Below are 143681 nucleotides of genomic sequence, written 5' to 3'. Positions count from 1 at the left end.
AGGGTTTCTAGTTGCATCTGGGGCGGACAGATGTGCAAATTCGCTCTACGGCCCCGTAGCGCCACCATGTGGTTCTGACATGCAACTCCAACAATGGAATGCTTTAGACGCGCCACCTACCACCCCCTTTCATTTAAAAAAAAATGATAATTGAAAACACATTGAGACTTCGGAAACTTTCCACTGAGGGATAACCGCTTGTTCTTGCCAAGCCGATAGTTTTCAATTATTTCAGCTGCGTTTGGAGGACAACATTGACGACGTGGACCTTTTCCACTGACTGTTTCGCCCTCTACAGTCAAATTGTAGTAACTCCAGTGGACAAACATTGTTGGTTTGGACACAGGTAGGCGGGCCTACGGCTAAACGAAGACCACAAATTAGCCATCAATACAATCAATATATAATATGCCTATTTATTATATATTGTATTGATGGCTAATTTGTGGTCTTCGTTTAGCCGTAGGCCTAGTTCGAGCGCTAGCTGAGCTTACTTTGGAAATGCAATGTCTGGTTGGATATCTAACAATAAATAAACAAGCTCAAAACGAATTGAGGTAGTCAATCCTGCTGAGTATAATACAAAGCAGGATCAATTAGTTAGCCAGCTAATTTGAATAAAATAAACTGAAATACTTTATTATTTTTATTTATTTATCCGTTATTTTACCAGGTAAGTTGACTGAGAACATGTTCTCATTTGCAGCAACGACCTGGGGAATAGTTACAGGGGAGAGGAGGGGGATGAATGAGCCAATTGTAAACTTAACTTAACGTTATTCATTTTCTGGTTCATTAAGAAAATAAATTGTTTCAGATTTAGGCAAGTTATCCGGGTAACTAATTGAGCCTACTTTGTAGTATACCCCTCAGGGATTGCTATTTTACATTTCAATAATATTTGTTAATATAAATGTAGGACATAGGCCTTACTTGAGTCATTTTCCAGGCCTCCTGTCCTGTTCATTCCAATCAAGGCATTACAAATACATTTGTCCTTTAGCACAGTGTTTCTTAACCCAAGTCCTTGAGTACCCCCAACAGCACACATTTTTGTTGTTGCCCCTGACAAACTCAACTGAATGAACTTGTTGGGGATTAATGCTAGTTGACAAGTTGAATCAGGTCAGTTTGTCTGGGGCTAGAAGAAAATGTGTACTGTGGGGGTACTCTAGGACTGGAGTTGATTTAGCAGACACTTATCCAGAGCGACTTGGTGAGTGCATACATTTTTGTGTACATCACCTGGTCAAGGCGTCATCACATGGGAATCCGTGCCTTCCAAGTCGACATTGAAGGCAGCGTTCTGACCTATTTCCTCTCTGCATCTTTCTCAGGCACCGCCGGCAGCTGTACGTTGGACGGTCAATACTACAACGACAGAGATGTCTGGAAACCCGAGCCATGCCAGATCTGCGTGTGCGACAGCGGCACGGTCATGTGCGACGAAGTTATCTGCGAGGACACATCCGACTGCCCCAATCCAGTGATCCCCCACGATGAATGCTGCCCCATCTGCCCCGACGACGGTACGCCGATTTCCTCCCGACGCAACGTTCACGGAGTTTACGTTACAGGCGCAGGCGCTTCCAGAGTCAGTTTTGAAAAGTTTTTCGAGGCCTCAGAGGGACTATGTGCTTTTACTTTTAAGGGGTTGGACAGCATTTTATGGATGGCCAACGAGGAATAAACTTGGATTTACCTTTATTCCAAACACACCAGTCACTTTTTTGTCCTTTTCCTCCGAAATGTGATGGGATACTCAGTGCTCCAGGCACATATTATGCGCATGACCAGTCTGGTGCCACAGCCACCTCCTAACTACCTTTGGCCTTCCTTTCAACTTTGAACTAGTCTTAAATTGGGCATTTTGTGTACATTTTCATTAGCCATAGTTCAGAGATTGTAGGCCCCTATTAGTTCTAAATCTAATAGCATAGGCCTTATGTACAATTTGAATACTCCCTACAAATATTTAAGTTGTTTACTGTTCAGACTATTTCAGATATTTCACATTTTAATCTAATTGTTTTTTTGTTTGTTGCTACCATAGGCTTCCAGGAGCCAAAGGTTGAGGTAAATATGATATTATCCTTATTGTTATTATCTATTAGATAAAACTTATAATTAGATTTGATATTATTGTTAACGTTTAAAGTGTACTTTACATGTATTATTTATTGTTGATTCATTATAAACACATCATTGCAACAAAACTATTTGATCTTGACTGCAAAACTAGTAAGGCCATAGGACAATAAGAACCACATCCTCATTTACAATCATAACCTAATGCTACTATTTTCCCATCAAATAGGGACCCCAGGGTGATCGTGGAGCCAAGGGAGAGCCAGTACGTTCCACTTCCTTATTCCTAGCATGCTTTGTATTCACTTCCTGGGGGGCCAAAACCTAACAAACATGAGATGCATGCAAAACTTCAAGTCACAGTCTTTCACCAATCCTCCTTTGACAGAGGTGTGTGGACGTTTTAAAGTTTGCACCTGTATCCCAAGTTAGGATTTGACCCTTGTGTTCTGGTGCATTTTTGTACTTGTGGTGCCTTTTGTCTCCGTCTTCAACGACAGGCCTAGCATCTTGCATATATCACTCATAATGACTGTTGTGTTATCTTGTAATACACATAGCAGAGTTTTGGCCTATAAGATATTAGCCATTAGTAGATTCTGCTTTTATATTGGTAATGTCTGACATGAGGTCAGATTATTATCGAAGGCAATGGATAGACATGTACATCCAGAGTCTTTGGAGTTTACTGGTGGAGCTAATAATTTAAATCTCAATTCATATTCTTCAATTGGTATAGATGCTATACTTACTCCAAAACCCAAACTGTCTCGATACCCATTTGGTGACTAGCATTTTGAGATATGTGCGGATTTGCAGCATATGCAGATATATTGCACATTTATTGAAATAGAACTACCATTTCTTAACTTGAATAGTTCTACTACATTTCAAATTCATTTGAAGAATAATGTAGTTCTCACAATATCCGGGACAGTGACCGATTGGCCCTAACCGAATACTTTTAAGTGGGTACAGTGTAGTGTTACAATCTTTCTGACTCAAGTGACTTGGGATTGTCTTATAACTGAGACAGTTGGATGGATGGATGGACAGACTGGTAGATACTTATAGAGTTGGATGAACAAAGAGAGAGATTGATGTATGGAAGGACAGATAGATAGCTAGACTAATGTACAAGTAATCTGAAGGTATCACAGATTTTACCCATTAATTTGCTCCTAATATACTAGGGGCCCTTATTCCTTGAGTTCACCCCAAACCCAAGCCTATGTTAGCTTTTCCCCTTGTCACTCTTCACTGATGCCTTATCCCCCATAGTTAACGATGAAGTCCTTTTCCATATTCACTGACTACTACTATGTCTCTGTGATAGTTCATCACTAACCAGCTTCTCTCTCTCGTCTCTACTGCAGGGACCTGCTGGTTTCCCCGGCAACGATGGTATTCCCGGCCAGCCCGGCCTTCCTGGACCCCCAGGCCCCCCTGGACCCCCTGGCCTCGGCGGAGTAAGTAGCTCAGGCCAAGATGGACGTTTAGCCCACTTAGTAATGACCCAGGGGTCAGCTTTTTGACCCAGGTGGAAAGGTTAAAAGGTTATGCGTTAGACAGAGGAAACTGATCAGAGATTAGGGGCAGCTTCTGTTTGGGGTTAGTAACTTAGATTTAAAGAAATGGGAGAAAGTGGCTAACTCTGACAGCTGGTAGGAGAACACAGCAACACCCTCTTATGATGTCACTTATCTTAACTTCACTGATCTCCATGTAGTCTGGACAGGCTCCAAATACAGTTAGCGCAGTAAATACAACAGAAACTATTGTCTATTCAGAATGATAAACCTCCAGAAAGAGTACAGGCAAGAGCACGGGAGGTGTAATGTTAAGCTATCCTGGTTAGAGTGCAGTGCAGTCTGTATTTCAGCACCAGGGCAGGTGGACAGCGCCCAGCCAGGAGTGGACAGGGAGGTCATGCCAAACACAGCACTGTAGATAACATAGGGAACGCCAGAGAGGTAGTCACCCTGTAGATATGTAATGGATATGAACAGATCTCTCATTGATATGGGCAGGCCTAGTGCCTTGCATTCTCTAGACGTGTTAGGCCCATCCATATACTGTATGTCGAGATCACAGCACTGTTCTCCTGATTTCCAATACTGACTGACTGTAACACATCTCTCCCTTGTGTCTCCCCTACAGAACTTCTCCCCTCAGATGTCTGGTGGTTTTGATGAGAAGAGCGGTGGTGGCATGTCCATGCCCGGCCCCATGGTACGGATATACAACTACACAGAGCCTGTTGGCCCAGTAGTATCACTCACTCATGGAATCTGTTTGATGTATAGGCACTACCAAAAACTATGGCCATGAGACACTTTTGCTCAGCAGAAGTCCCACAAATTGACCTCTGTGGTACTCCACAGGTCACAGCAAATACTATCCCTTAAAAAACAAGATATTTTCATGTCTTATGCACCTCCATATTCCATAAATAGCTAATGTACATGTTTGAGATATCTGCATAATATTTGACTCATAATATCCCTGTTACCACTGTTTAGATGCATTGAAAAGTGACTGATACCACTATTCAAATATCACTCTTCCTGGTATGACTTTTGGGCATTAGAATGTATACTTTGGGAGGACTTTAACCCTCGCCCACCCACCCTTTGGTTGATCCTTTGGTCAGTTGGCTCCTTCTCAAAGATGTATTCTAATAGGAAGACTGATGTGATTGGTCAATAATTGACTGATTGTTTCTCTTCCTTTTGATTGACAGGGCCCCATGGGTCCCCGTGGTCCCCCAGGACCTCCTGGCTCAAGTGTAAGTATCCCTTCCCTTTGTGTTCTAGCTGTTTAAGTGACATTTGTCATGTAGGGGAAGAGACCTCGGGTCAACGGTCAAAAAGAGGTCAGTTTATGACCCTAGCTGAATTGCATGATGCGAGTGGAAGTCACTCTCGAGTTGTTTAATTGTAGGTGTGTTTTTTAAAGCATATATGGCTGTATGTAAACTTAGTTTAATTTGATAGGTTCCTGACCATTTCTATTTAGTATCTGTTTAGTTCTTGTCATTTGATTTCAGTTTTAGTGTCTGTCATTGGCTTTACTTTTAGACTTATTTGTATTGCTTTTTTGTTACGTTTTTTTGTTGTTACATTCAGTTTCAGTCTTCGATAACTATAATGATCGTGGGAATGTTTTACCCACAGGACACATTCTCCCATATGCTCATAGCCCATTGACAACAGAACTAAACAATATTGTTTTTTGGATGGATGAACGTCATAGTCTGACATTGTCTCTTTGTCTCCCCCTACAGGGACCTCAGGGTTTCACTGGCCCCCCTGGTGAGCCTGGTGAGGCTGGTTCTTCTGTGAGTATCTCGTTCCGGAATCTTCCACAAAATGATACACCACCATCTCAATATCACCTCAGTATCTGAATCCCTCACAAACACGCACTTTGAGCTAAATTCTACACCATATTCTGCAGGGCAATACAAAAAATACAAAAAATAAATCAATATACAATAGCTACACGTAAAAAAAAAACTTCCAAACAATGTCCAGAATACTAAGCCACCCCATTACCTGCTGCCTCGCCCTCGCCTGATGCTTGGAATGGACTCCACTAAGGTCACAGGGTCGCCAATGTTTGTTAATGTAGCCCCCCCACACACACACACAACACAGATGCACACGCACACACATCACCATCTTCCAATAGTATTTTGTCTGTCCTACCTATTAATTATAGTTTCTAGATTAATGACAAATGATCCTAGATTATTTCCATTACTGACTAATTGTAATGATATTTCTCATATCAAGATATCTCACACACGCACACGCACACACACAGCCTTCTCACCCAGTGGTTTATTTCTTACAGGGTCCCATGGGTCCCCGTGGTCCTGCCGGTCCCCCTGGCAAGAACGGAGATGATGTAAGTCACCAAGATATCCATCATTAAAATCGACCTTTAAACATCTATGTCCCAGGACAATTTCTGGGTAAGATATTCATAAGGGGGATGGATTTGGAGCATCATTTATTCCTCACCTTGTCTCCTCCTCTCCTTCCTTCCCTCCTTCCTCATCCAGGGTGAGTCTGGCAAGCCTGGTCGCCCCGGTGAGCGTGGCGCTTCCGGCCCACAGGTGAGTCGCAATGTCATTCTAATGTCACCTTATGTCATTCCATACTCCATCCATACACTCACTCTAGAACGTTAGTTTCAAGAGCAATAGCACCTAATGGTCAGACACCATGAGACATCTCATATACTTGAAGGGATGTTAAACCATCATAACACGCTTTCTTTTTTTCTCTCTCTTTCTTTCCCTCCAGGGAGCTCGTGGATTCCCCGGAACCCCCGGCCTTCCCGGCATCAAGGGACACAGAGTGAGTAACCACACCCCCAAACTGTCCTGGTAAAAGTTGCTCTCCAGAACAGATCCAGGATCAGGTAAACGTCCCCATGTCTAAACTTAATCATGAAGGGGGTGCACTTTAAACAGATCTTGGATCAGTGTCTGGTGGCAACATCAGCCTATACTTCCCAAATAGCAGCAATACAATCTGCCCTATTTTCCTCTCCTCTAATCTTGTCCTCTCTCCCTCCCTCTCTCTCCCTCTCTACTTCCTTCTCTAGGGATTCAGCGGTCTCGATGGAGCTAAGGGAGAGTCTGGCCCTGCTGGACCCAAGGTGAGACTCCTTCTCCTCCACCTCTCCTACGGATGTTGAAATCACACACCACCCCACTTTCCCCTCTCTCGTCCCCCACTCACTGACCTGTCTGTGTCTGTTTGTCCTTCCTCAGGGAGAGGGTGGTGCATCCGGTGAGAACGGAGCCGCTGGAGCCATGGTGAGTCCCACCCTCCATTTTGTCAGCAGACCTACAAAATAATATGAGTGTAGAGAGAGGATCACTAGCATTTGTAGCCTTCTGCAGCAGTAGCAATGTGAATTACTTACCGTGCCAATATCTCTCCCTCTCTTTTAGGGACCCCGTGGTCTGCCTGGCGAGAGAGGCCGTGCTGGTCCCAACGGAGCTGCTGTAAGTCAACGCCCCCTGTAACCAGTTGTGGAAAAAGTAAAAGTATCCAATTGTCATACTGGAGGGAAAGTAAAAATACCTAAATAGTAGTACTTTATAGTATTTTTACTTAAGTACTTTACACCACCCCCTGTAACAATAAACAAGGGGTGCAATATCATCATCACAACATAGTCCTATTGACAGAGACCCTGTTCCCGTAGTTCAAAGGTCATCACATTTCCCAAGTCATTTTGTATGTCAGTCCAGGGCTAACTTGTTGGAAACAACCATTCTTACTCTCAATCTACAAAATGCCTCAAACTGATTTACCTGAATGTCCTATATTGTTGAACATACGCCTTGTACAGCCTTGCATACTGGCCTCAGTAGGAAGCCATATTTTATATGTTCTAAAAAATTCAGTATGTCAGTTCATTCGATTTTACAGTGTCATGTTGGATTCTGACATTGAAGGGTCAGCCATTTTGTTTGTTTACAATTGATGTTTACAGTTCAGCCATATTGGAATTTGACCCTGAAGGGTGGTAGCTGGTTGCATCTGACCCAGTTGTGCCTCTCTCTCTCTCTCTCTCTCTTTGTATCTTTCTCTCCTGCAGGGTGCTCGTGGTAACGATGGTGCTGCTGGTGCTGCTGGTCCTCCTGTAAGTACTAATGTCAGCTCTCTATTCACACATACACAACCATCAACAGAAACATATTGGTACACAAGCCATATTCATGATTTAGACTGTAACTCAATCCTCTCTCTCTCTTGTTTTCTTGTATTTTAGGGCCCCACTGGCCCCGCTGGTGCCCCCGGTTTCCCCGGTGGCCCCGGAGCCAAGGTAAGATGTCAACTTGCACCTAATCCGTGTTCACACACCTGTATACCTTCTACCTTCTGTCCTCTATCCTCCACCCTCTACCCTCACCTCTAGTTCTTTCCCAGGGGGCCGTATTTGGAGAGGTAGATGAGATAAAACATACAGTACATCCATTCTAGCACAAAAGAAAACACAAAAACAACAATGGCAATAGTAATCTACATATTGATGGGTTTCCAAGATATAGTGGTATCCATTTGCACAACGCATGAAACCGTGTGTAGTTGGCTGCCAGTTGAAAGTATATCCAGCTTCACTATTGTGATTGTGCCATGCCATGTGACCTTGTGACTTTCAGAGGTCACATTGATTTATATGTGGATATGATTCTATTGAATGGCAGCATAGAACTACCATAGGGAAGTACTAGGGAGTAGGGTAGTATAGTACACTAGTACTTGACTTGGTAGCAGTAGTACTACTTGAGTAGTACTTGTGCAGGGTAGTACTAGTACAATACTAGTTCCATGTTCTTTCTGTTCTTGCCCTGACCATATCTATCTTCACCCCAACAGGGAGAGGTTGGTGCCCAGGGAGCTCGTGGTGGTGAGGGACCCCAGGGATCCCGTGGAGAGGCTGGTAACCCAGGACCCGCTGGCCCTGCTGGCCTTGCTGTGAGTTTCACCCTCAGAAACCTCTAGTGAAATAAACCTCTGGACTGTGTGGGAGACTTGAAGTTACATTTGTTATCCTTGTGAGAGACGTTCCCCTCTAACCCATTGGTTTGTGTCTCTTGTAGGGAAACAACGGTGCTGACGGAAACCCCGGTACCAAGGGTGCCCCTGTAAGTAGACACCTCACCTCACTCCTCAGTGAACTAGCCATTTTAGTTGTCATTGATTTGTCTTGGTATTTGTTAGAGTTCAACTTTGGAAATAACCAAGATTGTTGTCACTGACTGGTCTCTCAGTGATGATGAATCCAGGAAGTATATTGATTGTCTCTCTGCTGCCTCCTTTAGGGTTCTGCTGGTATTGCTGGCGCTCCTGGCTTCCCTGGACCCCGTGGACCCCCCGGACCCCAGGGAGCTGGTGGAGCTCCCGGACCCAAGGGTAACACTGTAAGTCCAGCTCCCTCTGACTTCTATCACTAAATATTGTAAATATATATAATGATATCTTATCTAAAGTTGCTGTTGTAACTTGGTCAGAATACATAGACCATTGAGTGTTTCTATAACGATGATAATGATGTTTGTTATTTCTTCAACCTAGGGTGAGGTTGGTGCTAATGGAGCCAAGGGAGAGGCTGGTGCTAAGGGAGAGTCTGTAAGTACACCTTTTGACTTACTCAAATATGATCCACCAAGTCACCCATACCATGTACACTGTACACACATACTCTGTCAGCAGCCTGTATGTGTCTGATCCACATCTCAGCACAATGCCTTGCCACCCTCAATTTCTCTGACCTCCATCTTGTTTCTCCATTACCCAGGGCCCCGCTGGAGTCCAGGGACCCGCCGGCCCTGCTGGTGAGGAAGGCAAGAGAGGGTCCCGTGGTGAGCCCGGTGCTGCTGGTGCCCGTGGAGCCCCCGGCGAGCGCGTAAGTAACCCAGATGGTCACACACTGTCCCCTCTTCATCATGCTGTTCTCCTGTTCTTTACATGTAGGAATCCCCCTTCTCTTACACTTAGGACAGCCAGTTTCACTGTCCTCTTACCCCTTACTGTTAGGACAGCCAGTTTCACTGTCCTCTTACCCCTTACTCTTAGGACAGCCAGTTTCACTGTCCTCCTACCCCTTACTCTTAGGACAGCCAGTTTCACTGTCCTCTTACCCCTTACACTTAGGACAGCCAGTTTCACTGTCCTCTTACACCACATGTCCTCCAATCTTTTAGTTTTAGATTACCCTCCCCCTGCCTCAATAAACTGTTTAGTCTTTTTATAGTCATTTTTTAGTCTTTTCATACATTGCTTACTTCCTCACAGTACAGCTAGCGTTGGCACACGCATTCACAATGATGATATCTCCATGACTATTCCATCACATAAATAATCACATTTTGACTTGTGAGTGCTTAGCTCGTTGGAACCAATATCTAGCTAACAACCTCTCTGGTTCCCAGTCAGCTAAATGTAACTGTCGCCCTCTCCCTGATGTTTCACCACATTTGGCCACCAGAGGGCTGTGACTGCTGAGCAGTAATGTAGTGTTACTGAATGGTTGTGTTATGGTGCTGAGGTAGCAGTAATGTTCTGGTACTGACTGAGTGACGGTGTTGAGGTATTGACCTGTGTTGTGTTTGTCGCCCCCTACAGGGTGGCCCTGGCAGCCGCGGTTTCCCTGGTTCTGATGGAGCTGCTGGCCCCAAGGTGACTACACACACACACACCTGGAACAGACACACATCCACACCTGCAACACCCACCCACTTGTTCAAATGTATATACTACAGTGCACCACCAAATGTTGCTACATGCTATGGTCACTAGCTAAGTACAGCAAACTCATCTCTCCATCTCTCTCTCTCCCTCCATCACAGGGTGGTCCTGGTGAGCGTGGTGGCGCCGGAGTTGCTGGAGCTAAGGGTAACACTGGTGAGCCTGGCCGCAACGGCGAGCCTGGTATGCCTGGATCCAAGGTGAGTTAGACAGGGGATCGGTCTCAGATCACAGGACCTTTGTTATACTCAACAACTAATAGATACTAGATTAATGAAACTCATATATTCATGTTAATATGGCATATGATATGTTATGTACCTGACCTTTGCCCTCTCACCTTTGCCCCCCCCCCCATCTCTAGGGTATGACTGGTAGCCCTGGCAGCCCTGGTCCCGATGGCAAGACTGGCCCCTCTGTAAGTTCCTCAGCTACAGATTCACCTGACCCTCACGACACCAATTCAACGACACTGAAAGACACTGATAAAGACAAAGACCTATGGCTACTTAGGTAGCCCGATATCACTCTGGTCACTGACTCTCTACCCTCTCCTGTGACAGGGTGCCGGTGGTCAAGATGGTCGCCCCGGACCTCCCGGCCCCGTTGGAGCCAGAGGCCAGCCCGGAGTCATGGGATTCCCCGGACCTAAGGGAGCCGCTGTGAGTAACCCTCTCTCGCGCTGCTCTCACTCGGGCACAATATTTTACGGGCTAATTTGAGAAATTAGATCTGAAATTGCTAGGAAACAATGTATCAGTGGAGGCTGCTGAGGGGGAGGAAGGCTCGTAACAATGGGTGGAATTGAGTCAATGGAATGGTATCAAACATATGGATTCCATGTGGTTGATACCATTCCATTGACTCCATTCCAGCCATTACTATGAGCCGTTCTCACCTCAGCAGCCTTCACTGCAATGTCTGATTTAGTTGTCCATAGCCTAAAACCCGGGTGTCAGTATACAGTATTGCTCTCTGATGGGAAATGAGCTAATGGGTATTTGTTTTTGTCCTGTAGGGTGAGGGTGGCAAGCCTGGTGAGAGAGGAGTCATGGGACCCGGTGGCGCTGTTGGCGCTCCCGGCAAAGATGGTGATGTTGGTGCTCCTGGTGCCCCCGGTGTTGCCGTAAGTTCACTTCCAGCATCCCACATTGCTTCACACACAGTGCTTCATTCTTCAGCGTTGCCTGCACTGTGTCACACTTGCACACAAGAAAACACACTATCACTAATACAAGCCAGCATGGAATCTCCTAGGAGACTGCAAAACCACTCAGTTTGTTTTTGCTTACATTATATGGGGGTAACTCCATCCACTACCAAGGTGTAGCACCCACCATTAAGCCGGTCACACTGATTTTCCTAACCGACTCTCCTCCTCCTTCTTCTCCTCCTCATAGGGACCTTCTGGAGAGCGAGGCGAGCAGGGAGCCGGTGGCCCCCCTGGATTCCAGGTACAGCACTGAACTGTTGGATATTATCAGCATCTGACCAATCACAGATCTCCACCTACTTCAGGACCTCTGGCCCTGGCCTCACCTGTCTCTCACTTGTCTCTTTGTATAACAGGGACTTTCAGGACCCCAAGGTGCTATTGGTGAGACTGGCAAGCCCGGAGAGCAGGTAAGAATACTACAGGAGTACAGCATCTTTGGTGTCACTCACTTCCCCATGCCTTGTCCTTGGTACTCATCACTACATGAAACTTGACTTTCTGACAAGATTTGTGACTTGACAATGCTAATCTCAAATCTCTAATTGTGATCTCTAATATCCTCTCTCTCTCTCTCTCTCTCTCTCCTATCTAGGGTCTGCCCGGTGAGGGTGGTGCCCCTGGTTCCGCTGGATCTAGAGTGAGTATCACAGAATAATAATGACATCACTTCCTGGGTGGTAGACTGCTACAGCTACACTGTAGCCTAGCAGCCTAGCCAAACAAGACAACGGCTAACAGCTAAAGCAGCAACAGACTAGCACCCAGCCGACCCAGGCTAAAGACATTAGCATTGACATCGATAACCTCCTTCATCTTATATACATGTGATGTACCGGAACCAAAGCTGATGCCCTCTCTTCTCTCCATACCCCAGGGTGACAGAGGCTTCCCCGGTGAGCGTGGTGCCCCCGGCCCATCTGGACCCTCTGGTGCCCGTGGCTCTCCTGGCTCTGCTGGTAACGATGGTGCTAAGGGAGAGGCTGGTGCCGCAGGAGCCCCCGGTGGCCAGGGACCCCCTGGCCTGCAAGGAATGCCCGGAGAGCGTGGTGCTGGTGGTCTGCCAGGCCTGAAGGGAGACAGAGTGAGTACCGGTGCTGCCCTTCACTTGTCATCCGCCATGCCTTCATGTTCATCAGTAGGCCTTGACTTCATACTTCTGTGGCACTCGGTGGCATACCCTCCATCCACCCAACGTTCCACTTGCATTACAGTGGACTTGACTGAGTCCATTCGTCTCTGTATCTGCATAACCCACAGCTTACAATACTAACTCAGCTACTCTTGTGTTTGACAGGGTGACCAAGGAGTCAAGGGTGCTGATGGCGCCGGTGGTAAGGATGGCGTCCGTGGTATGACTGGCCCCATCGGACCAAACGGCCCTGCTGGCTCTCCTGGTGATAAGGGAGAGACTGGCGCTCCTGGAGCTGTTGGACCTTCTGGTGCCCGTGGTGCACCTGTGAGTACCTCAGGCCCACCCTGTCACCATCTCACCACAGACATGACACAAAGACCTAAAAACATAGCTCCACATGCATCCCTACCACGGGCATCGCTCTATGGGAGTTAGTCTTGAAGTTTCGAATAGGGACCACGTTGCCACAATGCACGAAGCAAAGTAGAAAACGGTGACGGAATGTACCGAGCACCAAAGCGAGCAATAAAGAATGAAACCGAAGTAGAAATAAAGGCGTATAGAAGAATGAACTTACCCACACTCAAGTGATGCTAGTCCCTGACCTGTAACACACTCCTGACCTGACTAACCCTAACCTTCTCTCCCAGGGTGAGCGCGGTGAGTCTGGTGCCCCCGGACCCGCCGGATTCGCTGGGCCTCCTGTAAGTACACACACCTCTTTTACCTGTCCTCATTTCACACCGAAATCACTTCTCAATCCACACAGAAAACACTTCTCAATCCACACAGAAAACACTTCTCAATCCACGCAGAAAACACTTCTCAATCCACACAGAAAACACTTCTCAATCCACACAGAAAACACTTCTCAATCCACACAGAAAACACTTCTCAATCCACACAGAAAACACTTCTCAATCCACACAGAAAACACTTCTCAATCCACACAGAAAACACTTCTCAATCCACACAGAAAACACTTCTCAATCCACGCAGAAAACACTTCTCAATCCACACAGAAAACACTTCTCAATCCACACAGAAAACACTTCTCAATCCACACAGAAAACACTTCTCAATCCACACAGAAAACACTTCTCAATCCACGCAGAAATCACTTCTCAATCCACGCAGAAAACACTTCTCAATCCACACAGAAATCACTTCTCAATCCACACAGAAAACATTTGTCAATTCACTCAGAAATCCGTTGCCAGTTCAAACAGACATCGGTTGTCAATCAAGATGATGGCTCGTAACACCTTGCACACTATGACAAATCTAAATTCGCTGGCATTAAACGAGACAGGCTTATCTTATCATAGCATCCAGTCTAGACGGGACCTCCACACTAATCTGCTCTACATTCACTCAATCACTTCTTCTTCTCTCGCCTCCTTCAGGGTGGTGATGGTCAGCCTGGTGCTAAGGGAGAGGCTGGAGATAACGGTGCCAAGGGTGACGGTGGTGCCCAAGGACCCGCTGGACCTACTGGAGCCCCTGGACCTCAGGTATAACACGTTGGACTGACCACTGGCTACCCACCCTGACCCATCTTAAATGGTTCTCTGTAGCTCAGTTGGTAGAGCACGGCAGTTGCAACGCCAGGATAGTGGGTTTGATTCCCGGGACCACCCACATGTAAAATGTATGCACCCGTGACTGTCAGTCACTTTAGATAAAAGCATCTGCTAAATGGCATATATTATTACGTAGTTCTTTATTGATACGCATTAAAGTCATTCAAATGAATTCCACTATCATAGCCCTACAGCGGTGCTCTCAGTGACTTCAGCTGGAGGGCTTTTATATTGGTCTACCCGGTAAGACCACAGTATCACAGAGGTGTTTGTATTGCTCTTGCTTACTGACTGAAGCACTGCTGTATCCACACAGGGTCCCGCTGGGAACACCGGAGCTAAGGGCGCCCGTGGTGCTGCTGGTCCCCCTGTAAGTAGCTTTGTATCTTATCCTCCCAACATCTCTCATCTGTCTGACTGTACAAGGTAGCATTTGCAAAGTAGAATCATCAGCTTCCCACTCTGATACGCTAGGTTGACCAGTGCCTCTCTTTTCTCTCCTTAGGGTGCCACTGGTTTCCCCGGTGCCGCTGGTAGAGTTGGACCTCCCGGCCCATCGGTAAGTACTTCTTTCTCTACCACCATTCCATTCGAACTATGTCCATCCTCCATCAATATACCAGTCAAAACCCCGGATCTGGCCATAGGTTCCAGATTTAACCATAGGCTAACACTAAGCAAGCAAGCAGCTCGATTATAGCTTAAGACTGCAATCCCACAACACAACGGCACATCTATCAATACAACATGTTATTGTGCAACCAACCCAAGACACAACGGCATTGCCTGATGCCCAAACAAGCATCTAGCTAGGCGTTAGCTCAGCATTTGGTTGATCCCAATACTGTCATCGATAACAGCCATTGATACAGGTTTATTCGGTCAACTTCAGCCTCGTCTCACACTCAACCATCCTCTTTCTTTCAGGGCAACAGCGGACCCCCCGGACCCCCAGGCCCTGGTGGAAAGGAAGGACAGAAGGGTAACCGTGGTGAGACTGGCCCCGCCGGTCGTCCTGGTGAGCTTGGAGCTGCCGGACCCCCTGGTGCCCAGGGAGAGAAGGGACAGCCTGGTGGAGATGGTCCCAATGTAAGTACCCTTTTTTGGGGGGGCTGTCACTGTCATCCTAACAGAGTAACACTCTGACAAGAGAGAACAATACAAATACTCTGTTTGGAGTGCACCTGTAACACACGCAGCTGGAGTTGAGATCTGACGCTTTAGAAAAGGGACACCTCAATGACCCATTCTCTCTTTCTCTCCTACAGGGACCCTCTGGAACTCCCGGACCTCAGGGTATCGGTGGACAGCGTGGTATTGTTGGTCTGCCCGGACAGAGAGGCGAGCGCGGTTTCCCCGGCCTCGCCGGACAACTGGTCAGTGCCTCAAGAGTGCTATAATGCTAGAACTTCGCGTTAAAGGGCGTTAGGCTTTTGCAGAGGAGACAACGTTCACACTGGATATCCCTCGTTTTCAATGAGGCAGAGTGGCTATCTGGTGTATAAGCCTGCCGCGATGATGCTAAAGGCCCTCTGTGCTATCTCTGCCAAGATGGAACGCGTGCAACGCTCTTGCAGTAGCTTATTCATAGAGTACAGTTGTCATTGCGCTACTTCAGTAGTGGTACTCCGGTGTTATGGTTGAGGTCCAACCCTGTTCTCTTGTTTCCTGCTTTAGGGAGAGCCTGGCAAACAGGGACCTGGTGGCCCCTCTGGTGAGCGTGGACCCCCTGGACCCATGGGGCCCCCTGGACTGGCTGGCGCACCTGGTGAGCCTGGTCGTGAGGGAACTCCTGGTAACGAGGGATCTTCTGGTCGCGATGGTGCTGCTGGACCCAAGGTGAGAGCTCTGCTCGTACACTGTCCTCAAGACAGAGTCAATCCCTTCACTTTGGGAACCAGCCTGTTGGCATATTGTAAGACAATCTACACTGGGCACCATTACACGACTACTTGCATGGCTGAAATAGGCATCACATACTGTAAAGTATTGGGATTATGTCAGGAGTTTGATCTTCTCTTGGCCCGTCTCTGTTCCCCTCTGTCTTGCCTATAGGGAGAGCGTGGTGAGTCTGGTGTTGCCGGTGCTTCCGGTGCCCCCGGGCCCCCTGGTGCCCCTGGATCCGTCGGCCCTGCTGGAAAGTCTGGTGACCGTGGAGAGTCTGTAAGTGTCCAGATCCTCAGCCATTACTCCCTTAGACTGGCGAGGAATACATAACTGGGAGCAATTCAGACTTGATGATGTTCAGAGAGCTTACTGTATGTCGAAAGCGGTTGTTGCCTCAAAATGGCCGCCCGTCGCAGAGTAACTCGTTTTAAGGCTCTAGAAGGGGTTGATGTCTTAGTTTGTAGTCCTGTTAGAATACAGCATATACTGGAGCTCCTAGTAGTTGAGCTACATAGTCTTTATGACATGCCATCGAGTTGGGTTTATCAACTGAATTGATTGTCATAATCTCTTTCTCTCTCTTTCCCTTTCTCTCTTCTTCAGGGTCCTGCTGGCCCCGCTGGTATTGCTGGCCCTGCTGGTCCCCGTGGCCCATCTGTACGTATATGCTCCATCACAGATTCATAAAACCATCGAGATGAATACAATGTTTGCTCTTCCACTCTGAGTCTGAGGAAAGGGTATACTGAACACACCTGTCCTATTCCCACCCAGGGACCCGCTGGAGCTCGTGGAGACAAGGGAGAGGCTGGCGAGGCTGGAGAGCGAGGCATGAAGGGACACAGAGGATTCACTGGCATGCAGGGACCCCCTGGCCCCTCTGTGAGTACCCCTACTGATTACAAATCAACAATAATAACAACACACAAGTGACTCCAGCAGAATCAAGGGAAATGGGTCGCTACACACAAGGAAGAGATAACACAAAACCTAGCAAGTGGGAAAAATCAACCTTCTCCCTGTAATATTGTCGTTTGATGCAACAGGCACCTAAATCTGTTGCTTCTGCCCATAGGGACAATCTGGAGAGTCAGGACCTGCTGGAGCCTCTGGCCCCGCTGGACCTAGAGTGAGTATGACCCACACTATGACAACCGTCACACAACTATCAGCACAGCAACGTTATGACTGTGGATCACTTCTCTGGTGACAACATGATGTGGATAGTCTACACTGTCGTATTAAGCTATGGCTCTCTCTACACTAGGGACCTTCTGGATCAGCTGGTGCCGCCGGTAAGGATGGTATGAGCGGTCTGCCCGGCCCCATCGGACCTCCCGGACCCCGTGGTCGCTCTGGAGAGATGGGACCCTCCGTAAGTCACTTCAACCACTTCAAAATCAAAATATTTTTCTCCTTGTACTCCTCTTATTCTTCATCACATCCTAACTTGGTTGGCCTTTGCTTCCTCCACATATAGGGACCCCCTGGCCCTCCCGGTCCCCCTGGCCCCCCCGGACCTCCCGGCGGTGGATTCGACATGGGCTTCATTGCTCAGCCCTCTCAGGAGAAGGCCCCCGATCCCTTCCGTCACTTCCGCGCCGACGACGCCAACGTGATGCGCGACCGCGACCTGGAGGTAGACACCACCCTCAAGAGCCTGAGCCAGCAGATTGAGAACATCCGCTCTCCCGAGGGCACCAAGAAGAACCCCGCCCGCACCTGCAGAGACCTGAAGATGTGCCACCCCGACTGGAAGAGCGGTGAGTTGGAGAGTCATAACCCCTCGCTAGACTACGGTTGCTCGCTTCTCATTAGTCAAGAAATTGCTTGGGCTTTGAGGAAAGCATGGAGCTGTATTGGTTCGGACAAGTTTTGGCGTAGTGTGTAAAGACCTCTTCAGTAGACACAAGCTCTTTTAGTTTCTGTTGAGTCCTGCTGTCTGTGGAGTCTCAAAACGACCACAATCACAGTAGATGTTCTTGACGCGATCCACTCTCTTCTCCATGCAGGCGAGTACTGGATCGACCCCGACCAGGGCTGCACCCAGGACGCCATCAAGGTTTACTGCAACATGGAGACCGGCGAGACCTGCGTCTACCCCACCGAGGCTGATATCCCCAAGAAGAGCTGGTACACCAGCAAGAACATCAAGGAGAAGAAGCACGTCTGGTTCGGCGAGGCAATGACCGATGGCTTCCAGGTGAGAACCTCGGCATGACAACCTGGGCCGTTGGGAAAAGAGGACCCTAATTGCACCATTCTCTCGGATGACGAGTCCTTGATGCTAACTTTTATCTCGTTCTCCTTTCCCTCACAGTTTGAGTATGGCAGTGAGGGCTCCAACGCTAAGGATGTTAACATCCAGCTGACCTTCCTGCGCCTTATGGCCACCGAGGCCAGCCAGAACATCACATACCACTGCAAGAACAGCATCGCCTACATGGACCAGCAGTCCGGCAACCTGAAGAAGTCCCTGCTTCTCCAGGGCTCCAACGAGATCGAGATCAGAGCCGAGGGCAACAGCCGCTTCACATACAGCGTCACCGAGGACGGCTGCACGGTGAGTCCTCCTTCCGCCTGTTACCTACTCTCTGCTGTATCTTAGGCTGTGTCCGCTCAGGAACTTCTCTCAAAATAATCCTTCCTCTCAGGGATGGTTGGAGAGAGAAATCTCGCCTCTAAAAGAGGTAGTTGGTGTAAGACCGTGGGCATGAGCAGCAGTCGTCTTGGAAAGGGCTTTTGGGATTGTGGTGTTAATGTAGGACAAGGGTCACTGGTTGGAAGCAGATGAGGGTTTGATGTGAGGGGCTTTGTGATCTGGGATGATATTCTTCCATCACTTGGTATAAAGGGCTTTTTCCAGGAGCCGTCTTTTGAAAGGGGGAAGGGAGGGAATGATTTTAAATGGATTGGGAAATGCAACTATGGATTCTGATTGTGCCTTTTTCCTCTTCTTTCTCATCACAGTCGCACACCGGTGCATGGGGCAAGACAGTCATCGACTACAAGACAACGAAAACATCCCGTCTGCCTATTATTGACATCGCTCCTATGGACGTTGGTGCACCCAATCAGGAATTTGGCATTGAAGTTGGCCCAGTCTGCTTCTTGTAAAAAAGAAATCTGGACTTGAAATGGTTTGTGTGTGTGTGTGTATGTTTTTTTTTTTCTAGCAGTCATCCCTCTCAACCCTTTTCTATGCATTTTTTTTTTAAACCCTAGAGTTTCATTTGGCCGTTCAAAAATGGTCCACTTGCTTAAAACTGCACTTCTGAAGACAGTGGTTGTGTGTTCATCAAGCTTTTTTGAGACCACTATTACCACCACCATCAACACCGAGGACACTTTAGAAGACTCAATGGTTTTACTGGCAAAAAGAAAATAATATATACTTGTAAAGTGTAAAATCGCCCCCCTGGAGTTTGACAGAAAAAAAAACATCCCAGATACAGGTGACTTTTTTTACCACTGCGGAAGGACAATGAAAAAGAAAACCAAATGCTTTGTACCACTTTCAGGTGATGTCAAATAAATCTTAAAAATGACAGTGAAGTGTCTTGTTGTTGTACCCACCTGGAGAAGCAGTTGTTCCTTCTGAAGTCACACGAAAGCCGCATTAGAGACATGGGTTCAACTTCTTTTTGAATCTTATGGCTACCTCAAAAAATAAATCCACGTTACCCAGTGTTAGTGAAGCCCAGGTTAGATTTTACACGGCAGAAGTATGGTTGAAAGCAACAACTGCAAAAGGTGCTATTCTTCAAGAGGTCCTGACAATGGAGGGTGATCAAAATTGTGCTACTATGTTGTCATTCTTGCTTGCAGGACCTTCGGTGCTAAATTAGCAGATTATCTTGATGTCAGTCATAACAGATGTGTTTCAAGTCTTGGCTAAGATCTCTGCAACAGAGGCATAGCAAGAGGTATACTGTAGTTAGGATGCACACGGTCCTGTCTAGTGTAGAATGAGCAGGTGGATTTGTTGTCGTTTGTTTTTAACATCTTTTGACACTTTTTGGTTGTTGTTTTGTTTCGTTTTGAAATCCCCCCTTTTGTTGTCCAAGTGCTTCTAGCAGTACCCCTCTTTCACCCCCCCATTGTTTTAGTTTTTTTGTTTTGTTTTCTTATTTTATGCGAAGGGTTTTGGAAAAAAAATTGAACACATGAAAAAATGGAAATATCAAATTATGAAAGAAGCAGACACACCGTTGGGGGATTAAAACAAGAGGATCTGTACCTATTTTGTATATGTATAAAAATTTGAGATGTTTTTAATTATTTTGGATGCTGAAATAAAGCATGTTAAGTGGTCTACCTTATGTTTGTCAGACATGATCTTGACTATTCCCTGACTGCCCAATGGACTTGAATGAGGCACAGCTTGCACCTGTTACAGTTGTTTTGACTGAAAGGAAGATTAAAGAAAATCTCAGAAATGTTTCCCTCTGAAAATGATATGCTCCTCAGAACCAGGTAACATTTAAGGTGGAACCGTGTCCAAGTAAACAATTAGGCTAAAGTAAAAACACGTGGTGGCCATTGTTAGTGTTAAAGACGGTTCAATAGTACAAACACAGCACAGAAGATGGATACTTCAATACTCTACCTTTACAACATAGGCAAATGGTGTAATCGTTTGTTCAAACTTAAATCCGCTCAGGGCAAAATCCAGTTTGAAGATGAATATCCAAGACATTTGACCTCAGTCCCCCACGCTGTTTGTCTCCTTTCGAAGGGGGTTCATTGAAATAGATGTTCCATTCTGTTCTGTCAAGTATATCCAACCGTGATAACCATCCACATAACCTCCCTTGGAGACAACACCTCTGTATGCAGTGGTTACAGTTTACGCATTGATGTTTACGCATCCGTCGGCAAAAGCAAAAACCGCGTCACGATTGAAATCCAATTTGTTTCAAGCATAGTTGATCTGAAATAGAAGGGAAAAAATACAAGAGGATAACCATCCGTAAGACATTCTCTCTGATGAACATTCAGTTGTGGAGACCCAGCACCATAGTCTAACCATCTCTGCCTTTCAGAGGCACACCATTCATCTGGGCTCTACTCTACCAGTTAGCCCTGGGTTGGCTTTACAAAGGGACCGATTGTCCACCCTGTTGTGTCAGCAGGCAGCAGCATAGTTGGCGGCTACCCCCAAATTCCGGAGTACTATAAGGGTTTTATTAGTAAATTCCAACTTTTGGACTTACATTTCTCGGATATGCAACATTAATACTAAACACAAATAACAGCTTTTTTGACTAAATAATATAGTTCGGGTAGGCTAGTCTGTTTTGGTTTTCCTGCTTGTACTCAATTTCGTAGACGGAGTGGTGGCCTGGGGATGGGGCACGTAAATATTTTGAGAGAGGGTGAAGATTCATGAAGGAATATTGTGAAATTGGATAATTCATTCCGTAAATGAATGACCTTGTAATTTCGCTCTAGAAGGATCTTTATAACAATGTTATAATCATTGTTCAATAAAAGATCATTAGGTTATTTTTCTCCGATATTGTTGATATTACCTATACCCTGTCTCAATCTGGACTTAATGTCAAGAAAAGTGTGACAACAATGCAGGTACGCAGGCACAAGCACACACATAGCAACACACACGTTTGTTTTACTATCCTTGTGGGGACCAAATAATTGATTCCCATTTAAAAATCCTATTTTTTCTAACCCCTAACTGTAACCAAAACCCCTACACCTAACCCTAACCCTAACTATAACATCTAACCCTAAACCTAACCCCTAACTGTAACCCAAACCCCTACACCTAACCCTAACCCTAACTATAACATCTAACCCTACACCTAACCCTAACCCTAACTATAACATCTAACCCTAAACCTAAGCCCTAACTGTAATTTTAACCCTAACTCTAATACCTAACCTTACCTAACTATAAACTTAATGGTAACCCTAACCCTAAATCTAACCCGTAAGTCTAAAATAGCCTTTTCCATGGGGAGACTGGTGAAATGTCCCCAAATCACTGTGAGGATTTCTGGTCCCCATCACGGGCACATGCACACGCACAAACACACACACACAGATCGTTAAAGCCACATTCTGTATGTAACGCCATTCCCAAACTGAGAATGGCGTTGCGTACCCCGACGCAATGCCGTCGGGGGTGCGCTAAATAAAAATGTGATTCACATAAAAACAAATAAAAATACAAATCTTCATATTTTCAAACAGTCCATTTATATTTTCCAATTGGGGCTATACTGTACACTTGGGTGAGGTTTTTCTTCTCTCACCTGAGTAGCCTCGTTTCTCGTTTCACTGCCCGAAAGAAAATGAAACCATCTAGCGTTCAGCGAAATAACAACACAACGTCAAATACAGGTAGCCTAGTCAAATAATGAACATCCAATCACATTAACCGTTACTCTCTCGTTGGAATTCCACTAACGGTCCGTATGTAGACAAACTGTAGCTGCTGCTAAAGTTGGTATCTGTACTGATGGCCCAAAAGCAAAGACAGGGAGACGTAGTGGAGTGGTAACGTGTGCAAGCAGTTTCTCCCGACGCCACTTGGGTACACTGCAGCATCCACCGAGAGGCTCTTGCAGCCAAGGGAATGCCTGACAGCTTGAAAGACGTTTTGGGCACTACAGTGAAAATGGTTTAACTTTGTTAAAGCAAGGCCCCTGAACTCTCCTGTATTTTCTGCACTGTGCAATTATATGGGCAGCGACCATGTGATGCTTTAGAATATACAGAAGTGCTGGGTTGTTCGTGAACCCGGCTCGCATATCAGAAGAGCCAAATCTATTTATAAAAATATGTAAAAATTAAGATATGAATAATCAAAAGATTTAAATTAATATAATTAACTAATTCAAAGAACTAAAAAATAAATTAAATAATATAGGCCTAAATGCTCAAGCACACATTCGTTCTGACTGTCTGCTCAGACTAACAGCCTCACCTGTTGTTCCTGTCAATCAGGCACGCAGTGTCAACCAATGAACCAAAGATGTGTGAGGGAGGGCCGAGCCAACTCACTCACAGTCACACACTTTGCAGCTGAGGAGAGAGAGGAAGGACAGCTGTGGAAACAACAGCTGGAAAATGAGTTGGAAGCACAGCAGCATTTGGATGCATTTTAACAATGTAGACAATGTTAGAGCACAGTGTAGAATTTGCCAAAACAAGATCTCATATGAAGCCGGTTCTACGCACAACCTACACCGGCATATGCGAACTGTGCACTCAACTGTAGCGGAGCTTCGAGAAAGTAGGCCTACTCCGTGACCCACAGCATAGACCAGTTTATACCAAAGTTCATGTCTGTAGCAAAACAAGGCCAAATTGATATTGCATTGGCTTAAATGATTGCCACTGATTTCCAGCCATTTTCGATCGTGGAGGACAGAGGTTTTAGAAATTATAGCAATAGTCTAAATCCAATGTACACATTTCCAAGCAGGAAAACCCTTTCAAAATCACTTATTCCACAACTGTATGAGAGCACACAGGCTTCAGCGTGGGAAAGAGTCGAAAAAGCTACTGCAGTTTGCCTTACCACTGACTGCTGGACATCAAAGGTAACCACTTCTTACATGTCGGTTACATGTCACTTCATTGAAGAATTTTCGATGTCTAGCTGTCTTCTGGACTGCTTTGAGTTCTGGACTGCTTTTGAGCAAGTAGATGGAAAAGTGGTCTGTTGTATTAGCGACAATGCAGCTATATACATGATATATGTATATGAGCAGTAGATGAGAATGTAGTATCAGTAGACAAAACATGAACCTGAACTAATAAGTTACTGTTCTCTCTTTTCAGCTACGTGACAGCCTCAAAAATGATACTCCTGCTTAAGGGTCTGCAGCGAATCACAGCCAGCCGCCAGAGAGAAGCAAATGTAACCACAGGACATGTGACAGAGTTGATGGACACCGTATGTTCATCAATGGACAGAAAGTTCCACAGAATGGAATATAATCACGTGCTATCAGAAACCGCTGCACTTGACCCCGGGTTTAAGAAGTTAGCCTTCAGTGATGCCAGAGTGGTTGATGAGGCTCTTCAAATAATAACCTCAGCAGTAGGGAGGGACAGCCCCAGTAGTCAGCTGGCTCAGGCACCAGGGCAACAGGAAGAAGAGGAATCAGATGGAGCAGAAGCACCAGCAGTAGTGCCACAAACGTCTGCTGTTTGGATGCTGTTTGACGAGAGAGTAACTGTGATAGTAGATGCTCGGCCCTCACTAGCATGAAAACTAAATACAGGCACAGACTGTGTGTGGAAAATTATTTAAGACTGAGACGCTCTCCAATACAACCCAATATTCCTGAGTTACAGTATGTGCATCCTTTCAAGCACACCCTTCTCATTAACCTGTGGTGAGTTATTCACAATTTTCAATTAACAAATAAGGTTTTATATGTAAGATGGTTAAATAAAGAGCTAAATAATGTATTATTATAATATTATTATTTGTGCCCTGGTCCTATAAGAGCTCTTTGTCACCTCCCACAAGCCGGGTTGTGACAAAAACTCACACTCATTCTTATGTTGAAGAAATATATCGTAGTGGCAGGTTTACAATGATGGCAAAAACAACATTTGAGAGTGCGCTGACCCTGGTGCTAGAGGGGTTACGCAGCTGGACGTTGAATGTTTGAAGGGGTAGGGGCATATGAAAAGTTTGGGAACAACTGCCCTGAGGCAATAGAAAGCAAAGCTACAGGAATAGAAAGAATGGAGACTTCTAGTCTTGGGAGGGACTTAAATTGGGGAAAGATTAACTTCATGCAAAAGTCTCTGCGATATCACAGCGCAATTTACCAATATAACTTCCAGACCCTACTGGATAGGCTGTTGATACCTAGCACTACCGGGCACCACTTGACGAGCCACACTGGACAATGCTAGCGTGGCTTGGCAAAGCATCGCTGCTTGTGGATCACAGCCGTGAGATTAAACGTATTGAAATGAAACAGGCAGGGAGCCTCGAACTCTCGACCTACTAAACCCGAAGTCCAGCGCGCTGTCGACTGTGCCCCAAAAAGCATGCTCAAGTGTCAGCGTCGATATCTGCGCGTATAAACCCAGGGTCATTACAGTATTTTGGCGTGATGCCTGACAAAATGTGCACCACCACCGCCCGCAGTCGGTATTGAGTCCTTTTGGCTGTCTGTCACATGCATCACATGTTGCCTGGGGAGGCTCCAGTCGTTCACCACAGCGAGTCTCCAGACAGAGAGAGACAACAGCCAGCACAAATGTGGGTCATTACTGCGGTGTGTGTGTCTGTGCAGCCACATGACCACAGGCAGGGGAGGCGTTGCCATGGAGACTCCACCACAGTGTGTGTGTGTGTGTGTGTGTGTGTGTGTGTGTGTGTGTGTGTGTGTGGGCCGGGCCGGGCCGCACTCGAGTTGAGAGATTCAAGGCCTCAGCTGCAATGAATCTCCCTGAGAACTGGTGCCTGCTGTGAGCCAACCTGCTGCAGGTACAGTGGTCTGGACCCTACATCATTTGGTTCTGGTGGCACTTGGCTGCAGCATGCTGCTTGTAACACCACCAGAGGTGTGGCTTTGAATCCTGAATGGGGCCACATATACAGAATATGTTTGATAAAACAACTTGCTTTGCAGCTAATACTAATTGTATTATACAATGTGGATGTGGATATTCGAGGATGTTACATATAAAGAATTTAAGCCCATCAATATTAATAATAATGTGCATTTTCTCACAGACTCACACTGTAGGAACACAGTTCTCTTTTGTTATCCAAGCTGGAGAAGAGTAGGGATGTGTGGTTTGTTGCTCTGCCATCTGCTGGCTACATATGGTCAGTAGAAATACATCTTTACATTTGAGTAGGTTGAAAATAACAATATTTCCACTACCTGTATTTACTGTTACCACTAGTCCTATTATCAATAGGTAGGAATGATACAATTCATCTTTAATATGTTCATGGTATATAGTGAATGTGCTGATATGTAGGGATATATAGGGTTCTGTCAAGGCAACATCTCTTACCATCCCGCCTCTTCTCTCTGCAGTAAGTCTGCAGTGTTGAGTCATTGGTTTAGACAGCTGAGGCTGCATCCCAAATGTCACACTATCCCCTAAATAGTGCACTTCTTTTGCCAGAGCCCTATGGGCCATGTTCAAAAATAGTGTGCTATGTCGGGAATAGGGTGCCATTTGAGACTTTCCTCTGCTGTGTTGACCCATGGTTAACCCCAAAGGATGATCATTCTGCCACTGCACATTAGAACCTGGTGGTAGAGGGAAATTATCTCTCTCCGTGGAGACTAGACAGATGGAATCCCACTATAAACTGTAAGGTAAAAAAAAAATGTAAACACACATATTTTAGAACATGGTTTTCTCACCATGTCCTCTGTGCCCATCAGGTCTGTTATTGGAGTGTTTTACATGCCCAAGGACCATTGTGGTGACACTGACAGGAGGAACCACCTAACCTTAACCGAACAGTAAGAAAGGCAAGGGCAACACGTATAAGAGGCTAGGGAAAGACTGAACATGAAGACGGTGTTTGTTCTTTAAATAAACAACACAAAAGGAATACAAAATAATTACACTTTTGCAATGCTTTTATAATTCAGTATACAGCCTATGGCATTCTTTCTATAGAGGGCGAGTGAGCAAATCACATGGGTATGAGCCTATAAAAAGATGCCTATAATTTAATATCTTAAAAAAGATCTTTAACATGCCACTTTCCACCTGCGGTGCCCAGAGAATGGTGGCAAAGTGTCTCTAAGTGCAAAAATGATGACTCTATCAATTTACAAAACATAAAACAACGGCATCCCTCATAGAATACACGTTTCCCTCTAATCCTGCATGTTATTGTCATGTTCAGTGGGATAGGCCTGCATTTTAAGAGATGGCTTGGTTTATCCCCTATTTGTCATTTTTACCAGGTTAGTCTCATTGAGATAAAAATCTATTTTTTTCCAAGAGAGACCTTCATTTATATACATTTCTACCATGTATATTCAGCTTTCAAGTCCATATGTGCAACTAGCCTAGTAGTAGCCTACACACTTTGGATAAAATACGCTATCTAGAACCCAAAAGGGTTTCCCCAGAGGATTCTACATGGGACCCAAAAGAGTTCTACCTCGAAGCAAAAAGTGCTGGTAATTAACAAAGTCCTGCACCCTGATGTGGTCAGTGGTATAGGCTACTATAAGACATCTTTATGTCAAGAGGTCATTTGTTTGTAGAACCACTGAACAAAAATACAAACTGAGCAAAAATATAAACGCAACACGTAAAGTGTTGGTTCCATGTTTCATGAGCTGAAATAAAAGATCCCAGAAATGTTTCTGTTTGTACAAAAAAGCTTATTTCTCTAAAATGTTGTGCACAAATTTGTTTACGTCCCTGTTAGTGAGCATTTATCCTTTGCCAAGATAATCCATCCACCTGACAGGTGTGGTATATCAAGAAGCTGATTAAACTGCATGATCATTATGCAGGTGCACCTTGTGCTGGGGACAATAAAAGGCCACTCTAGAATGTGCAGTTTCTTCACACAACAAAATGCCACAGATGTATCAAGTTTTGAGAGAGCGTGCAATTGGCATGCTGAATGTCCACCAGAGCTGTTGCTAGATAATTTAAGGTTAATTTCTCTATCAAAAGCCGCCTACTACATAATTATTGACAATTTGGCAGTATGTCCAACCGTCCTCACAACCGCAGATGACATGTAACCAAGCCAGCCCAGGACCTCCATATCTGGCTTCTTTACATGCGGGATCGTCTGAGACTAGCCACACGGACAGCGGATGAAACTGAGGAGTATTTCTGTCTGTAAATAAAGCACTTTTGTGTGGAAAAAAAACGAATTCTGATTGTCTGGGCCGAGCTCCCCAGTGGGTGGGCCTATGCCTTCCCAGGCCCACCCATGGCTGGCTCCTGCCCAGTCATGAGAAATCCATAGATTAGGGCTTAATTAAATTATTTCAGTTGACTGATTCAAATCGTTGAAATTGTTGGATGTTGCATTCATATTTTTGTTCAGTATACATCGATAAAGGAAATGTAAACACATTTAGACAACATCTGTTTAATGTAATGAAAAGGCACTATAACGCCTGTAGCCTATCCGATAAACTCGACAAGGATCTCATCTAGATTAGGCCTTCTTAAACCCCCTAAACCCATAAACGATAAAGAGATTTTTTGTTGTTGTAATCTATGAATAACTGTATTAGGCTCAAGAGAAATCCTATTTGTCACTGCATTTAAAGAGCAACTGAGCCGTGGCAAATGGTGTTTGCATGGAAGTGGGACATTCTGCAAAGGATTGTTCCAATTTTTACCACAAACCAAGAACAGAAACTCGTCACAATGATCAGCATCGCGATAAACGATCTAACAAAACCTCATTGGGTTTGGATAATCCTATGATGAAGTGTCAAAAGGAAAGTGGTGTCATTTGGAGGTTCCACTGGCGGTTGTTACACTGCTGTGCACTGTACACACAGACAAATAGTAAACCAGGCCTAGCATACCACCCGGTCCAAATAGTTAATCGTGTCTTTGGAAGATGTTGTGATTGCTTTTGAATCGTGAGCATTAACCATTGTTCTTCTTGTGTCTTCACAGATTTAACTCACGAGGTCGCTGCCGACTCTCACATTTTTGTTCCATTCCAAGGAACAGCCTAACAATGTAACAACCACTACCACCTCGATATATATATTTTACTGTTAATTATATTTCATTTTTTAATTGTGTGTGTAACATTTCATTGGGCTATACTTTGACTTAATTTATTTCAGATCGAGCTATATGAAAGTGTAACAGCTTTCGGTCTAATGGTTTTGGGCTATAAGGGGCTATACACGCAAATACAATGTCATTTGTAATTATTTGGGTGCTGAAATTAGTAATTTGTATAAAAACTTAATTTTATGTGACGTTTAATCGGCTATAAACCCATAGGTCTAGCAGCCGGTTCAGTGGGATAATAAATCATCTATAGGCCTGTTCGATTATCGGTCCGAATGCCCTACGAGAGGCATGTCTTTTGCAAGATAAATTAGGGGGGAATCTTCAAGTCTATTTTGTTTTGCTCTACATCAAGGGTTAAAGTTGCCTGTGATGCCATATGCTGTTGGTGGTGAGGAGGGGGAGGTTAGAGAGAGAGAGAGAGAGAGAGAGGGGGGGAGAACGAGCAAAGGCATCAGTTCGCTACGCTCGCAAGGGAATCAGAAGCGAAAACAGAACGTGGACACAATGGATTCTATAATAAACGGATTGTAAACTTGAACGAAACACTGTGAGCAAGGTACGGTAACCAAACCTAGTAAAGATGTAATGACATTACATGTTTTTGCTTTTATCTTGCTCTTGTAGAGAAAATAACTGCTATTCCAACTGCAGAAGATGCAGGAAGCGATGTACAGGCATCATGCAAGCGAGGTGTTCGAGGCCCTTAATTTCCGCAGGGTCCTAATGTTTTTGACAACACGGCGTTTTGACGGACCGACATAGGGTATTGCCGGGGATGTTTAATGAAAGTGTATTCCACAATAAATGTCCTGTATATACATAGTTTGTTGAGCAGTGCTAGCGTTTATAGCGAACAGACTAAACTATAGCGCTCCGTAATCCTAACTGACTGTCTGCCTGGTAGTCTATTAGTCACAACAAAAACCTATCATAACATGACATGTGTTTATTTTAGATGCTCCGTTGCACATCAGACACACGTTGCTACATTTTACAGACTACCTATTTGGAACGTGTCGTTTCCTGATACAATGTATCGTACGATTGTTGGACTGTAGCTGAGAAAATGTCTATTTTGTGTCAAAAATTGCGGAATGGTCTATACGCTGAGAAGATGAGTCACTGACAAAATACCGTGCTCCATGACTAAAGAATTTAGGGTAGATTGTGTTCGTGTTTTGTAGAGGATGTCGTTTGTGCTGTCAATGCATAGGCTGTTGCAATAGCTTATTCCATTCATTGAAATAGCACTGATCAAATGCGGATATATGGATTCTCTGTCCGATTTCAATTAGGCCCAATGTTGGATAGATTCTCATCAAAGGCATTAGGTATATGATATTTAAATCCAACTGACATCATACATGACATGTAGACTACATCCGTTTGCATACAATAGGCCTATGTGTAGTGGTAGCAGGATACTGTGCTTTCTTTGTAAATACAATTAGAACGTCCATGGGATAAGGGGTCGCCATGGTAATATACGATAACAGGAAACTGGACCAATACAGTGCTGCTGATTTGAAGAATAAAGGCATTGTGCCAGGTATTTGCATAATTATGGTCCAGCCTGGTATGTTGTACGTGATTTTAAACAACATTTAGGCATATTTAGTCTATTACATGGTCTGTGCGGCAGGGTAGACTAGTGGTTAGAGCGTTGAACTAATAACCGATAGTTTGCAAGATTGAATCCCCGAGCTGACAAGGTAAAAATCTGTCGTTCTGCCCCTGAACAAGGCAGTTAACCCACTGTTCCTAGACCATTATTGAAAATAAGAATTTGTTCTTAACTGACTTGCCTAGTTAAATAAATACAAATATATACAAAAGTATCTGGACATCCTTTCAAATGAGTGGATTTGGCTATTTCAGCGACACCTGTTGGTGAAATGTGTATAAAATTGAGCAAACAACCATTGGCAGATAAATGGCCTTTACTGAAGAGCTCAGTGACTTTCAACATGGCAGTGTGATAGGATGCCACCTTTACAACAAGTCAGTTGGTCAAATTTCTGCCCTGCTAGAGCTGTCCCCGGTCAACTGTAGGTCCTGTTATTGTGAAGTGTCTAGGAGCAACATTGGCTCAGCTGTAAAGTGGTAGGCCACACAAGCCCACAGAACAGGACTGCAGAGTGCAAAAGCGTGTAAAAATCGCCTGTCCTTTGTTGCAACACTCACTACCGAGTTTCAAACTGCCTCTGGAAGCAATGCAAACAATCTTAACGCTACAACACACAATTTACATTCTAAACAATTCTGTGTTTCCAACTTTATGGCAACAGTTTGGGGAAGGCCCTTTCCAATTGCAGCATGACAATGCCCCTGTGCACAAAGTGAGGTCCGTAGAGAAACGGTTTGTCAGGATCGCTGTGTTAAAACTTGACTGGCCTGAACAGAGCCCTGACCTCAACTCCATATAACACATTTGGGATGAATTGGAACGCCGACTGTGAGACAAGCCTAATCGCCCAACGTCAGTGCCCGACCTCACTAATGCTCTTGTGGCTGAATGGAAGCAAGTGCCCACAGCAAAGTTCCAACATCTTGTGGAAAGCCTTCCCAGAAGAGTGTTTTATCAGCAAACAACGAGCAGGTGTCTAAATACTGTTGGTTATATACTGTATTTGAGTGATCGTAAAGACATTGGATTTGTAGTCCTCTCTCAAACAGACTCATGGCTCTGATTACATGAATGAGGATTATTGTTATACAGTTAGCTTTAAGACCCTTTGGTGTCTTTCTACTTTGCAGCAGCTTTTGCTGTCGGTGGTGAGACCAGAAATCTTGAGGCAGCTGAGAGAAATCCTAGCGATCAAAATGATATAATGACTAAGGGATACAGCACAATCAATCCGTCACAAGTTGAACTTCTGCCAGGCCTACTCCAATTTGCTATCTGTGTGTTATTGTTGTAAACCCTAGACTAGTCCTATCATATTTATCTCATATCATTCACTGCAGTTCTCCTTTCTAAGTGGAGGTGAATAGGTAGGTTACAGCCTGGGGCGCTGCAAATCTCCTATTTACATCAGCACAAACTTCCCTCACACCCACGTGTGTAGCTTTCTATTTTCTCTCTCTTGGATTTCTCTAACTTGCACCTTTTCAAGCTTCTATCCATCCTTCCCTTCCTTTCTTGTGTGCAAGATCTCTATCTATCTTCCTTTCATTTTCACTAACCCACTCTCTCTTCCCCACTATCGCTCATTGCGGTTATTGCATTTGTGTCTGTCTACCTTATGTGGCAGGCAGACTCCCTCAGGTGAAATTGAGTGGTTTTGTTTGTTTTTCTCATCCAGGGGGAAGACAGATGAGCTATGCTGTTACTTCCAAGTCTCAGTGGCTCAGTTTGATTAACCATGATGAAGACTGAACCCCCATCGTCGGGCAGTGCCAGCTCCACCCTCCGGAGCCCGTCCCCCCACAGGAACGCCTATGAGGCGGGCATCCAGGCTCTGAAGCAGGCCCACGACGCCCTGAATAATGCCGCCAATGGGGACGATGCTGCCAAGGATGGAAAGCCACCACGGCCTACCGGCAGGGGCCGCCGCCAGTACGGCTCCAATGTCCACCGCATCAAGAACATGTTCATGCAGATGCAGTCGCCTGGCGATGAGGATGACCCGTCAAAGGCCAATGACCAGGCGGTGCGGCTGTCCCTGCCCAGGGCCAGCAGCCTCAATGAGGACGTGAACCACAGCGCCCTGCTCAAGCTGGGCGCCACTGTCTCCGAGCGTGTCAACCGCTTCGACCCTAAGGGCGGCGAAGTCGGCGGGTCCCGAGGGGCCTCAGCAGGGTACTCCAAGCTGCAGGAGACGAGGAAGATCTTCGAGCAGCGCCAGCTGCAGGAGAAGCAGTCGGCCACCAACCGCATCCTGCTCAAGAAGGAGCGTCCGGTTTCATCCGCGGTCCAGGACAGTCGGCTGGATGTGGTAGTGCGCTTCAATGGCAGCACTGAGTCTCTGGACTGCCTGGATATGGTAGGGGGAGCCGGTGAGGCGGTGTCCCCCACCGTTAGCCAGCTAAGCGCTGTCTTCGAGAAGGGTGACCTGAGGAACAACCTGAACCGGCCCTCCTCCACGTCCCCATTGCCCTCCCGAGAAGAAAGCCCCACTCCGGCGAAAACAGCGGAATGCCTCAACTCCAAAATCATCGCCAGGAAGGTGCAAGTCTTGCCCCCAGGAAGTCAGGAGGATGGGAGCAGCCAACCCTTGGACCAGGAGGGTTCCCCCAGAAGCCCCAGGAAGAGAGCAGCTCCCCAAAACGACAACGGCTCCTCAGGAAGTCCACAAACAGGGGACAGGACCTCTTCTGCTTCTACCGAAGCCAAACCTGAGAGGGAGAGAGGGAAGGAAGCCAGGGGCTCAAGTACCGGAGGCGAGCCTGGCAGGGAACCAATACCCAGGGACCAAGAGGACTCCTCTACACCCGAGGCAGGAAGCCGGCTGGTGCAGGCCGAGATCCACGCCTCACTGGAAAATGGAGAGGCCTCTGGGGGCCCCAGTGACATGGTAGGGCGGCAGGAGGGAGAGAGGGGCCACAGGGAGGAGCCAGGGGAGGGGCCCCAATGTGAGGGACAGGAAGAGGATGGCCTGGAGGAGGAGTCTCGTAAGGATGATTACTCGGAGGGCGATCTGGTGGACATCAGCGCATACAGCGGCATCGGAGAGGACTCCGGCGGCAGCCAGCTGGATGAGGATGAGGAGGAGGAAGATGAGCCCTACGAGCCAGAGTCGAGCTGCTCTGAGATCCCGGGACTGCCTGCTGAGGAGGAAGCACCGCCGGAGAACAGGAAGATCTGCTTTAGCACTGGACCGATAAAGGTGAGTCTCTGGTTCAGGTGGGCAGAAATGAGGAAAAGTTTGTCAGGAGATAAGGGAAGAGACTGTTCTGAAGTGGAGATCAGAAGCTATCTAGTGGTAGACTATTATTTTTACCCTTAGGCATAGTACTTAGTTTTATTATTTGTTTTACAGTAGTATTCAGAAGATAAAGCTCTATGACTCATTTGTGTAGAAGTTATAATAGTAGTTTGTTGACGCTGCCACACAGTTTACATTGGCCCACGCCTCTACATGTTTTACACATTTGAATGACTTTGCATTTCCTGTATTGGTGAAAACATCTTGTGAAAGCCTGTGCAAAGATCAGCATCCACAGACTTCCTTCCACCTTCAAATCAAATGTTATTAGTCACATGCTTTGCAAACAACAGGTGTGTACTGACAGTGAAATGCTTACTTAGGGGCCCTTTCCAACAATGCAGAGAGAAAGAAAATAGAGAAATAATCTAAAAGTAAAACATGTAATAATAGATACACAATGATCAACCATAAATTGGCTATATACAAGGGGTACCAGTACCGAGTGGATGTGCAGGGGTACGAGGTAATTGAGGTAGATATGTACATATAACTAGGAATAAAGGGACAGATAATAAACAGTAGCAGCAGTGTATGTGATGAGTCTAAATAGTTAATGCAGATAGTCTGGGTAACTATTTGGTTAACTATTTAATCAACCTTTTAAGAGGTGATCAAGTTACATTTGAAACTCTCTACTAGTGTTTGCCAGGTAAGTATCTTATAACTGTAGGTTTACCTATCTAAGATGTGCCAAATACATTCTCTCCAGCTCAGGGCTCCAGCTATGCATTTGGTTTGCAAACTTTCTAGATAGGTTGCGAGATCACGCTTCTCGGTTACAGCAGAGACAATCAATCCCCTGGATCAAGATCCCTGCTGTCTAGTATTTGTTTTGTGCGTGCAACCTTTTTGAGATAATTGTACAACTTCATGACCTGTGGTGTCTTTGTCCTTGCAATTAGTTTGAGGTTCTCATGCGCTTGTTAGCATTTAGCTAGTGTTCGCTATGTGAATTTGGCAGGTTTTTTAATATTTTTTTTATTTATTTTTTATCATTCAATTGTGTGCACTGCCGGTATAACCATATACCCCGGTATGGTACAGAAACGGTATGAAAATCTGGATACTTCCCAACTCTTCTACGGAGTGCTTCAGAGATAGAAGCTAATAGCTAGGTTTTGACTTCTGGATATCAGGCCCACTTATTAGTTTAGCTGTTTCAACACAGCAGCTTCAGCGTGTGTTTACTGCAGAACACATTTAGCACTACTGTGTGAGCTGCTCTATGTATGACTAAGTGACTGACAACGTGTGAAATCTCTTTTTGGCGTGGTCAGCATTCATTCGTTTGCTTGACACTGAGGACCTACTCAGTAGTCCTGACATCAAGATAGACTTGTTCCACCTGCCTTGACGCCAGTCATATTAATCGTTTCAGCTTGCACCAGCAATAATTATTGTGGTGAAATCCAATGTAGAAATCCCCCTTCAACAACTTAGTTCCTCTAAGATCTGTATGCTGTATCAAGGGACCTCAAAAAAGCTGGGGCGAAGAGTTAAATTCCTAATGCTGTCTCCTGCTCCAATGATATATATTTTGCAGCCAGGTATAGGTTAGGTGTTCTCAGGGGCTTCAGCCTGAACCACAAGCACATAGTTTACATCAAATGTGAAATGATGTAGGTAGGTAGATATTAGCTCTACGCTTCTGTATATTGTCATTATGAAATGTCAGATGAATATGCCAGTGGCCTCTCTCTCCTGTCCCTTGGTGACTTGCCATTAACTGCCACCAGCAAGGATTTCATCTCCCCACCATGCACAGCATGCTAACCAACCGGACAGCCACCCTTTCACTGTAACTATGTGAGATGGATTTTCAGTAGCAATTGTTGCCTATACAATATATCCTCACCTCTTCTCAGTCAGTGAGTGTCTGAGATTTCATGATTGTGATGGGGCCCAATAGATTTTCTGCATAGCCTTGTAATCCTCGTAAAGCATTGACTGCTTCGCAGTGGGCCACCCTTAAGCGCAGCCCCTTGTGACACGTGTAGTGGCATGCCAGGACTTTGCTGTCACAGCAAACAATGTCCCTTTATTCCTCAGTGGCGGAGGATAGAAGCTCGCATTTAGGCTAGTCCATTATGGTGTAGAGTGGAAGGTTTGAAGCTGTTAAATCTACTAGACCTATCTCTGCATAGCCATTGCTGTTGCACTGGCTTGATCTGACCTTTTCAAGACCTGGAGATGACAGTTCACTGTCTTATTTGACCTTTCTGACCTATCGACACCTGTTATAATCTCATGGCTTTAACTCAACCAAGGGTGTGGCTTAACCATGATACATTCACTGCACCTGGGAGTTCATTCTGCGGTCAGCTTCCATTGTTGATCCACTGTGCTGTATATGAGTGTCTTGTTTTGTCTGCAGTTGTGCCTGATACTTACGCATATTCCCGTACTGTGACTGACTGACTCCCTCTCTTAGCCAAGGTGATGGCACTCGGTGAAGAGAATGAATGTCAGTTAGGCATTCAGCAGGACATGGGGATGACTTGGTGAATCACCCGTGTTGTCCTCTTTGCAGAGATGAGGACAGAACAGGCAGGTACATTGTCCACTCGGTCAGCTCCAGAGTGCCTGGGTCACAGGAGGGCTGCATCCCAAATTGCACCATATTCCCTAGATAGTGCACGGACCTGGTCAAAAGAAGTGCATTGTAGCAAATTAAATTCAGACATTGGCCTCATTACGGAACAAATCTCATCATTGATACATTTAATCGCCATTTGACTTCAGTAGGGTATCTCTTTGAAATAACTTATTCCAAGCCTATTCACAATGGTGTTGGGCTGGATGCTGATTGGAGAAACTTGCAGAGTGATCAGAGAAATTATATTCAAAGCTTTTCTTTTAGGTTATTTACTGAAAATGAAGTCCTGGATGCTTTGCTAGCGTTGGACTGCAAGAAATCCACATGGGCCGACCAATTGGATCCTGGTCTGCTTAAGTGTGCAGCACCCATCATTGTTGGTTCAAACCCACATTTTTATATTTAAAATTGTTATCAGGAAATATTCTAAAAGTATGTAAATCAGCTCTTGTGCTGCCACTCCATAAGGATGGGCATAGTAGTGATTTGAATCATTATTGCCCCATTTCAAGGTTTCCTGGTCTCGCTAAGATTCTTGAATCCTTGGTAAATGTACAGCTTTGCTCTTTTTTTTTTTTCATCTGAGAAATGTATTTACGAATGTATACCAATCAAGGTTTAGGCCTGAGCACAGCCCTATTACAGCAAGCATTTGAGTTGTTAATGATCTTGTCAATGCTTTAGACATTTACATGAAATGAGACGCTTTGTTTGTGGACCTGTCAAAAGACGTTGATACTGTTGATCAGGCTATTTCATTGAATAAGTTGTCCTCGATTAGGCCTGAGCTCTGACACCTGTTCCTGGTTTGACGTTTATCTTAGTGACAGAACTCAGGCTATCGTGATTTGATGGGGTTTAGTCTGAATTTCTTGAAGTACATGAAGGTGTATAAAATGGTAACTTCATCTATATGCGGATGATACTACTCTGTGTGCTATTGACCAGACTGTTCATCTGGCATTTTCAGTCAGATGTTGTAGCTATGCAAGGAATCCCTTGCTGATTTTAAAACCTGTGCTTAATACGGGCAAAACGAAATACATGTTGTTTTTAAACTCTCGTAAAAAATGTTTCAGATTAAATACATGTTCACTCATTAGATGGTTCTCCAATCGAACATGTTCCCGCTTTTGGATTAATAATGGATTTGACGTTTAAAACAATTAAAACGTATAGATGCTAAGACTTAAAGTTTTATTTTTTCGACAGAATCCGATTGCGCCTTTCTCTAAGCAAAAGGAAGCTGAATATTCAGTCAACCTTTTTATCTGTTCATGATTATGGTGATAGTATTTATCAAAGTTCAGCTGCCACTACTCTTAAACCTTTGGATGCCATCTACCATAGTGGCCTTCATTATGTTACAGGCGGCGGTTTTGAGACTCGTCACCGCATCCTGTATCAAAAGGTTGGCTGGACTTCCCTAAAGACCTGTATATTACTCCCTTTTTGTTTACAAGACCCTAATTCATCAACTTCCTTCTTACCTAACTTTGCTGTTGACGTATAGAATACATCAAAATGACATTTCATCTTGATGTTCTGGTGCAATTCGGGCATTGTACGTTATTGATTGGGAACTTATTTGTTGAGGAATGTAACTGGTTTTCTGGGTGATATGTGATTTAATTTGTGCTTTGTGCTGTGTGTGTGTGTGTGTGTGTGTGTGTGTGTGTGTGTGTGTGTGTGTGTGTGTGTGTGTGTGTGTGTGTGTGTGTGTGTGTGTGTGTGTGTGTGTGTGTGTGTGTGTGTGTGTCACACACCACTGTTCAAAAGTTTGGGGTCACTTAGAAATGTCCTTGTTTTTGAAAGAAAAGCAAAACATTTTGTCCATTTAAAATAACATCAAATTGATCAGAAATACAGTGTGGACATTGTTAATATTTTAAATGACTATTGTAGCTGGAAACGGCTGATTTTTAATGGAATATCTGCATAGGTGTACAGAGGCCCATTATCAGCAACCATCACTCATGTGTTCCAATGGCACTTTGTGTTAGCTAATCCAAGTCTATCATTTTAAAAGGCTAAATGTTCATTAGAAAACCCTTTTGCAATTATGTTAGCACAGCTGAAAACTGTTGTACTGATTTTAAAGAAGCAATAAAAACTGGCCTTTTAGGCTAGTTGAGTATCTGGAGCATCACTATTTGACTTGTGTGTGTGTGTGTGTGTGTGTATAAAACAAACACACACACACACACAATAATATATATGTATATATCTATATAAAACCCGCACATATACGTAAATATATAAGTTATTGTGGAGGCCTGCTGTAATTCACCAGCTTTTCATAATTATAATAATAATAACAGTACAACAGGGAAAGGGATGTGCTGCAATTACTTCAAGTAAGGCCAAGATTATTTTAATCTGGTGGATGAATGCCTGGTGTAGGAGGACCTTTATGTCTAAAGAGAGAGAGGGAGCCCTGATAGGCCTCTAATTATATGTGTGGCATTGTGCAAACCATAGGGTAGTAAGTAGTATGTAGTGGAAGAGTCCATGTTTGTGCTATACAGTGTGAAGTTGTCGAGGTGAAGGTCATAAGGCATTTTGGGGGCTATTTGTAAGGATTATAGGTTATGACACTTGAGTCTTGAGTCTGCCTTCACGTTTTTTTTTACACTAACTTACACATTCCATGTCAGTGACCTGCTATTCTGAATCATATTTTGTTCAGGTCAGGTATTACAGGATTTGCTACCTTAAGTCCTCTGTGAAAAGGTACTTTTCTATCGTTATATGAAGACACATGGATACGATGTGACAGTTTAAGGACAGGAGCCTTGTGAAAAAGGGGTAGCTACTATCAGCTGGTGATCTGGCAGACCAAAGGCTTAGTGCTTTAGGGTTTCCAGAGAAGGACATGTCAAACCAGTTCAGCTCTGCTGTTGTGCTCCAATGACTGGAATGGGCTTTTCAGTCGTTGAAATCTCCAAGGGAAACTGTAGTGCTTCCTTTGTTACACTCAAAGCCATTAACCTGTTCAACCCTGCCTTTGCTTTTTCTTCTCAGTGATTGATTCATTAGATTTCTTCAGACTAATATGGCATTCATACCTCAATGACAGTGAAAGCACAGTGATATGACATGAAAACATAATATGTTCTCCATCTCTTTCTTCTAAGCAGGCATGCTGTCACTCTTATCAGACAAGTGTTTTACTTTCCATGGTGGAGAGCTGAGAATAAACACCGTCTCTCTACATTTAGTGCAAGCTAGACCCTGCACTTTTCTTTCTTTCTTTCTCTTTTTCTTTCTTTCTTTCTCTTTTTCTTTCATTCTTTCTTTCTTTTTTTCTTTCTTTTTTCTTTTTTTCTTTCTTTTTTCTTTTCTTTCTTTCTTTCTTTTCTTTCTTTTTTTTTTTTTCTTTTCTTTTTATTTTTTTTTTTTTCCTTTCTTTTTTCTTTCTTTTCTTTCTTTCTTTCTTTATCTTTTTCTTTCCTTTCTTTCTTTCTTTCTCTTTTTCTTTCTTTCTTTTTTTTCTTTCTTTCTTTCTCTTTTTCTTTCTTTCTCTTTTTCTTTCTTTCTTTCTCTTTTTCTTTCTTTCTTTTTCTTTCTTTCTTTGTCTTTTTTTCTTTCTTTCTTTATTTTTTTTTTCTTTCTTTCTTTCTCTTTTTCTTTCTTTCTTTCTTTCTTTTTCTTTCTTTCTTTCTTTTTTTCTTTCTTTATCTTTTTCTTTCTTTCTTTCTTTCTCTTTTTCTTTCTTTCTTTTCTTTTTCTTTCTTTCTCTTTTTCTTTCTTTTTCTTTCTTTATCTTTTTCTTTCTTTTTCTTTCTTTCTCTTTTTCTTTCTTTTTTTTTCTTTCTTTTCTTTCTTTTTCTTTCTTTCTTTCTTTCTCTTTTTCTTTCTTTCTTTCTTTTTCTTTCTTTCTTTCTTTTGCTTTCTTTTCTTTCTTTCTTTCTTTTCTTTTTCTTTCATTCTTTCTTTCTTTATCTTTTTCTTTCTTTCTTTCTCTTTTTTTTCTTTCTTTCTTTTTCTTTCTTTCTTTTTCTTTTTCTTTCTTTCTTTCTTTCTTTCTTTTTTTTCTTTTTCTTTCTTTTTCTTTCTTTTTTCTTTCTTTTTTTCTTTCTTTCTTTCTTTCTTTCTTTCTTTTCTTTTTCTTTCTTTCTTTTTCTTTCTTTCTTTCTTTCTTTCTTTCTTTCTTTCTTTCTTTCTTTCTTTCTTTGTGTCTCTGTCTCTCTGTCTCTGTCTCTCTGTCTGTCTGTGTCAGCTGACTGGTAGCACATTCCTTCAGTCCCTATGTCATACTACCCTGCTTCCCACTGCTGGCTTGCCTCTGAAGCTCAGCAGGGTTGGTCCTGGTCAGTCAGTGGATGAGAGACAGATGCTGCTGTTGGAGGGCCAGTAGGAGGCACTCTTTCCGTAGGGCCAAATAAATATTCCAATGCCCCAGGGCAGTTATTGGGGATATTGCCCTGTGAAGGGTGCCTTCTTTCGAAGGGGACGTTAAACGGTGTCTTGACACTCTGTGCTCACTAAAGATCATATGGCACTTATCCTAAGAGTAGGGGTGTTAACACCTGTGTCCTGGCTAAATTCCCAATCTGACCCTCATACCATCAGGGCCACCTAATCATCCCCAGCTTCAAATGGGCTCATTCACCCCCTATCCCCTGTAACTATTCCCCAGGTCTTTGCTGTAAATTAAAATGTGTTCTCAGTCAACTTACCTTGTAAAATAATTTGCTGACAGCTCTGTGAGATGGTCCCAACTGTGTGTTTATATGCCCACACATGTTCATTGTGTGTATGCCTACTCAAGTGTGATTGAGTATTTGTATGTGATGAGAGAGTTTGTATCTGTCCATCCTTGTGTGATTGTGAGAGTTTTTCATTTATTTATTTTATTTCACCTTTATTTAACCAGGTAGGCTAGTTGAGAACAAGTTCTCATTTACAACTGCGACCTGGCCAAGATAAAGCATAGCAGTGTGAAAAGACCACAACACAGAGTTACACATGGAGTAAACAATAAACAAGTCAATAACACAGTTGAAAAAATGAAAAAAAGAGTCTATAGATTGTGTGCAAAAGGCATGAGGAGGTAGGTGAATAATTACAATTTAGCAGATTAACACTGGAGTGATAAATGATCAGATGGTCATGTGCAGGTAGAGATACTGGTGTGCAAAAGAGCAGAAAAGTAAATAAATAAAAACAGTATGGGGATGAGGTAGGTAAATTGGGTGGGCTATTTACTGATGGACTATGTACAGCTGCAGCGATAGCTGCTCAGATAGCAGATGTTTAAAGTTGGTGAGGGAGATAAGTCTCCAACTTCAGAGATTTTTGCAATTCGTTCCAGTCACAGGCAGCAGAGAACTGGAAGGAAAGGCGGCCAAATGAGGGGTTGGCTTTAGGGATGATCAGTGAGATACACCTGCAGGAGCGCGTTGCCATCGTGACCAGTGAACTGAGATAAGACTGAGCTTTACCTAGCATGGACTTGTAGATGACCTGGAGCCAGTGGGTCTGTGACCCCGTTAAGTTTTTTTCCTGATCCCAGACAGACTTGGGCGGCCCCTCTTATTCTCTCAAAGGGAGGAAGCAGTAGAGAGGGAAGGAGGGCTGGGGGTGTGGGGGCAGTTTAGGGGGAAGTAGGGCTGGGTGGGGCTAGAGCTGTGGTGATCATGAAATTGAATCAGCCAGGGATTGTCAAGCAAATAACTGCCACTCTCACAGTAATTGACGGTTAATTAACATGTTTAGCATCTCCTGCGTTCCATGCAGAGCCTATAAGCCACTGATGCAGTCCTTTGGAACATCTACATTTTAAAAAGTCTAATACATCCATGTAATGTAGCCTACACCCTCACAATAAATCCATGATTTATTGTAGACAGGTCTAGAACATAATATGTAGAAAATGTCATCTATTTCAGATGAACAGAATAGCATAGTCTGAGTTGTCCTTATATTAGTCCCTGATCTGGCTGTGCCATATGGCTGTGGGCTACACTAGTTCATTCAGCAGACAAGATTTGCTTGGAATTCCGTGATATTATTTCATAGTATGAAAATACAATTGAACATAGCTGAATAAATAGTGCAAAGCAGCTATTCTGTGTTGAGCAGTTAATAAAGAAACAGGTACTCCTATATGCTTCATTTAGAGTTATTTATGTAACTTTAGTTGTGATAAAAAACGCTGGGCTATATATGGTTTGATCCTTAATACATTCTAAGGCTGCATGATGCGACTCTAATGATTTTTTAAAAAGTTGCATGAAATGCATGAACTCTGCTTAGTTTTTTGCACAGGCTGCTTACACTTCATCAGTCTATCATTCACAATTTGACAAGCACTTAATAATGCCTCAAATATCTGGGTGGCATCCCCTTAGTGTGGCTGTAATGATCCTTAAAACAAATCCAGGCCTTTTGTGGCCAGTGGCCATTTTGCCTTTGGGCTGAATATAATAATTATAATTATAATTCCCTGCTGCATGCTCCATAGCACCCCTCACTTACATGGCTCTCCGTCATGATGATGAGGTATTTCTCACAGGCTACAAGTGAAGACCGACACATTAGGGACCCAACTGCACGTGTCCTTATCCAATTCCGAGGTGGATATTGGAAGAACTGTCGACATGTACTTTTTGTCAGCCAACAAGATGAGTAGGCCTAATGAACAGCAAAAGCACTAGCCTATGTCAATCTACTGTCCCTCATAGTACAAAAGTTGACCTATTCTGTGCGAGAAAGAAGTATTCCAAACATAGTCTGGGACAGTTGTAGGATGGGATAGATCCCAAATGAATACAACCACTAGCATCAAAAAAACTGTAAGCAATGAGACTGACATAACAGATCAGAACGTTTAGCTTACAATTTTGAGGAACTATTAGGCTATTTCTTCAAATTATAAGCGCAGCAATGCGCACATGGCAGTAGGCTGTAGGCGCAAATTTAACATTGGCGGGAAAATGGCATTCTCAAACGTGACCACAAATGTGATTATGCATGTAATGCTTTCATTATAAAGGTGCGTTTTTATGGTGAAAATTATCTTCCCCAAATTTGATTAACACGTGCTGATTATGTATGCCAGTTAGGCTCTAAACCCATTGTAATGCTGATTTAATGTACTTAATTTGATTAAGTTATTTGGCCACTTTAGTTGTGATACAACCAGAGGCCATCACTCTGTTTTCTCACACAATTGCATAGCCTGAAGAAATGTTGCGCAACATGGGCTCATGGGCTCTCATGAAGTGTTTGATTAGATTTTCCATTACACTTGCATTGATGTCAGAGGGACAATAGAGTGCTGAGTACCAGGCAGTTAGTGAGTTTTGTAGGCTACTAATGACCCTCAGCAGCATCAGAGCTTGTAGAAGCCTAGTTACCGTGACTAAACGGTCACGTGGAATTTGACTGCCATAATGACTCGTGACCGCCGGTGTGGTGGTAATCCGGTCACCGTAACAGCCCTAGGTGGGGGAATGTCTCAGAGAAGGATATAGCCCAATTTCAAGAGGAAGTTGGGAGAGAGAGAGAGATCACATTTCAGTGTGTGGACACCTGGCTCACTTCTGGGGTAGCGCCTTGATGAGTCTGCCATCACCAGAGCCAGCTGGGCTTGTGTCTCTGACCAGGGATCTGAACCGGCAGACACTGTCTTGTCCATTAGCGGTTAGTTTCACCTTGCTCACATTGAATAACAACTGCCTGCCATCCGTAGTATTACAAGCTGACATCCTTCAATGTATCTGGTAGATTATATGTGTCCAACTAACCACCAGCTACCATGTGATTGCGTTAGTAAACAGTACTGTTTTTGATGCATCATCTGCAGCTGGGTAGATCTAGCATTCCAAAGGAAATGACTTATTTGAACAAATTACCTTCTCATCAACATCTATCCATAGCATCGGGGTATAAGCAGTATATAGTACCATAACCTGGTCCATTGTCTTGCCCAGGCCTTGTACAGTGCCACAGTCTAAGTATTGAAACAGATTAGCGGAATGCCCTAGTGGTTATAAATAGAAGTCTACTGCTCTGAACGTTCCCATAATCCACTGCTTGGTTCTTAGAGCCTCTGTACTGCCGTGCGGGGTTATTTAAAGACATCTCCCTGTGTCAGAATGCTAGGGTGGCGCTGCAAGCGGGGGCAGGTCTGGAAGCCACTTAGGTTAGGCAGACGCACTGTACCATAGACGAGAGAGTAACGCCGCCATACCGTGGATCTTTTCTTCTGTTTCTCTCCCCGTTATGCAGAGGCCCTTATCTTTCCGATACAGACTGCTCTGCAGTCAGCAGCCTTTCTGTTCACGTTTCGATTGTTATCAAAGATTCTGCATTCCATGACAGTGCTTTTTTTATAGTCTTAAACGGGCAGCCTTGGCTACAATGTTGCCTAAGGCTTAGGAGGGGGGAGCAGGTCAATAATGTCAGTAGACAGGAAGTTTTAACGTCTCCAGTTCCTGTCCCCTCGTCACCACCTGATAATGACACTGATCATGTCATTTGTATACGAATGTCAAAAGGGTGATACTCTCATGACTCATTGTTTGGGTTAAGCTAGTTAGTAGCCTATAAGACCACTCACCAGACAGGACCTGAAGTTCTGTGTTTGTGACATATAGGAGGCTATTCAAAGTTCCAAATCCACTCATAGCCTAGGCTACTGTCCACTCAGGATGCGTGTATGTAGCATTTTTACATATTAAAACAAACTTTGAGAGAAATAATATTTGTCCAGCATTTGCGGCTATGCTTGCAGATGTGCATCATGTGCTGCCACCATAATCCAAAAGTATTTAACTCCAAATAACAAAAACGTAGCTTTTGTAACATTTAAACTTAAACAACTCCTTTGTGAGATAAATCTTTTAAAATCAAACATGTATGGAATCAGGTGAATTAACACTCCTCAGTTTAGCAGGCTTAAAATCCTCTTAAGGATCCACCCTATTTTTCCATTTTCCCCCAAAATGACATACCCAAATCTAACTGCCTGTAACAAGAATATGCATATTCTTGGTACCATTTGAAAGGAAACACTTTGAAGTTTGTGGAAATGTGAAAGGAACGTAGGAGAATATAACACAATAGATCTGGTAAAAGATAATACAGAGAAAAAAACGACTGTTCTTTTGTATTTTTTTGTACCATCTTTGAAATGCAAGAGAAAGGCCATAATTTATTATTCCAGCCCAGCTGCAATTTAGATTTTGGCCACTAAATGTCAGCAGTGTATGTGCAAAGTTTTATATAGATCCAATGAACCGTTGAATTTCTGTTCAACATTTTGTATCAAGACTGCCCAAATGTGCCTAATTTTGTTTATTAATAACATTTCATGTTCAAAACTGTGCACTCTCCTCAAACAATAGCATGGTATTCTTTCACTGTAATAGCTACTGTAAATTGGAAATGCAGTGAGATTAACAAGAATTTAAGCTTTCTGCCAATGTCAGATATGTCCTGGGAAATTTTCTTGTTACTTGCAACCTCATGCTAATTGCATTAGCCTATGTTAGCTCAACCGTTCCGTGGACTGGACACCGATCCCCAATAAGTTTTAAGCTAAAAGCCACATGGTTGCAAAAACTAACTAGCAGAAATTGTTAACCAGTTAGAAAGGATTTAAACACACTTTGCTGTAGGCTACTAATTTACTAGTTAACAAAAAAATAATGTATGTCCTATAAAATATAATCACCCCACCCAGTATTGTAATCAAAACTTAGCAGAAAGCATGTTGTACTTGGCTCAGACAGTGTAGTAGCGTGGGCTCAATAGCACCTTATTAGTGTACAAGATCTTGTGAACAGCTGTACATGTGATGAAAGAGTGTGATGAAAGAATGCACTGTGCATGCAGAGGGTTGCAATTCCATTGAATTGGGGCTGGTTTAACCAAAAATGTGCCACAATACCTAGAATTGCCTTGTGTATCCCACAAAGAAAAGGTATACTGTTATAAGCAAACTTTTGTGAAGAATTTAAGCAAAACTCCCTGGCTTAACTTCCCATGGAAAATTACCTGGAAACATTCCGTAAATTTACCGGAAAGTTTCCGACCCTTTGCAACCGTAAGTAGCCAGCATAGGCTACTGCTCATATGTTGCTGTAATAGGCTTACATGTTTCTCCTTTGCATGGTGTTTTTTTTTTTTGGGGGGGGGGGTTATTCATTGTCAAGCTTTAAAAACTGAAGCCAGACTGCAACATTTTAGTACCCTAGCTCTGACTGTGACATGTGTCTGTACACTTTCCCTCCACTGGGCGCGAGGTAAACAGGACACGCAATTGACTTTGAATTCACAGATGCCAGCTCCTCATCAGGCTGTCATTTCATAAAGTAGATAACTCATTTATACTTGCTTGTGTCCTTTTGTACTTTAGTAGTAATGTATGAATCGTGTGAATCCTTTATCTTATTGGTATTTATGGATCCACATTAGCTGCTGCCTTGCTGGGGTCCAGCAAAATTAAGGCAGTTTATACAATTTAAAAGAGCATTACAATACATTCACAGATTTCACAACACACTGTGTGCCCTCAGGCCCATACTCCACCACTACCACATATCTACAGTACAAAATCCATGTGTATGCATGTGTTTGTGTTACTTCACAGTCCCCGCTGTTCCATAATGTGTTTTTAATCTGTTTTTTAAATCTAGTTTTTCCATATAGTCATGGCTCTATGTAGTACTGTGAGCCTCCCATAGTCTGTTCTGGACTTGGGGACTGTGAAGAGACCTCTTCAAACCAAATCAAATTGTATTAGTCACATAGCCGAATACAACATCAGAGGAATTCCGAAACATATTCCAGTCTGTGCTAGCAAAACAGTCTTGTAGCTTAGCATCGGCTTCATCTGACCACTTTTTTATTGATCAAGTCACTGGTGTTTCCTGCTTTAATTTTTGCTTGTAAGCAGGAATTATAAGGATAGAATTATGGTAAGATTTGCCAAATGGGGGGTGAGGGAGAGCATTCTGTCTCTGTGTGTGGAGTATAGGTGGTCCAGAGTTCTTTTTCTGCACATTTTAACATGCTGATAGAAATTTGGTAAAACAGATGTAAGATTCCGTGCATTAATGTCAGCCGGCTTCTAGGCCCGCCACCTCTGGGTTAGCGTTTTCTTGTTTGCTTATGGCGGAATACAACGCATTCAATGCTGGCTTAGTGCCATCCTCTGACTGTGATGGTATGTAAACAGAATACAAAGAATACAGATGAAAACTCCCTCGGTAGGTAGTGTGGTCTACAGCTTATCATGAGATACTATACCTCAGGCGAGCAATAACTTGAGACTTCCTGAGATATCGTGCACCAGCTGTTGTTTACAAAAATACATAGACCACTGCCCCTTGTCTTACCAGACGCTGCTGTTCTATCCTGCCGGTACATCGTATAACCAGCCAGCTGTATGTTGATATTGTCATCATTCTGCCACGACTCCGTGAAGCATAAGATGTTACAGTTTTTAATGTCCCGTTGGTAGTTTAATCTTCCACATAACTCCTCGATTTTATTGTCCAAAGATTCTACATTTGCAAGCAGAATGGAGGGAAGTGGGGGTTTATTCGATCGCCTACGAATTCTCAGAAGGCAGCCTGACCTTCAGCCCCTTTTTCTCCACCGCCTCTTTAAACAGATCACCGGGATCGGGGCCTTTTCCCAAGGAAGCAGTATATCCTTCGCGTCGGGCTCATCAGAGTCATGATAGGAAAAAAGTGATTCTGCTAGTCCATGGTGAGTAATCGCAGTCCTGATGTCTAGAAGGTATTTTCGGTCATAAGAAAGGGTAACGGCAACATTATGTACAAAAAAAGTAAATAAAAAAAAGAACTTATGAACAAAGAAAAAAACACAATCGGCTGGGCGCATGTAAAACGTCTGCCTTCTTCTTCGGCGCCATCTTATGGCATGTATTGTGGGGTATGCATGGATGTGCGCCAGTAGTTCAAATCGACAGCTCGGTGCATTCATCATGTCAATACCTCTCCTAACTACCAGTAGTGATGAAGTCAATCTCTCCTCCACTTTGTTCCAGGAGAGATTGAAATGCATATTATTAATATTAGCTCTCTGTGTACATCCAAGTGCCAGCTGTGCTGCCCTGTTCTGAGCCAATTGCAATTTTCCTAAGTACCTTATTGTGGCTCCTGACCACACGACTGAGCAGTAGCCCAGGTGCGACAACTAGGGCCTGTAGGACCTGCCTTGTTGACAGTGCTGTTAAGCAGCACTTTATTGTGGACAGACTTCTCGCCATCTTAGCTACTGTTGTATCAATATGTTTCTGACAACCAAGATTACATCTTCTGTAGGTTATGGCAATGACCCGCTGGAACCATAACTTGGCATGGACATTTAGCCACAACACCTTTAAACATTTCGGTCTGGAAGAAGATTTGGTCAGTGATGATATAATACAGTGCACTGGCTGGCTCGTGTGTGTGTGTGTGTGTGTGTGTGTGTGTGTGTGTGTGTGTGTGTGTGTGTGTGTGTGTGTGTGTGTGTGTGTGTGTGTGTGTGTGTGTGGCAATGCACTGCCGTTTGGTGTGCAGCACGTTGACAGTTCTTGTAGTGCAGTGCAACGCGGGCCAAAAATAAATTGAGAACCTAAATCATTCGGCGGGCCAGATAGTGACGTGTCACTGGCCAGGTCCGGCCCGCGGGCCTTGAGTTTGGCACTTGTGGTCTAAATCTATTGTTTATATGTCTATGACTGGACTGTGTGATGGAGTTGGAATGGTGATCTGTGTGCATTTTGTGTCAGTGAGTTTGGAGAAACTGGGTGTATCATATTAAAGAGAGGAAGGAGAACAATACCAATGTTATGCCTGAGCAGCACAGCAGACCTCCCTCTCTTTCCCTCCCTCGCGTCAGTCTGCCATTCCCCTCTCCCTGGAGAGAAGGATTAATAAAAAACCTGTCTCTCCCTTTCTTTCTTTCTCCCAAATCCTCAACAGGAAATAGGCTATGCCGTGAGCCTCGTTGTGCCAGTTCGCACCCAATACACCTCCGAATTTCAACGTAGCTTTTAAGTCTTTGATTCCACACTGTGTTTTTTTTTTTCGGTTTTGAAAACAACCTCACATTACCTATAATCATTTCCCCAGATTTTGCCTCAACAGACATTTTGTGTTGCCATCTGGCATGTTTGCTCTTTTACCGACGGCGGTTTGCATCCAAAGGGCTCGTTAGCAGAATCTTTGAAGACTGCTTCGGAGTTCCGAGTAGAACCTCTAAGAACAGGAGTCGGACAGAGCGCATGTTCCATTTATTTCAATTGGTTTGCCTCTGCAATATTTTTTTCTCCACCATCCAGGCTGGTTTGTCTTGAACTCTTTCTATGCCACTTCTAGACCATTTTACTGATACAGAACAGTTACTGTATTACCAATGGTCATTACCATGCTATTGTATTTGTTCTGGTTCATTAGCCTAACCTTGGGAGTCTCTCTCCAGTCTGCTAACAGTGTTCTGCCTGTGTGAACGAAAGCTCCTAATGATCCTAATTATCTCCGAACCTCATTCCATCCCTCCGATGCCTTCGGAATTGCCTGCTGTTGCAATCCCCCATTACAGAATCGGGTGGGGGGGGGGTGTGTCTGTTGAAGCTTTGGAACAAATGAGGATATAGCATGACTTCAACATTACCAGTAAAAGCCAATGTAATTCGACCCCAGTGTTTGTTTCTGCCAACTGGAAAATCACAAGTTTATGACGCTCCTCGTCCATTGTTACTATATCGTCTTTGTCTTGTGCCCTCGTGTTAGAGAGAGCCTACTCCTCTGTAGATGCCCATGAACTGAAACATGCTTAGAATGAGGGAGGAAGAGTGTTTTTTTTTCCTGGCCGTGAGGCGGCCATCTTGGTAGTGATGTAGGCCGATGTGACATGCCCCATTTATGGAAGTAGAGGCATTCTTACTGTACATGACATAGATTGTTTGTGAGGTTAACTTCAGCGATAGCGTGTACTGTACCCCCAGTCAGTGTGTGCGGCCGTATGAACTGGTCTTGGCTGTGCTTCAGCCATCAATGAGATTAACATTCTACTACTCCCAGGATTAATTCCGCTGCTGATTGTAATGGTGCAGTAACTCATCTGATTTAAAGCAGCGGTTATTGAATATGGTGTTATGAAATATTTTTTTCATTTCACCTTCATTTAACCAGGTAGGCCGGTCGAGGACAAGTTCTCATTTACAACTGCGACCTGGCATATTGACTTGGTTAAATCACAACCCAAAACAGGGAGTTCTGCAGTGCTACATAGGCCTACTCCAATCTCTTCTACCTCAGTATGTGCCCCACAAAACAAATCTACTTTCAGGTGCTGTCACAGTCAGAAGCCTGACACAAAGCCAGGTCACAGGTAAACATTGTAAAGCACACACAGCTTTTGTACATGTATAATGGGCAGTAGGTAGCCCAGCTGCTAAGGACTTGGACCTGTAGCCGAAAGGTGGCCGGATTGAACCCTGGGCTCGGCACTGCAAAAATGTGTGAATTGATGGGTTCAACACATCCTAAAAGACATTGCCCCTACCGTTAGGCCCCTTGAGCAAGTCTCTTAACATGCTCTCCATCCAGGTGTGCTGATCCTGTGCTTTAAAAAGTGTGTGTGTGTGTTTGTGTGTGTGTGTGTGTGTGTGTGTGTGTGTGTGTGTGTGTGTGTGTGTGTGTGTGTGTGTGTGTGTGTGTGTGTGTGTGTGTGTGTGTGTGTGTGTGTGTGTGTGTGTGTGTGTGTGTGTGTGTGTGTGTGTGTGTGCCGTCAGGGTGAGATGAGAACAGCATTTAACCATATGACGGTGGACTTTCAATCCATGGCAGTGTTTATTTTATAGCCCCAGGTATAGGCAGTGTCTTAGCCATGACTTGTTGTATCTTGTGTGTAACCTCCACAGTGATCTCTTCTCAGTGTTTTCTCCCAGTCAGCAGAGTCTGACATGTAGAAACGGAGAACGGTGAGAATGGATTGTTTGTGCCAGAGGTTTGATTTTAGAGGCTGGAGTGCCATATTGTGCGTTGCGGGAGTCTGAATTGAGCTGGGATGTAAGTTAGTCACCATTTACATCCCTGTCATCATAAGGTTACAATGAAATGATTGTGTAATAATGATTAATAGATAGCGCCTATTGTCTCTCATTGTAGCGAAAAATAGTTATTCCCTGTGAAGTTTTTTTCTTATATTTTCTCCTTAAAATAGCTAGCCCTCAAACATCAAAATCGAGCAACTTTCTCATATTTGAGTTAAATGTAACTGGTCAAATCAAATCAAATCAAATTTTATTTGTCACATACACATGGTTAGCAGATGTTAGTGCGAGTGTAGCGAAATGCTTGTGCTTCTAGTTCCGACAATGCAGTAATAACCAACAAGTAATCTAGCTAACAATTGCAAAACTACTACCTTATAGACACAAGTGTAAGGGGATAAAGAATATGTACATAAAGATATATGAGTGAGTGATGGTACAGAGCGGCATAGGCAAGATACAGTAGATGGTATTAGGTGCAGTATATACATATGAGATGAGTATGTAAACAAAGTGGCATAGTTAAAGTGGCTAGTGATACATGTATTACATAAGGATGCAGTAGATTATATAGAGTACAGTATATATGTATACATATGAGATGAATAATGTAGGGTATGTAAACATTATATTAGGTAGCATTGTTTAAAGTGGCTAGTGATATATTTTACATCATTTCCCATCAATTCCCATTATTAAAGTGGCTGGAGTTGAGTCAGTGTCAGTGTCAGTGTGTTGGCAGCAGCCACTCAATGTTAGTGGTGGCTGTTTAACAGTCTGATTGCCTTGAGATAGAAGCTGTTTTTCAGTCTCTCGGTCCCAGCTTTGATGCACCTGTACTGACCTCGCCTTCTGGATGATAACGGGGTGAACAGGCAGTGGCTCAGGTGGTTGCTGTCGTTGATGATCTTTATGGCCTTCCTGTGATATCGGGTGGTGTAGGTGTCCTGGAGGGCAGGTAGTTTGCCCCCGGTGATGCGTTGTGCAGACCTCACTACCCTCTGGAGAGCCTTACGGTTGTGGGCGGAGCAGTTGCCGTACCAGGCGGTGATACAGCCCCACAGGATGCTCTCGATTGTGCATCTGTAGAAGTTTGTGAGTGCTTTTGGTGACACGCCGAATTTCTTCAGCCTCCTGAGGTTGAAGAGGTGCTGCTGCGCCTTCTTCACGACGCTGTCTGTGTGGGTGGACCAATTCAGTTTGTCTGTGATGTGTACGCCGAGGAACTTAAAACTTACTACCCTCTCCACTACTGTTCCATCGATGTGGTTTCCTGAAGTCCACAATCATCTCCTTAGTTTTGTTGACGTTGAGTGTGAGGTTATTTTCCTGACACCACACTCCGAGGGCCCTCACCTCCTCCCTGTAGGCCGTCTCGTTGTTGTTGGTAATTAAGCCTACCACTGTTGTGTCGTCGGCAAACTTGATGATTGAGTTGGAGGCGTGCGTGGCCATGCAGTCGTGGGTGAACAGGGAGTACAGGAGAGGGCTCAGAACGCACCCTTGTGGGGCCCCAGTGTTGAGGATCAGCGGGGTGGAGATGTTGTTGCCTACCCTCACCACCTGGGGGCGGCCCGTCAGGAAGTCCAGTACCCAGTTGCACAGGGCGGGGTCGAGACTCAGGGTCTTGAGCTTGATGACGAGCTTGGAGGGCACTATGGTGGGCACTATGGTGTTAAATGCAGAGCTGTATGACAATGTGATTGGCTTACATTCACTCCAAGTGACCCATGAAAGCACCTTGCCTTATAGAACACCTCTGCAGTGAGCTACGTATGTTGGTTAATGACTAGCCCTCGTGTAACCCATTCAACCTGAACCCCACCCTTACCGCGCCGCGGTGCGACGCGACGCTAGCCACATGGTAACCGTCATAATAGGATTACTGCTATGTCTCCGTTCGATAACAGCGACACTTACTAGTGTATACAGGGAAGGGTGGCCATGTTGGAATCCGAGATTCAGAAATACAATGTGAACCAAGATCAACAGGATGGTGCACTTTGATTCAAGCGTAGCTGATCAGTAACCAAACTTTGTTATGGTGGTCTTTTCAATAAACAAACTAGCCCTGTCGTGACCTGATCAACGCTAGTCATTGTTTCCATTCTGCATTTGCGTGTTGGTTACAGTGGAACCTTGGTTTGCATGTGGCTCTTCTGTCTCCCCTCTGCGTTAATGCGACTGTTTAAGTAACCTAATTGTGAACCATGAAGTCTGGGTTCATAGCATTACACCAGCATGGGTTTCCATTGTAGTTTGATGATCATGTGAACACAGTGAATCAAGCCATCGCACTCAGAGAAGGCGTTGACCTTCTAATGGTTGTCGATGTGATTGTTGCCCAGGCAACTCCAATCGCTGCTGCCCTTCTTACTTTCAGCCTCTGACATCTGTTTCAGGATCAGATTTCTACCAAAGGCCATGACCATTATGAGCTAACAAGCAGAACAATCCCCTGCAAATGAATCGACTTCAAGGACATTCTACACTGAATGTGAATAATTGTCTTGTTCTCGTCCTCGTCTCTCTCTCTCTCTCTCTCCTGGAGAATGGCTTCTGCCTGTCAGTCTAAACCGTGGCAGCCGTTTTCCTACTCACACATTTATATTAAGAATTGCTGCCTGCGATGGAGCCATCTTCTTCCTCTCCCCTGTACACACACACCTTCTCTCTGACACCATATTCACCTGTCTGTCTGTCTGTCTGTCAATGCATTCCTGCACAATACCCCCATGTTTAAGCTGCCTCTTTACCAAGATGTCAACACCAATGCCATCTAAAGCAGGACTTGCTTATGGCTCACTCTTTTTTCTTCCTTCCTCAAAGCAAGGAGCAGGGTTGCCAGTACTGAAGCTTTCAATCCACCATTTGTAAAGCGCTTGGGTTTGATTTAGCCTAGTTCTTATAGAGGCTGTCCAAGGAAGGTCACAGTAGGGGAACAACTGGCAACCCTCTCACTAGATATGACTCACACCCTGGTCTCTGTCTCAACATGCTCCTGAGCCATGACTCAATCCTGCTGCTTTCATTCATTTTTCCTTTCTCTAAAGCTCTCTTTATTTTTGCTCCGTTTTTTTTTGTTGTCCTCTCTTTCTAGCTCTTTACCTGGCTCTGACTGACTGCTTTCTCTCTTTTTTGTATCGTGTTGTCTCTCTCTCTGTGTGTCTTTCTTTATCTTTCTTACTCTTCCCTCTTGAGTCAATTCAAAAGTCACAAAAATAAGAAATGTGCCACGAATCGACTGAATTGAAATGGAATTGAGCCCAGCCCTGAAAGATACCATGCAGTCAACACTCCAATGTTACAGTTACAGTGCATTGTGGGGGATTTGTATTTTTTGTGGACGGCACATGGAGACTTTTAGCCCTTTTGGATACAGGCTTAGTTAATGACTTTCTCAGACACACAAAGAAGCTAGGCTAGAGTCTGCTGTTAGTGTTATTGTGTTTTCTCTCCGACCCATTTTCCTGGTGATTGGGAGAGACGCCTACGAGGGCACGGGGAAGTGTGAACCGCGCCCGCCGTGATAAAGGGGGAAAGGCGAGGAGGAGAAGTCGTTGGGAAGGAGGGAGGTCGATATATATATATATATATATATACATATATGAGGTGATATGTGCCAGGGTGAGTTTGGTGGAATGGAAGGAGGGAAAAGGAGAGAAAGAGAGGGGGGTTGATTCAGGATGTCCCTCCCAGACTGCAGAGTCTAATGAAGTGCACCCCCCCAACATCCACACTCATCCCCATTCCCCTTTCCAGCTTCTCTCAGCCCACTTCCCCTCCATAGACCGACTCTGATGGCGAGGTTGTGGTGTGGCGGCCTGGAACTCCCACATCCTCCGTTTTTCAGAAAGCGCTTATTATATTCTCCGCTTGTCCTCAAGCTGTCTGCACCGTCTCCACCGCCTGTCACTACAACTCCTCTGCTCTCTCCGTGACGCCGTAGCTACGCGTCAGCTGGTACCGCTGCTGGGTCAGTTTATGCTCGCTTTATTGCGTATGCAATCCCGCAACGCTTAGGGCCACAGTGCATCCCTTGAATAGGAGCAAACGTAGACTTTTCTTTGGTTTTCGACGTCTGTCTCAACCTGGTATTTCGAGGCAAGGCCTTTCATTTCTAAACTAGAGTAAATTCCATCCCTGTTGCACCCCTCTTCTTGTAGTTGTTGACATATAGTATACTACAGACAAACCTTGGTTGTATTTGTCGCTGCCAGAGCTTCTGTTGAAGTCTCAAACATTTGTTGTGTTTTGAAGTTTAAAGTGAACAGTACTTATTATGCTTTTTATTTTTTAATTGAAACTTTCCTTGAAAGTGTTCCCAACACCTCTGGCGGTATGCCAACAAAACTTGAGGAGAGGAGAGAGTTGTTGGTTTGGTCCGAGAGCTCACAGTAACATCTCAAATGTCTGACGATCTAGTGTGGCTCTCTGGTGTGGCTGGCTCTCGTTCTTACACAACCCTCTTAAATCAGCTTCCTTGTACTTATATTTGGACTCTTGTGTAAGACATTTTGTTTGGGGGGCATACAGTATGTGACACGTGTGTGTGTGTGTGTGTGATCCTTACAATGGATGGCTGTCATGTCATGGCTTATAGCAGGCTGTCCCTGCTCCCTGCTTAGTGATCACCTTGTCGATGAACACTGAATATGGCCACCGTTGATATCACCGTATGTCAAACCTATTGTTGCACGTCTTAGTTCTGCATGTCTAGTTTCATAGGCCGCGATCTCAACAACAAAAAGAGGGGGAAAAAAGCCTATGTGCACTAAATGTAACTAAGACGTGAAGAAAATGCTCCTGCATAAGTAATCATGTCTATAAAAACATGCTGCGTCCTCCCATCCGTCCTCCCACTGCCCTCTGGCATCTCTGTTGCTTTTATGGTTCTGCAGTTTCCTTCCAGTTTCACAGCAACGAGGAACACTATTTCCAACAAGAATGTTCTCTGGAAGTCGGCCCGCTAGACATGACATCCATTGGAATCACAGCACATAATGTGACAATGTCAAAGTCCCCAAATGGCACCCTATTCCCTGTGTTAGTGCACCACTTTTGGCCAGAGCCCTATGGGCCAGTGTGGAAACGGTCAACAAACAGTAAAGTGTTTGTTATGAACTTTTAGAAGTGGGATTTTCCCTGGGCGGATACTTGAACCATTTGTTACCATTATCACCATGTTACAGATTGTGACAACACGACGGCCATGTCAAAAGCCAATCCAACAGGAACCTGCTGACTTCAAGGTCTAATCACGCCTTGTGAGGGCCGAGGTCATGAAAGACTTAGCAATACAAAGTTGTTTACGAGAGCCCGAGGGCAGGCAGGAAACAGCAGTTAGAGCTGAAGGGAGAGAGGGCTGTGTTCATGTTGCGCTAGTGACGCACAGATTTTACTGTCACTTAGCTAGCTGGGCTACAAGAGGCCCCGGGAGGAGGAGGAGGAAGTGCACTGAAACCAAGGTGTTTCGGCTTTCGCAACAGGCAGCGCCAAACATAGATGTGTAAGTAATAGCTTGGGTATTACCGCAACCAAAGTGTGGTAATTGCTTCCAAGTCGAAATAGCTCCATTGACTGATTGGTCTTTTTTTGTTTGTAATTGTAGCTCTATGTGTCTATCTGGTCTATTTTACATTTTTTTTTGGTATACAGTTTATTCTATAGAAGAGGTTTGTATGGAAAGTGATACTGTCGCCCTCAGTGCCCTGTTGTCACCCAACACTGTCTCTTCTTCAAACAATGTAGATATGATCTGAAATCATGTTTGGTGCTTTGTTCTTACTTCCTGAATTGTTTGGCAGTTGTAATGCCTACTCTTGTTCTACAAATGTCAAATTCTACAAATGTGTTACCCTAAAAGTGAATTGTGTTAGGGGGCATAGCTGACTTTCGCCTCATTCTTTTGACAAAAAAAAATTATACTGAGTAGCAGATAAATAGTGTGTGTGTGTGTGTGCGTGTGCGTGTGCGCCACACACACTCCATTGTGACAGGTAAAGTCTGTTCCATAGCGATGACCCCCATTAGCACTGGTAGACAGACCTATTTCCCTGTCATTTAGTTTGTGTGCAACACTTTTGAAGAAGCTTCCGCCCGGAGAGAGACTTTTCTGGGCGACATTGTGATTGTTTGGCCCCAAAATGGCTGTCGTCAGCGAGGAATGTCACTCTGGCTCAGTGGCCTCCAGAGCTGTTCTTGCTCTCACGTGTCGTGGCTAAAAGACCGAGAGGAGGAGAGGGGACGGTGAAGAGGACCAGCTTTCACCGTGTGCGTGTCCTGTTTTTTTTCCCTACCTTTCACACTCGTAACTTCCACTAAGTATCTCTTCTCCGATGACAGCCGATCTTTGCCGTTTTTAGTTTTTTCCCCCTGTGTTATGCTAATTATTTACGCGAGGTGCATCTCTTCACGTGGCGGGCAGACTTTGGATAGACTTTTTGCGGTTCTTCTGGTTGTCTTGATATTGTTCTTGTTTTACTGCAGGATGGTCCCAGAGGGTTGTTTTGGTCTCGGAGAGGAAGTGCTAAGGCTGCTGACACAAAGGCTATTTTCCTCCCCTTCTCCTCCTCCGCCTGGGAGAAAATGGCGCCTGTCTTTGGCTGGAAACACAGGGGGTTGGTTGTGAAGAGGGCCACAACGGGTCAGGCTGAAGTGGAAAGAGACAGAAAAATGAGAGAAAGAGAGAGAGCTTTTCTGTCTTTCGCTCTCTCGCTTTCTGTTCACGTCCCTTTGAATAGTCTTCCACTGGCTAGAAGCCTGTGGAAGGGTTAGAAAGAAAGAGCGAGTGTGAGGGAGAGAGAGAGAGAGCACACTGCCATCTTTGTTCTCTTTCACTCTCTTGTCTCCTTCCCTCTTTTGCTCATGAGATCTGTGCCTCTCCCTGCCACTCTCTCCCACTGCCTCTCTCTTTTCTTCCTCTCATTCCATCTTTCTCTGTCTGCCGTCTCTCTGTCCACCTCCCGAGCTCTCTTGTCAGTTAGTGCCACTGTCTCCCCTCTCGCTTTCTGTCACCCCTCACTCACCCCTCGACCCTCCTCCTTTTACGCTGTCCTCCTCTCGCTTGATCTCTCTCTGTCTTTTTCTCCACCCCTCCTGCATCCACCTCACTGCGTGTCCGCTCAAAGCAGCCATTTAAAGAAATGGTCTCGTTGTAAAAGCTGCCACCCTGCCTCTGGGTGTCAAACTCATCCAGCCCAGAAAGCTCCTGCATTATGTATGCGTTGTTTTGTTATTGTCCCTCCGCTGTGTGTGCCTGGTGGGTCCTGTTTTTTTTTTTTTTTTTTTTTTTTTTTGGGGGGGGGGGTCCCCCGATCCACACGGTACAGGAGGGACCGTTTTGCCACTAAGTGTGTCTGTCTGTCTCGTGTCTGTTTGTGTGTGCTAGGTTAGATGTTTTCTAAATGGGATTCCTGGAGCCACACATTTAGCAACCGGCTGGGTGGTTGTGGAGAGGAAGGAGGGAGAGAGGAAGGAAGGAGGGATGGGGAAGTAGAGATGCAGTGGTTTGGGGAGAGATATCATGATTGGTTTGTTTGTTGTAACTGGTAGAAGCTTTCGGGTGGGTCTTTCTCTCCGTCTGGCATTTGGGAGTTCAGTTAAAGTAGCTGTATTGTTGCTAGTAGCGGTAGGCTAGAAGCACTGGCAGTTGTCTCACTAACATAATTGTAACTGTGCAGAGTTTACAGTTAGTAGTAGCTACTAGCAGCCGTGACCTCGGAGGCAGTAGCCAGTCTCAGTCAATGGGACAGAGGGGCTGAGACGGAGACAGTGCCCTAGGCGGGTGGTAGGCTGGGCGTCATGCCTTTTGACCCCTGACCCTTTTCCCTCCACCCTACTGAGCCTCTTTTGTGTGGCCAAAGGCCAGCCATTTTGGCCAGTGCAATGCGCCCGTTATCGGCCTCGGCCCAGTGGCCAGAGAGAAATAAAGGACCTGTGAGGATCAAAAGGGCATAATCAGGCTTTTACAGCTGCTCAGGCTGAGATGGAAGTGTATACTGTATGGAAACACACCTACATTGTAGTAGCCCAAAGTGTGGACAGTTCTACAGCTAGTGTTTCCCTGTGACATAATGTGCAGTAGTAGTCCCCTACCAGCGGTACAGTACACCAGCAGCAGGGGTATTTATGGGTGTTCATCATTAAAATGATGCAGGCTGAGAAGGACATGACCTCTAAAAGAGCAAGAGAGACATGCCCCTGCTTCTTCGTCAGACATAGCTCGCGTGTGTGTGTGTGTGTGTGTGTGTGTGTGTGTGTGTGTGTGTGTGTGTGTGTGTGTGTGTGTGTGTGTGTGTGTGTGTGTGTGTGTGTGTGTGTGTGTGTGTGTGTGTGTGTGTGTGTGTGTGTGTGTGTGCGAGAGTGAGAAAAAGGGGGAGACCATTTGTGCATTCTTAATGTTTATCTGTGGCCATCTGGCCAGTATGTAGGAGAGAGTGTTCATATCTTTATGTGTAGTTGGTGAGCGTGTGTGTAAGCCCTCCTCCATTCTCTCTAAGCTGATTGGACGGTCTCTGACAGCCAGTGTGCTCTGTGGCAGCAGTAGCAGTGCTGTGATTGGTCCAGCCGCTCCAGTGGCGGGGGCTGTCCCAATGGGGGGGTTTGACGTCAGTACTGCTCACTGGGTCAGCATGGCGAGAAGGGAGGAGAGAAAGAGGGGGGATGATGGAGGAGCAGGAGGGAGGGGACACTGCAGCATTCAGAACCCCTCCAATACAAGGACGGATGTTTTTTTTTTCTTGCCAGGTTGGAGAAGGAAAGATGGAGAGAAGAGAGGAGACATTCATATACACTCTCTCTCTCTCTCTCTCTCTCTCTGCAGTGACACTACTGCTGGTAGTAGTGCGTCGAGGGCCTGCTATTTTCAATGGCGGTTGTGCAGAAGGCGTGGGGGCAATTTTGGGGAGGCATTTGACTATTGTGGCTTCTGCAACATTGGATTCTTGGTGGGCAAGGCTTGTCATTTCAAGAGATGCCATCAAAGATAGAATGTGGGAAACGTTAAGGTGTTAGCAAGGCTCACACCGTTAGAGAGATGGATAACCGGGCCTGCCAGTAAAACACTTAATTGTTTTTTAGACTCTAAAGGGAGAGTGTTCAACTCTACGTGTTGACTTGTCATTTATTATTTGTAAAATCGATGGTGGATCGCTCTGACCTGCAGTACTGTCCCCATTCATCATGGTGGAGGGACCAGGAACAAACACCTCAAGTACCATGCCGTTTACAGCCAGATACGCTCTCTCGTTGTAGTTCTCTCTTTCTCCCTATCCACATCATAGTTCTCGCTCGCTGTCTCTCTTATGTTCCGCTCGCTCTCTCTTACGGCTCGCTCGCTCTCTCTTACGGCTCGCTCGCTCTCTCTTACGGCTCGCTCGCCCTCTCACTGCTCTGTTTCTCATTATGTATAGGGCCATTAACAGAAATGAAGATCCTTCATTTTCTCCCTCACTCCTTCTGTGGAGAGGTAGGGGGTTATTAGAACAGAGGGAATGCTGCACTCTCTCTCCCTTCCTCAGCACCCCCCATCCCTGTCTTTCCTCTCCTCCTCTCTCTCTCTCCCTTCCTCAGCACCCCCACCCCTGTCTTTCCTCTCCTCCTCCTCTCTATCCGTCCCTCAGCACCCCCACCCCTGTCTTTCCTCTCCTCCTCTCCCTCCCTCCCTCCCTCAGCACCCCCCACCCCTGTCTTTCCCCTCCTTCTCTCTCTCCCTCCCTCAGCACCCCCACCCCTGTCTTTCCTCTCTTCCTCCTCTCTCTCCCTTCCTCAGCACCCCCACCCCCTTCCTCAGCACCCCCACCCCTGTCTTTCCCCTCCTCCTCTCTCTCCCTCCCTCAGCACCCCCACCCCTGTCTTTTCTCTCCTCCTCCTCTCTCCCTTCCTCAGCACCCCCACCCCTGTCTTTTCTCTCCTCCTCTCTCTCCCTTCCTCAGCACCCCCCACCCCTGTCTTTCCCCTCTGCACCCCCCACCCCTGTCTTTCCCCTCAGCACCCCCCACCCCTGTCTTTTCTCTCCTCCTCTCTCCCTTCCTCAGCACCCCCACCCCTGTCTTTCCTCTCCTCCTCCTCTCTCTACCTTCCTCAGCACCCCCACACCTGTCTTTCCCCTCCTCCTCTCTCTCCCTCCCTCAGCACCCCCCACCCCTGTATTTCCCCTCCTCCTCTCTCTCCCTCCCTCAGCACCCCCACACCTGTCTTTCCCCTCCTCCTCTCTCTTCCTCCATCAGCACCCCCACACCTGTCTTTCCCCTCCTCCTCTCTCTCCCTCCCTCAGCACCCCCCACCCCTGTCTTTCCCCTCCTCCTCTCTCTCCCTCCCTCAGCACCCTGTCTTTCCCCTCCTCCTCTCTCTCCCTCCCTCAGCACCCCCCACCCCTGTCTTTCCTCTCCTCCTCTCTCTCCCTCCCTCAGCACCCCCACACCTGTCTTTCCCCTCCTCCTCTCTCTCCCTCCCTCAGCACCCCCCCACCCTGTCTTTCCCTCCTCCTCTCTCTCCTCCCTCAGCACCCCCACACCTGTCTTTCCTCTCCTCCTCTCTCTTCCTCCATCAGCACCCCCACCCCTGTCTTTCCTCTCCCCTCTCTCCCTTCCTCAGCACCCCCACCCCTGTCTTTCCCCTCAGCACCCCCACCCCTGTCTTTCCTCTCCTCCTCCCTCTCCCTTCCTCAGCACCCCCCACCCCTGTCTTTCCCCTCCTCCTCCTCTCTACCTTCCTCAGCACCCCCACACCTGTCTTTCCCCTCCTCCTCTCTCTCCCTCCCTCAGCACCCCCACCCCTGTCTTTCCCCTCCTCCTCTCTCTCCCTCCCTCAGCACCCCCACACCTGTCTTTCCCCTCCTCCTCTCTCTTCCTCCATCAGCACCCCCACACCTGTCTTTCCCCTCCTCCTCTCTCTCCCTCCATCAGCACCCCCACCCTGTCTTTCCCCTCCTCCTCTCTCTCCCTCCCTCAGCACCCCCACCCCTGTCTTTCCCCTCCTCCTCTCTCTCCCTCCCTCAGCACCCCCACCCCTGTCTTTCCCCTCCTCCTCTCTCTCCTCCCTCAGCACCCCCACCCCTGTTTTTTCCTCTCCTCCTCTCTCTCCCTCCATCAGCACCCCCCACACCTGTTTTCCTCTCCTCCTCTCTCTCCCTCCCTCAGCACCCCCCACCCCTGTCTTTCCTCTCCTCCTCTCTCTCCCTCCCTCAGCACCCCCACCACCTGTCTTTCCTCTCCTCCTCTCACTTCCTCCATCCAGCACCCCCCACCCCTGTCTTTCCTCTCCTCCTCTCTCTCCCTCCCTCCGCACCCCCACCCGTCTTTCCCCTCAGCACCCCCCACCCCTGTCTTTCCTCTCCTCCTCTCTCTCCCTCCCTCAGCACCCCTCACCCGTCTTTCCCCTCAGCACCCCCCACCCCTGTCTTTTCTCTCCTCTCTCTTCCTCCCTCAGCACCCCCCACCCGTCTTTCCCCTCAGCACCCCCCACCCCTGTCTTTCCTCTCGTCCTCTCTCTTCCTCCATCAGCACCCCCCACCCCTGTCTTTCCTCTCCTCCTCTCTCTTCCTCCCTCAGCACCCCCCACCCCTGTCTTTCCCCTCAGCACCCCCACCCCTGTCTTTCCTCTCCTCCTCTCTCTCCCTCCCTCAGCACCCCCACACCTGTCTTTCCTCTCCTCCTCTCTCTCCCTCCCTCAGCACCCCCCACCCCTGTCTTTCCTCTCCTCCTCCCTACCTCCCTCAGCACCCCCACCCCTGTCTTTCCTCTCCTCCTCTCTCCCTCCCTCAGCACCCCCACACCTGTCTTTCCTCTCCTCCTCTCTCTCCCTCCCTCAGCACCCCCACCCCTGTCTTTCCTCTCCTCCTCTCTTTCCCTCCCTCAGCACCCCCACCCCTGTCTTTCCTCTCCTCCTCTCTCCCTCCCTCAGCACCCCCACACCTGTCTTTCCTCTCCTCCTCTCTCTCCCTCCCTCAGCACCCCCACCCCTGTCTTTCCTCTCCTCCTCTCTTTCCCTCCCTCAGCACCCCCACCCCTGTCTTTCCTCTCCTCCTCTCTCCCTCCCTCAGCACCCCCACACCTGTCTTTCCTCTCCTCCTCTCCCTCCCTCCCTCAGCACTCCCACCCCCGTCTTTCCTCTCACTCCTTTTGTCCCTCCCTCAGCACGTTTTGTATCGGTTCAATCATTTCCAGTCGTCGTCTGTCTATCTGTGTGCCCTGGAAGGGTTAAACTGACAGAACACCGAGGATTCGCTTGTCAATCTCCAGTGTGTCTCTCCCTGCAGAGATGAGAGTGCAGTGTGCTAACAGTGCAAAGCCCCAAGTCCACAATTGAACACTGTTATATTGGATATGTATCATATTGAATGTTGATTGGACATGCATTGATTATGTGACAGAGAGGACGGTGCTTGCCGGTATGCTGACTAGTGTGATAGTTGTTTTGTGACGGGCTTGACCATTTTCACACGACGGTGATTGTGTTGCCACATGACTCGCGTTACCGAGTCTCATATTCGGCTGCATCACCTTATCCATCAACAGAGTGGTTCTCTGTCAACCGAGACACATTGAAGTTACAGGGACGTGATGAGGGGATAGCTCCCACCGCTTCCGTCTCTCCTCCCCATACAGCTGGGTTGTAAGTAAGTATGCCTCGTAGGAGCAGGAACCCATCTCGTTTCTGTAGCGTGAGGCAGCTTGATGTACCAGTAACCCCCCAGACAGGATGCTAGTCTATCACAGGGCTTTGCCCCCAATCTATCTCCTTAATGCTGAGTGCCAAGCAAATCGGGTCCCATTTTTACAGTCTTTGTCATGACTCTTTCAGGGCGGACACTCTGAACACAAGGCCACTGAGTTGGCTACAGCTGGGGTGTACACCGTAATGAAATGTGATTGCTGTATTGATTGGCGACCACTAAATGCAGCCATACATCTCATGGGATCAATAACATTTATTTAAGCTTTGATCTTTTAACCCCAAATGGTGTTTGGAACATTGGGAGATCTGTTGTCGTTTGAGGCCTCCAAGCTTTGTTTTTTTGGGGGGGGCTAAGCACTCTGTGACAGATGACCTTTTGTGTAAAATGTAAAACAAAAAAACAAAGAAGGTTAATTGAACAGGAAATTGAATGTCGCTTCAGCTCGACGGCCTCAGACAAAGAGTCCTTAGCTACTGCGGTTTAGCTACTATGTGTCATGAGTTTATCTGGTTTGAGCCCTGGTATGAGTCGATATTCAAGTCAGCCAATATCATATATTATATTATATACATATAATTAACTCAACCCGTTATTTATATGAATGCTTTCCTTCAGCTCAAATAAATTAAAGATGTTTACGTTCTGCACACGAGCCACGTTGTTGTTTTGGGTTGAATCTTGCCCAAAGTCTGATTTCGTCTTCAACCCTGGTCTGGTCTCAAACCTGGTACCCTGCCCTGGTTAGCTCAATGTGTTGATGACGATGACAGCCAGAAGCCCTGCAGCTAGTCTGCTCCCTCTCCCCTTCCTCCTCCTCTGCTCCTCCATTCACAGAAAGAGGAGCGTCTATCCCTCCCTTCACTACTTCCTCGGTTATCCATGCGAATGAGCCTGGGGCCAGGGAAGTGGACAGAGCGGTGCAGAGCAGGGAGAAAGGGAACGTGAGATTTTCTCGTCTCCACGTGGATTCCATCCCTTTTAGGAGATCAAAGCTGTCTCGCTCTGTCGTTTTTTCAAAACTGCTATTATATATTTCTAATATATGATTTAATATGTTGTATTTCGTACGCTTCCTGTTAATCTAATCGTTTGACATGCTGTACGATAGAAATGGATCTATTGAATGGTTTCGCTTGCTGTGCGTTGACCTAGTGTTAACAACACACGATTTAATGGCTCGTAGCTGCTACCCTGCCAGGCTTTAACACACTATGGCCTCATCTTCTGACACATATCCCCGCTGTTACATAGCAAACTGCTGTGGTGCCTGCAGTGTTCTACCACGACTACATGTCCTACTGCTAATCTAACACTTTACAATGCCATCTGATGGTAACGGAGCTAATGAATAGTCTGTGCTAGTGTCAGTGCTATTGATAGCCAAGCATAGCCATGCTAGCTACAGTAATGTGCCATCTCAGTGATGGCTAGCCATATAGCAAGTTGCTACGTTTTAATGGGCATAGATCGGACTGACATGCAGAGGCGTATACTGTAGGCTATAAAGTATCCTACAGGGTTGTGTTTCTACTTCCAGGGGGATCTCTGTATACAGTACGTATATCTTGTGGTTTTTGAAGCCGTCTTTTGAGAATGCATCTCGTGAATGGTTTGATTTAGTCTCCATGTCATTACTGGCACATCATCCTTACACAATAGACTGGCCAGTCCCTCCCTCTGGCTATGGTAAGATGCCATAATAACATATCTGCTGTACAACCCAAGTCATTTGCAGAACGAAGCATGCATTGTGTTTCAACTGTGAACGGTCGTTTCAAACACCAACTGGTGTGTGTGCATCTTCTGAATGGTTTCATTGACCAGAATAGTGCACTGTTTATCTGTAGGCTTAGGCCTACTATACAGGCTATAATGTACAGTGATTCAGACCAGTGTTTCCCAAATGGTGGGTTCCTGCGGATTTCTTTGGGTTGAGTCATACGACTGGGCACTGGCCATATGCTTTTGCTTTATATGTGGCTTATATTTTCAGGAAAACACCCAAAAGCTCTAGTGAAGATACGTTTGAAAAAAAACACACACACACACACACACACACACACACACACACACACACACACACACACACACCCACAGGAAGGGAATACCCCCCAGTCTGACAGTGGAAACACACACCGACGCGCACACACACACAGGCCTGTCACAGGGGAGGTGGAACACAAGCTCGATCTGTATCTACCACTTCCTGTCACCATGTTGTGCTTCCTGTCATTCCCCAGTAGTGTCTGACACTGTCGCAGAGTCAGTCTTGAGCGTATTCTGCTGAATATAGCCCTATGATACAGCGATTGCGCCACAACGTGGCAGACACCATAGCAACTCCTTAGCGACAAATATATATATATATATATATATTTTTTACCCAGCACCCTTAGCAGTCAGATGTAGTGACACATGAACCCCCTAGAGACATACAGACAGATTGAGACTAATTGTGCGCATGTGTGCGGGCACTGTCAGACTGCATCCCCAGCACATCGTCACATCAAGTCAACAAGGAAATCAACCAACCCTCAAAACCACCTAGCTCTCTCTCTCTCTCCCCCCTCTTTCTCTAAACCTGCACATCTAGACAGGAAAACATCTTCAACAAATTATTCTCTCCCCAATGCCCCCGCCTCCCTCCCTCCCTTCCTCCGCCTCCCTCCCTTCCTCCCTCTCTAAACCCCAGCAGTGTGGTCCCTCTCCCCTCCACTGTTAAAACCAGCATGTCTCCTTAGGTTCATTATCAGATCACCAAGTGGATTATTTAGCTAGGCAAACACCCTCCTCTGCATCCTCCTGCCCCTGCTGTGGTAGCTGTTCGCACGCAATGCTAACATTTTTAGGCCTAAGGCAGCAATGTAAAATAGTGGCTGGGACAAAGTTGGTGTTATAATGTGGGTTTCGGGCATTGAATTAAAGGCTGCAGTTTTCACCTTGAGCAATGTATTTAAAAAAAAAATATGAATCTCAATTATGAATCATTTTTTAACTGTTTCCAAAAGGAACTATTTGGGTGCTAAGCTAAATCAATCAGATACTCTAAATGTACACTACCGTTCAAAAGTTTGGGGTCACTTATAATTGTCCTTGTTTTTGAAAGATACGCAAATGTTTTTGTCCATTTAAAATAACTTCAAATTGATCAGAAATATAGTGTAGACATTGTTAATGTTGTAAATGACCATTGTAGCTGGAAATTGCTGATTGTTAACTTAGGGCTAGGCCCCTTTTTTTCTCCACTTCCTGTCTGAATGACGTGCCCAAAGTAAACTGCCTGTAGCTCAGGCCCTGAAGCCAGGATGTGCATATAATTGGTACCATTGGAAAGAAAACACACACAAACACGGAAGTTTGTAGAAATTATTACTCAAATCAATGGCACCAACTAAACAGACTTTTTGGGATACAAAGAAAGATTTTATCTATCAACGACACTAAAAAGACACTACATGTTGTAGCTGGGACCCTTTGGATGACAAATCAGAGGAAGATTTTCAAAAAGTAAGTGAATATTTAATCGTTATTTGTGAATGTATGAAACCTGTGCCAGTGGAAAAATATTTTTGGATGTGGGGCGCCGTCCTCAAACAATTGCATGGCATGTTTTCACTGTAATAGCTACTCTAAATTGGACAGTGCAGTTAGATTAACAAGAATTTAAGCTTTCAGACGATATAATACACATATGTACATAAACATTTTAAAATCCATATTATTTATTTGAATTGCGCGCCCTCCAGTTTCACTGGAAGTTGTCCCGCTAGCAGGACCCCTAGCCTAAGAAGTTAATGGAATATCTACATAGGCGTACAGGAGGCCCATTATCAGCAAACATTACCCCTGAGTTCCAATGGCACGTTGTGTTAGCTAATCCAAGTAAATCAAGCTAATCATTTTAGAAGGCTAATTGATCATTAGAAACCCCTTTTGCAATTGTGTTAGCACAGCTGAAAACTGTTGTTCTGATTAAAGAAGCAATAACACTGGCCTTCTTTAGACTAGTTGAGTATCTGGAGCATCAGCATTTGTGGGTTTGATTACAGGCTCAAATTGGCCAGAAACAAGTAACTTTCTTCTGAAACTCGTCAGTCTATTCTTGTTCTGAGAAATGAAGGCTATTCCATGCGAGAAATTGCCAAGAAACTGAAGATCTCGTACAATGTTGTGTACTACTCCTTTCACAGAAAAGCACAAACTGTCTCTAACCAGAATAGAAAGAGGAGTGGGAGGCCCCGGTGCACAACTGAGCAAGACGACAAGTGCATTAGAGTATCTAATTTGAGAAACAGACGCCTCACAAGTCCTCAACTGGCAGCTTCATTAAATAGTACCCGCAAAACACCAGTCTCAACGTCAACCCTGAAGAGGCGACTCCGGGATGCTGGCCTTCTCCAGGATTCTCTCTCTCTCTCTTTGCGGGTTGCCTCATGTTTTAATCACATGCATGAGCCTATTGCCCAAAGTGATTGCTTTTATATGGCGTTCCTCCGTGAGGGATGCTGAAAATACTCTAGTCACATTCCCTGTGTACACAGGCCTGGCTGAGAGCTATTGTGTGTGTGTGTGTGTGTGTGTGTTCCATGGTAACCAGGCCAACAGTGTCAAACATGGGCCCACATGCCCAATTTTCATCGCTCTTAAGGCACATGAAACCATATGCTTATTTTTTTTAAAGGAAAAACTGCTAGTGAAATACAACCTACGCACAAACTCTGCCCTGCCTCACTGGAGTCTAAACTGCTGACTGTGCCAGAGCTTCTACATACATTTGTCCATTGTGTTCGCCTTCTGAATGTTACCTCATGTCTCACTCTCCCTCCACCACTCCCACCCCAGCCAGCCATCATAACCCCTCCACCCCACTGAAGTGCACATACAGCTAGCTGGGCAGTGCCTAGAGAGAAGTAACAGGCTATGCTAGGGTTGTTATTGCTATGCTGTTAGCATTAGTAACGTGCTAGCGTAGTGCCAGCCACATGCCAGCTAAATCCTGTGGAATGGCTGAGAGGCAGGAACCAGGAGATGGGTAAACACAGTGGTCAGCCCAGCCACATTCCTCACTGTCTCTGTTTGCGTCCCAAATTGCAACCTATTCCCTATACATTTAATCTGGGCCCATAGGACCGTTTGGGATGCAAAACGTTCTACCCATCTCCCTAAGTAACCCGCTGAAGGTAGGGGTTGCCCTTAACATATCTAGGTTGAGATTTACCCTCATTCTTCATCTCAACCATTTGGGAGATTGATGGAATAATAGCTGATCCTGTATAAGTTGTTATGAACAGCTCCCACAAACTGAAAACAACCAGAGCATCTGTTTTATCCCCCCTCTCGCTCTCTTTTTTCTTTCTTTCTCTCGGTCTCTTCCTGAATCGGGTTAGTCCATGGAAGTGTAAGAAGTCTGTCTTCCCTACTAAAGCCACATACGGTGTGCTAATCCTACTTCATACTATTTAGAACACACTGTTTAGTAAGAACGAATGCAGTAAGCAACACACGTCACCGTATTAGGCTCATCCTACTGGGAATGCGTAATCTAATGCACAATTGCGTCGATTCCAGCCATTCGTTCATTTTGGCGCAGCGTGTCGCTTTATGTGATTATCAGTTGTCAAACAAGTGGATCTCGAAAGACGATTATCTTCCTCAATAGTGTGGTGTGGAATTCTACGAGATGAAAAGCCAAAACGAGTATGACATCCTGGCATTTTAAAGCAGACTAAATGTTCAAAATGTCAAACTATAAAACGTTATATTTTTGCATACCCTAAATGTCTCCTATTTAGAACGCAAATATGGGTTTTCGGACACTCCCTGCCACAGCTCCAGGGGACGGACGGGCGGGCGGGCAGGCAGGCAGGCAGGCGGGCGGGCAGGCAGGCGGGCGGGCAGGCAGGGAACTATGACAAGCTGCCAGCTAGGGATGATGCCAGAGCAGGGCCCAAAATTCAGACTTGGTGTCGTACTGTACTATCAAAATGATTTATTCACATCTGTGTGCTATACAGTAGCCTGCTTGCTAGCCTGATGTTGCTACGTGTCATTGTGTGTCTTTGGTGAGATGACAATATAGCATTGGTGAATGTAGAGCTAGTCAGGCACATAGGCTAACTGCACATCTACATGGATACATTATCTGAAAATGGTTCACTACTGTAACTATCTCAGCCACCCTTATTCACTAGAATAACTTCACACTCAGCTGTAGAGTTTAACCATTTTTTTTTTTACTGGTTTGCATTTGGCTGGTGTTTTATGGCTGTGAAATCATGCTGGGCAGCTGCGTTCATTTTCCACTGGTCATATCTGATCTCTGAGGTCATCTGGAATCTGCTCTCTCAGTCCGCCCTCATTCTCATGTTGTATTTCATGCTGGTAACCACAAACCAGTTTATAATAGAAATAAGGCACCTCGGGGGTTTGTAGTGTATATGGCCTATATACCAATATACTGAACAGAAATCTAATGCAACAATGTCACTGACTTACAGTTCATATAAGGAAATCAGTCAATTGAAATAAATGAAATCATACCCTTATGCCCAGCCAATAAGAATGAGTTTTTCCCCACAAAAGGGCTTTATTACAGACAGAAATACTACTCTGTTTCATCAGTTGTCTGGGTGGCTGGTCTCAGATGATCCCGCAGGTGAAGAAGCTGGGAAGTGGAGGTCCTGGGCTGGCTTGGTTACACGTGAGGCCGGTTGGACGTACTGACAAATTCTCTAAAATGACGTTGGAGGTGACTTATGGTAGAGAAATTAACATAAAATGTTCTGGCAACAGCTCTGGTGGACATTCCTCCAGTCAGCATGCCAATTGCATGCCCCTTAAAAACTTGAAAAGATAAACATCTGTGGCGTTGTGTAACAAAACTACACATTTTAGTGGCCTTTATTTGTCCCCAGCACAAGGTGCACCTGTGTAATGATCATGCCGTTTAATCAGCTTCTTGATATGCCACACCTGTCAGGTGGATGGATTATCTTGGCAAAGGAGAAATACTCACTAACAAGGAAGTAAACAAATTTGTGCACAAATTGAGAAATGTAGCTTTTTGTGGGTATGGAAAATGTATAGGATCTTTTATTTTAGCTCATGAAACATGGGACCAACCCATTGCGGTTATAATTTTGTTCAGTAACATATTCCAGTCAGCAGCTGCTTCTATCCAAAGCGACTTTACCTACGAGTAGTCCCAGGAATCAAACCCACTATACTGGCGTTGCAAGCGTTATGCTCTACTAACAGCTACAGTACATACCTCTCTGTGTCTGTCCTCATTCTTATTACAGCTCTAAAAGCCATTACTTAGATTTTGTCCATTATAGTTTTAGTACAGCACATTTCATAATTGACTCTATAGGAAGATAGAGATTAGTATAGAGAGATATCATTGAGCTGGTCAGCTTTTTCATATCGAGTGAGCGCGGGCAGTATCTTTTATGCTCTGACCGATTATTGGCCAAAGTTATTGTAGATTATGTTTTCAAATGTCAAATAGCTTAATTCGATGTTCACAATTTAACTGGGCAATACGCCATGATAGTGGAGACACTGAAAACACACAGGTTTTTTCAAATGTGTGTGCTGTGCACGTTTTAAAAAGTGGGTGAGTGTTTGTGTGTATGTGTAAAATGAATTCCCTGAAGTCTAGACCGAAAGTGATGCTGAGACTGGGGGAAAAAACTGCCTTCTGACTGCCGCCTGGGGAGAAGGAGACAAAGAGAGAGAAACTGGTGTCAAACTAACATTTGCCAAGCTGCGGGTTGCTATGGCGACGGGCATCACGTGACCACGGTGATGGTATTCACACAGAGTGGGGAAGTCGTTGAGAGAGCTCAGGTGAGATATTCTTGAAAAGCAGAGTCAAGATTACAATGCATTTGATAAAATATTGATGCTCCCTAGGCAGAGAGAGTGAGATTGATGCGATGTGTGTGGAGGGAGAGGTCATAAACAAGGTTGCGAAAGAAAGGGCCTATGGGATATTTAAGGATTTTTATGCTTGTTTTATTTATTTTCTCTGACCGACCCAATCATTCTATATCCCTCTCACTTTAAATATTCAAGCCTAAATGCTGTCAAAATGTGCTTAACAAGTCACAAGTTACATGGACTGTGCAATAATTGTGTTGACTTGTTGCACCCTCGACAACTACTGTAATTATTATTATTTGACCGTGCTGGTCATTTATGAACATTTGAACATCTTGGCTATGTTCTGTTTTAATCTCCACCCTGGCACAGCCAGAAGAGTACTGGCCACCCCTCATAGCCTGGTTACTCTCTAGGTTTCTTCCTAGGTTTTGGCCTTTCTCGGGAGGTTTTCCTAGCCACCTGCTTCTACATCTGCATTGCTTGCTGTTTGGGGTTTTAGGCTGAGTTTCTGTACAGCACTTTGATATATCAGCTGATGTAGAAGGGCTATATAAATACATTTTATTGATTTAACATGATTTTAGAATGACTACCTCGTCTCTATACCTCACACATACAATTGTCTGTAAGGTCCCTCAGTCGAGCAGTGAATTTCAAACACAGGTTCAACCACAAAGTCCAAGGGAGGTTTTCCAATGCCTCACAAAGAAGGGCACCATCTAGGGGTAGATGGGTAAAAAAACAAACAGATATTGAATATCCTTTTGAGCATGGTGAATTAGTACACTTTCAGTGGTGTATCGATACACTCATTCACTACAAAGATACTATAGGTGTCCTTCCTAACTCAGTTGCTGGAGAGGAAGGAAACCGCTCAGTGACTTCACTGTGAGGCCAATGGTGACTTTAAAAAAATAGTTTAATTAATGGCTGTGATATGAGAACTGAGGATTTGTAGTTACTTCGCAATACTAACCTAAATGTACGAGTGAAAAGAAGGAAGCTTGTACAAAATACAAACATTTTCTAAAACATGCAACAAAACTAAAACTGCACAAAACGTGGCAAAGAAATTAACTTTATGTCCTGAACACAAAGTGTAATGTTTGGGGCAAATCCAACACATCACTGAGTGCCACTCTTCATATTTTCAAGAATGGTGGTGGCTGCATCTTGAGTATGCTTGTAAACAGCAAGGACGAGCTCGTTTTCTTAAGGATAAAAAGAAACGGAATAGCGCATAGAGCTAAGCACAGGGTAAATCGTAGAAGAAAACCTAGATCAGCCTGCTTTCCAACAGACAGAGATTTTAGATATTTCTGTATTTCTTATTCAATAAATTAGCAAACATTTCTAAACACACGTTTTCACTTTGTCATTATGGGGTATTGTGTGTAATTGGGTGAAGAAGAAAAAAAGTCAATTTAATCCGTTTTGAATTCAGGCTGTAACTCAACAAAATGTGTAATAACTCAAGCGGTATGAATACTTTCTGAAAGAGAAAGGGGATACCTTGTCAGTCACACAACTGAATGCGTTCAACCGGAATGTGTCTTCTGCATTTTAACCCAACCCCGCTGAATCAGAGGTGCGGGGGGGGGGGCTGCTTTAATGTTGCTATTTGGGACACATCCATAGACTGACTGTTTGGGACACATCCATAGACTGACTGTTTGGGACACATCCATAGACTGACTGTTTGGGACACATCCATAGACTGACTGTTTGGGACACATCCATAGACTGTCTGTCCATAGACATCCATAGACTGACTGTTTGGGACACATCCATAGACTGACTGTTTGGGACACATCCATAGACTGTCTGTCCATAGACATCCATAGACTGACTGTTTGGTTGTAGTTATCTAATAGCTGGAGAGAAAGAAAAATCATCTTTGCTGTCTGCTGCACAGGGCCAATCATATGATATTATGCAAAAAAAAACACTTCTGGTTTATGTGCTTTGAATTGGTTGTTCCTTTTCTTATGCTATGGTGTGGTGTAAAGTAACTCATCCACAGCTGTCTTAGGACAAAATGTTTCTGTTTTTTAAACATCTGGATGGCGCTGCTGGGCTTTCACCAGCTGAAATGAGCTGTAAAATCAGAGGCATCGTTTTTAGGCTTATATTCCATTCGGGAGGTGTTATGCAAATGATGTGATGAAATTGAGCCCTCATCAGTTAAAATCATGTTGATTTACGGTTCAGTGTGGCTTTGTGATAAGTAGTCCGTCTCTGGTGTGAAAGAAAGCTAAGAGGTATTGGTATTTACTAGGGGTAGTGATCTGGCTTGCACACAGTTACTATGAAGCTTCTGCCTTTTTGGAGCAGAGGTGCGCGACAACACCTACTAGCAGCCCCGAATAGAGCGTCTGATAAGGTGACGTCTTTCACTTGACAAGAAGACGCATCACACTCCTATACTTAATTTTTTTTAATTGAAAAAAGTATGACTATTTTGATATTGAATCCTGCATTGTTGGGGAGGTGGCTTGCAATCTTCTTTTCGTAAGAGCTTATGAGGCAGACGGTGTTCGTATCACTCTGGAATGCTGGAACTTGAAGAGGAGATTCGAGGACTTGGACCAAAACCTTGCTTGTCATGTTTTCTTTTGGCCTCTTCTCCCTTCTGCCTCTTACACAGTAAACCTCCAGTTCCTGTATAAAAACCACACGGCTCATTACATTCTCCCCTGACCAGCTGATGAACTCAATTCCCTTGTTGCCTACTTTGAATTATTTCTCACATCTGTGCTTTCTTTACTCCCCTCCTATGAGCACAAGGCATTGAAAAGATGTGTATGGGCAACTTTTGCTCACTGGGCCTAGATAACATAGAACTGGACTAGGCCACTATGGGATTTGGCGTTAGAATTCGAGCAGTACAAAATCGTAAAGGTTGAGGGTTGTGTTTATCCTTTAACCTCAGCAAGTGGATATCCACCTTATTTACCTCTTAGCACGCTTGTGGATAACTCTGTTAGAGCTGTTGTTGTTCATCTGATTAGTTGGTGGGTTTTTTTAGACAATTGAATTCAAAATGCATATTAATAACGTCGTCATGGCAACCCTGGGTCAGAACAAATAACCGAATAAAGGATTCCTCACAATCTATGACATGAATAAGACACGTGAAACTCCATGACCTGTGTGTGTATGTGTGTGTGGCCACAGCCACGTGCATGACCCCATTTCAAATATTAAACCTCATCCCACTGAAAGCAGAACACGTACCGAAAAAACGCCCTGACATGCCCGGACACCTCTCTAATACACTAATGCAGGACGGGAGGTTATGAAAAATACATCCCCCTGTTAAATATAAATCACCTGAGTACCACTAAAATACGCCCCACCTCGCCGCTCACTGGAGCACCCTCACCACCGCTCTCCACAACCACGTGTTGCCAGCGTAACATGGCACCCCAACACCTCCCAGAAGTATGTCCTCGCTGCCAGAGTGAATTTGGCTAGCTGCAGAGGGAGGAGAGAGGCCTTAAATACACACACGCTCTCTCTCCTCTCCCTCGCACTCACACACATGAAACTAGATAGACTTTATTAGGTTGGATGAGAAGCCATTAGCTCAGCGAGAAGCCATGAGGGTGTGTGTTTGTATCAGCGAGCCGTATAACACCACCCCTGTCTGTCTGGTTGTTGGAGGCGTCTCCTTCCGCCCCGTTAGCGCCTTGCCTGCCTGGCTCTCCTTTTAGCTCCGGGGAGAGGCCTGTAGGCACAGATTTAGGATCAGCTTACACTTCCCGTAGTCTTGTACAACCATTAGTGGTGAACCTGCTAAACTGACCTCAGATCATTTTCTACTGCAAGGGTTCCCAAAGTTTTTCACTCTGGGGGGGCCCCCTTCCAGCATCAGGGAACATCCTGCGCACACCCCACGTCTAGTTCTATGGGCACAAGCACTGTTCATGACAAACTGTTCACCACCCCTCTTGTGGGTGGAGAGAATTTTGCAGGTTTGAAGCTTATTTCCTGCAATTCTCCACATTTTGTCTTGGGATGCAAAGGAGATGTTGCGGATTTAAAGCATATTTTCTTGCAATTCTATACATCTATGTGTTCATGTGATGTTTGAGTGACAAAAAACAAACATTAGCTGACATGGGCTAGTTGATCTGGACATTTCAGACAAGTTCTAAATAGCTCTCTAAGGTATGTAATGACTTAACATGACAAGAGGAAAACTGATGATGCCCTACTGTTCTAGAGGACATGTCTCCTCTATGGGAAGCCTGTTGTGGTGTAAACCTTGCATGTTGGTGATTGTCGAACTGACCTATGACCTTTTTGTCTTCTCTTGGCAGGTGTTCACCACGTACTCCAACGAGGACTACGACCGGCGTAATGATGACGTGGATCCCATGGCGGCGTCGGCTGAGTACGAGCTGGAGAAGAGGGTGGAGAGACTGGACCTCTTCCCTGTGGAATTGGAGAAAGGTAAAAACCTGGTGGAATCTTCTAGAGCATTACAGAACCCAACTGATCCTCACTATATTGTTAGTCCTGCATGGTTCAGTCGGTAGAGCATGGTGCTTGCAACACCAAGGGCCGTGGATTTGCATAAGTAAAATGTATGCACACGACTGTCGCTTTGGAGTTCAATAGCATAAACCAGAAAGCCAGAGAGAATTAATTAACTGTAACTATTAAAGTTACAACTAGTAGCTAAACATTTTCAGTGAAGTCTGTAGTTTCCATTAAACCCCCAAAAAAAAAAAAAAAATATATATATATATATAATATATGGGACTCACAATCACAGCCAGATGTGACACAGCCTGGATTCGAACCAGGGACCGTAGTGACGCCTCTTGCACTGAGATGCAGTGCCTTAGACCGTTGTGCCACTCGGGAGCTTGAATTGCTTCAACTAGCTAGTTGAAGTCTTTAAGTAATCTTTACCTTTTTCCTCACAAATCTGCTCGCCACATATATTTGCATGACGAGCGAACACCTTAGTGGTCACCAATGAATCCAGAGTCGCCCGTTATCTCCTTATTGGATTTATATTACACTAGATTAGCAGTGGCTAATTGGGTTCTAATACGGATAATGCCCGCTTATACAAAGTGGCGTAGTAGCTTTAGCTAGCTACTGTATCTTCCAGTCAAGGTCCCCCATTTTATTAAATGTATTTCCTTTACATTGGGAAGGGAACATATTTATGAGGGTAGAGTTCAGTTGGGCCTTCTCGCTGCAGCAAACAAAGGAAAGGAGGGGTGCTTAACGACCATGACAAATATCATGAGAATGGCTTACCAAGACAAACTTCCAAAGGGAGCACTCAACAAAAAAAGAGCAGAGACTGATTTATTTTTGCTGACTTTAATCTGCAAACAGGTCAATGACGTTTCGACGTCAAGCTGACGTCTTCCTCAGTGACCACTGCACTTAGCTCCTATTTCTAGCTAGTGGCCCATTGAGACACAACAACGGATTAAAGGGAGCAAAAATAAATCAATCTCTGCTCTTTTTTTTTGTTGAGTGCTCCAACTTGACCTTGAATTAGTCCTTTTTGGAAGATTGTCTTGGTAAGACACTCATATTTACGAGGTTATTTCCCCATTTCCTATCTCCTATCCCCTCTTCTGCACAGATGGGGACGGTCTGGGGATCAGCATCATTGGCATGGGTGCCGGGGCGGACATGGGTCTGGAGAAACTGGGCATCTTCGTCAAGACGGTCACTGACGGAGGAGCTGCACACCGAGATGAAAGGTTCTGAACAATCTGTGTTTCAGCAGTGTATCCAAAATAAAAAAAATTCCTTGCTCCTCGTCCTCTTTTCCCATTGTTCACTATCACTCTCTTCCTCCCTCCCCTGCAGGATCCAGGTGAATGACCTGATCGTGGAGGTGGATGGGACCAGTCTGGTGGGCGTGACCCAGGCCTTTGCTGCCTCCGTCCTCAGGAACACCACCGGCACTGTCAAGTAAGAACCCTCACTCAATAGCTGTCAATAAACACTTTGTTTCAACATCAAGCTATTGGTACAGTATCTATAGTGTATTTACTGCACTCTGGTCAAATATGGTGCCACAGTACCCTGACAAAATCTGTTATGAGAAACTAAGCATGGGATTGGAGAGAAGGGGGTCTAGATACAGAACTGTATAAAGACTGGTGATGGGGAACCAAACACACTATTGCTCCCAAGTACCATAACTCTACCTCCCTTCAGACTGGATCACAATTGGAATCCTTCTCTGCCCATTCCCACCTCTAATCGCCTCATCCTGACGCTCTCATTCCTCTCTCCTGCATTATTAACTGCCTGTGGTTGGTCTTTGTGTTAATTGGCGAGGCAGTTTGACTGTAGTGTAGCTAGGCGAGCAGAGACGTCTCTCATTGTCTTCACATCAAAGCCACCCAGAGATTGGACAGCCTGATTTTAAGACATGAGCCTGGATCCCAGGGAGATAGCGGAGAGGCCGGTGTCGGCGAGGGAGCGGCGAGGCTATTTATAAAACAGCCTGGTCCAACCTGATTCTCGGACCAAGCTCAGGTTGCTGTCTGACACTACGGACGGTAATCAAAGGAGTGAGGGAGGAAGAGAGGGAGGGAGGAGTGCCCCAGAAATGTTATCGCCTGCCCAATCGGACTCTTGGTCTCCCCTTGTGGAAGCACCTTTGTTCAAAGTGAACCACCTATTGTTCAGTTTTGTACGCCCTGTTTCATCAAAAATCCAGGAAATGGATTTGTCTGTAGACAAAATTCTCTGTGGAGATGATGTATGACCTCATCCAAGGTAGGATGGGTTTGTACAGATGGTGGCAGGGGGACACTTGCAGATTCACACGTACAGACGGTTCCAGACAGGGCCTGGTTGTTTTCTACTTCGCCACTTCCTGGATGGAGCGTGTCTCTGAGTTTGTGAATATTCATTGATTTAGCACATCCGTCGATCCCCCTCACAGGCTGCTGACTGGTTTCAAGGACAAGTGGTGATGTTTTGATTGGTCCAAAATTAGAAGCGCCTTCTCTCTGGTAATTATGCTTCAGCATAGTCGCAGCAAATAGATGGCGTGGTTTGTTTTGAAAATGCTGGAGAGGTTAGGTGTCGTATTTGCTTGACATCTTTCTCCGTGCACAGCTTGGCTTTTCCACATAGTGGTTAGATTCCTAGTCACCGTTTCTTCCCTCCATTTTGACCACCACGGAGTTATTTCTCCTCAGGCAAGAAACGGGCACCCTAGTGGGTTCTTAACCCTCACACACTCATCACCAAACCCCCGCCCACACTGAATGCCACAGTGATGCTGGCAGTCGTGTTGAATGATGTAGCTACCTCTCTCTGGGGTCTCATTGCCGATGTCTGGTAGTCTAGTCTCAGGCAGGGATACAGATTGGTGACCAGAGGGTTGTTAGTTCTAATCTCACTTACGGGATTTTTCTGATGTAATGATCAGTGGCATTTTTTTTCTGCAGTGAACCATATTAGGTGTACAAAAATATATCACATGAGAATAGATTTAGAAATGGTCGTTTTCATCATATTGTCTAGAGCACCAACATCAAGGAATATGATGTTCTGTTGAAAGGATCCCTTTTGGCACAACGTGGTGTTAGCTACAGCGACATGGTTTCCTTTGTCTTACGTGTCACTGTGCATCGGGCTGCTTTGCACACAGGCTTGGGTGTGACAAATGATCCCCAGGCAACCGGCAAGTTGAGGTCTTTCCGCTCGATCATTCCATTGGACAAACATGTGACAGCCAGAGCTGGTGTCGCGGTCTTAAGGGTCCCATCTGCAACAGGATAACTCTGTAGACGCTTCAGTCACTCATTCTATAAAACATGCATGTCCTCTCATGCTTTGTTTATTTCATTGTTATTCTCTGTGATACATAGAAAAGGGGTGTTTCTAAAATGGCAATCTATTCCCTATATAGCGCTCTGGGCAAAAGTAGTGGACTAAATAGGGAATATGGTTCCATTTCAGACACAGTCTTCAGATGGCGTGCGACACTTATTCACTGAATTGTCTTTCTCCCTCGGCATAATCTTGTCACATTTTCTACTCGTTACAATGTCAACTCATCCGTCCATGTACAGTGAGTGTCATGTTCCTTCCAGGCACAAGCTGTAATTTTCATTCCCCACCAAATGTTGCTGCCCTGACTTGCACTTGTTTGTAATCTGTGAAGGTTATTTCTTGGAAAATGTAACTGATGAGTTATTTGAACTCTACAGTCTTGTCCTTCTATGATTATATCATATTTATCTACATTCTACTGTGTATCTTCTGAAGTTGCAACCACCAGACCTAAACTTAACCACCCTACCCTAGTTTTACCTTACTATCCACTTAAACCCTACCCTTTCCCATTGGCTGCTCCTTGACAGACATGCCTTCCTTACTCACCCCGTTGGTCGTTGTTGCCCATGCAGGTTCATGATTGGCCGAGAGAAGCCAGGTGAGCAGAGCGAGGTGGCCCAGCTGATCCAGCAGACCCTGGAGCAGGAGCGCTGGCAGAAAGAGATGATGGAGCAGCGTTACAGCCAGTACATGGAGGAGGACGAGGAGGTGAGGGGCTCACAATGTTCTGTGTCCCAAATGGCATCCGATTCCCTCTATGATGCACTACTTCTGACCAGTTACCATAGGGCCCTGGTCACACACACACACACCATTAGGAAGATTACTTCAGCCCATCCAAAAGATATTCGCTCGTTCCGTCAGTCAATAATATGACAAAACAAGATGGCGCTAATGAAGCGTTTGACACTTCCTCCCCGAAGCCTTACAGATGTTCCATCAGGCTCCCTTCACAATGGAATAATACAACTAGAAATTCTAGACAGAACACTCCTTGTTCACCTCCCCTTCACTGATCTAACAGGACCGGATAGGTGTAAGCAATGTGACGGAACCTAGGTGCACATAGTGCTTTATTCCTGCCCAGTCATCTCAGATCTTTGAAAGGGGCTGAATAAGGACAGAGGCGGTAGGGGAACGCGTTGTGGCATGAAGCCCAGCCCAGCAATTGTCTTAGTTCCTTGTCTCCCCTCAGTCTCTTCCATGGAGCTGAAATGCTTGAATAATTGAATCCGTCTCCTTGTTAAATTCAATCATGTTCAATAGATGTCTGGGCTTGGGTGTGAAAGACCGACAAGTATGGACCAGATGCCACGACCCAGGTCTGGTATTCCATCACACTGTGTCTCCCCATCAGAACATGCCCCCCTCCCAGCAGATCTGAGCCTGCGTCAATGTAATTTCCTGCTAAAGATGCGTTACCAGTTAACATACAAGTCCTTTCTAATACGTACCAAAATTAATAGTAGTTGTTATTTGGTCTTGTTTTTATGGGTAGGCATCGTTTGATGGCATTGTCCTATGTGACTCCGGCTATAATCCCTCAGTCTCCGTGCTTTGTTTCTCCCCCGACTCTGGTTGGCTATGCAACGGTCAAACAGTGGAAACATTTTCAGCACGTTTGGAGAGTTGACACATCAGACAGTATTGTTGTGACAGGCGCGTTCAGGGCTTCGATGCTTGGTCCAACTGGGAGGGTTCAGACGGGCAGACAGACCAGTGTCGATGGGGGGGGGCATTCCCTCAGAGAGTGACTCATTGGTATGACAAGCCTTTGTTGGGGCTTGTCCCAGGCGGCTGTTGTTAAAGGAATATTTAGAATGGCTGCGTGTCGGTCTGTGTGTTGGGAGGTGTTAAGAGTGAGTGTGTCGGAGTTCTCTCTCTCTGTGTGTGTGTGTGTGTGTGTGTGTGTGTGTGTGTGTGTGTGTGTGTGTGTGTGTGTGTGTGTGTGTGTGTGTGTGTGTGTGTGTGTGTGTGTGTGTGTGTGTGTGTGTGTGTGTGTGTGTGTGTGTGTGTGTGTGAAGGGGAACTTTCAAACAGAGGTGTGTGTGTTTTTGGTGTTATTGACCTCACCAGGTCCATATAGACGGTACAGTATAGTGGGGTTTATTGCGTCAATCAACAGAACGATTATAAACAAATTTGGATAAACTATTTCTCAACAAAGATTCTCGTCACTGCAGCCACGGAGTCCCCTGACAAGCTTTGCCTTTTGACAGGCTTCCCTGGTAAACATAAAATGGTGGTTGCCCAATTCTAGGGTGTCAATTCTGGCCCACTAGCATTCTACTCCTGGATGGCTTTTTCCTCTAAGCTCAACTTTACCATCTAGTGGCCATTTTAGGGTAGTGTGTGACATTGTTGGTTCACAACAAGACCGAAACATGACAGGAATTTGTCTATATGCACTCCCTGAATATATTGTGAATGTACTCTGAATCTTCCGAATGTCCTCCAGACAGGTGAGTATGCCACGGACGAGGAGGAGGAGATGAGCCCCATGTTCCCTAACGCCATAGAGGTATTTGACCTGGCGGAGAATGAGGACATGCTCTCCCCAATGGAGATGGACCCTGAGAAAATGGCCCACAAGTTCAAAGAGGTGAGCAGGGAGGCTTGATTTCAAAGGCAAATGTTCATCTCGAAATGGAGAAAAAGTTATATTCAATTCAACTTCTTGTTGAGAGAGCGTATGAGATGAGACATTGTGCTGGAGTGAAACACGGTGTTCATTTTTATTTTTTTTACCTCTCTCTCCCTCTATAGCTACAGATAAAGCATGCGGTCACCCAGGCTGAGATTCAACAGCTGAAGAGAAAGGTTAGACCTGCTCCAAAATCAATTAACCAACAAACATAGGACTGGTTTCACAGACAACCGTTAACCCTCGACTAAAACACACAGTCCCGGAGTAAACTAGAAGTACACAGGAGTAAACTTGACACTTTCTTCCCTTATGTAGCTGGCGCATTCAGAGCAGGACAAGCTGCGCTGGCGCATGGAGCGTGCCCAGCTGGAACAGAGCGTTCGGGAGAACAAGGAGCGCATGGAGAAGCTGGAGGGCTACTGGATGGAGGCCCAGAGTCTGTGTCAAGCGGTGGACGAACACCTGAAGGAGACACAAGCCCAATACCAGACCCTGGAGCGCAAGTACAGCAAGGCCAAGCGCCTCATCAAGGAATACCAGCAGAAGTAAGGCTGATAAATAAGGGGGATTCTGAGGGTTTGTAGGAGGGAGAGGAATGGAGGATTCTGGGGTTTGTAGGGGGTAGTGCTGAGCAATTAACTGAAATTGCAGGTTTTTGTTATTAAAACGACCTAGATCGGTTCAATTACTTAAATTCCTTTGGTTGAAGGATCAACAATCATGCCTGACGAGGCCAATGAAATCTGTATCTCGCTGGAAGCCCCGCCTTCCACAGGTGATGAACGTGAGGCTCAGATTAATTCCTTCAATTTAATACCGCTCTTCACCGAGCCCAGGAACGGGCGGTGCTGCGCCAAACAGGTGTTGTACCTCGTTTCCTTCTTTCAGGGAAAATTAGTTATAGTCGTAACACTACATTCCCTTTCAGTCAGTCAACTTCGGTACAACATACTATGGGGAAGAATAATGACACCCCAAGCCGACCCCAACGGATACTAAATTAAATGGCTCCTGACCCCGCCAGATGCGGCAGTCTGGGTATTGCGCACACGGCACACTGCCTAGTGACTTTCCCCCCATCCCCGCCGTGAGAACACTGTGCTATACCGGGAACAGTGACATCCACCAGACCCCTGGTTGAGTGCGCACATACACTGCTAGGTAACCCTTGCCACTTGTATGCCAGGGAGAAAGCATCCACAATCCAGTGGGAGAGTAACCTCTGTTGCTCTTCAGATGCAAAAATAGTTGGTGAAAAGGGAAATGTCTCAAAAGCTAAGGACCTGTAGGACATGGCCATGACTTTCGGGGGAAATTACTCATTTTTACACAATGTCATCTTAGGGTCGCTCGCCTGGGGTGAACTGAGTATAGGAAGGGAGGTCCACAACATGTTTATCTGAGGCCAAAGCCATGAGCAGGGAGGTTTTGTAGGAAAGGATCTTCAGGTCCACCAACTTGAGAAGCTCAAAGTGGGTCGCACATAGTGCCTCCAAAACCAACACCAAGTCCCATGTAGTCGCAATGGGTTTAGAGACCCGTCTGAGACAACGAGTACTGAAAAGAAACAAGTCCTTTATCTTGGCACCAGAGCTCAAACGCTTGTCCCTTTTCGTAACCAGGAATACCAGCTGTACCAGCGGTCCCGGATCTTCGACATAGGAATCATTCGGATTGGAGACGGGAGGATTAATTCCTCTCTCAAAACGAGCACTGAGGCCTCGGGAACAGTCGATGTGATGAGGCTGCAGAAGCGTGGGGGTAGCACAACAAATTGTAGACTGTAACCTGACGTCACTGTTGGCATGATCCAGGGCGTCACTGCGCCATTGGTTGGAGCAGACAGTGAGACTCCCGTGAAGTAGATCTTGTAGACTTGGAGAGATTGGTTGTACTTCCATTTCCACCACTCTTGACAACCGTGTGTCTGAACATGAAGGAACGCTTTTCATCGAACTCGCATATGGGAGACAACACTTTTAACACCAGTGAACACTGGAACTCGGTTGAAAGAAAAACGGTGTTCATGTGCCAATGTTCACAGGCTCCGGTTATGTGCCAAGGTTAATTGGCCGGGACACTTGGAGGTACTGTTGTCACAACAAGTGTCTGTCAGTTTAGGCAGTAAGATGTGCTCTGGTAACCGGCTGGCATCTAGCGCTGGACCACACGCATAAAAAATAGACAGGGAAAACTCTATTATAGAGGTTACCCTACCGACCAGTCATATGTCTGGCGACCAAAGCGCCTTGTAACCTAGCTGGGAATGGGATAGACAGCTCTGAAAAACAGACCCCTTCTGTTGTAACAGATGGGGGCGATTCGTAATTAAATCTAACTCCCAGGAATGAAAAGCATTTAGCTGGAGACAGACAGCTCATATGAACCAGAGACTTCATGTGGGATAATAGCATGATCGCGTCAACCCCTGATCGTTCCCTTGACTCTGCTACCAACAACCCACTAATCGCCTAGAGACCCCATAACCTGTATCACTAAACACCTCATAGGGACTAGTGAGCTACAAGCAGGAATCCGCAATAATTCCCAGTAAAGAGCCACCTGTGGGGAAGGGGCGACCCAACTTGTCACGGTTACCCTGGGGAGATTGATATACCTCTTGATCCCCATGGAGCGCAGTGTAACAGAGGGGGCAGCATTAAACACAATTCCAACATGAGCTTCCGTGAGACTATATAGCCTACATGAAGCCCGGACCCTTTATGGGCATAGGGGACTCTGGCAATGGCTGACGTATCACCCTGTTTGACATGGCTTTGGCCTTGGCACTGTTTCCTTCACTCCCTCCAACTCCAGGTGGAAATGGGGATGAGGTTACCATAAAGCTGGGGGAAAATATATTAAGTTTCACTCGCAGGAAGTTAAGCATGCTAACCAACATTAGCCAGGAGTGTTTTTTTTTAGCATAAGCTAGGCTAGCTAGCCTCTTTGACCGCAGCATGGTCCTGCTACTGGGTAATCAAGGTGGTACCGGACTCTCCATCAACAAGTCTGGGAAGAGAGGCAAGCGGTGCTTGACCGAGGCAGACACAGGCGTTAGGGTGTAACGTATGCTAACCCCATTCCGTACAAATGTGCGCAACCGCGACATTCAAATGAGGCTGCAAAGAAAACTAATGGGACTGTATTGACCCTGTTGGCATCAAAATTTGGGGTGTGAACTACATTTCTATTCAAGCATTGATTGACATGGTAATGGGTCTATAGTATTGGAGAAAATTTGACCAAAACTGGCACTTCCGACTCTGTACGTTACATCGTTACGTGTCTTGGCGTAACATACATCACGCATAAAGCAACAAATTATGTCTTAAATGCTGACCAGACTGGACACGTCGCGCGTGTAGAAATTCACATTGCCGCGCCCGCACGCCCTGTGCCGCCCCAACAAGATGCCGGCTCTACCACTATGGGACAGTTTAGTTGGCGCAACGTAAGACAGTCTCATTTTCAGGTGGTTTGTTTTAGTAGGTGAACCATTGCAGTTCACACTGAGCGGAATAATTGAAAGAATGAATCCTACCCTCAGGCGTATCACCTATGGAAGGCAGGGCTTCCAGCGAGGCGCAGATTTCATTGGCCTTGTCAGCCGTGATTGTAGATCCTTCAACTGAAGTCACGAGAGTGCGACTCCCCCATTGTAAGTTGTCTGGCGGAAATGGAGCTAGTAAAATTATTTTTTTGACAGACAGCGTACTTAGCCAGCTATTAGGCAGCTACAGCCACTAGGTTCGTCAGACAGTATAGTATGGGGAGCACCGAGATAACGTTGGATGTTTGTTTGGCTGACTGGCTGCTAATTGCCTGAGATGAGATGACTGAATAAAAAATAATAGTCATAAAATAAAAACAAAATAATATACACAACTGATATATCATAGTAATTATATTGATGGCCTCTCAATGTGGACCTGACAGAGACAATTAATTGTTTTCAATGTTTTGGCAATTGAATGTTCACTGCTTTTGGTTTGACACCCCCATTTTTTAAAATTGAAATCGAAATTGAAAACCATGAACAATTTTTGTATAATCGAACCGAAACCACCTCAAAAAAGCACTAATGCTCAGCACTAGTAGGAGGATGAGAGGAATGGGGGTTTCTGGGTTTTGTAGGAGGAAAAGGAATGGGAGGTTCTGGGGTTTGTAGGAGGTAGAGGAATCGGATTATCGTGTTTGTAGGAGGATGGATGTGCAGGATTCAGCCTAACCACGCATTGTGTCTCAGGGAGATTGAGTATCTGAAGAAGGAGACGGCTCAGCGCAGAGCCCAAGAGGAGACAGAGGCCACTCATAAGGAAGAGGCCGACAACCTCCAGGACAAGGTGTTGTATATTTAGGTCCTACTGTATGTGGAAACATTTCATGAAATTCTCAATAATTATGTAAGACATTTTGCTTTGGTTAATCAAGATGCATAGCAAGAGGATGCTACTGAGTTATGATCATTCTGTCTGGACATTTTGTGTGTAATAAAAGCCCCTTCTCTCACTCTCCTCAGATCACAGACCTGGAGACCAAGGTGGATGCTCTGAAGACCTCTGATCCCTCCTAAACCTCTGGCAGAGAGAGGGAAAGGAGGGACAATGTCTTCACACTTTTACAATCCACGTTGCACCTGACAGATTGTAAGAATGACGAAAGAAGAAGAAAATAATGGAGAAAGGAAGACTTTAGGTGCAGCAGTTTTAAGTGGGGGGGGGGATTGAAGACTAGGTGCAGCAGTTTTAAGTGGGGGGATTGAAGACTTTAGGTGCAGCAGTTTTAAGTGGGGGGGAATTGAAGACTAGGCGCAGCAGTTTTAAGTGGGGGGAATTGAAGACTTTAGGTGCAGCAGTTTTTTTGAAGACTTTAGGTGCAGCAGGGGGGGGGGATTGAAGACTTTAGGTGCGGCAGTTTTAAGTGGGGAGGGATTGAAGACTTTAGATGCGGCAGTTTTAAGTGGGGAGGGGGATTGAAGACTTTAGGTGCTGCAGTTTTAAGTGGGGAGGGGGGGATTGAATACTTTTTTAAAAACTGATGTCTGTCATTTGCTTCGAGCCGCGTCAACAATCCCAATATGCTCCTTACTCAGTACCTGGAGTCCTTGTTGCATTGAACCACATTCAACTAGTGAACTGCCCAACTGATCAATCTGTGAAGGAGGTTGCTTGTCTTCTATGCTCTTCTTTTTGTCTAATCACTTGTAAAATAACTAACCAGGAAATACAGCCCCTACTGACTTAATGCTTCTAGTCTATTCTAGACTTACTGGATATGGGGAACCGAACCGGACAGAAGAAACTGCATTGATGACAGAGACTCTCCTCCGATACTGTTGAATATACTGGTGATAGACAGTGCTTCTGCTGTATGGCATGATCTCTCTTGATTTCTACTAACTGAACAACGGAAACTGTCCGCTTCCCCTTTTTGCTAGACTGCTCCCCTTGTATGATGGAAAGACTCAGGTTGGGTTCGAGTTCATTTGTACAGTGATGATATGCTTGTTTTGTATATATTCTTTACATATATTTAAAATAGCTTAAAAAGCTTAAGCATTGGTGGCTGGGTTGGGGGGTGGGAGGGTGTTGAATGGAATCGACGTACGCATCGAGAAGACTGTGTATACAGAAGATGGTCTTAATTCCAAGTGGATACAGGACACGCAAAGTGGGTGCATTTTCCTTTTCTATTAGCAACATGGCAAACAGGGTGTGAATATGTGTACGGTTAACAGTTCAATGTGTTACTAGTGGTTTTACTTGCGTATGTCTCACCTTGGGTTCTGATAATGTGGAGGGTCAGTATTATTTGACTTTGTGCTTCACTCTATATGAGTTTCAGAATCCGGGATTTTCCCGCCCCGACCAGTAAGGTCTTACTCACGCTCTAACGTTTGCATCTGCTAGATTAGCAAATGCTAAAAGGGATTAGCAAAGGGGGTTAAATCTAGCCCCCAGACGGTGTAGCCCTTCGAATTTGGGGACTAGATGTCAATCTTTGTGTAATGTTGGGGTAGCGAGAACCATGGGGAAATGTTGTTACATAGCAGCTTTATGAAAGAGAGTGAGATCGACGGAGGCAAGGGGGGTTCTCCAGCATGCCTCAATAGTCTCAAGTGGCTTCCTGTCTTGTCTCTTTTTCTTCACTTCATCTGATCTGAAAAACACAGGGAAGGTAAAAGCAAAGCAGTGTGTCTGATCTGATTCCTACCAGAGGTGCTCCTGTCACCTGTCCAGTGTATCTCAGGTCAGTGCAGATGAAGGAGACCGGAAGAGGCCACTGTGGACTACTGAGGTGCAGTAAAAAAGGTCTTTCACTTGATTCTCCAATAATACCAGTCAGCTGCCTTGCTCCCTCTTTGCTGCTCATGTTTGTCAACAGTGTCTTTTTTTTATGTAAGACTAGGCATTTGGAACTTCCTGTCATCACTTACTTCACTGTCCCCTAGTAGCACAAACAGGTCAGACTCATTTGCCCCCACTATGTATTCATTTTTTTATCTTAAAAATGGCCCTGTTATTATTTGAATCTTGTATTATTTGAATTGTTTTAATGTCAAATTTGTATTATTTTAACTATGAAAACAGATGTATTTGACAGTGTTTTCATGGGCCCAATGTTACTGTACAGCTGTCATGTTGCAGTACTGCGTTAAGCCAGGAGGTGGCACACTTTCAGTGAGTTTTGATTGAGAGAAGGCATACTAGGTCATCAGGTCGTGAACAATTCCTGGTTTGCCATCTCTGGAATAAGCTGGCACGTTTTATGACCATATTTTGCAGTATTAGGTAATATTGTAGTCGATGTGTGAACAACTTCCACATGCTGAGAAGTGGCATTGAACAGAACTTTAAAGGCCCAGTGCAGTCAAAACATGATTTCCTGTGTAAAATTATATATTTCCATACTGTGCGGTTGGAATAATACTGTAAAATGTTGAAAATTCTGATAATGCCCTTTTAGTGTAAGAGTTGTTTGAAAAGACTGCTTGGGAATGTCTGCCTGTTTTGGTGGGATGGAGTTTAGGCCTGCCCTAATTAGCTAATAGAATTCCAAACAGCTAGTTATCAGTTTCCACCTGCCCACTCAGACCACTCCCAGGCAGTCCTAGAAAAAGGATTGCTTGAGAAATTGCTCTTTGCTAAGAAAGTATTTTTGTTTCTTTTTGATGATTTGAATTGAAAACAATCACAGTAAGGTACTTAGATGTTACCCAGAAATGAATTCATATTGAGAATGAAATGGAGGAATTTGACCTTTTTTTTTAAGCAAAAGCAAACCCGTTCTAAAAAAATTTTTATTTTCTGTGTTTGTCCTGTATAGCCTACTAACTCCACACAGTATGCTTGTATAGGATGCTGGCGGTAACATAGTGAGTGTGCCAGTATGGAACACACGTGGTCCAACTTAGAGATAAGCAGTGCCTCTCTCATCTCAAGACCTTTTTTCTCCCCTGTCCCCAATGGTATTATTGCTACTTTGCGCTTTCCTCTTGGCTATATGCAGTATATGTTTACTTTTTTTTTTTTAATCCATCTTCATAGTGAATACCTTGCCTACAGTTGTGAATCAAAACTGTTGACCTCTACTTAACCAAAAGAGAGAGAACTGCGTAGAACACATTCAGATAGATACGCTGCTACTGTGTCTGTTAATGTATGACTCTCAAACGGACCTAACCAACGGACTTGCCTGGAAAGTCTTCATCACAAAATGGACTCCTTCTCTCACCTCTCAGATGGCGGGCAGACACTGGACAAGTATCATTTAACTACAAACGGGACTGAATGAAATATGTTCATCCATGAACATTCCATGGCTAGGTATGCTGTCAGTAAAGTTACGACCATGGGAAACGTGTCAGAAATGGGATAGTTGACCAATGAAATGGCTGGGTGGAAAAGGGATGTGGTTTACTGAAGTGGATCTTTGAATTTGACACGACATTTAGCATCTTTGTGATTCCAGTTCTGATAGTACCCCTTCGAGGCAGTATTAGAATACAGTACATATGCTGGGCAATGCATGTTCATATCAGTACTTCAGAATAGGAAAGGGGAACCACATGTACACATAAACCACACGCCAATGAGGGCATGAAACAGGAGCTCTATATTGTGATCTAGACCAGATTAATCGTATGGTGTCTCATCTTTTCACATTCCATCGTACACTTTGTCATTACTTTGAGTGCACGAGATTCAATATGCCAGATAAATGCTGTTGGAAACTCATTCTAGACCTCTGCTTCATACTAGAGGATCTTGCGTTATTGACCATGGCCCATTAGTAAGTGTAATAGCATTGCCCTCTGAGGTGGAAGGAAACTGGTTACATTCCTTTTTGTATAATTTTTTTTTTAATCCTTGCCTTGTGGTTTGCAAACACAATGAGTAAGAGGGGAAAAAGTCCTGAAATTCATCATGTTTGTCTCACATAATTTACTGTCATTGTTAATAAATGCAGATGTGTTGAACAAGAGTTCAAGGGTCACGTTGGCTTGTTTTGTATGCACTGAAAGGGGTATCATTTTCATAAATGAAAGGTATAGTAATGTTAGTGTCTGTTTCAATTTTATGCACTCACAAAAGTCAAGAGGTTCTTAAGGATTCGAGGCTATTTCACTTTTAAATGATTTCCTCAAAGTGTCTTCTAGGAGCTTTAGGCTAATAGTTGGCCTAAAGGTATAACAAGGAACATAGCCAACACATCCTTGAATTATTGCTGTTGTCACAGCACCATGCCTATATCCTTGCCCCCCCCATGTTATTCCCAGCCCCCGCACTCCTCACGAACAAAACTACCTTGATGAGGTCATGCACAACATTAGGTTGTGTGACGTAATACCGTTATAAAGTCTGTTACTTTTCGTCAGTCATCATTAGTAATTACTGTTCTTCCATGGACCTGACACGTACAAGGACAGAAACTTCAAGTGGATCACTTATGGATGACAGAAAGACAGGCTTAGTCCTTGAAATACACGTAGGCCAGGGATTTCAAAAGTTGCCTACATGAAAGATGAATCTGACTGACTGCATTGGAAATAAGTTGTTATGTCCTAAAATATTACAATAGCGGTATGGTTACTGGCTTGAAGCCTTTGGATTGTTGTTACTTGGATAAGTGCTCTTCTCAAATTCCTGTTTTGTAGCTAAAACAATAAGGGGCAGGGACGAGCTTCCTCAGCCCATTGCAGAGCAGGATTTGCAGAGCAGGATTAATTTACGGCATCATCTTGTGTCTAACAGTGAGACCGCTGATAAAAAAAAACATGAATCATTCATATTTAGCTATATATTCTCATCGTGGTGGAGCAAACTGTTTACGAACATAATTCAAATGTTTTAAGGACTGTTAGGCCTCTAGCCTCAATCGGTAAGCTATTTAAGCAATAAGGCACAGGGGGGTGTGGTGTATGGCCAATATACCACGGCTAAAGGCTGTTCTTTATGCACGACGCAAAGCAGAGTGGTAATAAATGTTTTGTCATACCTGTGGTATACGGTCTGATATACCACTGCTGTCAGCCAATCAGCATTCAGTTATAATCAGCAGTGTGCCTATTATGTCATTAGCCTGTGAATACATTTTTAAAAGTTGTAATAATCATAACTGATATTGATAGATAGGCATATTAGTCATATAATAGTCCTATATATTAGGGCTGTTGCTAATAGGCTATCTATAGTGGTTGCATTATAGAATAGCACCTAGCCAATCAGGTGCAGTAGGACTATATTTATGACATTATCATTATCACTTTATGACACCTGCAATTCCCAAATTCAGGGTGCAGTTTAAACGGGTTTCTCCGGGTTGTACATGTTTTAGCAAATAAAAAAAACAATTTTGCATTCTTCCCAAGTCAGATGGAAAGCAGTTTGATTTGAAAGAGCAACAGGAGAGAGAGGTGGAAGAGGATGAAGATTCAGTAGTCCAGGCAAAGAAAAACAGGACTGGCAGTGGAAAGACAACCTGGTCTCAGAACCTTTTGTATTATTGTAAAATAATGTAAAACCAAGACACTCCATTTAGTATTGTTAGGTTCGTTTTTTACGTCCTACCTTGTCATTCATGAGTTCATTGGTGAAATTAGCATTATGACATTATCTTTAATTAAATCATTCAAAAACCTTTATTAATGCAATTGCAGACAGAAGTTGACAAACAGAAACCTGACACGCATGTTTATGAGTAAAGTTCATCAAACAAAAAGGTCTCCAGTTATTTTATTAAACCGAAGTCCTGCCTTAGTGATGTCACTGACTACGTCATTAACCTTTTAGTCCTGAGACCAAAACCCTGCATCTGTAGCTATACAAACAGAGTTTCAGTGTTTATCTAAAAGCTAGGCAATAAATGCCCCCTCCTAAAAGTTGATTTATTGTGTAATGTCTGAGGAGTCTCCTACATTCCCCTGCAGAGTTCTGTCTCAGTCACACATTATAAGAGAAAAAGAGCAACAACTTTGTGTCACGTTCGATGTATGGAGGAGACCAAGGCGCAGCGTGAGATGAATACATACAGTGGGGCAAAAAAGTATTTAGTCAGCCACCAATTGTGCAAGTTCTCCCACTTAAAAAGATGAGAGAGGCCTGTAATTTCATCATAGGTACACTTCAACTATGACAGACAAAATCAGAAAATAAATCCAGAAAATCACATTGTAGGATTTTTAATTAATTTATTTGAAAATTATGGTGGAAAATAAGTATTATTTACAGGCCTCTCATCTTTTTAAGTGGGAGAACTTGCACAATTGGTGGCTGACTAAATACTTTTTTCCCCCACTGTACTTTTTAATGAAATAAAGAACACTTAACAAACTATACAACACAACAAACCGACCGTGAAGCTATAAACGATAGTGCAGACACAGGCAACTAAACATAGACAATAACCCACAAAATACCCAAAGAAGATGGCTAACTAAATATGGTTCCCAATCAGAGACAACGATACACACCTGCCTCTAATTGAGAACCAATCTAGGCAACCATAGACATATATAAACACCTAGATAGTAAACAACTTCAACAACCTACAAAACCCAGAGACAGTACAAAAAACACATACCCATGTCACACCCTGACCTAACCAAAACAATAAAGAAAACAAAGAATACTCAGGTCAGGGCGTGACAGCAATCCTCCCCCACCTTCGCAGCGGCCCCCGGACTGAAGATCATCTTAGAGGACGTCACTGGACTGAGGAGCGGCTCTGGCAGCTCCGGACAGGAGGGAGATTCCAGCATCGCCGGCGTGACAGGCGGCTCTGCCAGCTCCTGGCTGGCTGACGGCTCTGGAGGCTCCTGGCTGGCTGACGGCTCTGGAGGCTCCTGGCTGGCTGACGGCTCTGGAGGCTCCTGGCTGGCTGACGGCTCTGGAGGCTCCTGGCTGGCTGACGGCTCTGGAGGCTCCTGGCTGGCTGACGGCTCTGGAGGCTCCTGGCTGGCTGACGGCTCTGGAGGCTCCTGGCTGGCTGACGGCTCTGGAGGCTCCTGGCTGGCTGACGGCTCTGGCGGCTCCTGGCTGGCTGACGGCTCTGGCGGCTCCTGACTGGCTGACGGCTCTGGCTCAGGACAGGAGGAAGACTCTGGCGGCTCCTGACTGGCTGACAGCTCTGGCTCAGGACAGGAGGAAGACTCTGGCGGATCCGGGATGGAGGGAGACTCTGGCGGATCCGGACTGCGACTCATCGTGGCAGACTCTGGACTGCGACCCATCGGGGTAGGTTCCGGACTGTGACCCGACGTAAGAGGTTCCGGTCTGCGGCCCATCGTAGGAGGTTCCGGTCTGCGGCCCGTCGTAGGAGGTTCCGGTCTGCGGCCCATCGTAGGAGGTTCCGGTCTGCGGCCCATCGTAGGAGGTTCCGGTCTGCAGCCCGTCGTAGGAGGTTCCGGTCTGTAGACTGTTGTAGACTGGATGGTCTGGACTGGGTACTGTAGACGGACGCTCTGGGGTGGGTACTGTAGCCGGACGCTATGGACTGGGTACTGTTGCCGGACGCTCTGGACAGGCGAGGCGCACTGTAGGCCTGGTGCGTGGTGCCGGCACTGGTGGTACTGGGCAGAGGACACGCACCTCAGGGCGAGTGCAGGGAGGAGGAACAGGGCGTACAGGGCTCTGGAGACGCACAGGAAGCCTGGTGAGTGGTGTTGGCACTGGTGGTACTGGGCTGGGGACACACACCTCAGGGCGAGTGCGGGGAGCAGGCACAGGACGTACTGGGCTGTGGAGGCGTACTGGAGGTCTGGAGTGTAAAGCTGACACAACCCGTCCTGGCTGGATGCTCATTCTAGTGTAAAGCTGACACAACCCGTCCTGGCTGGATGCTCATTCTAGCCCGGCCAATGTGAGGAGCTGGAATATAGCGCGACGGGCTAGAAATGCGCACTGGAGACACTGTGCCGCATCTCTGCATAACACGGTGCCTGACCAGTTACAGCTCCCCACGGTAAACATGAGGAGATGGCTCAGGTCTCCAACCTGACTTAGCCAATCTCTTGTGCCCCCCAAAATACTGGGGCTGCCTTTCGGGCTTCCGGCTAGCAAGCCGTGTACCCTTATATCTTCGCCGTTCTTCCATTCTCCTGTAATCCCTCCTCGTGTAACAGTACTCTTCTTGCGTTGTGTACAATCAGTCATCGACACGGAACTCCAACATGTAGCACCAGTCATGTAGATTTATTCTGTTAGGAACAGCACAAAATTGCACGTCATGCAATGCACGGCTCACCATACAACTCTGCACTCACGCATTGTACAAAATATATGAACCCCCCCCCCACCAGACACAGTAAGTTGCTAGCTAGTACTGGCGGGAATTCTTTACAACAAAATGCACAACAAATATTCTCCAAAAACCGCTGCATCTTATGTGTGATGTTCGAATAACATTTACAAACAATTTGATATAAATTGTACATTTAAATAATCACTTGAGAGTATAAAATTCACTTTTGATGCACAGTGCTTTGCAACCAACAACTTACCGCTGGTTTGGTGCTTGTTCACTGGGACGATTCTAACTGGAACATCCCCCCTCGTAAGCATGCTACGCAAACCAGCCAATAAGATGCCATGTTGAGTAGGTGAAGGCAAGACAAACTCAAACCAAAAACCCATTGGCTTAACAATAAAGTGGCAAGGGGAATCACCAATATAACCCTGTTACACTCGCACTGTTCCAAAGAATCCCATGCAGGCTCTGGCACTCTCCCTGGATCTATCGACCAACTCTCAATCTTCTCCCAGGTCGTTACCCATTCGTCCTTCTCCCGGGTCCATCTCTCCATTACGCGCTGTTCCTCTCAATCACACTGCTTGGTCCTTTTAATGTGAGTTATTCTGTCACGTTCGATGTATGGAGGAGACCATGGCGCAGCGTGAGATGAATACATACTTTTTAATGAAACGAAGAACACTTAACAAACTATACAAAACAACAAACCGAACGTGAAGCTATAAACGATCGTGCAGACACAAGGCAACTAAACATAGACAATAACCCACGAAATACCCCAAAAAAGATGGCTAACTAAATATGGTTCCCAATCAGAGACAACGATACACACCTGCCTCTAATTGAGAACCATTATTAAACAACCCTAAAAACCTACAAAACCCCTAGACAGTACAAAAAACACATACATCACCCATGTCACACCCTAAACTAAACTGTATCCAGCCGAGCACTTCCTGACAGTTGACTTTCCTGTCGCCTAGAAGAAAACAAATCTCACTTTATGACAGACATCCATGCAGGACTAACATCCATTCAAATACTTGGATATAATAGGTCCTGTTGAAATTGTGGAGCATTAGAGGAGGGTAAATGTGTTATTTCCAATAATGAGCCAACTCAAATGTTAAGATTGAATTCATATTCATATTCATATAGTACAGTGTAGGAAGGAACCAGTATTTGTTGTCATCTTAATTTACCTTCTTTCCCAACCTGGTCTCAGAGGATTTCACATTATTCTGTAAGTAAATCCAAGACACTCCATTTAGTATGATATGTTACGTTTTGTATGGTATTGTCACGCCTTGGTCTTTGTGTTTTGTGTTTTCGTTGATTGTTTGGTCAGGCCAGGGTGTGACATGGGTTTGTTTTGTTGTATTTCGTATTGGGGTTTTGTGGTTATTGGGATTGCGGCTGAGTAGGGGTGTTGTATGGGCTTGGCTGCCTGAGGCGGTTCTCAATCAGAGTCAGGTGATTCTCGTTGTCTCTGATTGGGAACCGTATTTAGGTAGCCTGGGTTTCGCTTTGTATTTCGTGGGTGATTCGCTATACACCAAGTCACTTGGCTCTGTCATAACCTCACATGGTCTCTCCTATCATTGCTATGCAGACGACACACAATTAATCTTCTCCTTTCCCCCTTCTGATGACCAGGTGGCGAATCGCATCTCTGCATGTCTGGCAGACATATCAGTGTGGATGACGGATCACCACCTCAAGCTGAACCTCGGCAAGACGGAGCTGCTCTTCCTCCCGGGGAAGGACTGCCCGTTCCATGATCTCGCCATCACGGTTGACAACTCCATTGTGTCCTCCTCCCAGAGCGCTAAGAACCTTGGCGTGATCCTGGACAACACCCTGTCGTTCTCAACTAACATCAAGGCGGTGGCCCGTTCCTGTAGGTTCATGCTCTACAACATCCGCAGAGTACGACCCTGCCTCACACAGGAAGCGGCGCAGGTCCTAATCCAGGCACTTGTCATCTCCCGTCTGGATTACTGCAACTCGCTGTTGGCTGGGCTCCCTGCCTGTGCCATTAAACCCCTACAACTCATCCAGAACGCCGCAGCCCGTCTGGTGTTCAACCTTCCCAAGTTCTCTCACGTCACCCCGCTCCTCCGCTCTCTCCACTGGCTTCCAGTTGAAGCTCGCATCCGCTACAAGACCATGGTGCTTGCCTACGGAGCTGTGAGGGGAACGGCACCTCAGTACCTCCAGGCTCTGATCAGGCCCTACACCCAAACAAGGGCACTGCGTTCATCCACCTCTGGCCTGCTCGCCTCCTACCACTGAGGAAGTACAGTTCCCGCTCAGCCCAGTCAAAACTGTTCGCTGCTCTGGCCCCCCAATGGTGGAACAAACTCCCCCACGACGCCAGGACAGCGGAGTCAATCACCACCTTCCGGAGACACCTGAAACCCCACCTCTTTAAGGAATACCTAGGATAGGATAAAGTAATCCTTCTCACCCCCCCCTTAAAATATTTAGATGCACTATTGTAAAGTGGCTGTTCCACTGGATGTCATAAGGTGAATGCACCAATTTGTAAGTCGCTCTGGATAAGAGCGTCTGCTAAATGACTTAAATGTAAATGTAATGTAAATGATTGTTCCTGTCTCTGTGTAGTGTTCACCAGATAGGCTGTAATAGGTTTCACGTTCCGTTTGTTGTTTTGCTTTTGTATTAAGTTATTTCATGTATCGCTCTTCATTTATTAAAGACATGAGTAACCACGCTGCATTTCGGTCCGACTCTCTTTCTACAAACGAAGAACGCCGTTACAGGTATGTAATACAGTCGTGGCCAAAAGTTTTGAGAATGACACAAATATTAATTTTCACAAAGTTTGCTGCTTCAGTGTCTTTAGATATGTTTGTCAGATGTTACTATGGAATACTGAAGTATAATTACAAGCATTTCATAAGTGTTTATTGACAATTACATGAAGTTGATGCAAAAAGTCAATATTTGCTGTGTTGACCCTTCTTTTTCAAGACCTCTGCAATCCTGGCGTGCTGTCAATTAACTTCTGGGCCACATCCTGACTGATGGAAGCCCATTCTTGCATAATTAATGCTTGGAGTTTGTCAGAATTTGTGGGGTTTTGTTTGTGCACCTGCCTCTTGCGGATTGACCACAAGTTCTCAATGGGATTAAGGTCTGGGGAGTTCCCTGGCCATGGACCCAAAATATCCATGTTTTGCCACTTAGTTATCCCTTTTGCCTTATTGCAAGGTGATCCATCATGCTGGAAAAGGCCTTGTTCGTCACCAAACTGTTCCTAGATAGTTGGGAGAAGTTGCTCTCGGAAGGATGTGTTGGTACCATTCTTTATTCATGGCTGTGTTCTTAGGCAAAATTGTGAGTGAGCCCACTCCCTTGGTTGAGAAGCAACCAAGGGTCTCGGGATGCTTTACAATCGGAAAGGTCTCCGGTCTCCGGTCTCTGGATGCCCCAAACAATCGGAAAGGGGATTCATCATAGAAAATGACTACCCCAGTCCTCAGCAGTTCAATCCCTGTACCTTTTGCAGAATATCAGTCTGTCCCTGATGTTTATCCTGGAGAGAAGTGGCTTCTTTGCGGCCCTTCTTGACACCAGGCCATCCTCCAAAAGTCTTCGCCTCACTGTGCATGCAGATGCACTCACACCTGCCTGCTGCCATTCCTAAGCAAGCTCTGTACTGGTGGTGCACCGATTCCGCAGCTGAATCAACTTTAGGAGACGGTCCTAGCGCTTGCTGGACTTTCTTGGGCGCCCTGAAGCCTTATTCAAAACAATTGAACGGCATCTCCTTGAAGTTCTTGATGGTCCGATAAGTGGTTGATTTAGGTGCAATCTTACTGGCAGCAATATCCTTGCCTGTGAAGCCCTTTTTGTGCAAAGCAATGATGACGGTACATGCTTCCTTGCAGGTAACCATGATTGACAGAGGAAGAACAATGATTCCAAGCACCACCCTTCTTTTGAAGCTTCCAGTCTGTTATTCGAACTCAATCAGCATGACAGAGTGATCTCCAGCCTTTGCCTCGTCAACACTCACACCTGTGTTAACGAGAGCATCACTGACATTGATGTCAGCTGGTCCTTTTGTGGCAGGGTTGAAGTGCAGTGTAAATGTTTTTTTGGGGCTTCAGTTCATTTGCATGGCAAAGAGGGACTTTGCAATTAATTGCAATTCATCTGATCACTCTTCATAACATTCTGGAGTATATGCAAATTGCCATCATACTTTGTGAAAATGAATTTTGGCTACGACTGTACATTTGTAGATGTCAATCACAAGTATGATATGTTAGAAATTCCAATTCATGTTATATGTTACGAATTTGCACAGTATGTTACACATTTACAAAATGTATGATATGTTACAAATTCTAGCTTGCTAATGTTAGCTAGGCTAGGGGTTAGGGGTAAGGTTAAGGTTAAGTTTAGGAGGTAGGATAAAGGGTCAAGATTAGGGTTAGGGGAAGGTTTAGCTACAATGGTTAAGGTTAGGGTTAGGTGAAGGGTTACCTAAAATGCTCAGTATTTGCAAAGTAGCTCAAAATAGTACATTGTTGAAAAGTTGCTAATTAGCTAAAATGCTACGGTTGTCCATGATGAGATTCGAATTCACAACCTTTGGGTTGCTAGACATTTGCATTATACCCCCGACCAACCACCCTACGAAGTAAACATCTGTCTTATGTAACCATACCAAACTTAACATATCAAAGTAAATGGAGTGTCTTACAGAATAATACAAAGGGTTCTGAGACCAGGTTGTCTTTCCAATGCCAGTCCTGTTTTTCTTTGGCTGGACTACTGAATCTTCATCCTCTTACATCTCTCTCTCTCCTGTTGCTCTTTCAAATCCAACTGCTTTCCATCCGACTTGGGAAGAGGAATACCTGTTGTATTTTGTAAGTCGCTCTGGATAAGAGCGTCTGCTAAATGACTTAAATGTAATGTAATGTAAATATTCGGCGCACGTGACAAATAAACTTTGATTTGATTTGACTGGGTTGTGTCCTAGCCTACTGGTTAGTTGTCTGACCAACTGTGTGCTTCCGCCTACAGGAGATGAGTCTGAGCAGTATGTCTGCGGGGCTGCAGCTGTATCAGGATGTGCTGGGTGAGCTGAAGGTGACAGGACTCCTGGCTGACATCAGAGACCTGCTGGCCCAGGTCAACGAGGTGAGACTCACACACACACACACACACACACACACACACACACACACACACACACACACACACACACACACACACACACACACACACACACTAAGTAATAAGAAGTAGACACATGCACACTGGCACAAGATCATAGAGGTCCTACAATCATAAATCATATCATCACACTTGAGATGTTCCTTTAGATTAATAACCTTCTGTATGTGTTTGTTTTTGTGTTGTTCAGATGCAGGAGCCTGGCCAGATGAGCAGTGTGGCCCAGTACGAGGCCTCGGGACTGGCCTCACGTCTCCCAGGGGACTACGAGGTTCAGGTTGCAACTCACTTTACCCTGCTGCAGCTCCGTGACTTCACACAGAACCTAAAACGCAGCCTGCGCAACGTCGAACACCTGACTTCCAGGCCAGGACAGAGGGGCTGAACTGTACTCTACAGCAGCAGCAAAACCTGTGCAGACATGGATATGGGGAACCGGAGGGGGGTCGTCCGTGCCAGAAGCCTATTGGACATCTAAGGCAACTGCGTAGTGATGTAGTCTTGCTGAAACATGTTTAATTTCTGTTCCAGCCTGCTTCAGTCTTTCTATCTAATCTGTCCATCAAGGTCAAACGGGACATTTGAAAACATGAAGCATGCGGAGCACTTTATTTATCTGAGATAGGGGATGGCACCATAACCAATTGTGTAGCGTCCCTGTATCTGCCAAGGTCTGTACCTCATAGTATAACTGCAGGTAGCTGGTTCAAGCCTTGCTCTATCGGTTCCCCATCAATTGGGACAATAGCAACTGGTCAAGGACTGAGTGCCTGCTTCTACAGATGCACAATCGAGAGCATCCTGGCGGGCTGTATCACCGCCTGGTACGGCAACTGCTCCGCCCTCAACCTTAAGGCTCTCCAGAGGGTAGTGAGGTCTGCACAACGCATCACCGGGGGCAAACTACCTGCCCTCCAGGACACCTACACCACCCGATGTTACAGGAAGGCCATAAAGATCATCAAGGACATCAACCACCCGAACCACTGCCTGTTCACCCCGCTATCATCCAGAAGGCGAGGTCAGTACAGGTGCATCAAAGCTGGGACCGAGAGACTGAAAAACAGCTTCTATCTCAAGGCCATCAGACTGTTAAACAGCCACCACTAACATTGAGTGGCTGCTGCCAACACACTGTCATTGACACTGACCCAACTCCAGCCACTTTAATAATGGGAATTGATGGGAAATTATGTAAATATATCACTAGCCACTTTAAACAATGCTACCTTATATAATGTTACTTACCCTACATTATTCATCTCATATGCATACGTATATACTGTACTCTACATCATCGACTGCATCCTTATGTAATACATGTATCACTAGCCACTTTAACTATGCCACTTTGTTTACTTTGTCTACATACTCATCTCATATGTATATACTGTACTCGATACCATCTACTGTATGCTGCTCTGTACCATCACTCATTCATATATCCTTATGTACATATTCCTTATCCCCTTACACTGTGTATAAGTAGTTTTAGAATTGTTAGTTAGATTACTTGTTGGTTATCACTGCATTGTCGGAACTAGAAGCACAAGCATTTCGCTACACTCGCATTAACATCTGCTAACCATGTGTATGTGACAAATAAAATTTGATTTGATTTGCTTTTCTTCATCTCTTTCTCCCCATGAGGGTTTTGTTCTGAGCTCATTCTGCCACTCATCACCACCTCTGATTGCTTTCTCAGACTTTCCTTGAGATAAAGCAACACCGATAGCTGCCATATAGTGGCAAGTCCCCGACAGTCTCTGAGATACTTATTTATACTTAAAAAATATATATATATATTTATGAAGTACTGGGATATCATTTGTTTGTGTATTTGAATTCATTTGTTGTGTATGCAGGTATTTATTTGTAATGTATTTATACTGTATGTGTTTGTTTACTGATTGATACTGTTATTCCTAGAGTCATTTCCTAGTGGGTGTCAAGAGATTTGTACTGTATGTGGTTTTGCAGAGAGGTCATATTTTATATACCAGGAGCTCCGATCTCCTTCCCTTTGTTTTATTTATTATTATATGTTTGTATTTTTACAGGACAATAGGAAGTTGGAAGACATGTATAGAACAAACAGTGAGGATGGGCTTTAGACGAACGGCCGAGTTGAAACTTGATCTCGTCGCCTTGGAGGCATGTGTGGTCTGGGAATCGAGTGTGTTACTGCTCGAACCAGACTCCGGCACGAGAGGGTTATTGGTCAATACAGTCACCCCTAGAGTCATTTCCTGGTAGGCGTGTCATCCCCTGTTTAGGAAGATCATATTCTAGTTTTATTAACACAAAACAAAGTCTAGAAAGTTAGAAAAGTTATCAATTTATTTAGTCTAGCAGTGATGATGAAATATACTCTTCAAGCTGAAGTATGTAAGACATTGAACATGTTGTACTTGTGACAACGTACTGTCTTTTGATTTTAGACTGTATTTAGGTCTAGTGTGTATCAAGCGTGTCCTTGTTTAAAATGGTGATGTCATCTTATTAACAGAAATGGTTTTGTTAGTGAACACTATGGGGAAAATAATTTAACTACAGTTGTACTATTGTTGATCAGTTACTTGCGTTAATCGGTTGATTCCATATATTTTGCACTAAAGTGTTTTTTTCTCCAACAGTAATAAACCTTTAATGTGTAACAAGAAACGTGTTACTTTTCTAGTCTCTGTTTCATCAGAATGGAAGTTACCTGGAGCAATACAGTGTACTCAGTTAAATAAAGGTAAAAAGTGTGTATATATATATATACTCAGGAAGGATTTCCTGCAAACACACTTGTGTGAAGCGTCCAGGCTGTTAGAATGTGATTTTGGCTATGAACTCCTCTCATAAATTAACAAACATTGAAAGCTTCCAGGCTGTTCACTGTTTACATGCCTTGTTGTTTTCTGGGAAGAAGCAGGGAGCGATCCCATTGTTGTTACAACTATGGTAAGCACTTTGGTCAATCTGGAAAGCCAGAGTGATGATTCAAATATTTCTTGCTTTCAAATGTTGTCCATGACTTGATTGACCATTTTGAACAGATTCACAACATTGTCATAGAGCTGCGAAGACCTGTTGGAGACGGCAGAGCTTTTACAAGAAGCAGGGATGTGAAGAGGGAACAAATCAAATCAAATTGTATTTGTCAAATGTACCGAATACAATACAATGAAATGCTTTCTGACAAGCCCTTACTTAACCAACAATGCAGTTTTAAGAAATTACCTAAAAAAAGTAAGAGATAAGCATAACAAATGATTAAAGAGCAATGCATATAGTCTGGGTAGCCTTTTGATGAGCTGTTCAGGAGTCTTATGGTTTGGGGGTAGAAGCTATTTAGGAGCCTCTTGGACCTAGATTTGGCGCTGCGGTACCGCTTGCCGTGCGGTAGCAGAGAGAACAGTCTATGACTAGGGTGGCTTGAGTCTTTGACAATTTTCATGGCCTTCCTCTGACACCGCCTGGTGTAGAGGTCCTGGATGGCAGGAAGCTTGGCCCCGGTGATGTACTGGGTAGTACGCATTACCCCCTGTAGTGCCTTGTGGTCGGAGGTTGAGCAGTTGCCATACCAGGCAGTGATTGCAACCTGTCAGGATGCTCTCGATGGTGCAGCTGTAAAACCTTTTGAGGATCTGAGGACCCATGCCAAATCTTTTCAGTCTCCTGGGGGGTAAATCGGTTTTGTCGTGCCCTCTTCAAGACTGTCTTGGTGTGCTTGGACCATCTTAGTTTGTTTTGTGATGTGGACGCCAAGGAACTTGAAGCTCTCAACCTGCTCCACTACATCCCTGTCGATGAGAATGGGGGCATGCACGGTCCTCATTTTCAGGTAGTCCACAATCACCTCCTTTGCCTTGATGATGTTGAGGGAGAGATTGTTGTCCTTGCACCACACGGTCAGGTCTCTGACCTCCTCCCTATAGGCTGTCTCATCATGGGGTCGTGCCTGGCCGTGCAGTCATGAGTGAACAGGGAGTACAGGAGGGGACTGTGCACGCACCCCTGAGGCCCCCCCGTGTTGAGGATCATTGTGGTGGACGTGTTGTTACCTAGCCTTATCACCTGGGGGCGGCCCGTCAGGAAGTCCAGGATCCAGTTAGTGTTCTTGGGCACAGGAACTATGGTGGTCTGCTTGAAACATGTTGCTATTACAGACTCAGACATGGAGAGGTTGAAAATGTCAGTGAAGACACTTGCCTGTTGGTCATCGCATGCTCGGAGTTCCCGTCCTGGTAATCCGTCTGGCCCTGTGGCCTTGTGAATGTTGACCTGTTTAATGGTCTTATTCACATCGGCTGCGAAGAGCGTGATCACACAGTTGTCCGGAACAGCTGATGCTCTCATGCTTGTTTCAGTGTTACTTGCCTCAAAGCGAGCATAGAAGATATTTAGCTTGTCTGGTAGGCTCGTGACACTGGCCAGCTCTCGGCTGTGCTTCCCTTTGTAGTCTGTAATAGTTAGCAGGCCCTGCCACACCCGACGAGCGTCGGAGCCAGTGTCGTACTTCCCGATCTTAGTCCACTATTGATGGTTTTTCTGTTTGATGGTTCGTCGGAGGGCATAGCGGGATTTCTTACATTTAGCTCAGTGCAAATGTTGCCTGTAATCCATGGCTTCTGGTTGGGGTATGTACGTACAGTCACTGTGGGGACGACGTCCTCGATGCACTTATTGGTAAAGCTAGCGACTGATGTGGTGTAATCCTCAAAGTCATTAGAACAATCCCGGAACATACTCCAGTCTGTACTAGCAAAACAGTCCTGTAGTTTAACATCTGCTTCATCTGACCACTTTTTTATAGACAGAGTCACTGGTGCTTCCTGTTTTCAGTTTTGCTTGTAATCAGGAATCAGAGGGATAGAATTATGGTCAGATTTGCCAAATGGAGAGTGCGGGAGAGCTTTGTACGAGTCTCTGTGTGTGGAGTAAAGGTGGTCTATAATGTTTTCCCCTCTGGTTGCACATTTAACATGCCGCCTCTGGATGAGCTTCCCTTTTTCTCTGATCAATCAACTTTATCAGCCTTTTTTGAATGCAACAAACCGAAAAAAATCTAACTTTGCAAGATTGAGTCTGTGATTTTGTTGTAGGCAGAGCCAGAGCGCAACGGAGTAGAATTCTATTTTAACGGAGGGGGTCCAAAAGCGGTCTTTCAATCACATTCTTTATATTGTTCGCTTGTTAGCGAGTTATTAGCCTAGTAATAGATAAGTATAGGTAAGCAATGGGGAGTTCCTGCTTCCTATAAGAGCACAAAATGTGTAAGCTACATTTCAATCTGTTTTTGAAAAGCCAGTCAGGTAAAAAGCTCATGTCTTAATTAAAGGGGCAGTGTTTTATTTTGAGAAAGGCTCAAATATGTAAATAAGCCTATAGGCAGAGGGGTAGTCTACATTGCCTTATTCTCTGTATGTGTCACGACTTCTGCCGAAGTCGTTGCCTCTCCTTGTTCGGGCGGTGCTCGGCGTTCGACGTCACCGGTCTTCTAGCCATCATTGATCCTTTTTTCATTTTCCATTGGTTTTGTCTTGTCTTCCCACACACCTGTTTTCAATCCCATTCATTACCTGTTGTGTATTTAACCCTCTGTTTCCCCTCATGTCTTTGTCAGAGATTGTTTATTGTCAGTGTAGTGTTGTTTGTTGTATAGGTGCGCGTCGGGTCTTCGTACCCATATTTTGTTTATGTTCTTTTCCTGTTTAGTGTTATGGAGCATGTTACTAGGACATTATTAAAAGACTCCATTTTACACTCCGTTTGACTCTCCTGCGCCTGACTTCCCTGCCACCTATACACATATGCCTGACAGAATCTCTGACCAATATATATGAAGTCAGCAGGAGAAGACACTATACCCATGGACCTGGAGGAACGCGTTCAGGAACAAGCGAGGGAGCTTGACTGTATCAGCTCCATCATGGAGCACATTGTCCAGAAAATGGACCGCTGGGAGAGACTGGGAGTTTCTCCAGGTCCACCACCACCACAACCGGAATCTCCCGTGAACGTTTTTTCCTCTCTGGAATCGAGGATCCATTTATCCCTACCCACAGGATACCGGATAGTATTCGATCACCCACCTGAAGGCAAAGCAGCGGGGGAGCTCCTCTATCATCTGAGGCAGGAGACGAGGAGTGCACAGGATTTTGCTTTGGAGTTTAGGACCTTGGCTGCCGGTGCTGGATGGAGCGACAGGGCCCTGATCGACCATTACCGTTGTAGTCTACGCGAGGACGTCCGTCGGGAGCTGGCCTGTAGAGAAACCACCCTCACCTTCGACCAGCTGGTGGACATGTCCATCAAGCTGGACAACATGCTGGCTACTCGTGGACGTCTAGATCGGGGTCTGGTTGTTCCATCCTCCCGCACCCTCTCTCCCGAACCTATGGAATTGGGAGGGATGGTGCGCAGGGAGACCGGAGGGGGTTCCCGCTGGAGCACCATTCATGGTTGCAGAGGGCACACTGCTGGTCGGTGCCGGGTTGGTTCCTCTGGGAATAGAGAGGGCAGGCAGGGCATTCTGGAATCACCCCAGGTGAGTAGGCACCATTCTAATCCAGAGCCCTCTGCTGCTCTACTGTTTGTCTCTGTCTCTTTTCCTGATTTTTCACTGCATTCCCAGTATAAGGCACTAGTTGATTCAGGTGCGGCTGGGAATTTTGTTAATAAACGTCTAGCTCATAGTTTAGGGATCCCTATTATTCCTGTGGATATGCCTATCCCTATTCATGCCTTAGATAGTCGACCATTAGGGTCAGGGTTTATCAGGGAGGTTACTGCACCTTTGTGTATGATAACGCAGGAGGGTCACAAGGAGAAGATTAGTATTTTCCTTATTGATTCTCCTGCGTATTCTGTGGTGCTAGGCCTACCCTGGTTAGTTTGTCATAACCCCACTGTTTCTTGACCACAGAGGGCTCTCACGGGGTGGTCGCGAGAATGCTCAGGTAGGTGTTTAAGGGTTTCCGTTGGTGCTACTACGGTGGAAAGTCCAGACCAGGTCTCCACCATGCACATTCCCCCCGACTATGCCGATTTGGCTCTCGCCTTCTGTAAAAAGAAGGCGACTCAATTACCACCCCATCGACAGGGGGATTGTGCGATAGATCTCCTGGTAGACGCTGCATATCCTAAGAGTCATGTGTATCCCCTGTCGCAAGCGGAGACGGAGGCTATGGAGACATATGTCTCTGAATCCCTGCATCAGGGGTTCATTCAGCCATCCATTTCACCCGTCTCCTCGAGTTTCTTTTTTTGTGAAGAAAAAAGATGGCGGTTTACGCCCGTGCATTGATTATCGAGGTCTTAATAAAATCACAGTGAAATATATACCTCTGATCAATACGGTTATTGAGTTAATGCACGGGGCACGTTTTTTCACAAAATTGGATCTCAGGAGTGCGTACAATCTGGTGCATATTAAGAAGGGTGATGAGTGGAAGACGGCATTTAGCACTACCTCAGGTCATTATGAGTACCTGGTCATGCCATATGGGTTGATGAATGCTCCATCAGTATTCCAATCATTTGTAGATGAGATCTTCAGGGACCTGCACGGGCAGGGTGTAGTGGTGTATATCGATGATATTCTGATATACTCTGCTACACGTGCCGAGCATGTGTCCCTGGTGCGCAGGGTGCTTGGTCGCCTGTTGGAGCATGATCTATATGTCAAGGCTGAGAAATGCTTGTTTTTCCAACAATCCATCTCCTTCCTAGGGCATCGGATTTCCACTTCAGGAGTGGAGATGGAGAGCGACCGCATTACAGCCATGCGTAATTGGCCGACTCCAACCACGGTAAAGGAGTTGCAGCGTTTTTTGGGGTTTTCCAATTACTACCGGAGGTTTATCCGGGGTTTTGGTCAGGTGGCAGCTCCCATTACCTCACTGCTAAAGGGGGGCCCGGTGTGCTTGCAGTGGTTGGCTGAGGCGAACAGGGCTTTTGAGCACCTGAAGACTCTGTTTACCTCGGTGCCTGTGCTGGCTCATCCGGATCCCTCTTTGCCATTCATAGTGGAGGTGGACGCATCCGAAGCTGGGATAGGAGCAGTGCTCTCTCAGTGTTCGGGTACGCCACTGACGCTTCGCCCCTGTGCTTTCTTTTCGAAGAAGCTCAGCCCAGCGGAGCGAAACTATGATGTGGGGAACCGAGAACTGTTAGCTGTCGTAGAAGCCTTGAAGGTGTGGAGGCATTGGCTTGAGGGGGCTAAACACCCTTTTCTCATCTGGACTGACCACCGTAATCTGGAGTACATCCGGCAGGCGAAGAGATTGAATCCTCGCCAGGCAAGGTGGGCCATGTTTTTCACTCGTTTTGTGTTTACTCTTTCTTACAGACCAGGCTCCCAGAACATTAAGGCAGACGCATTGTCTCGGCTGTATGACACAGAGGAGCGGTCCATGGATCCCACTCCCATACTCCCAGCTTCGTGTCTGGTGGCGCCGGTAGTGTGGGAGCTGGACGCGGACATTGAGCGGGTGTCACGTGCAGAGCCTTCTCCCCCTGAGTGTCCAGCTGGTCGTCTGTACTCTCCGTCTGCTGTCCGCGACCGATTGATATATTGGGCTCATACGTCACCCTCCTCTGGTCATCCTGGGATAGGTCGGACGATGCGCTGTCTTGAAGGAAGGTACTGGTGGCCCACTTTAGCTAAGGATGTGAGGATTTATGTTTCTTCCTGTTCGGTGTTCGCCCAGTGCAAGGCTCCTAGACACCTGCCCAGAGGTAAGCTACAACCTCTACCTGTTCCTCAACGGCCATGGTCGCACCTGTCGGTGGATTTTTTACTGATCTTCCACCTTCACAGGGTTACACCACGATCCTGGTCGTTGTGGATCGGTTTTCAAAGTCCTGTCGTCTCCTCCCTTTGCCCGGTCTCCCTACGGCCTTACAAACTGCAGAGGCCCTGTTTACACACGTTTTCCGGCACTATGGGGTGCCTGAGGATATAGTGTCTGATCGGGGTCCCCAGTTCACATCAAGGGTCTGGAAGGTGTTCATGGAGCGTCTGGGGATCTCGGTTAGTCTTACCTCAGGTTTTCACCCCGAGAGTAATGGGCAGGTGGCGAGAGTTAACCAGGATGTGGGTAGGTTTCTGCGGTCTTATTGCCAGGATCGGCCGGGGGAGTGGGCGAAGTTCGTGCCCTGGGCAGAAATGGCTCAGAACTCGCTACGTCACTCCTCCACTAACCTTACTCCCTTTCAATGTGTATTAGGGTATCAGCCGGTTCTGGCTCCTTGGCATCAGAGCCAGACCGAGGCCCCTGCGGTGGACAATTGGTTTCGGCACGCTGAGGAAACCTGGGAGGCAGCCCACGTCCACCTTCAGCGTGCCATAAGGCGCCAGAAAATTGGCGCAGACCGTCGCCGCAGTGAGGCCCCAGTGTTCGCACCAGGGGACAGGGTCTGGCTCTCTACCCGAAACCTGCCCCTTCGCCTGCTCTGCCGGAAGCTGGGTCCGCGGTTTGTGGGGCCGTTTAAAGTCCTGAGGAGAGTGAACGAGGTATGTTATAGGTTACAACTACCCACTCATTACCATATTAATCCCTCGTTCCATGTGTCTCTCCTCAGGCCGATGGTGGCTGGCCCGCTCCAGGAGGCTGAAGTGCGTGATGTTCCTCCGCCTCCTCTAGACATCGAGGGGGTTCCGGCGTACTCTGTTCGATCCATTTTGGATTCGAGACGTCGGGCGAGGGGCCTTCAGTACCTCGTGGACTGGGAGGGGTACGGGCCGGAGGAGAGATGCTGGGTTCCGGTGGAGGACGTGTTAGATCCTTCCATGTTATCAGAATTCCACCGTCTCCATCCGGATCGCCCTGCACCTCGCCCTCCGGGTCGTCCCCGAGGCCGGTGTCGACGCGCAGCTGGAGCCGCGCGTCAGGGGGGGGGTACTGTCACGATATGGGGGGTACTGTCACGATACACATATGCCTGACAGTATGGTAATAATTAAGCATTACATTACATTTTTTAAAGTGGTGTCTTGCATACTACAACACAATACAATGCAATTTACAGTCACCTATTTGGCCCATGGTGTTACAGACCAAGTAAAAAATCATTAATTGATGTCAAGCCCTTCATAATGTAAAAATGTTTTTAAAAGTATCATGCAATTTAGGCCTACATTGAAAATCATAGAAGTCAAAAGCTCAGTGCCCCAAAAATTGAAGGGAACATTGCTCCCAGGGACACCGATTCTAGTAAGTTGCCTGTCTATAGTTGCCTGATTGTACGAAGTACAATTATTCATGTGAATAATGGTACAGTCCCAGACCCTCCAGTGGGTGGCGAAACCATTACTGATGGTCCACCCACACAGACAGCATGGTGAAAAAGGCGCAACAGCACCTCTTCAACCTCAGTAGGCTGAAGAAATTTGTCAATTTGACAAAGGAGATGATTGTGGACTGCAGGAAAAGGAGGACCGAGCATGTCCCCATTCTCATCGATGGGGATGTGGTGGAGTTCCTTGGCGTCCACATCACCAACAAAATAACATGGTCCAAGCACACCAAGACAGTGTTACTGTAATTTAATTATGACAATGTGTTTTTATTAATTGAAAACCCTTAATCTATTTCATGAGAATTTGTAAGATTCTTGTTTGCATAAAATAGACGGAGACCAGCCATTTCAATAATAGGTAACAGAATTTATTCTCGGAGTGCGCTGCCACTTTACCACGAGCAACAGTTTATATACAATAACATGACGTAATTTCATTGCTCCTAAAATGAATCTCCAGACCGGGTCAAAGGGAACTTTAAAGGTTCATGAGGTTCTGAGTTCATTCTGACCCCCCCAGCACATACACAGGACACACAACACAACTGAATGAACTTTTTGACCCCTCAACATTATCGATCACCACTTAGCTGACAGTTCTAATTAACAGAAAACCTAGGAATGCACTCACTTCCTTACCTAGAACAGCCCAGAGCTCAGTTTCGTCAGTTCAACCATAGGTTAACTACCTTATCTGTTTACTTAATCCACAAACCATTTATTTCTTCCTATAATATAATAATAATAATAATAATAATAATAATATTATTATTATTATTATTTCTTCCTAGTTGGAATGGTGTTCATTAACTTTAATTACTCCTTGTCCGTGTCACACAATCCCTTCTTATGAACTCATATTGTTAATCAGATATAAAACAGAGTATAAGTTTACTTAGTTACAGTTCCATTTAAAATGATTTGTTTAGTCATTTAATCATAATTCTCCCAACAGACAGTCGTGAAGAGGGCACGACAAAACCGATTCCCCCTCAGGAGACTGAAAACCTCAAAAGGTTTTATAGCTGCACCATCACGAGCATCCTGACAGGTTGCGTCACTGCCTGGTATGGCAACTGCTCTGACCGCAAGGCACTACAGAGGGTAGTGCGTACATCGCCAAGCTTCCTGCCATCCAGGACCTCTATACCAGGCGGTGTCAGAGGAAGGTTCTAAAAATTGTCAGACTCCAGCCACCCTAGTCATGTTCTCTCTGCTACCACACGGCAAGTGGTACCGGAGACCCAAGTCTATGTCCAAGAGGCTCCTAAATAGTTCTACCCCCCAAGTCTACCCAGACTATATGCATTGCTCTTTAATCATTTGTTATGCTTATCTCTTACTTTTTTTGGAGGTAATTTCTTAAAACTGCATTGCTGGTTAAGGGCTTGTAAAAGTAAGAATTTCACTGTAAGGTCTACACCGGTTGTATTAGGTACATGTGACAAATATAATTTGATTTGTTCCCTCTTCACATCCCTGCTTCTTGTGAAAGCTCTGCCGTCTCCAACAGGTCTTCGCAGCTCTATGACAATGTTGTGAATCTGTTCAAAATGGTCAATCAAGTCATGGACAACATTGGAAAGTAAGAAACATCTGAATCATCATTCTGGCTTTCCAGATTGACCAAAGTGCTTACCATAGCTGTAACAACAATGGGAGTGCTCCCTGATTCTTCCCAGAAAACAACAAGGCATGTAAACAGTGAACAGCCTGGAAGCTTTCAATGTTTGTTAATTTATGAGAGGAGTTCATAGCCAAAATCACATTCTAACAGCCTGGATGCTTCACACAAGTGTGTTTGCAGGAAATCCTTCCTGAGTATATATATACACTTTTTACCTTTATTTAACTGAGCACACTGTATTGCTCCAGGTAACTTCCATTCTGACGAAACAGAGACTAGAAAAGTAACACAAAGGTTTATTACTGTTGGAGAAATAAAACACTTTAGTGCAAAATATATGGAATCAACCGATTAACGCAAGTAACTGATCAAGTATAGTACAATTGTAGAAAGTAATTTTCCCATAGGGTTCACTAACAAAATCATTTCTGTTAATAAGATGACATCACCATTTTAAACAAGGACACGCTTGATACACACTAGACCTAAATACAGTACGTTGTCACAAGTACCATCCAACCTTCTTAATTAAACTACACACATTAGAACATGTTCAATGTCTTACATACTTCAGTGTGAAGAGTATAGTTCATCAGGGTTAGACAAAATAAATAGATAACCTTCCAGGCTTTCACCAAGTGTGATGTTTACGACACTATAAGTGATGACTAAAACACACACAGTCAGTTAACATCAATTCACACTTGACTTGTGTTAATAAAAACTAGAATAGGAACTTCTTAAACAGGGAATGACACACCTACCAGGAAATGACTCTAGGGGTGACTGTATTGACCAATAACCCTCTCGTGCCGGAGTCTGGTTCGAGCAGTAACACACTCGATTCCCAGACCACACATGCCTCCAAGGCGACGGGATCAAGTCTCAACTCGGCCGTTCGTCTAAAGCCCATCCTCACTGTTTGTTCTATACATGTCTTCCAAATTCCTATTGTCCTGTAAAAATATATATAATAATAAATAAAACAAAGAGAAGGAGATCGGAGCTCCTGGTATATAAAAAAAATATGACCTCTGCCAAACCACATACAGTACAAATCTCTTGACACCCACCAGGAAATTAGTCTAGGAATGACAGTATCAATCAGTAAACAAACACATACAGTATAAATACATAAATACATTACAAATAAATACCTGCATACACAACAAATGAATTCAAATACACAAACAAATGATATCCCAGTACTTCATAAATATATATATTTTTTAAGTATAAATAAGTATCTCAGAGACTGTCGGAGACTTGCCACTATATGGCAGCTATCAGTGTTGTTTTAGCTCAAGGAAAGTCTGAGAAAGCAATCAGAGGTGGTGATGAGTGGCAGAACGAGCTAAGAACAAAACCCCCATGGGGAGAAAGAGATGAAGAAAAGCAGGCACTCAGTCCTTGACCAGTTGCTATTATCCCAATTGATGGGGAACAGTAGTGACTACATCACTACGCAGTTGCCTTAGATGTCCAATAGGCTTCTGGCACGGACGACCCCCCTCCGGTCCCCCATCCATGTCTGCACAGGTTTTGCTGCTGCTGTAGAGTACAGTTCAGCCCCTCTGTCCTGGCCTGGAAGTCAGGTGTTCGACGTTGCGCAGGCTGCGTTTTAGGTTCTGTGTGAAGTCACGGAGCTGCAGCAGGGTAAAGTGAGTTGCAACCTGAACCTCGTAGTCCCCTGGGAGGCGTGAGGCCAGTCCCGAGGCCTCGTACTGGGCCACACTGCTCATCTGGCCAGGCTCCTGCATCTGAAAAACACAAAAACAAACACATACAGAAGGTTATTAACCTAAAGGAACATCTCAAGTGTGATGATATGATTGTAGGATCTCTATGATCTTGTGCCGCCAGTGTGCATGCGTCTACTTTTTATTACTTAGGGAGTTTGTGTGTGTGTGTGTCAGTCTCACCTTGTTGACCTGGGCCAGCAGGTCTCTGATATCAGCCAGGAGTCCTGTCACCTTGTCAGTTGTCCCACGTTCCTTCAGCTCACCCAGCACATCCTGATACAGCTGCAGCCCTGCAGACATACTGCTCAGACACACCTCCTGTAGGCAGAAACACACAGCTAGTCAGACAACTAACCAGGACCATGTCCAGTAGGCTAGGACACAACCCAATAAGGAATCGTGTCCAAACTAATCATGTCAGCTTTATTAATCTATCTGTAACATTCAGCAGAATCATAGCATTGTTTTCCCTACACACACACCAGTGGAGGAAGGGAAGGACCATTGTTCTCAGTGAGTTTCATAAAAATACGAAATATATTCACGCCACCAAATAATTGATTAAAATACACTGTTTTGTAAAGAAGATCAACAGTAGTGTTAGGTTCTAAATAAACAGAGTAAAAACTAATGGACAACTAGGAAAAGCTCAAACCAAGTTTATTTACCCAACGGGTCAGACAGCTGAAAAGACAAAGACATGTTCCCACCAGCACGAGTATTTACACCCGACTTTAGGGTGACTCTTCTCCTTTTCTCTAAACATGACATCTGTGTTGCTAGGCAGAAAGTTAAGTGATGTGTGTAATAAACTTAATTTTCCCTTCGTGTGACCTGACCTCGGCCCCCATTCCTCACTAATCCACAGCTATCCACCCTTATCAGTGACCACAACCATGTGATTGGCTTTTCCCTCACTTAGTAACTCTCCAAGCCCAGGGCTCATATCCACCCTTAATTGACCCAACCATATACATTCCTCATTCAGATAACCATTAACTTCTGGTGTAGCAAGTATTTCGAATGATAACCCAACAGTAGCCTCAACAGCACTTTGTAGGGTAGCACCAGCTGGAGGAGAGCTAGTTTCCATTCTTCTCTGGGTACATTTACTTCAATACAAAACCTAGGAGAGTCACGGCTCTCACCCCCAAACATAGACTTACACAGTAATTATGACAACTTCCTCAAACCTATCAGAGCTCTTGCAGCATGAACTGACATGGTGTCTATCCAATCAAAGGATCAGAGAATAATCTACAACTGAAAGCATGCGCTACAGCTAGCCAGCACTGCAGTGCATTAACTGGGTAGTTGACTCAAAGAGAAAGACAATAGTTGAACAGTTTTGAACAAATTAATTTCCTCAAAAATTAAGGCGAAGCGAGAGAGAGAGAGAGAGCGCTATATTTTGTTGTATTTTTTTCACTTTCACTTGCTTAGCTAGAAAATGCAGCTAGCTAGTTTAGCCTAATCAAACACCCGGCTCAAACAGAGAGGGATGCTATGTTAGCTCGCTGGCTATCAAACACTGAAACTCTTCCAAGTCAAGGTTAGCGTTTGGTTTTAATATTTACTGCCACCAGGGCCGGCAGGTATAACTGCTAAACTGCTTGCTGACTTTACACTGTACTGCATGATTGTAGCGGGTTTACTAGCGCGTTAGTTATAGTAGCTATGTTGACTATGACGTCAGCTAATATGATGACAACGATGTACGCTGTGTGTAGCGTTTAGTGGTTATGATATAAATATTTGCTTGAAAAAGGTTTTTTCAGCTGATGTGTTGTGCACTGAAGTCCCCAAGCAAAGGGAAAATGTGAGAGGAGATTGTATAGACGTGAGATAGAATTATACAACAAAAGTGATCATGCCGTTTGTATGTGGCTGCTATGAAAGTGAACTGCGTTTGCGTGTGATCAGGGGTGTATTCATTCTGCCGATTCAGTTGAAAAATGTTTCTTAAACAGAAGCAAACAGAACGAAACATGGATAAACATACCCAAATTTGTCCAATAGAAACTTGTTTGCAACAGTTGGACTAATGATTACACCCTAGATCAGCTAGATGCAGGCAAGAGTGTGCAAGGCGGCTCTCGACCTCTGCACCTACGTTGTGAACTTACATTAATAGACTAGGTTGTAGCAACCTCCAGATGGGTATATGGAAAAATGTTGTAACATGTAGTAGTCTAAACTTAGCGATGTTACATTGAGCTGGGTGAATGGAATTTGACTGACAGTAATCCGATACGCTGTAATAGAAATAAGGCCATGCTCATTAAAAAAAAGAATTGTCCTCCCTCATCTTAAACAGCACTGACACACGCACACTCACCAGGGTGAAATCTATTTGGTTTAGGGGTCTGCAGACAGTCCTTAGTTCTGGTGCTGCGGGGATGCCCAGGGAGGTCACCATGGACTGGTACGGCATGTTCCTAGACTGGCTGGACGGGTCAAGGGTCAGGCCCTAGGAGAACAGGAGTGGTGTGGTTAAAGAGCTGGAGCCAATGTAAATGTAAAACAGAGAGAAGTTATGGTTAGTGCACTTTTGGAATCTGTGGTGTTAGTGGTCATGACTGGATGTAAAACCAACCACTGCAAGTGTAAATGCACAAAGAAATGCATCTGATTAGCATTTTAATTAAACCTAGATTTTCCTTAATTGGCCTGCAGCTACAAGGCATGATTGAATTGACTAAATGTAGCTGCAGCTAAAGGTGATATTGATCTTTGTTAGATACATGCTTTGCATTCTTCAGTTTTAAATGTGGCCTGTCGTGTGCTAGAGGTGTTTTTTTGCAAAAACAAACCACAATATTTGCATGATACAAATTCATCAAACGGTCAACGTGATTTCAACTCAAATTGAGCATTAAAGACCATGCAAAGCTGCGTAATTTTACCCATAGACGTTTGCGATAAATTACATGCAGTAAAGACAATATACACCAGGTAAGAACAGGACACCATCGCCCTCCCATAGACTTACCATGATTTTGACACTAGACTCGTGAACCACAGGGATGTTGCCTAATATTTTTTCGACCAAACTCCTTGCGTCCATTGACTTCTCTGAAATATGCGCGGACCGGACCAGAAAAGCTGAACAGCAGAGAAGACCTACAACTTTGAGAAAGGAAAAAACAGCTGCAGAACGACTCTACAATGCTACAGATCCTTAACAAGTTGAACTATGACGTACAGCCAGTGCAGCGCAGAACCGTAAGCAAGAAAGTAGCGCGTGCCAAATATAGTGCATTGAGTTACGCGGAATCCATGCACAATAAAAAAATACCTGGAGACAACCACTCAAAATATGTCCAAGCTATTATGACTTTCTTCGGACAATAATTTTAAAAAACTAAATATTGTTTCCAAGTAATAAAAAAAAGTTGCATCAAGCAGAACAAATGCACTCATTAAGAGTGTCCTAGTCACATGTATTCATACAAATATAAGATAAAATATCACTTACTTTTGAGAGTGTTCATTCCGTGTCAGTATGGTTAGTCTATTTTGCTAAAGACTTGAAGGAGACTTGAAGTATTTATATGAACGATAGTACGATTCATGGGAATTTCCACTGAAGGGTCATTGTAAACCTGCAATAGTGAGTGACTAATAATTTGGTCTCTATTCAATCTACATTGCAGAAGTCCAGTTTTACAGCGTGATTGAAATGTACAGGCAATGATCTCGCTTTAGCGGAGACTGAATTCATGTAGGCTCAATCGGAAATGAGATTACATTACATATTGAATCAAATCCCTTGAGAGATAATAGGACTTACCTCCGGCTGACCTTGTGATAGCTTGGCATGCATTCACTTTAAATAATGCCACATTAATAATGTTTACATATCTTACATGACTCATCTCATATGTATATGCTGTATTTTATACCATCTATTGAATCTTGCCTATGCTGCTCAGTCATCGATCATCCATATATTTATATGTACACATTCTTATTCCATCCATGTGTGTATTAGGTAGTTGTGGAATTGTGTGTATTAGGTAGTTGTGGAAAGATTACATGTTAGATATTACTGCACTGTCAGAACTAGATGCACACGCATTTTGCTATACTCGCATGCTAACCATGTTTATGTGACCAATAAAATTTGATTTGAAAATCAGAACATGAGCAAATATATAATCCATGTGATTAAAACTGCGTTTATGATTTAAAAAAAAAGGCAACTTGCCTATTAGGCTATCAATACAGAAACGATATATAGGCTAAGCCTAATTGTTTTATTTAGCTGTTTTACATCTATTATGATGCTATTATTTGTATTTAACTAGGCCAATATTATTTTATTTCTTATTGTGAAACACTTTGAGCTGCACATAATGAATCAAATAAATGAAACAAAGCTATGCCTTATGTTGATTGGATCCACTGTCCTACCCGGTGATCCCTCCACCTGGCTGTCAATGTCTGGACTTACTGTCGCACCTACCCTACAGCACTCCCTGATGTTTAACTGTCTGTGTCTTAACCCCATCTATTAAACAACGTTTTATTTATAAAGCGTGTTGAAAATGATGAAATCCACTTTAAAAGGGCCTAGCTGGTGACTTGACTAACAGGCCTATAGGCTATAATTGCTATAATTTTTTTACTCTTTAATTGACATTTGTGAATGGGAAATTAGTTGTAGCCTATAATTCAGAAAGCATGTAACATGAGTTTTTGATTCAATTTGATATCCTGAAGTAAACAGTCGCGCTGCGGACAATAGGCTATGCTTGAAAGTAGCTATCTGCGCTCCAAATACACAGCGGAGAACGTTCGCACGTGTAGCTGTTGACATCATGGCGAGCCATGACTCAAACAGCCTCATGGCATTTTCAGTGACGTTCATGTAGGGCTACATTACTCAGGAAAAATATATGTACATAATTTCACAACTCTAGTTGTAGCAATTCGACATTTTACGTACGCTACCATCTGAGTAGGCATATACAAAGGATATAAGGTTGCTTTACCAAATGCTTAGTCCATATTTTATTGGCTCAAAAATATTAAAGCCGAATATCCCCATTTATGAAATCGTTTTATCAGCAGCAAGTCAAGTCGTCTTACTTCGGGCTATGTGCATTGCGCAATGACAGCAGGCCCACACACATCTTGATTGCACGGTGTGCTCACTGTTCTTGACTACAAATCATTTTCTTAGGCAATAACTGACCTCATTCCCAGCGTCTTAGTGTACCATTTACCATGCCGTTCATGCATAACCTATATTGCTTCAAGAATTGGCATGATAGCGCTTTATGCTTCTTTTGATGGTAAACATTTTTTCTAATGTAGGCTAGGCCTTTTCCAGTTGTTGTGCCTACCTGTAATGATAAACTCGTGAATATTGAATGAATCATTATGACTGGTCCCTGACAATATGATCAATCCATTTTGCAGAGCACCTTGACATTTTCATATTCAATTGTCACCTTAGCGATTGAGTAATCAAACAAGATGCTCTAGATTTTGTGCTCTTGAAATCTTGTCCACTTTGAACCTATCAACTTTCGGAAGTATTATCAAATTCTATATCTTAATTTAACAAATGAAAACACATTGACAAATGATCACAAGCAGCCAGTAGTAGGTGAATACATTTTTTATAATACAATGAATTGATAAATGGACAAAAACATGCACCAAGGTTCTACTGTCACGCTTTACCAAAGACAAACATTTCTTATTTTCATAGATGCAATGGTAATTGGTGTACGAATTAAACTGACTTTCCACAAATGACCTTACCTTGCAAAGGGCCTTTAACTGTATGTCTATGGTTGTGTCCAAATAATCTCTCCCACCTCCTGAAGTATGACTCATTCACTAGTCTCCACATATTGAAAAGCACTGGATTGGTGTTGGCATGGGTATTTGTTCACTTCGCTTCATTAATTTGACAGGAAATGACTGGTAGATGAATGCATTATATGATTTGTTTACACAGTGCATTCAGGAAAGTATTCCCTTCATTCACATTGTTACATTACAGCCTTATTCTAAAACTGATAAAATGAAATGTTTTCCTCAATCTACACAAAATACCCCATAATAACAAAGTGAAAACAGGGGTTTAGAAATGTATATGTTAAAAAACACTTTTACACAAGTATTCAGACCCTTTGCTATGAGACTGTTTCCATTGATCATCCTTGAGATGTTTCCACAACTTGCGAGTCCACCTGTGGTAAATTCAAATGATTGGACACGATTTGGAAAGGCACACACACACACCTGTCTATATAAAAAGGTCCCACAGACGACAATGGATGTCAGAGCAAAATCAAAGCCATGTGGTCGAAGGAATTGTCCGTAGAGCTCCGAGACAGGATTGTGTCGAGGCACAGATCTGGGGAAGTGTACCAAAACATACCTGCAGCATTGAAGGTCCCCAAGAACAAATTCTTAAATGGAAAAATTTTGGAACCACCAAGACTATTCCTTAGCTGGCCATCCAGCCAAACTGAGCTATTTGGGGAGAAGGGCCTTGGTCAGGGAGGTGACCAAGAACCCAATGGTCAATGACAGAGCACCAAAGTTCCTCTGTGGAGATGTGAGAACCTTCCAGAAGGACAGCCATCTCCTCAGCATTCCACCAATAAGGCCTTTATAGTAGAGTAACCAGACTGAAGCCACTCCTCAGTAAAAGACATGACAGCCACTTGGAGTTTACCAGAAGGCACCGAAAGGATTCTCAGACCATGAGAAACAAGACTCTCTGGTCTGATGAAACCAAGACTGAACCCTTTGGCCTGAATGCAAAGCATCATGTCTGGAGGAAACCTGGCACTATCCCTACGGTGAAGCATGGTGGTGGCAGAATCATGCTGTGGCAATGTTTTTCAGAAACGACAGGGAGACTAGTCAGAATCGAGGGAAAGATGAACAGAGCAACATAGAGATCATCGATGAAAACCTGCTACAGAGTACTCAGGACCTCCGACTGGGGCAAAGGTTCCGGACAACACCACTAAGCGCACAGAAACCTGAAAATAGCTGTGCAGTAACACTCACCATCCAACCTGACAGAGCTGGAGAGGTTGTGCAGAGAATGGGAGAAACTCCCCAAATACAGTTGTCAAGCTTGTTGCGAAATACTCAAGAAGACTCAAGGCTGTAATTGATGCGAAAGGTGCCTCACAAAGTACTAAGTAAAGGGTCAGAATACTTAAGTAAAATGTGATATTTCCATTTATTTATAATTTTGCAACCTTTCCTAAAAACGTGCTTTTGCTTTGTTATGGGGCATTGTGTGGAGATAGAATAAGGCTGCAACGTAACAAAATGTGGAAAAAGATGAGGGGTCTGAATACTTTCCGAATGCACTGTATTATACCAGTCATTTCTTTTAAAATCCATGAAGCGAATGGAACAAGTGCAGACTTCCTGAACAAACAGAGATAATTGGGATGCACCCTGAGGTAGGAGGAAGAGGGCGCTAAATGAAGAAATCAGAGGAAGAAACAGGAGCTGTGAACAATGAGGCAGAGAAATCTAACTAGTTGAGCTCAATGGCACGCAGTTCTCAAGAGGGCCAACAAAGTAATAGATATTTTGAAATATGAGTTTCCATTTATGCATTTTAGAAAGGGCAGCTGTCAAGATATTAAATTGCATTGCGCAGCAAGAATAACAAATCAAGGACCCAACATCATTCCTGACAGAAAAGCTTACAAATACAAGCTGCTCTGTGCCAAACAGCTCTTAGTTTTCCAGACATTCACTGTACAAATTAGTGTTCCCCAAATTAGAAATTAAATTGACAAAGACTGTTTATTTGTGTGCTGGCCTCAAACTCAGTACAGATACACCAAATGCTTCCACCAGCAAGTTAACAGTGAAACGCAAAGTCTAAAAGCAGGGACAACGAGGACCAGTGGTTGGGTTGAATAGAGGTGTTCTTATTATATGTTAGAATGCTAACATAGATATATAACTTTATAATGGCCTTTTGCCTGCAGAGAAATAAACAAAAACAACTATTACAAGAGGGAGGATGGAGGGGGAGAGAAAGGGAAAAAACGTCAAGGCATCTTTGCACTTGCTCCCCTGAGAGGATCATGGGAAACTGTCGTCGTCATCTTCGGCCATCTCCTTGGCGAACTCCAGGTCCTGCTGCTCCCGCTCTCTGCGCTCCTGAAATGTAAACACACAGAAGAACATGTCAACACATTAAAGCTGCAATAGGTTCTTTTTTGGGAGACCTGACCAAATTCACACAGAAATGTATGTTATAGATCTGTCACTCATTGAAAGCAAGTTTAAGCAGTAGATCTGTTCTGTGCGTGTTATTTCTATGCATCCCAATCTTAAAATTTGGTTATGTACATCAGCTTCAAATAGCTGAAAATACACTGCTCAAAAAAATAAAGGGAACACTAAAATAACACATCCTAGATATGAATGAATGAAATATTCTTATTAAATACTTTTTTCTTTACATAGTTGAATGTGCTGACAACAAAAATCACACAAATTATCAATGGAAATCAACCCATGGAGGTCTGGATTTGGAGTCACACTCAAAATTAAAGTGGAAAACCACACTACAGGCTGATCCAACTTTGATGTAATGTCCTTAAAACAAGTCAAAATGAGGCTCAGTAGTGTGTGTGGCCTCCACGTGCCTGTATGACCTCCCTACAAGCCTGGGCATGCTCCTGATGAGATGGCGGATGGTCTCCTGAGGGATCTCCTCCCAGACCTGGATTAAAGCATCCGCCAACTCCTGGACAGTCTGTGGTGCATGGAGCGAGACATGTCCCAGATGTGCTCAATTGGATTCAGGTCTGGGGAACGGGCAGGCCAGTCCATAGCATCAATGCCTTCCTCTTGCAGGAACTGCTGACACACTCCAGCCACATGAGGTCTAGCATTGTCTTGCATTAGGAGGAACCCAGGGCCAACCACACCAGCATATGGTCTCACAAGGGGTCTGAGGATCTCATCTCGGTACCTAATGGCAGTCAGGCTACCTCTGGAGAGTACATGGAGGGCTGTGCGGCCCCCCAAAGAAATGCCACCCCACACCATGACTGACCCACCGCCGAACCGGTCATGCTGGAGGATGTTGCAGGCAGCATAACGTTCTCCACGGCGTCTCCAGACTCTGTCACGTCTGTCACATGTGCTCAGTGTGAACCTGCTTTCATCTGTGAAGAGCACAAGGCGCCAGTGGCGAATTTGCCAATCTGTTCTCTGGCAAATGCCAAACGTCCTGCACGGTGTTGGGCTGGAAGAACAACCCCCACCTGCGGACGTCAGGCCCTCATACCACCCTCATGGAGTCTGTTTCTGACCGTTTGAGCAGACACATGCACATTTGTGGCCTGCTGGAGGTCATTTTGCAGGGCTCTGGCAGTGCTCCTCCTTGCACAAACGCAGAGGTAGCGGTCCTGCTGCTGGGTTGTTGCCCTCCTACGGCCTCCTGATGTACTGGCCTGTCTCCCGGTAGGGCCTCCATGCTCTGGACACTACGCTGATAGACACAGCAAACCTTCTTGCCACAGCTCGCATTGATGTGCCATCCTGGAAGAGGTGCACTACCTGAGCCACTTGTGTGGGTTGTAGACTCCGTCTCATGCTACCACTTGAGTGAAAGCACTGCCAGCATTCAAAAGTGACCAAAACATCAGCCAGGAAGCATAGGAACTGAGAAGTGGTCTGTGGTTACCACCTGCAGAACCACTCCTTTATTGGGGGTGTCTTGCTAATTGCCTATAATTTCCACCTGTTGTCTATTCCATTTGCACAACAGCATGTGAAATGTATTTTCAATCAGTGTTGCTTCCTAAGTGGACAGTTTGATTTCACACAAGTGTGATTGACTTGGAGTTACATTGTGTTGTTTAAGTGTTCCCTTTATTTTTTTGAGTAGTGTATAATACTTTTGGTTATGGAAAATCTTTTTCAGTGGTTTAGATGGTACAATGATTCTCAAACTGAAATTAGGCAAACTATTAGACTCAGCAACCAGAAAAATGGCGGAGTAATTTCTGCATCGTGCATCTTTAAAACGAAGTTTGCAAATAGCAATCATTTTAAAATGATAGTATGCATCTAGTCTGAAATTCTAGCCCCAAATATAACATTTGACAAAAAGTAGTTGACTACACTACCCCCTTGTGGTCACAACAGTAAAATATAGTATTCTGGTAGTTCAGTAGAACAGATATAAAGAACCATTTCCTACCGTCACCAACAGAACTCTCACGAGGGTCAATTTCAGGGGCTAATACAAGGAGTAGTACAAGGTTGGTACACACCTCTGCTGATTCTAGGTCCTTGTTGTAAGCCTTGGGTGGAAACCTCATGGCCTTGACAGACATATTGTGTATGTCCAGGCAGAAGGAGATCCTCTGGTGGAAGGCCAGCTGGGGCTCCCTGGTACCGTAGATATCCATGGTCTCTTTAGACTGAACATAGCCTTTCTCATGGTTGATGCTGGCTTCGATCACTCCATCACGGATAGCCTGGAAAAGAGGGATGTCAGGAGAGAAAAATCAGTAAGAGACTGAGGTGGTTTTCCATTACCACCTGTGGCTTAGGACAGTTGAGGACTGCATGCCATATTTACCACACAGAAGCGGTGTGCTTTTCTATTAATGATCGTTAGGAAATATTTGCATGAGTTGATGTAGAGCAGGAGGTGGGGATACACCATGATCTTAAGGTAAAAAGGTACAATATATACACTGAACAAAAATATAAAACGCAAAAGTGTTGATGTTTCATTAACTGAAATAAAAGACCCCAGCCATTTTGTATACGCACAAAAAGCTTCTCTCTCTCTCAAATGTGATGCAAATTTATTTACATCCCTGTTATTGGCAGTTTTGGCATATCAAGAAGCTGATTATTAAACAGCATGATCATTACACAAGCGCACAAAGCCATGTCTCAAGTTAAGGGAGAGCGCAACTGGCATGCTGATTACAGGAATTTCCAGCAGAGCTGTAATGTTCATTTCTCTACCATAAGCCGCCTCCATCATTTTAGAGAATTTGTCAGTCCAACTGGCCTCACAACCGCAGTCCACATGTAACCACGCCAGCCCAGGACCTCCACACTCTGCTTTTTCACCTACGGGATTGTCTGAGACCAGCCACCCGGGCAGCTGATAAAACTGTGGGTATGCACAGCAAAATAATTTCTGCACAAACTGTCAGAAACAGTCCCAGGGAAGCTCAATTGCGTTCTCGTCATCCTCACCAGGATCTTGACCTGACTGCAGTTCAGCGTCCTAACAGACTTCGGTGGATAATTGCTCACCTTCGATGGCCACTGGCACGCTGGAGAAGTGTGCTCTTCACAGATGAATCCCGGTTTCAATTGTACCGAGTAGATGGCAGAAAGTGTGTATGGAGTCGTGTGGGCGAGCGGTTTGCTGATGTCAATGTTGTGAAGAGAACGCCCCATGGTGGCGGTGGGATTATGGTATGGGCAGGCATAAGCTACGGACAACAAACACAATTGCATTTTATCGATGTCAATTTGAATGCCCAGAGATACCGTGATGAGATCCTAAGGCCCATTGTTGTGCCATTCATGCGCCGCAATCACCTCATTTTTAAATCATGAAAATGCCATGTCGCAAGAATCTGTACACAATTCCTGGAAGCTGAAAATGTCCCAGTTCCTCCATAGCCTGCATACTCAGACACGTCACCCATTGAGCATGTTTGGGATGTTGTGGATTGACATGCATGAGAGCGTGATCCAGTTCCCATCAAGACCCAGCCACTTCGCACAGCCATTGAAGAGGAGTGGGACAACATTCCACAAGCCAAAATCAACAGCCTGATCAACTGTATGCGAAGGACATGTGTCGCACTGCATGAGGCAAATGGTCACATCAGATACTGACTGGTTTTCTGATCCACGCCCCTAGACCGTGTTGACCCCAATCTGGGTTCGGATAAAGGTCCACCAACTGAGTATGGCTGTAGTATGTCATGTTACCTTGGCCACTATGAACTCAGCATCCTCTGGACTGTCCAGCTGCAGCTTCTGAGCGATGTCTGCCAGGGATATACGAGAGTATGACAGGCTGATCATACGCACACCTACAGGGAGAGATGGTTTTAAATATCAACAAGTCATTCAGGTATTAAAAAAGAAGAGCCATGACCAAACACTTAAAAAGAAGAGGAAGCCATCTGAGAATGTGGAAGAGCCCGAAGTGAAAGGCCTGGTCACTGACCTGTCTTGATGACATTGTGTCGCAGGCGGATGATCAAGGTGTAGGTGCCGTCTGCCTGGAACTTCTCTCCAAACTGATCCAGGGCCTGGTTGAACTTGGCCAGGTTACCCGTCCTGACAGCTGTGTGGGAACAGAGACCAGGGTTGAAATCTTACTCACACTTAAAATGCATTCTCATGACCCAGCTTTCCGACAACTTACCCTGGGTGAGCAGGAAATAGGGCGCGAGGGATCTCTTCAGTGGAGCCTGGCGGAACTGCAGCCTGTCTGGGATCTCCCCAAGCAACAGCTCCACCACAATCAGCAACTTGTGGACCTGATAGGGATAGAGAGATGTGAACCAAAAGAAATTGTGGGCCATTTTATTTGTTAAGCCCTTTGATATGTATCTGCTAAATTATTATTTAAAATATTGAAATAGCATTAGTGACTGAGAAAAACAAATTGATACAATTTTAAGCCAATAATGCAGGCCTTCGGGGTGGGGGGGTGAGCATGCGGGTCTTGGCAGATGAGATGATATTGCATGCATCTAAGTTGTTGTTTGTGTGTATAGGTTTGTGTATGAAGGAGAGAAAGAAAATTAGGAAAAATGTAAAACTAAATATTATATATTAAAAAAAAGAAATGCATCACCCCCTGTAAGAAATGTGCTATATAAATTAAGTTTGAGCAACAACCGTAAAACCTTTTTTAAATTTTTATATAATTTAAAAAATACACTTAAGGTAGCCTAGTGGTTAATAGAGTTGGACTAGTAACCAAAAGGTCGCCATTTCAAATGCGTGTGACGGTGAAAAATCTATCGGCTATGCCCTTGAGCAAGGTTCTTAATCCAAATTGCTTCCATAAGTCGCTCTGGATAAGAGTGAAATGTAATAATTGCACTTAGGGAAAAACTGCATGTCGTGTGTACTGACTGTCTGTTTGAAGCCCACAGCTGTGTGTTGGGGGGCCTTTCTCAAGGCGTTGGTCAGGGTCCTCCTGGCCTCTGTGTATTCCAGCTGGATAGCCTTGATACGACCTGGAGGGGCGATTGAGCAGTGGTGGAAAAAGTACCCGATTGTCATAGTTTAGTAAAAGTAAAGATACCTTAATAGAAAATTACTCAAGTAAAAGTCACCCAGTAAAAACCTACTTGAGTAAAAGTATTTGGTTTTAAATATACTTAATTACTTCTCAAAGGTAAATGTAATTGCTAAAATCTACATAAGTATCAAAAGTAAAAGTATGAATAACTTCAAACTAAGGCCATAACTACAAATTAATTCATATTCTGAGGAGGTTTTTTATAGTCACTTGAAAATCTGTAGAGGCATAGTGGCCTGATAATTCAATTGAATGTGATTAAACTAAACTTCTGATGTCGTCAAATAATAAAATGTTTACAGTTTTATCACAGGTGATGCTTTATTTCAACAGAAATTGGTATGCTCAGGGCTCCTCCCCCTCACCTGTATAGTAGAGGTAGCGGGCCCACTCGTTGTTGTTGGCCAGCTCGGGGAAGACCGACTTGGACACCAGCTTCTCAGCCTGGTCGTACAGGTTGTACTGCAGGTAGTTCCTCAGCAGCAGGTTGAGCAGCGTGGCCTGGCCGTCGGCGTCGTGCCGCAAGGTGGCTGTCCTCAGGCGCGTGTGCAGGAAACTGTGCAAGAAGGGTTTTAATTTGTTTAAAAATCGATCAAAGGCATTACATATTGACAGGTTCCAAACTGGCCTATTGCCTTTTGAAATAAATTCAATTTTTCCCCATCTGTTTAAGTCAGAAAAAACTAAAAGTCAGTGAAAGTATTGGTGGGCTTACCTACGCACGGTGTCCAGTTGGTTGAGGAACTCGTAGACGCGGGAGTGGTAGTAGTAACACTTAGCAGCCACCAGGTCCAGAGCACGCCGGTTCTGAGGGCCGATCTTCTGCAAGAGCTCGTCTGACACCTTCTGGGCCTACAGAGAGAAAAGTGAGAAGCTAACGACCAAGACAGGCAGTCGGGCATTGACCCAGTCATAACTTATTTCTAAGGACTATGGTATGATGGTGAGCAATGTAAAACCAAAGAGAAATCAGAGCTCAATCCAATATAAATATGCACTGTGCATGCATGAGAGAGAGAGCGCCTGTGAGCTCAGTCAGCCCACCTCTGTGTAGCGTTTGTTGTTGGTGAGGTAAACCACCAGGAGCAGCTGCAGGTAGGCCTCCGCCTCAGGGATCAGGGGGGTGGCAGCTGCCTTTCCTGTACGGGGCCTGAACTGGACATCTCCCTCGGTGTCCATGGGCTGGATGGATGCAATAGATGGAGGGGAGAGGGTGTGGGTAGAGGAGGGAAAAGGAAAGACGGAACCGGACAGAAAGTGACCAAAGGAGACAGAGCGAAAAAGGCCATGAGTAATAAATAGTTTATAGCCAAGGTTTCTCAGCAATAGTAATAGTAGTACCAGAGTATTTTCTATCTGATACTATCTGTGCTCATTGTACCTCCTCCAGGAAGCTGAGTAGGAACTCCTTGCCGGCGGCATTGGAGGTGTAGAAGCCAGACACAGCCTTGTGCAGCACGTTGGGGTTGAGGCGGCGGCTGGTGGAGGGCAGGGCACGCAAGGCCCTCAGCACAAAGCGAGGCTCCTTGCCCGACACGGCCTTCTCTATCTGCTTTACATGCTCCTTGATGTCTGCAAAGGGAGAGGGGGAGTAAGGTCATAAGGAGAGACTTATGATAGAGTGATACAAAAACATCTGACACCTAATGTCAGTTCTTTCACTCATCTCAAAACTTAAAATAATTTAAAATACAATGTAGTTACTGACATGGCAAGCTAGGTAGCGACAATTGGAGATACAAAAATAAAAGTAATGCTTTAACAGTAGTGATTTCCAACTGACACACATTGAAGTAAACATTGTTAGCAAACTGATTAATTCACTAGCTGGCTAGCTATGACTAGGAGGTTTTGTTTTTGTTAGATACCCAGCTAGCTACTAACTAAAGCTAGCTACCTAGCTAGTTAACGTTACTACTACAGCGAGTGAATACAAGTCAGACCTGCGTTAACGCAGTTAGTCAGACCATATAGTAAGCAGACTAACTAGGTCAGCAAACTATTCTTCCAGTATAACTACAGTTGAACAAAATATTGCCATTTAAACCGGGCAAATAATCTAACGTTGGCTAGTTACATTGGCTAACAACTGCTTGCTAACGCTAACTAGCTAACTAACATTAAGTACAGTTGGTAGCAAAAACACGAAGCAGTTGCAATATTCAGTATCTGACATTACGTTTGAATGTATCCTTTTCAGCATTTCTGTTATAGCTCAGCTAACCATCTAGCTAAGCTACCTTCAAGTGTGAGGGTATCAAGTTCCTTGGGTTTCTTCTCTGCAGTAGCAGAGTCTTCCTCCGGCATCTCCACATCCTGCGGCTCGGGGCCCGCATCCTTCTGTTTATCAGCTTTGGCGTCCTTGGATTTCTCGCGTCTCTTGGCTGTTGTCTCTTTCATACTGTCTGAAATGAAACGTGCAAGTAAACGTAACTATGAATAAGATATGTCAAAATAAACTACGTAGAATTCACATTTAATTGACTCCATTCAACACTCACATTCGTCTCGTCGGCAGAATGACTGGCAACTATTGTGACGCGCAAAGGATTATGGGGACAAACCATACTAGTTGATCCTGACAATATCGAGCAGTCAAAAGTAATAGATAGCTGATGAAAGTGATACTTTTCAACGTAACGCTACTTTTAGTACGAATTGTTGTTTTGATGTAGGTATAAAACAGGGAGATCTGGTAACAACAATCATATTCTTAATCCAATTGAGAGAGAAATCGCATATTTTTAGGGCTCCACTCATCTTCCTTAAATAATCCAAACAATTTATGGCGAGCTGTGATGAATTCAATGATGTCTTGTAAACAAACCTACAGTGTTTTTGCAGAGTTGTAGCCTATGTGGTCGTTTATATGAAGTCCATTTCTCACATTGACACGTGTATACTGAACAAAAATATAAATGTAACATGCAACAATTTAAAGGTTTTACTGAGTTACAGTTCATAGAATGACATCAGTCAATTGAAATACATTCCTTAGGCTCTAATCTACGGATTTCACGATTGGGCAAGGGCACAGCCATGGGTAGGCCTGCGAGGGCATAGGCCCACCCACTTGGGAGCCAGGTCCATCCACTGGGGAGCCAGGCCCAGCCAATCAGAATGATTATTTTTTCTCTCCCCAAAAAAGGGCTTTATTACAGACAGAAATACTCATCAGCTCATGAAAAATGGGACCAACGCATTTATATTTTTGATCAGTATACATCATTAGTGGGATTATTTACTTTGTGAGCCAATCCACTCACAACGTTTATGACCATTGAATAAGCTTAGGCGCACACATACAGTAATTACACTGATTGCTATTTCAACATAATTTCTTTGATCATCTGAACAGTATGATGTTCACATGCCACACACATCTACTGTAAAGATACCGAACCAAAGGCAAATAATCACAACTCCCTTCACAGTCTTGAAAGAGAAAACAGAGAGGATAGATCAGGTATTGTTTTCACAAGGGGGTAAACAAGAATGAGCCGTTACCATGGAAATTGAGAAAGTGCTAGCATGCCAGCAGAGTAATGAGAGACAGATCAAAGGCTGGGAGGATGGTGGGGGAGGTAGTGGGGGGGGCGATGCAGCGATCGAGATCCCGTCCCATGCTGTGCCATCTCCTGCCACCGCGTGGCTCTCTCTCCAATAACAAGGGGACATGCGATCTCACACAGACAGAGGTTCACAAACCAAAGCCTGTTCCACCCACACAAGCCCAGAGTGGCATAGGATCCAATATGAATGTTGTGGGTGTTGTATGTGAAGAAAGGGTGTGTGTACCTAAACAGACTGCAGAATGGGAGACCCACTACCTGTTCAACAATATGAGAATATGTCACTTATGTCATTTGCATTTTTGAATTGTTGACATTGTTTTCCCTCGCATGTCTTTAGGACGGTCTTTCATAATTTGACCATTTGATAATAATTGTGAACCCTTGCAACTTATAACGATATATATGCATTTTGAACATTTGGATATTATTCATTATTTGTATCGGGAATGTGTTTACAACATCATGTGTCATTATTGAAAGATAATGTCATCACACTTCTCAGTTTCAGTTATACTTGCTAGTTTGATTTTTTTTGTCTGTACAATTAATGAGCCTTCTTCTACTACTCAACTCTGTATATACAAAAAAAATAGTCAACACAACATGTAAAGTTGAGCTGAAATAAAAGATCCCAAAAATGTCCCATATGTACAAAGAGCTGATTTCTCTAAAATGTTGTTTACATCCCTGTTCGAGATCATTTCTCATTTACAAAATAATCAATCCACCTGACAGGTGTGGCATATCAAGAAACTGATTATACAGCATGATCATTACACAGGTGCACCTTGTGCAAATCAATTTAAAACATTTTTGACATGTGTTTTTCTGGATTTTTTTGTTGTTGTTATTCTGTCTCTTACTGTTCAAATTTACCTACCATTAAAATTATAGACTGATCATTTCTTTGTCTGTGGGCAAATGTACAGAATCAGCAGGGGATCAACTACTTTTTATCCCTCGCTGTATATGCAAATCTTAATGTGACAGCTCTGGTTACATAATAAATTCAATTAGAGCTTTTTAATGTAAACAATATAATTGTATGTTTTTACAGAACCACGAAACGACAAATAGATTAAATGAATGCTGTCCCTCTCTCTGTCCCTTTCTACATTCCTGCACTTTGTATTTTCAATAGGTCAAGACACCCCAAAGGAACAGACTAAAATACCTCTAGCTGGATATGTGTTGCAGGGTGGCAGTAGATGGGCCATCGCAGGAGGAGGTGGACTACAGGCACCTTGGGAAAATGTTTTACATGGCCAATAAAAAAAAGAAGAGTGAGGTGTTCAGAAAGGTGTGTGACATCTGTCATTCAAGTCAATGACAACAACAAGTGGGGCAGGGACAGAGAATTTGAGACAGGGACAGAGTAACAGCGACAGGACAGAGACAGAGAAACAGAGACAGGGACAGAGAATCAGAGACAGGGACAGAGTAACAGCGACAGAGAAACAGACACAGGACAGAGACAGAGAAACAGAGACAGGGACAGAGAATCAGAGACAGGGACAGAGAATCAGAGACAGGGACAGAGTAACAGCGACAGAGAAACAGACACAGGACAGAGACAGAGAAACAGAGACAGGGACAGAGACAGACAGAGACAGAGAAACAGAGACAGGGACAGAGACAGAGAAACAGAGACAGGGACAGAGACAGAGAATCAGAGACAGGGACAGAGTAACAGCGACAGAGAAGACAGAGACAGAGACAGGACAGGACAGAGAGAACAGAATCAGAGACAGGGACAGAGAACAGAGAGAGACAGAGAACAGAGACAGGGACAGAGTAACAGCGACAGAGAAACAGACACAGGACAGAGACAGAGAAACAGAGACAGGGACAGAATCAGAGACAGGGACAGAGAAACAGAGACAGGACAGAGAAGAAACAGAGACAGGGACAGAATCAGAGACAGGGACAGAGTAACAGCGACAGAGAAACAGAGACAGGGACAGAGTAGACAGACAGACAGAGACTGGGACAGAGTAACAGACAGAGACAGAGAATCAGACAGAGACAGGACAGAGACAGAGAAACAGACACAGGACAGAGACAGAGAAACAGACACAGGACAGAGACAGAGAAACAGAGACAGGGACAGAGAAACAGAGACAGGGACAGAGAATCAGAGACAAGGACAGAGTAACAGCGACAGAGAATCAGAGACAGGGACAGAGTAACAGCGACAGAGAAACAGAGACAGGGACAGAGAATCAGAGACAGGGACAGAGTAACAGCGACAGAGAAACAGAGACAGGGACAGAGACAGAGAAACAGACACAGGACAGAGACAGAGAAACAGAGACAGGGACAGAGAATCAGAGACAGGGACAGAGAAACAGAGACAGGGACAGAGAATCAGAGACAGGGACAGAGTAACAGCGACAGAGAAACAGAGACAGGACAGAGACAGACAGAGAAACAGAACAGAGACAGAGACAGGGACAGGACAGAGAATCAGAGAATCAGAGACAGGGACAGACAGAGAAACAGACACAGGACAGAGACAGAGAATCAGAGACAGGGACAGAGAATCAGAGACAGAGAATCAGAGACAGGGACAGAGAAACAGAGACAGGGACAGAGAATCAGAGACAGGGACAGAGAAACAGAGACAGAGAAACAGAGACAGGGACAGAGAATCAGAGACAGGGACAGAGTAACAGCGACAGAGAAACAGAGACAGGGACAGGACAGACAGGGACAGAGAAACAGAGACAGGGACAGAGAATCAGAGACAGGGACAGAGTAACAGCGACAGAGAAACAGAGACAGGGACAGAGAATCAGAGACAGGGACAGAGTAACAGCGACAGGACAGAGACAGAGAATCAGAGACAGGGACAGAGTAACAGCGACAGAGAAACAGAGACAGGACAGAGACAGGGACAGAGTAACAGCGACAGAGAAACAGAGACAGGGACAGAGAATCAGAGACAGGGACAGAGACAGGAAACAGAGACAGGGACAGAGAATCAGAGACAGAGGACAGAGACAGGGACAGAGAATAACAGGGACAGAGACAGAGACAGGGACAGAGTAACAGACAGAGAAACAGAGACAGGGACAGAGAATCAGAGACAGGGACAGAGAAACAGAGACAGGGACAGAGAATCAGAGAAGGGACAGAGACAGAGACAGGGACAGAGACAGACAGAGAATCAGAGACAGGGACAGAGAATCAGAGACAGGGACAGAGAGCGACAGAGAAACAGACAGGGACAGAGTAACAGCGACAGAGAAACAGACACAGACAGAGACAGAGAAACAGAGACAGGGACAGAGAATCAGAGACAGGGACAGAGAAACAGAGACAGGGACAGAGTAACAGCGACAGAGAATCAGAGACAGGGACAGAGTAACAGCGACAGAGAAACAGAGACAGGGACAGAGTAACAGCGACAGAGAAACAGACACAGGACAGAGACAGAGAAACAGAGACAGGGACAGAGTAACAGGGACAGAGAATCAGAGACAGGGACAGAGAAACAGAGACAGGGACAGAGAAACAGAGACAGGGACAGAGAACAGAGACAGGGACAGAGAAACAGAGACAGGGACAGAGAAACAGAGACAGGGACAGAGAAACAGAGACAGAGACAGAGAAACAGAGACAGGGACAGAGAATCAGAGACAGCGACAGAGAAACAGAGACAGGGACAGAGAATCAGAGACAGGGACAGAGAAACAGAGACAGAGAAACAGAGACAGGGACAGAGAATCAGAGACAGGGACAGAGTAACAGAGACAGGGACAGAGAATCAGAGACAGGGACAGACAATCAGAGACAGGGACAGAGAATCAGAGACAGGGACAGAGAATCAGAGACAGGGACAGAGAATCAGAGACAGGGACAGAGAAACAGACACAGGACAGAAACAGAGAAACAGAGACAGGGACAGAGTAACAGCGACAGAGAAACAGACACAGGACAGAGACAGAGACACAGGGACAGAGAAACAGACACAGGACAGAGACAGGGACAGAGAAACAGGTACAGACACAGATAGGACTGTTGACATGGAGTTTCAAGCTATAAATTGTCTGTTTTTTGTACGCTTTGTGTCAATACAGCTCAATAAATGTTCCTATTTTCTTTTTGTCACAAGCATTAATTTTATACATCCATCAATGAACTGTACCGAATGTCACCGTAGGGAGAGACGTCAGACATCACAGAGTAGACCCCGACAATAGGCCTCACTTTGGTGCTCCTGAGGTGGCTCTCCTATCCTCTTTGGTTCTCATCTGGAGTCAAAGCTCTGAAGAGTCAAGGGGTGTCTCTGTCTTGACGTCCAGCTGCAGATTAACGAGGAGTGAGTTAGGCTTGGGTGGTATCCAGTGGTGTAAAGTACTTAAGTAAAAATACTTTAAAGTACTACTTAAGTTGTTTTTGGGGGGTATTTATATTTTTGACTACTTTTTACTTCAATACATTCCTGAATTTAAAAAAATAGTTTTTACTCTATACATTTTCCCTGACATCCAAAAGTACTCATTACATTTTGAGTGCTAAGCAGAAAAGGGAAATGGTCCAATTCACGCACTTAACAAGAGAACATCCCTGGTAATCCCTACTATCTCTGATCTCTCGGACTCACTAAACACACATGCTTCTTTGGTAAATAATGTCTGAGTGTTGGAGTGTGCACCTGGCTATCCATAGATTTAAAAAACTTGAAAATGGTGCTTAATATAAGAAATGTGATATTTTGATACTTAAGTATATTTTAGCAATTACATTTACTTTTGATTCTTAACTATATTTATAACCAAATACTTTTAGACTTTTACTCAAGTAGTATTTTAATGAGCGACTTTCACTTCAGTACAATAATTGAGTACTTTTTTCGACGACTGGTGGTATCCAGATTGTCATACCTTCATACTGACCTTGTGCCATACCAGATGTTCAGTAATACCGGCACTGAACAAACCCCACTGAGTAATTCAAAGGTTAGCAATGCTAACGAGTATATGTAAAATCCAATAACTAACTAAATGCATTGGAAACATTTGAAGTATTTGCAGGACTGACATCCCAGCTCATAAAGTTATACAAGTAACAAAACACAAAAATGATACTCACAGTTTGCTGTACGCACAAAACAAATATATTGATCCAGGAGGTGCTCTCTGCTGTTACCAAGCAAAGATTGATTTTGGAAGAGTGAATGACTCACAACTTGATTTTGGAAGAGTGAGTGACTCACAACTTGATTTTGGAAGAGTGAATGACTCACAACTTGATTTTGGAAGAGTGAGTGACTCACAACTTGATTTTGGAAGAGTGAGTGACTCACAAGGCTCCGGTCTCTCATCTTTGTGCGGTTAGCTTGATAATGAAACAATTATATGATAGGTGAAATGAAAAACGCAATCTTTTCTCCTGGCATATTGCACAAGTTGACTGCAGGTATGTATTTAAAAAGTAGCCACAAATATTCAAATGTATTTTTCAAATAAATAGTTTAAAAGGTATTGAAAAAAACATCACCCCGTTATATGGTATATACAGTATAGCGCCCAAGCCTAGAGTTAGTGGTCCCAGCAGCCACGACTAAACTGTTTCACTAGCTGATGGTTTGCGTCAGCCCGTTTCACTCCCTTCCTCTTCACAGCAGTACTTAGAAGCAACTGCAGCCTCTGTCGATATTCTGATGCCCTGTCACCTTGATTTTCTTCATGAACCTGGCGAGTATCTCATCACCATCCTCTACTAGTCCATAAAATGAATCGAGTAGCTTCATGTAGGCTCTTGGGGATGCAGAGGAGCCAAGTAGCCTCATCACGTCTGAAGCTGGAGGAAGCAGACTCTCCAGGATCCACCGCCCCTGTAGGTATGTAGTGGGGCAATCTTGAAACATCAGTTCTACATGCAGACACCATGTCTCAAAGTCAGCTTCACCTGGGGACTTTGGTACTTTGGTACTTTCCCTGAGAAGGAACGTAGCCTCTATTTTGTAGTGGTGTCACTCCTAATAATATGTTCTACCACAATGCATTGGGCCTCAGGTGTGTTAATCACATCATTGCCCATTACCTCAGTCCTGGTTGGGGTTGTTCACCTCGAAGCTGTGGACTTCCTCATGTCTGAATGAGGGGGTAGGCGAAGTGGGGGGGGCTTTGTGAGATCATACCTTGTCTCAGCAGATCTTCTCAGTAGGGGTGTGTCGCTATCGTCAGAGTGGACACGGTCATTGCCATAACTACTAATGTCATCTGAGTAATAAGGAGCAACTTGGGTCTGGTCAGTGGCTCGATACTCATAATGCTGCTAGTAGTTAATTAACCTACTTCCAGAGAAATATAACCTTTGGCAATAGTTTTAATGAAAAGTAAAAACAGATTATTAATGTCTGGTCAAATAATACAGTTTGCTGCTCAAAGTGTGTAACACACTATATGTAAAAAAAGTATGTGGACACCCCATCAAATTAGTACATTTTGGTTATTTCAGCCACACCTGTTGCTGACAGGTGTATAAAATCAAGCCCACAGCCATGCAATCTCCATAGACAAACATTGGCACTAGAATGGCCTTACTGAAGAGCTCAGGGACTTTCAATGTGGAACCGTCATAGGATGCCACCTTTCCAACAAGTCAGTTTGTCAAATTTCTGCTCTGCTAGTGCTGTTATTGTGAAGTGGAAACGTCAAGGAGCAGCAACGGCTCAGCCGGAAAAGTGGGTTTGGCGGATGACAGGAGAACCCTGCCTGTCCAAGTGCTAACTGTAAAGTTTGGTGGAGGATGAATAATGGTCTGGGGCTGTTTTTCATGGAACCCTGACCTCAACCCCATCGAACACCTTTTGGGATGAATTGGAACACCGACGACGAGCCAGGCCAAATAGCCCAAAATCAGTGCCCGACCTCACCAACACTCTTGTGGTTGAATGGAAGCAAGCCCCTGCAACAATGTTCCAACATCTAGTGGAATTCCTTCCCAGAAGAGTGGAGGCTGTTAGGGCCGCAAAGGGGGGACCAACTCCATATTAATTCCAATAATTTTGGAATGAGATGTTTGAATAGCAGGTGTCCACATACTTTTTATCATGTAGTGTATGTGCGTGTATCCTGTGATTATAGAACAGCAATGTCACCACAATGTGTAAAGAACATAACATGTACAACTGGGCTGCAATACCCTTAATCAAGAATAAATTAGCTCAAGGAGGATTAATGACAGCTTCTACTCCTAAACCATAAGACTCCTGAACAGCTAATCAAAGGACAACCCAGACCCCTCTTTTATGCTGCTGCTAAACTCTGTTTATAATCTATGCAGTCACTTTAACTCTACCTACATGCACATATTACCTTAATTACCCCGACTAACCGGTGCCTCCACACATACTGCTGCTGTTTAATTACTTATTTTTATTTTCCAAATGTTTACTTCTTTTATCTATTTTTGTTTATCTATTTTTTTTAACTTAACCCTTATATTTTTTTATTAATTTAAAGCATTGTTGGTTAAGGGCTTGTAAGTAAGCATTTCACTAAAGTCTACACCTGTTGTTTTCGGCGCATGTGACAAATACAATTTGATTTGAGACTTGCAAGCAAAAAAAACAACGTTATTTTGATTCATTTATTCTTACTGTTGCACCCTTCCACAAGATACAGTCCCGACACAGAACTAGTGCTGCTTTCCAACCCGCCTGGTCCTTTGTTCTATAGACACAATCCAGTCATTCTTTTTGTTCTGTATCTATGGACACGACCCTGTCGTTCGTTCTAAATGGTCCATTGCCATACAGGCTGGCAACGTTCTTATCCCTTGCTAGCTAGCTAGCCAACTACGGCTAATTTACAGTCACGTCAAAAAGTCCAGCCAGAATAACAGTAGCTTCTTTTGCATTTGTTTAAGCTGTTTTCTAGTGACATTTATTTGGATACATCCATAACAATGAGCTAATGATGCGCGACTTCGCCTGGCTTTGAAAATGTGCTCCCTCGTTAGGACACTGTTGTTCAGATGAGCTAGCCAACAACACAGCGAATACAATCACTTCAAATTGAAGCTGATTTGTATAAACCGTGCTGTTTGTCTCTACGACATTTACAACATTGTTTCAATATAAAAAAATGATCTCAAACTGTCACATAGTAATAAACCAGTTAGGAGTTGGGATTAGACAGACAGCATTTTTCAGCTAGTCAAAATCATGAATGAGCATCATTTTTATGTATAGTGGATTGCTTATAAACTGGGTGGTTTGAGCCCTGAATGCTGATTGGCTGACAGCCATGGTATATCAGACTGTCTACCACGGGTATGACAAACATTCCATTTTACTGCTCTAATTATGTTGGTAAGCAGTTTATAATAGCAATAAGGCACCTCGGAGGTTTGTGGTATATGGCCAATATACCACGGCTAAGGGCTGTATTAAGAACAGCCCTGAGCCGTGGTATATTTCCCAAATACCACACCCCCTCGGGCCTTATTGCTTAAAAAGACACCGTCTGGAATGCGGTTTTAACCAATCAGCATTCAGGATTAGACCCACCCATTGTATAATACAGCACAATCAAGTGCACATACAGTTATCATTCAAGTTGTCATTCTACACAGGCAGGACCACCTTGCAGTAGCCCATCCGGACACCTGATACACGCCTGATCCAGAGCAGGCCAGAGAAGCAGGGAGTTGGTGGAGATAGAGCATGCTCCGTTAGATTGGATGGATGTGTGACACCCTATCCGGAATGGCCTGTGTCTCATTACCTGATGGGGAAATGCTCTCCCCTCTACAAACGTGACATTTGGATCAACTGTCAACTCTATGAAGGGAACAATAGCAACGCATTAATACATTGTCAGTCCACACGTGCACATTTGACATGATTTTGGCAAGAATAACAAGTACATGCAGCATTAATGGAACATGGTTTTAATATTGTGGTAGGCACCCACTGCCAATTCTTAATACAATACCACTGATGTGGTGTTTTCTTGCAATGAGGTAGGTAGTGTTACAACCTGGCTCGAGATTGTAACAAACAATGGGAAACCACACACTGGGTAAAGGAATAACAAAATGAATTTATTCCATAAATAAAATAAATACTCACAAGAGTAATCAGATGAGGCATGACAGATATAAATTAGGAGTCAACTGCTGAAACCACAACTAAACAACCAAAGGCATGCATGGAGAGAGGAATCTCTTGAGCTGAATAAGGAAAACAGTGGCTTTATGCCACAGCTGAGCTGTCACAGGTGTGCCAAATCAGCACTGACTGACCCTCCCAGCTCCGCCCACCAATCTACTACAGGAAGTAAGCACAGCAACACCCAGTAGACAGAGCGGGGAGAGGCCTTCACAGTAGGTTCGGTTAACCCATTCAATTGTTGGGAGCATATAGTGTGCAACTTTCTTTCTTTCTATGAATATATGTATGTATTTTTTTTTACTGCTTACTCATGGTTAGTCAGCCCCTTCACAAACATTTGTGTTTGTGTGTGTCAACTCGTGCTTTTCACTAGGAAATTGCAGTGAGTGACAGCCTTCATTCTATTCCCCTTCCCATACCTTTTACAAGAAAGGTAATCCTTCCTTTGCTATTACTAATCCTGCCACTTTCACAAAAACCTAACGCTGCAAGTACACAAATTATCATTTTGTAATCATTTGCGGAACCAAAATTAAATTACTACCAATTTTAGGATATTCAGCTGCTTCAGGCGAAATTAGATTTGAATTGCTAAGTGGCTGGCTAGCCCTACACTACACTGGCCATTCTGATTAGATTAGCTATTTTACCTGTATCTATCAAAGAGGATGGAATGCCACAGACTAGAACAGCAGCTACCACAGTGTGTGGGAAGTGTGGACCAAGCTCATTATTACACAGACCTGTCATTATACCAGCACACACAGAACCTGGGAGCTGTAGCCTTGAGTCTGCAGTTCTACCATGCAGTAAATACAACATTCAGTCTAAATGCAAGGCTGAGAGAGAGAGAGAGAGAGAGAGAGAGAGAGAGAGAGAGAGAGAGAGAGAGAGAGAGAGAGAGAGAGAGAGAGCGAAAGATGAGGACAGAGCACTCATCCATTCAGTAATTGTAGGTGGGCAGAAAAGATAATGGGAGGCCTTAGCCAAGTGTTACCCTTGATTCCGTTTTCAAGACTTGTTCCTTCTTCGTTGGCTAGGGAACAATGTAAGTATAACATCAATCTAGGCTAAAGCATGGCATTAGTGATGTGGGGACAAAGTGGGCTCGCTTACCAGCTGGAGTGGGTTTTGTTCTGCAGGAGGCTGTGGCAGGATATGATTTGGCTTCTGCGGTCAGCCAAGCTCCCAGCTCCCAGCTCCCACTGCCCCAGGCAAGGTTACCCATTTAGAGGGTGGGTACGCACGGCCACAGACACACATACACACCCACCATACATGCACACACACACGCACGCACGCACACGCACGCACACACACTTTCAGTTTAAACCACACACACTCATTCCTTGAAGCTCACATCATAAATAAAGAACAAGCTGTATTTTGACATGCAATCTCCCAATACAAACACCACCAAATACAAGTTCCATCAAAGGCATTAACACAAATACACAGCCATTCACGAAAGCCTACGATGTACAAATTCTGAGATAATACACACAAACAGTTCATCTCAGACAACAGCACATACAGAATCAGTGCCACTCAGAACACCAATGTAGAGAGCGTAAACGCACGCACGCACACACGCACGCACGCACACACGCACACATACAGGTTAGCAGCCCCACTGACTGCACCACACTGACTGGATGCAGGTGTTCATGCTGCTAGCTAGTCAGTGGGATAACCAGGGGCTTTAGGAATGCATCTGAAGAAATAAGATAATGCTGCACCAAGCGTGGAGTCCCTTTACAACTCCCACAGAGAGACAGTTCCTTTCAGAGAATTATATATATATTTTTTAAACCTTCGATGCCGCATAATATCATACACAGCTGGAGATTGAAATTAGAAGCAATTAGTGGACTTGATTTACAGAGGTGAAATCAAGCAAACAGAACACAAAGCAATTTAGGAAATGAGCGAGACAGAGAACAAAAGTTATGAGATCTAATCAGGAGCTGCAAACCAAAGCGTTATTCTCTCTGCTGCGTATTATCTTCCTTTTGTAAACAATGGAGCGAGTGTTGCATTGCAGAAGTAATCAGTGAAACAACAAAGCTCATTCAGGGAGATGGACTGAGAGGACTTGTTCCCTTCACCTGCAATTAACCAGCTGGGGAGGAGAGAGTTTAGTAACTCTGAAAGTGTTGGATATGAGCTCAGAAGCATTGTGTGTGTGTGTGTGTGTGTGTGTGTGTGTGTGTGTGTGTGTGTGTGTGTGTGTGTGTGTGTGTGTGTGTGTGTGTGTGTGTGTGTGTGTGTGTGTGTGTGTGTGTGTGTGTTCCTATACCCATCTTCTACTTTTCAGGAGTATGAGCTATTCGACTAACACAATGCAAATGAGTCCTCAGTTCTTATTAAACAACAATACCTTCCAATTGACTACAGTAGGTCTAAATACAAGACAATAAGCCACTTTACACTTTACAATCAAAAGCAGTCAGGAAATGTCTTAATTTCCCAGAGGACACAGCATTTAAAAATGAAGATAAGACATTTGCGTTTCCTTCTCCTGAGAGAAAGCCTTCTCACTTAATACAGGGTGTAACTGAAGAGCAGAGCAATGACTGTGGTTTCAGTGACAGTGTTGACAGGGTTGTCCTCAGACACCTGGACACTGTTTGAATGTCACCTATCAAGCCTGCCTTACATCCAGGAGAGAGAGTGAGAGAGTGTGTGTGGGTGGGTGTGTAATAATGTTCAGCTACGAGGCGAGGTCAGACTACAAATATGATAATGTTCAGCACTCTTAAAAACTGGGTGGTTTGAGCCCTGAATGCTGATTGGCTGAAAGCCGTGGTCTATCAGACCGTATACCACAGGTATGACAAAACATTTATTTTTACTGCTTTAATATGAATTACTTTGGTAACCAGTTTATAATAGCAATAAGGCTCCTCGGGAGTTTGTGATATATGGCCACTATACCAAGGCTAAGGGCTGTGTTGTGCCTAAGGAAAGCCCTTATCCCTGGTATATCGGCCATATACCAAACCCCCTCATGCCTTATTGCTTAAATAGCACCCATGTACAAACATTCTCCTATTACAGGATGTATGGTAATGTGAGTGAGTTCATTTGTCCATGCAAATAAACACATGCTAATGAGGGTAATGTAACCGAGTCTGGTAAGGCTCATGACTGACATTTTTAAGATTGAACAGGCTATACTGTATAATTATGTAAACTATATTTATTTGTGTGTGTGTGTTTGTGCGTGAGAGTGACCTTCAGGGTTCAGCATCAGATTGGTGGTGTGTCTGTTCCCATGGTCATTAAGAGCTCAGGGTGACAGATAAACGCAAGGGAGAGAGAGGTTACACCCATCTTCCCATCCTCCACAAATGAGCACCTAAGACAGACAGAAAGCAGACAGACTCTGGCTAGATACTGTACCAGGGTCAAGGGGCAGGGTTTTAATAGTTCCAGTAGGACAGGAAAACATAATTCTGTATTAGTTCCCATCCTA

The 143681-nt window shown here is 44.7% G+C and overlaps 5 protein-coding genes and 1 long non-coding RNA gene across 6 annotated transcripts in view; 2 read left to right on the top strand and 4 right to left on the bottom strand.

Annotated features, from left to right (window-relative positions):
- Window positions 1–20504, top strand: part of LOC118384419 (collagen alpha-1(I) chain-like) — a 21662-nt gene extending 1158 nt beyond the window's left edge. Inside the window, exons 2-47 of the mRNA XM_035770936.2 lie at window positions 1338–1529; window positions 2054–2076; window positions 2318–2353; window positions 3465–3557; window positions 4249–4320; window positions 4832–4876; window positions 5375–5428; window positions 5947–6000; window positions 6158–6211; window positions 6402–6455; window positions 6706–6759; window positions 6875–6919; window positions 7058–7111; window positions 7711–7755; window positions 7885–7938; window positions 8493–8591; window positions 8717–8761; window positions 8939–9037; window positions 9192–9245; window positions 9415–9522; window positions 10242–10295; window positions 10466–10564; window positions 10729–10782; window positions 10928–11026; window positions 11383–11490; window positions 11765–11818; window positions 11934–11987; window positions 12173–12217; window positions 12455–12661; window positions 12875–13036; window positions 13363–13416; window positions 14119–14226; window positions 14612–14665; window positions 14801–14854; window positions 15223–15384; window positions 15564–15671; window positions 15973–16134; window positions 16351–16458; window positions 16786–16839; window positions 16957–17064; window positions 17258–17311; window positions 17450–17557; window positions 17663–17945; window positions 18195–18385; window positions 18503–18745; window positions 19153–20504. Coding sequence (XP_035626829.2) covers window positions 1338–1529; window positions 2054–2076; window positions 2318–2353; window positions 3465–3557; window positions 4249–4320; window positions 4832–4876; window positions 5375–5428; window positions 5947–6000; window positions 6158–6211; window positions 6402–6455; window positions 6706–6759; window positions 6875–6919; window positions 7058–7111; window positions 7711–7755; window positions 7885–7938; window positions 8493–8591; window positions 8717–8761; window positions 8939–9037; window positions 9192–9245; window positions 9415–9522; window positions 10242–10295; window positions 10466–10564; window positions 10729–10782; window positions 10928–11026; window positions 11383–11490; window positions 11765–11818; window positions 11934–11987; window positions 12173–12217; window positions 12455–12661; window positions 12875–13036; window positions 13363–13416; window positions 14119–14226; window positions 14612–14665; window positions 14801–14854; window positions 15223–15384; window positions 15564–15671; window positions 15973–16134; window positions 16351–16458; window positions 16786–16839; window positions 16957–17064; window positions 17258–17311; window positions 17450–17557; window positions 17663–17945; window positions 18195–18385; window positions 18503–18745; window positions 19153–19299 — 4268 coding nt within the window. The 3' untranslated portion in view covers window positions 19300–20504. The remainder of the gene's footprint in view (window positions 1–1337; window positions 1530–2053; window positions 2077–2317; window positions 2354–3464; window positions 3558–4248; window positions 4321–4831; window positions 4877–5374; window positions 5429–5946; window positions 6001–6157; window positions 6212–6401; window positions 6456–6705; window positions 6760–6874; window positions 6920–7057; window positions 7112–7710; window positions 7756–7884; window positions 7939–8492; window positions 8592–8716; window positions 8762–8938; window positions 9038–9191; window positions 9246–9414; window positions 9523–10241; window positions 10296–10465; window positions 10565–10728; window positions 10783–10927; window positions 11027–11382; window positions 11491–11764; window positions 11819–11933; window positions 11988–12172; window positions 12218–12454; window positions 12662–12874; window positions 13037–13362; window positions 13417–14118; window positions 14227–14611; window positions 14666–14800; window positions 14855–15222; window positions 15385–15563; window positions 15672–15972; window positions 16135–16350; window positions 16459–16785; window positions 16840–16956; window positions 17065–17257; window positions 17312–17449; window positions 17558–17662; window positions 17946–18194; window positions 18386–18502; window positions 18746–19152) is intronic.
- An 8872-nt stretch (window positions 20505–29376) lies between these two features.
- LOC118384417 (neurabin-2-like) lies at window positions 29377–87284 on the top strand. Its single transcript, XM_052518626.1, has 11 exons — window positions 29377–29500; window positions 32250–33773; window positions 76388–76520; window positions 77680–77800; window positions 77910–78014; window positions 80474–80609; window positions 82360–82503; window positions 82668–82721; window positions 82864–83093; window positions 86798–86894; window positions 87071–87284. Exons 2-11 carry the CDS (start codon window positions 32310–32312, stop codon window positions 87122–87124), a joined length of 2538 nt encoding a protein of 845 aa, XP_052374586.1. The 5' UTR covers window positions 29377–29500; window positions 32250–32309; the 3' UTR covers window positions 87125–87284.
- Window positions 74137–76502, bottom strand: LOC118384418 (uncharacterized). The gene is made up of 3 exons (XR_004825831.2): window positions 76360–76502; window positions 75871–75970; window positions 74137–75792 (listed from the first exon to the last, which is right to left on the bottom strand). It is a non-coding gene; the product is annotated as an uncharacterized LOC118384418 (long non-coding RNA).
- A 25434-nt stretch (window positions 87285–112718) lies between the features above and the next one.
- On the bottom strand, window positions 112719–117775 carry LOC118384416 (uncharacterized). The gene is made up of 5 exons (XM_035770934.2): window positions 117659–117775; window positions 117173–117309; window positions 116519–116650; window positions 114361–114498; window positions 112719–114198 (listed from the first exon to the last, which is right to left on the bottom strand). Exons 1-5 carry the CDS (start codon window positions 117672–117674, stop codon window positions 114004–114006), a joined length of 618 nt encoding a protein of 205 aa, XP_035626827.2. The 5' UTR covers window positions 117675–117775; the 3' UTR covers window positions 112719–114003.
- A 2019-nt stretch (window positions 117776–119794) lies between these two features.
- LOC118384415 (26S proteasome non-ATPase regulatory subunit 3-like) lies at window positions 119795–130148 on the bottom strand. Its single transcript, XM_035770933.2, has 12 exons — window positions 130000–130148; window positions 129739–129903; window positions 128880–129070; window positions 128543–128680; window positions 128214–128350; window positions 127864–128054; window positions 127330–127433; window positions 126611–126725; window positions 126410–126529; window positions 126169–126272; window positions 124473–124679; window positions 119795–122343 (listed from the first exon to the last, which is right to left on the bottom strand). The coding sequence occupies exons 2-12, from the start codon at window positions 129896–129898 to the stop codon at window positions 122266–122268; spliced, it is 1545 nt and encodes a 514-aa protein (XP_035626826.1). The 5' UTR covers window positions 129899–129903; window positions 130000–130148; the 3' UTR covers window positions 119795–122265.
- Window positions 130149–140112: 9964 nt separating this feature from the next.
- LOC118384414 (leucine-rich repeat-containing protein 3B-like) overlaps window positions 140113–143681 on the bottom strand; it is a 9885-nt gene continuing 6316 nt past the window's right edge. The window contains exon 2 of the mRNA XM_035770932.2: window positions 140113–143681. This exon is cut by the window's right edge and continues 2305 nt beyond it. The gene's annotated coding sequence lies outside the window, so the exon portion shown is untranslated.

Source organism: Oncorhynchus keta, chromosome 5 (assembly GCF_023373465.1).
Source record: "Oncorhynchus keta strain PuntledgeMale-10-30-2019 chromosome 5, Oket_V2, whole genome shotgun sequence".
Taxonomy (NCBI): domain Eukaryota; kingdom Metazoa; phylum Chordata; class Actinopteri; order Salmoniformes; family Salmonidae; genus Oncorhynchus; species Oncorhynchus keta.
This window is presented reverse-complemented; position numbering and strand designations above follow the sequence as displayed.

Excerpts from the sequence above, each read along its gene's own strand:
- LOC118384415 (XM_035770933.2), bottom strand. The coding sequence starts at position 129,898 with ATGAAAGAGACAACAGCCAAGAGACGCGAGAAATCCAAGGACGCCAAA. Across the intron at positions 129,071-129,738 it reads TGATACCCTCACACTTGAAG|ACATCAAGGAGCATGTAAAG; the intron begins GTAGCTTAGCTA and ends CTCCCTTTGCAG. Across the intron at positions 128,055-128,213 it reads CAACTGGACACCGTGCGTAG|TTTCCTGCACACGCGCCTGA; the intron begins GTAAGCCCACCA and ends CTTCTTGCACAG.
- LOC118384416 (XM_035770934.2), bottom strand. Across the intron at positions 116,651-117,172 it reads AGTCTAGTGTCAAAATCATG|GGCCTGACCCTTGACCCGTC; the intron begins GTAAGTCTATGG and ends CTGTTCTCCTAG. Across the intron at positions 114,199-114,360 it reads TGCTGGCCCAGGTCAACAAG|ATGCAGGAGCCTGGCCAGAT; the intron begins GTGAGACTGACA and ends TGTGTTTTTCAG.
- LOC118384417 (XM_052518626.1), top strand. The coding sequence starts at position 32,310 with ATGATGAAGACTGAACCCCCATCGTCGGGCAGTGCCAGCTCCACCCTC. Across the intron at positions 33,774-76,387 it reads TTAGCACTGGACCGATAAAG|GTGTTCACCACGTACTCCAA; the intron begins GTGAGTCTCTGG and ends TTCTCTTGGCAG. Across the intron at positions 76,521-77,679 it reads CCCTGTGGAATTGGAGAAAG|ATGGGGACGGTCTGGGGATC; the intron begins GTAAAAACCTGG and ends TCTTCTGCACAG.